A 144,179-nucleotide genomic window follows, 5' to 3' on the forward strand; every position below is an offset into this window, starting at 1 on the left:
TATTAATTTCTTATGTATATGCACATCTTCTGTTTGATTCAGGCGTGTCCCATTCATTTGTATCTGCTAGTTTTGTTAGAAAGAACAAGTTAAAAGTTGAGCCTATGAAAGTGGAAATAGTGGTAGACACCCCAATGGGAGACCTTATAGTTGTAGACAAGGTCTGCAGATCTTGCACAGTTGAAATAGAAGGTAGGAAGATACCTGTAGTAGGGGTGCAACTCGGGTCGGGTTGGGTCGGGTTGAGGCCAACCCGATTTCCAACCTGACTGGACCCAACCCGACCCAACCCGATTTGTAATTTTCTCAACCCGACCCAACCCGACCCGACCCGACCCGATTTCACCATTTGTTTGATTTCTCTATTTTATTTTGGTATTTCCATCTCATCCTAGTCATTAGATGTTCTCCAACAAGAGGGTTAATTAAGACAACTTTCACCAAGTTTTTTATTTCTTTCTAGATTTGAGTTATACAATGACAAAACAAACATAGAAGTAAAATTTTTATACATATCGGAATTGGAAATCGGGTTTCGGGTCGGGTCAGGTGTCCCGACACCCCAACCCTACCCAACCCGATTTCCAATTCGGGTTGATTTTTCCCAACCCAACCCAACCCAACCCAACCCAACCCCATTTTAAAAAAAACTTAACCCGACCCAACCCAAATTCGGGTTCAACCCATCGGGTTCGGGTTTAACCCGACCCAAGTTGCACCCCTACCTGTAGAATTGGTGATCCTAGAGATGAAGGACTTTGACGTCATCCTAGGGATGGATTGGTTAGCAACAAATCACGCTAATCTTGACTATCACAAGAAGATAGTAAAATTTTGCATTCCAAACCAACCAGAGTTTATTTTTAGAGGAAGTATGAGAGTAGTACCTCCTCGAGTCATTTCTGCCCTACAGGTTAGAAGGTTGTTGAGGAATGGATATCAAGGATTCTTAGCTTCAATGAAAGATGTTAGTCATGGAGATCCTAAGTTGCAAGATATTCCAATTGTGAGGGAGTATCCAGATGTTTTTCTGGAGGACTTGCCTGGATAGCCACCAGATAGGGAGATAGAGTTTACTATTGCCCTAGTGCCTAGCACGGGACCTATTTCGAAGGCTCCCTATAGAATGGCTCTAGCTGAGTTGAAGGAACTCAGTGTTCAATTGCAAGAATTGCTAGATAAAGGTTTTATAAGACCAAGTGTGTCACATTGGGGAAAACCAGTATTATTTGTGAAAAAGAAAGATGGTAGCATGCGACTTGGCATAGACTACAGGGAATTGAACAAGGTGACAGTTAGGAATAAATATCCGTTGCCAAGAATAGATGATCTGTTTGATCAGCTCTAGGGGGCACAAGTATTTCCAAAGATTGACTTTCGATCTGGTTATCACCAATTGAAGATCAAGGCAGAGGATGTGCCATAGACCGCGTTTAGAACTCGTTATGGTCATTACGAATTTTTGGCATTACCATTCGGGTTGACGAACGCTCCAGCAACTTTTATGGATTTAATGAATAGAATTTTTAAACCTCATTTAGTTGAGTTTGTGGTCGTGTTTATTGATGACATATTAATATACTCTAAAGGGAAGGAAGAACATGAAGAGCATCTAAGGATTGTCCTACAAACCCTTAGGGAGCGGGAATTGTATGCCAAGTTAAATAAGTTCGAGTTTTGGCTCGAAGAAGTATCATTCCTTGGGCATGTGATTTCCAAAGACAGTGTATCTATAGACCCTCAGAAAATCCAGGTGGTAGTAGTGTGGAACCGGCCAACCAACGTCTCATAAGTACGAAGTTTTCTAGGATTGGCTGGTTACTACAGGAAATTCATTGAAGGGTTTTCAAGTATTGCAGTTCCGTTAACGCAATTGACTCACAAGGGTGCCAAGTTTACATGGACAGAGAAATGTGAGAAGAGTTTTCAGGAACCGAATGATAGACTTGTGTCGGTTCCAATGCTTACTATACCATCAGGGAGTGGAGGTTTCGTCGTATACAGTGATGCATCTAGGAGTGGCCTGGGGTGCGTATTGATGCAACATGGACGAGTTGTGGCCTATGCATCTAGACAGTTGAGACCATACAAGCAAACCATCCCACTCATGACTTATAGTTGGTTGTAGTCGTGTTTGCACTCAAGATTTGGAAACATTATCTATATGGAGAGCAATGTGAAGTGTTTACTGATCACAAAAGCTTGAAGTACATTTTCACTCAGAAAGAGTTGAACATGTGCCAGAGAAGATGACTAGAGTTGCTAAAAGACTATGATCTGACGATCAGTTATCACCCAGGAAAGGTGAATGTGGTTGCCAACGCTTTAAGCAGAAAATCACAAGGGAAATTGTCAGCTTTGATCACAGATAAGAGACAAATCTTAGATGATCCGAGGAAGCTAGAAATTATGATGATGCAGTTTGAGCCAAGGGCTCAGTTGGCAAACCTACGAGTTCGACCAACTTTGCTAGAGAGGATAAAATTTAGCCAGGCAAGTGATGAGCAGCTTCAAAAGACTCGAGCAATAATAGAGTCTGGAGCACAGACAGATTTCAGAATCCATGAGGGCGGATCATTGAGGTTTGGTAACAGGGTGTGTGCGCCAAACAATGCAGATTTAAAGAGAGAGATCCTGGAAGAAGCTCATAATTCAGGATATCCAATTCATCCTGGAGGTATCAAGATGTACAGAGATTTGAAAGAAAATTCTGGTGGAACAATATGAAGCGTGAGATAGCACAGTATGTGGCACAGTGCCTAGTATGCCAGCAGGTGAAAGCTGAACACCAAAGGCCTGCAGGAGAGTTAAAACCACTCCCTATCCCTGAGTGGAAATGGGAGCGTATCACGATGGACTTCGTGACAGGGCTACCTCGGACGCTACAGAAGAATGACACAATTGGGGTAATTGTTGACAGGTTGACAAAGTCAGCCCATTTCTTGCCCTATGGAGTGGGAGTTACTACTCTAGAGCAGATGGCAGAATGGTATGTCGACGAAATCGTGAGGTTACATGGAGTTCCAGTGTCGATCGTGCCAGACAGGGATCCTAAATTTGTGTCACAGTTTTGGCAGAGCTTACATAGAGCTTTGGGTACCAGGTTGGATTTCAGTAGAACATACCATCCGCAGACATACAGACAACAAGAAAGAACTATTTAGACCCCGAGGATATGTTGAGGGCGTGTGCAATTGATTGCAAGGGTAATTGGGATAAGCAGTTACCTTTAATTAAGTTTTCGTACAACAACAGTTACCAGGACAGTATTCAGATGGCGCCATATGAAGCGTTGTACGGAAGGAAGTGTAGGTCTCCCATTTGCTGGGATGACGTTGGAGAAAGAACAATCTTGGGTCCAGAATTGGTACAGCAAGCAGAAAAGAAAATACATCTAATCAGGAGCAACTTAAGACAACTCAAAGTAGACAGAAAAGCTATGCTGATATCAAGAGGCGGGATCTAGAGTTTTAGCCCGGTGACCATGTGTTTTTGAAAGTTTCTCCTACCAAAGGAGTGATGAGGTTTGGGATCCGAGGAAAGTTGAGTCCGAGATTTGTGGGACCATATGATATTCTTGAGAAGATCGGGACAGTTGCTTATCAACTTGCCTTACCACCAGCATTGGTGGGTGTTCACAATGTATTCTATGTTTCGATGCTTCAGAAGTATGTCCTAGACCCGAGTCATATTATCCAACAAGTCCCGCTTCAGCTTAGGGAAGATTTGACCTATGACGAAAGACCAGAAAGAATAGTAGACCGGAAGGATCAAGTTTTGAGGTGTCGAACAATTCCCTACGTCAAGGTCAAATGGAGCAATCATTCAGAAAGAGAGGCAACATGGGGTTGGAGGAAGAAATGCGAGAGAAGCATCCGTATTTATTCTCAGGTATGCATCTAGTTGCTAAATTTCACGGACGAAATTTTTATAAGGAGGCAGAATGAAATACCCCAAAACGTTGGACGTTTTTGGTGGGGGGGTATTTTCGTCCCAAAAATAATTTTATTTATTTAATTAAAATAAATTAGAAACAAGCTATTTCGGCCGAATTTTTTTAAAAGTTCAGATAAATTTTTGGAGGGTACAGATCTGCCCCGGGTGACTTAGATGTTAACCCAAGGTGTTTATTAAGGGTAATATGAACTGTAGGTGACACTATGCACTAATTTAAAGATCTTGTTCGTAGGAGACAAATCAAACAAGTACCACAAGTGAGTAGACTTGTTCTACCACAGTTATTCTATATGTTGAATATGACTATTTATGCAAATTTATGCATGTTTCTGATTGATATTGAGTGTGTTAGTGTACACGAGGGTCAATATTTATAGTATGGTAGGATCTACCGTATGCACGTATGTGCCAGTTGGACTTTGTAGTAACAGTTTTTGCATTAGGACATGGTGTTGTCCAAGTGAGGATGCAACAGTTAACGTCCCTTGAGACAAAGTGTTTTGCATGATTACTGGTGTATGAGACTTTTTCTAGGCCGTCGAAGGAAAGTTACGGATCAAGCCGCAGTACCACCCTACGCAGTATTTTCGAGGGTGTAATCCCGTACAAGATCGTTGGGATTCGGCTTCCTACGAGTTAGTAGGCAGGTTCCGTTGGCTACGTAGTCTAGTAGTACTAGTCTCACTACATTAGGCATCAGGCACAGTTACAACTACAGATACAGTTATGCATGTTTATGCCAGTTATACAGTATGCTAGCTAGATTGCTATGCCAGTTACAGATTTACATATATTGCCAATTATTCTGTTCTTATTAATCGGTATTATGATTTTAGTGTAGACATGTTTATTTCACTGGACATTAGCTCATTCCATACATTCTATGTTACAGGCGGAGAACAATAGATGCTTGATTTCGCGGGCTTGGGAGTGAGCAAGGGCCACAATTTATGATTTGTTATTTTCAGTTTTTTAGACAATAGCTTTAGTTGGAATGAACATTTAGCTATTTAATTTGGTTTGAATTGATATAGTCTGTTGGACAAAGATATTTAGTTTCCGCATTGATTACTCTGATAGTTAATTAATTTGGTTAATTTTAGTAACTCTGTTTATTGCATGGTTCTAGTGTGCCTTTCATATTTGTGGTTGATGAATATGTGGCGCTGTTGTGTGCCTAGACCGGAAACTCGGATTGAGGCGTGACAATTATGGTCTCCAAAAATCAACCCTTAAAATTCTCTTGGTAGAACCCAAATAGAACAAAGAGACAAAATCATCTAATCAAGGTGATGATTCAGTTATGTGAGAAGGGCATAGTCTAAAAGACAAACAGAGGATATCAAACATAGGGGATTTGCTAAGGACCATCGCAGAAGGCATTTTGCGGCTTCTGGGATGGTCCGTAGCAAATCCCCAATAATAGAGACTAACACAAGAATATTCTTTATAGGAAAAGACTTCTAAAAAGGGAACCTGTGCTGGAGATAAAGACTGGGAGTGAAAATGACCACTGATATGATTATTTTCACATGAGATTTTTTATTTTTTTGGGATACACAATCTCCTTTTTTGTGTTCAAGCGCATGTGTCACTATATGAGAGACGAATTTGTAGACAACCTTTTGAGGGGATGAGAGGTGGACTGAGCTTGAAACCCAGTTTATAAGGATCATAGAATGTCTGTGGGAGGCTTTGGAAACTTCTGTTGCAGTCGAGTCAGGAGAGTTGAGACTTCATTGGCTAAATCAGTAGGTAGTTTATATTCTTATTTGGACATTTGAGTAGATTGATTTCAAAGGGAATCAGAGATGCGAGAGCAGAGATAGAACTCTTGCGCGGCAGTTCTTTCGGAGAGTAGTGGAAAAAGTAGGGGTGTCGTTACAAAAAAAAAGAGTGAAGAGCGAGAGAGAGAGAGAGAGAGAGAGAGAGAGAAGATAAAACCTTTTCTGCTATTCTTGTACCAAAAATTTAACATTTTGATAGAATTTGGTTGGAAGATGAGTAGACGGGACATTATTGCCAAATGGGTGCCACATAGGGGTGTAAATGGATCGAATTCGAAGTGGATATGGCTATATCCGAATTCGATTACAGTATACACTATCCGAATTCGGATTCGAATTTGATGGATATTTAATATCTATTATCGAATTCGTAACCGTCGGATATTGTTCGAATTCGGATATTATCCGTATCCGTTTATCCGGTAAATTCGAACATTTTATTGCAGCACTTTATCTTCTTCTCCTTCTTACTCGAATGAATTTTCCAAACCCTAAAACCAGACCTCTACCTTCTCTTCACAAAATTAACTCAAACCCTAAAATATATGAGATCCTCTTCTTCCTTTTAAAACTAAGGCAGAGAGAGAGAGAGAGAGAGAGAGAGAGAGAGAGAGAGAGAGAGAGAGAGGCGGTGGTAGGGCTGCAACAGGATCGGGTTGGGTCGGGTTTTTCAAAACCCTAGCCCAACCCTGGATCCCATTATCTCGGCCCTGACCCTGAGTCAAGGCCGGAAAACCTCAACCCATTACCCGCCCTACAGGGTATTGTGCTGGCCCTGATTGGGCAGGGCCGGGCCGGCCCTAATTGACCCTGGTGCAAATACCTATTAAGAGTGCCAAAAATAAAGCAACCACTTATCATATGGAACAAAATGATCAATAAACAGAGAAAGGGAACAAAATAAGACAATATGAATTCAACAACATGATGGGCAACAGAGACAATTAATAATAATAATCTAAGAAACATCAATCCAAGATAATAGAAAACATTAGCAAAAGAAACATGCACATCTGAGTTAGGGTCGGGGCTGGGTCAGGGTACCTGAGGCATTAACCCAAAACCCGCTCGACCTGAGTTAGGGTCTAAAAAAATGATCCTTGACCCACCCTCAGGGTTAGAAAATCCAGCCCTGACCCTGTTCGGGCTCAGGGGAGGTCAGGGCTAACAGGGCCAAACTTGCACCCCTAGGCGGTGGGGATAGATGATGGTGTTGGTAGTGGTCTTTGGGGTTTTTTTTTTTTTTTTTTTTTTTTTGTATATAATGGAATGAGTTTGAGCTATTTTGAATAGGGGAAGTGGGAGTGCTGATGGTGGAAGATGAAGAGAAATGGGGATGAAGATGGGGATTGGGTTAAAGATGGAGGTGACTGGCGGTGAAGGAGGTGGCTATGAGAAGGTGGAGAGGGGCGACGGTGGATTTTGGTGGGGTTGGAGGCACCAAGGAATGCCGAAGATGGTGTCTCAACCTCCTCCTTTCTCCTCTTTTCTCTTTGCAAACCTTAGAAGTCCCCTCTTTTAATTGCATTTTGGGTTTTTATATAACCCTAAGTTGAAAAATTGATCTGAGCCGTCCATTTACCATCAATGACCTAGATGGCCTTTTTGCTTTAGAATTCTCTAGAAGCTATGCTATCTTCTTTCAATCACCATCATCCATTTGTCTCTTTCATCCTACAGCCCACATTTGTTGCTTTATAAAGAAGCCATGTTAAACTCCAAGAATGCCCTTAAAATGAGAGATTACTTCGTTTCCTACCCAAAACACTTTTTATTCTTTTTTTCTAAAAAGAAAATTCATTTTTCTTTTAAAAACAAAAGATAATGTGTCATTACTAAAAATTAATATTAATGATATTATTAATAATAAATAAAAAGGATTTACTTCTCGGATTCTGATATTAAACGGATCGGATATACCATTTACCAGATTCGCATCCGCAAAGAGCCGGATATCTCATAAACGGATTCGGATAATATCTGCTTGAAATGGATTCGGATAATATTTGCTTTAAACAGATTCGGATGCGGACGGTAATCGAATTTTCGAATATCCATTTACACTCCTAGTGCCACCCGTGCAAAAAAAGCAATAATGATGTCTAGAACATGTTGGGGAGTCAAATGGAACATCAATGCGATATTGGCAACTAAACAAGAAATTGGCATTTGAAATTCCAATGAATGCCGAGTGTTGGAGCTTGTGATGCTGGGGATGGGTCAGTGATCCTTTGTGGTAAAGACACATATATAGAACAAATTGAATCAACTAAGAGTGACCTCCATCTGTTCTATACATGATCATATTCAGTTAATAATATACATGTAATATACACCCCACATGTACGTTTAAGAGTCTCCACCCAGATGACAGATCAATCACCATATCATATACCAGCAAGGCATGTGTCAACCATAAAATAGATTTGATATCCAATCATCATCCCAGGATGAGAACTATTTAGGTCTACAAAGAGTCTTCAATCTATACCTGTTGCTAGTGATTGCAATCACATGCATGGTGTCTATAAAATTACCGAAGGAACCTTATGTCAATGTCATATATGACAGTAATATAGCATACCCTTAAATAATCATGATATTGCAAGCCATAAAATATTTTATACTTTATATTTATTCAAATAAATATGGTTTTCGAGAACATACAAACAGGAACAGCTAGAGATGAAAGGATGGGAGTTGAAGCTGTTGCAAACTTGAAGAATCCAATCTTTCTAATGTCATTTTTCATCAGTTGTATGTAAAGGTCTCTTTTAGCATTTCTTTACTACCAAGTTTTTGTCAAAACCCATTTTGGAAAGCTTGATATATTGGTAAGAAATAAAGCAATGAATAGACAAAATCATCTCTTCTCTTTACTTGATTTCGTGGAACAGAGGAGAATAATAGTATTAGGTGCATTCAAGGATAGCTTCACTAATAAATTCGCTTGTTACCATGCTTCATTAGCAAATAAAACCCACATTGGAAAGATTGGAGTTTTGTGAGGAAACAAAGGAATATATAAACACAGTTAGTACTTTGAACAGTCAGGAGTGAGGAGTCCAAATGTATTGAAGCATTATTAGCAAATTTCTTTCTATTAGAACTGTTCCATTAGGAAATTTGATGAATAGTTGTAAAAACATCTCAGAAAGCTTTATAACTTAGTAAGAAACAGAGCAGTTCACAAACATATGGTACTCTTATTTCCAGTCATTTCATGGAGAAGGGAATACAAACATGATCAAAATTCAAGAATCAACAATTTTAATACAGCTCCAGTACCAAGTTTTATTTATGTTACCAAAACAATTGGAAAAACATGAAATTTACAAAATAAGCATCTATTGTTTTCAGTTGATTCCATGAAAATGCAGAGAATTATTAAGAGCATTAGAGTTGTTTAAATTAGCATAGAGACTCATCTTAAAAATTATTGGATCCTCTTAACCTCACTTTAGAATCAAGTCCCCACTAAAGGTAAAAGCTCTCTTTCATGGACTTAAATTTAAATAAATTAACCACATTCCAAAAATGCCCCTACTTAATGAAGTAATTCCCAAGTGATTTTATATCACTAATCCAATACCCTAAAACTTAGGCATACGTTTTTTTTCTTTTTTTGAAATGGTGAATCATATTAGAATGGAAAGGGAAGCCTGAGATGGGACAGCCCAATAGAACAGCAGAAACAGAAAATACACAACATCAACTGAACAAGACATGGCTGATCAAGGAGGAAGATAATCAAACCATTGTAAAGAGTAACTATCTGCTGATCTGTTAGCCAAATCATAATCAAACCATTTTAAAACTCCGGTATACGTTCAAGTCAGAAAATACGGATTGACCTCATTGCAAGAGCTAAAATCTTATGTTTTTTAAAAATTTGATTTGGACGAAATGATAAAAAGAATTGCTATGAATTGCATTCAGCCCATAACTGTAACAAAGAAAAGAAGAAGCACAGAAAACAAAAAGAAATAAACATACAAACATATCCCAACCCCAAAACATTTTCCAAGCTTCAGTTTTCACAAAATCATAACAAAATGCAACAAATGTTTCTACGCATATGAAACTTTCTAATCTTGTAAACAGAAAAAGAAGAAGAAGAAGCCATCAAACAAGCTGAAAAAATGGGAAAAAATCGAGATTTAGGCGAGACGAACCTGTTACAAGATTCGGAGATCGAAAACCACGATTTGGAAGGCCATAAATTGTCAACCGTGAAAAATGAAGGGAGAGGATAAATGAATGCCATGAGGGAACATGAAAACTTTTTCCAAGTTTGGCAACCGTGAAAAATTATTCCATGGAATATTTGTGGGCCCAATTGTGAAAGAGGTGCTGAGAGAGAGAGAGAGAGAGAGAGAGAGAGAGAGAGAGAGATAATATAAGATTTAAAACTATTTTAAATCCCATAAACTTCAAAAAAAAATATAAAAATAAGAGGAAGTCTAAACTGAAGGGAGCCCCTGCGAAAACGAGGTAAAAGGGCTCTCCTATTCTCTCAAAATAAAGTTTCTATTAAAACTTCTACTATAATATGAAACATAACCATAACTACCTAAAAAGAAATGATAAGAATAAATACTTTAGAAGAAGAAGAGATGAAATGGAGAGAAAGAACGAGAATAACGAAGGGGGAGAAGAAGTAAGAAGAAAATAAACCCAACCCATGAAAAACTTTATTCATTGACTTAGAAAGACCCTAGAAGGGTGTGGCCACCTCCAACTTAAGTCACTTAACATTCAATAAGACCCCTTAAAAGATGGTCTAATTCACTTACTAGTTTTTATATTTCATCATATTCATCACACTAACATATAAAGAACGAAAATGGAACAACACTTCTTATGCAATATCATCACTAAGGCGATAAGTTGGAATAGCCAATAGATGGTTTGCTCTTGGGACTGTGAGGCCAAACTCCTCTTCCATATCCAACTCACTGCAAGAAATGCCATTAGGAAGCTCCCAAGCAAAACAGTGAACCAATTGGGCCACCACCAATCTAACCACTGTAAAGCCCAACTGTAATCCAGGACAACCTCTACGTCCAGACCCAAAGGGAATCAGTTGGAAATCTCGGCCCTTGATGTCTACATCGCAATAGATGAACCTCTCAGGGTAGAATTCTTCTGCCTTATGCCATGCATCGGGGTCCCGCCCAATCGCCCAAGCGTTTATAATGACACGAGTCTTTTTGGGTATATAGAAACCATCAACTATACAGTCGTCCATGGACTCGTGAGGGATGAGCAATGGTGCCACAGGGTGGAGCCTCAAGCTTTCCTTCACCACCATTTCCAAGTAGTCCAAGCTTACCAGGTCTGACTCTTCCACTACGCGCTCCATGCCAATCTTAGACTCTAATTCTTTCTGCAACTTGTTCATGACTTCAGGATGCTTGAGTAGCTCCGATAATGTCCATTCGATTGAAGTCGACGATGTATCCATTGCAGCTGCAAGCATATCCTATGAAAAAATTCATGGTCAATATGCATTATTTGCGTACTCTACAAGAAATACACTTATTGGCAACATCCAAAATTCATTGCTAAAAGTAAAAAATCCCTCACCAAAGAATACTAGTAACGGAAAATAATCAGCCATAATAGATGGTATCACTAAATCTCTTTAGCGACGGATTTTGTGGTCGCCATTTTTTTAGCATTAAAAAATAAGTAACGATCTTATTTTAGTGAGTGTTACAAAAAATCCTCCGTGATACTATAGCTATGGATATGCATCGATCGTTAAATATATAAAAAAAATATATTTTATTTTGGTATTTAAAATATATAGGGACGGAAAAAGAAAAATCTTCGGTAAAAGGTTAAATATATCAACTGGATTTTTTAAGGGAAGTGATATATCTGCCCCTTTTGATTACTTCGGACACCCCGGAACAGTGTATCAATGACTGTAGAGGGGCTGATGTACTTCACGTTAGAAGGATTCAATGGGTTTGATTGTCACGTACATTGCTGCGTCCCAAGTAATCAAAAGGGGCGGATATGTCACTTTCCTTTTTAGTTTCTCGCTATCGTACAAATAGCAATATCAAAATAAAACCATCACTAAAAAGTCCTTATAGCAACCCGACAATAGCAACCGTTTTGTTTTTTTCTTGTTTTTTGCCATAAGGGGTTTTTCTTGTAGAGATACTTGAACCGAGCTAACATATTTGTTCTAAATTTGTATATATATCCTTACATTCATGAGTGCCTTGACATTGGTTCGATCGAGCTGGAACTCAGTATCGTCGGACTTCATGAGGGATAACATGACATCGATGAAGTCCCGATGCTCGGTTTCCTTAGCATTCATGTGTTCATCGATAATCTTATCGAAGAAATTGTCTATGATCTTGTTACAAGCTTTCATGCGGCGACGTAGCCCTTGAAGGTCTAGTTCTCCGATGTAAGGGATAAAATCCGCTATGTTAAAAGCCGATGCCAACCTCATACCCTCCTGTATAGTTCCTTTGAACCCCCAATCTGAATCACTGTATTTCTTTCCGAACACCATCCGACATGTCATATCGGCCGAAAGAGTTGCCACCTTCTCACTTAAGTCGATCGCCACACCAGCCTTGGGCTTAGCGGCATCCTTAATCGATTTGATAAGGAGGCTCAGCTCTTCTCTTCTCATTGACTTAAAAGAATCGATCTTGAGGTTACTTAGCAATTCTAATGTGCACAATTTGCGAACTTTACGCCAATAAGGGCCATACTCGGTTAAGGCCAAACCCCTTCGGTTGCATGACATGTATTTAGCAGCCTCAATGTAGGGTCTGCTAGCAAACACAAGGTCGTGTGTCTTGAGGAACTCCTCGGCCGCTCGAGGAGATGAGACGAGAACAGTTGGAACTAGGCCAAGGCGCATGAACATGATCGAGCCATAGTCCTTTGCTAATCGATGGAGATCGCGATGAGGGAGCTTGCCCAACATGTGAAGGCTCCCCAAAATTGGAAGTCCTCTAGGGCCAGGAGGCAACCTATCTCTCTTTCGTTTTCCACTCATTGCAAGGAGATAGGCAGAGGAGAAAAACCCAGATACTAATACTAGTGCTAGCAACAGAAAAAAACTCCAAGAAGACATGGTAGTAAGCATGGTTTAACCAAAGTAAGTCAGATTAGCACTCCTTTTTCTTCTCTCTTGAACATACTACACAACTAAGATGCACTTATAAAGAACTCCCAGAGCTGTTGTACTGAGAATTTTAATTTTCTAACCAATGAGATTCAAACATGTAGGTGTGGATTTTCAATGTAAAGGATTTCCACCCTTTTTAATCCACATCTAGTATGACATAATTAGACATGTTCCTTTCTGCTATAGTTATATATCACAGCAATTATGATAGCTGAGACCAGGAATTTACACTTGGGGGCCGGACTAATTTGCACTTGCTAAGCATTGGTCATTGTTGGGAGGGGGAGGGGGGGTGCCCACTGAACTAGCCAATCATGCATGTACAGCCATGGAAATAAAAGGGACTTTGCTGGTCATTGAGGGGCAATGGCCCCCCTCATGCTATATCTGCCTCTGCCCCTGGCTGAGACTAGTAAAGCCAATCTTCAGGCATCTCCCGTGAAATTTACGTACGATTGCTTGCTCTACGCAGAACCCGATAATAACCCCGAGATAATTACGAGCAGAACTTCGCTCCAGTACGGTTAGGAGGAAGTTCCGTCAGTACAAACAGATATAAATACCATTTACCCCTATTTCTTAGGATAGCAACACATGCCAAAATTTTACTTGGCCAAGTATTTGTACGGAAGACCTGAACTGGAGCGAAGTTATGTTTGATAATGACCGTACAGAAGCTTTAGGATCTGATCCACAGAAGTTGTCATCATAATAGAAGAAATTTGGAAAAGATATTAAAGAGATTTGGAGGCTTTAATTTGTAACTTGCTGACCCATAGTACGGGTGCAACTTGTGCCGGGTCGGGTTGAGCCTTGCAAAAAATAAAAATGAAAAAATGGAATCAATCCGAACCCGACCTATTTTATGGTAAAAGCTCAACCCGAGGTTAAAATAATAAGCCCGAATGGCAGAATTGAACCCCTATCGAGCAAAATGTGGTTTCAACAATGATGTACTTCCTTTTTTTTTTTTTTTTTTTAAATGCGTAAGCTGGGGTTTAATGGGTCCCTACCGATAATGATGTACTTCTTAGGTCAAATTATGACAACCGAATATTGTAGGCGCCGAACCTATTATTGTGCTCAAAATTAAATGTAATCTTGAGCCGAATAATAGGTTTGGGGCCTACAATTGGTTGTCACAGAATGAAACAAACAGAGCTTTAATATATTAAGAAATGAGATTATCCGATTTTGTATTGCTGAGAGGTCGAGGGTGGTGCACAACAACAAACACCGTGGGCCGCCCCCTTGTAGCCTAAGAAGTGGTCATAAATATACTAGAGGTGGGTGGCCCAGGGATGAAAAGGGGGTGAATCCATCACTTCTGTAACCTTTTAATACAGTATAGAGAATGGGGGCATAAGTAAAAGAAAAGTACGTTACTTTTGCATTTGTTGCAACATAGTACGGAGCGGAGGCACCTTTCATCTTATTGACGAAACACGCACGATTCTTCAAAACTGGGTGGAAAAAAGACTCAAAGGCGCTTCCTGACATAATCAGAGCCTAGATAGCCTCGTATCTGGTGCAAGGCATTACACCTCAATCATTCTATTTGCAGCCCCCTTTTCATTATTTTAGTATTTCCTTAATGAGAAAATGGAGATTCATTTAAAGCATTTTTCGTTCCCCGTTAATGCATGGGACGCTTACGGAATTGCACAAGTAATATATCATCGCTTCCTCTCCACGCTTATCTCTATGCGCATAAAATAAAGGGGATAGTGCTGGCGTTTTCAAATAGACGCTGCCGTTATCACTTATAAATGGTGTTTTTCTTATGTTTAGCGCACATGAATTTTAAAGATTGTCTGGAACGTTGCCGGTATTCAGTTTGTGTATTAACTCATTCGTGCCATCAAGTACGCCACCGTAATTTCTAGGCTCAAATACATGTTTAAACATATCAAGTATGCCGCCGGAATATCAAATACTCCGCCAATATTTCTGGATTTAAATGCATATTTAAACATATCAAGTACGCCGCCGGAATATCAAGTACTGTTGGAATTTTTAGGTTAAAAAATATCAAGTATGCCGCCAGAATATATAGTATGGTTTGAACTAACTTAATCATGGAAACTGGACTAAAATACTTCTGGAGTTAGTGAGCCGGAATATCAAGTACGCTGTCAGAATTTCTTGGTTTAAATACATGTTCAAACATAGTACACTGCCGGAATCTCGAGTACGCCACCGAAATATCTCTAATACTTTAAAATATGTCTGTCAAGGATCCAACGATCTCTGCTTATGGGTGACAACCAAGATTTAAATGAACTCGAGGTTTTCTGGGTTCAAACACATGTTCAAACCAAACCAAAGCCAACAGTAAAGAAATATGCCAGCGTTCCATCAAAATCTGTCCACGTGTGAAGGATCCACCCGTCTCTACTTATTGTTGACGGCTAAGATTAAAACGAACCCAAGATTTTTGGAATTCAAATACAGGTTCAAACGAACCAAAGGATATAAGGTTTTTAGTGAAAAAGGTGCCTGGAAAGAGAATCATGGCAAGTAACGCCTTCTACAAAATACGAGGAGGCTATGTCTAATTATGTCAGGAAGGGTATTGGGGTCATTTTTCCACCCATTTTGTTTTGAAGAATCATGCGTGTTTCGTCGATAAGATGAAAGGTGCTCACGTTTCGTATTATGTTGCAATAAATTCCCGTGTTTTGTAATTTTTTCCATAAGTAATGAAAACCATAAAATGGAAATTTAATAAACTAAGAGCGTGTTTGGGCTTGTCATTCTCCGCCCAAATAAATGGGTGGAAACGGATTGATGAGGATATGAGGAAGTGACTGAGTCCAAGTCCGAGTCAACCGAATGACATTTAAAAAAGACAGGTCTTTGTGGCCGGGTCAACCGAACGAGATTTAGTAATTCATAGCGTTTTTTTAGGGGAGTGATAAATCGACTCCCCAAACTGATGAATGACTCCCATGTGTCTTTTTCTCTCCTTTAGGTTAGAGAGAGATAGACACATGGGGAGTCGATTTATCATTGCCCTTTTTAATTCTCCCACCTACAAAAGAGGCGAAAGTCATTGCCATAATGAGAAAAGAAGGGAAAGGGTCCTCGCAATTATAGAAAACTAACCGATCGGAGGGAGGTTAGGTACATAGTAATTACGTTGTGACCAAGTCCAGCAAATGAACAGTTTGAAACATCTTATCAAGGGGACCCACTATACTAATTGAAAAATATGCACACAACGTATAAATCAAAAGTATATATATGGTGCATGCATGAAGGGACACTTAGTTTTTTAAAAGGACGTTGGGCCCTACCTTATTCAAAGATCCAAGTCAGTCATTTTCTGGGCCCAAAATATTATCTCCACGAGATGATCCTAACCCTCCTAACCCTCCGATCTATGGAGGCATGGTTCATCATAAAAACCTCTACAGATTAGAAGGTTAGGACTTAGGATCATCCTATGGAGATAATATCTAGGGCATGACGACCTATTTATGTTGGGGTCCAACAAATGAATGGTTTGGTTTTCGAGGAAGGTGCGTCCAATCTCTACTTTTTTTTAAAAAAAAATATAATTTTGAGTCGGTGCTATCATAAATGCATGGTTTGGAGACTTTCAACCAATGGGGGCGCCACCCTTTCATCTCATTTATTCAAGGGGGCCCTTGAGTTTAGCATTCCACTAATATTATATACAATGGGAAAACTTGGGTAGTTGGGTGACCTTTAGTGGACCTTGACTTTATTTGAATCCTTTCGAATGTAAATATACATTCAGTTGTTAAATAAATGAATTTTTTTGTAGCAATCAAATACCTTCTAAAAGTAAATTTATTAAATATATATCCATTAAATAATTGAGGATTGCTAGCAACAAGCGCTTATACTGCCGCTTGAAGCTACTCGATCGAGTAGTCATTGGCTGCTAAACGCCATGCTGGCATTCCTTTCTTTCAATATGTTAAATAAATCGTAGTGAATAATTGGGCATTTCCTTTGACGATAAAACCAGGGGAGTGATAAATCGACTCCCCAAAATGATAAATTGACTCCCCATGTGTCTTTCTCTTGAGAGAGAAAGACACATGGGGAGTCGATTTATCACTGCCCTAAACCAACAGGCTGGCATTAATTTAGAAAGGAACACTTTCTGTTTAAATGCCTTCAATAGGATCCCCAAGTAATCGGCAGTTTTTCCTTAATGGCCACTTTCCTATCTCGCAAATCCCAACTCCGTTTGGTTGCCAGTAAAGTTTTTATCCTATGAGCTTTTTAATCCCAAAAGTGAAGTCAACGGGATTTGCTAGGTTTTTTTTTTTTTCCTACAATTCCTAAAATTCCCACCAAGATTTAGGGGTGTCAAGGAGTCCATGTCATACTCATAAGCAATCATTACAAAATTGAGATTAAAATAATTCTAGTGCTAAAAGGCAAACAAACATGGGATGGGACAAAAATTTTACTAAAAACTTTCTAGGTTTTTTTTTTTATTGGCAACCAAACAGACACGCTTTTCTTTCAATTGGTGTTGATTACTAATTCTAAAAACGAAGGCTGGAAACTACAGATTCAAAGAAGACAACGACAGAGGAACCAAAGTTCAAGATTCTAGAAAAATAAGAAGAAGAAAGACATTATAGCTATTGTTCTTATTCAGGGAGAGACCCGAGTAAGCAAAACTCCATTGATAGTTTGATTTTTTAGGCAAATTTATCTCCATTGTCCATTGTATTCATTACCTGTTTGGAAGTATCTTGGAGAAATGCACATAGTTTTTACTTGCTTAGTTGCAGTTGCATGTTGTTCTGTTACCCGCCTTTTGTGTCAAATCAAGTTACAGAGAAGGCCGGGGGGGGGGGGGGGCGGCATGCGTACATAAGATGATCCAAACCGTCCGTTAGATGGGCTATAGCCTAAATAGGTTGTAACTTAAAAATCATTTCCATAGGTTGATCCTAACCCTCCGATCTGAATGTTGGGTTGATCCTAACCCTCTAAAATCAGAGGGATAGGATCAACCTATGGAAATAATTTTTGGGACACAACCTATGTAGGTTGTGGCCCATCTAATGGACGGTTTGGATCATCTTATGTACGCATGCGCCCCCTGTAACTTGATTTGACACAAAAAGCGGGCAACTTTAATGTCCACGTCAAATCAATTTATAAGGGGGGGGGGTGGGGGGGGGGTGGAAATATCAACGCTTTTTGACATCAAATCACTTTAACGCATGCGTGATGCAGGGGGTGGTGAAAATATCATCGCCCTAAATTATTTGTACATAAGTTCGGGCCTCTTTGGTTCCCATGAGCACTGGTCAAGTCCACTCGTATGATCTGGGCCGTTCATCTAGTGGGCTTAATCCTAACCATTCAATCAATCCCATTCGCGCTGTTCTCAACGTGATCGGAGGATAGCAAACATTGGCTTGCTATCCCGATGGAGAACAGCCCACGCATAAAAGTGGCACTACAACAAAACTGGGCATTCCCTACCAACTTTAATTATTTTTGTATGGAAAAGTATACTTTTTCCCTACGGATTTATAATCCGTAGGGAGATACACTTTATCGCTACGGGTGTTAATTTGTTCGTAGGTATATAACTTTTACCTACTGTACAGTACTGTGTAGGTAAAGAATGACACTTATGCCTACGGAATTGGAAAATTTTCCGTAGGGAAATACTAACTTTTCCCTACTGCTAAAAGACAAATTCCGTAGGGAAATCTTTGTCATTTTTACCTACGGATATTTCACTTGCTAGGTTCGACTATGCGCGGAGCGGAAGGCGGAATCTCAAAATTTCGGGTTTTTTTTTCATCTTTACCCATGGTCAATAAATGAAATGAGGAAATAATACTTACAGGGGGTAAAACGATCCATTCCTTTCTCGTGTGACCTACTATACTCCTCTCGCTCCTTTTCGCTCGTTCGCCTCCATCTTCAACTCCATCCAAGAGCAGCAATACCATCTCTCTCTCTCTCTCTCTCTCTCTCTCTCTCTCTCTCTCTCTCTCTCTCTCCATCCAAGAACAACAGGTTATTGGGATCAAGGTGTCGTGGGGCCGGGAGGATAAAGTACCACCTGGGGCCATGGAGGACAACTTCGCAGCGGAGGATGGTGAAGAATGAGGAGGAAATGGTTCAGATCGAACAAAGGGGGTAAGTGGTTTGCCAAAAACTTCAACAGAGCACTGCTTCCCTGCTTCCCTTTCTCTAAAAACAAATGGGAGCACATATGCCGGATTTCTTGCGAGGAGGGTAGTAAACATTTATGCAAGGACCGAGAGACATAAAAAGGATGCTAGAATTTTGAGTTTTAGTTTTGTTCGTTTTTTCTTCAAACTTTATTGTGTTTTTGTTGGATTTTTAGATTTCTAGGGCTTGGATTATGATGAATCATATGCTTTTCAGATATGATAGGGTTTTTTGGGTTTTGGGGGCTGGAATTTCTAGGGCTTGGATTCTGATGAATGGGGGATTTGAATGTTGCAGGGATTTTGGGGCTTTTGCTTGATGTATGGTTTTTGGAGCTTCGTTGGTGACTTTGAATCTTGGTGTCTATTTGCTATTTTTGCGTAGGTCATGCTAGGTTTTTCCCAATTTTCGGTTGACATCCTCTGAAATTTTTGAATATTTTTTAATTTTATGGATTTTTTTAATTATACAAAGTGATTTTGATTAATGTATTTGTTTAAAGATGTGGAAAGAGAGAAGGAAGATGAGGCAAAAGGATTGGAATTGTTCAGGAAAATGTTCTCAGAAGGGTAAGAGGTGTTCTCAGAAGGGTAAGAGGGTTGCTTATTCTTGGGTATTTTCTTTCAATTTGAATTATTTTGGAATTCGTTTTCTATGCTCTTTTTGTTTGTTTGTTTTATCCACTATTGATTTCATTAGGTGTTGAGAGATAATCTGTAAAATTGTTTAATCTAAGATGCAATTCTTCTTCCTGGTATGCATTCTCTACTGTAGTCATTAGTAGATATAATGATAACACTAGTTTTTACATTGTTTATCTGTTATTTTCAATTAATTTGTTGTTTATGAGAAAGAAGGGTTTCTTGGTTGTATCAGTATGGCTCGACTTGGAGTGCAACTTAAAAATGACAATCTTTTCTTCATTCTTCATTTCTTTATTTTCAAGCTTAATGCCTTGACACATGTAGAATGTTTTGCCTTGCAAATGCTTGTTGCCTTGACACATGTAGAATGTCTTGCTTTGCAAATGCTTGTTGAAATGCCTGCTTGCAGTTGACATGCTGCAAATTGAATTGTAATTTGAAAATGACCACCTATTAAGTTCCTCCTGCATTAACAACCCCCTCCACCTTATTATTTTCATCTGATCATGGTATTATTTGGCTTCTTAACTATGCCAAGAATAGTTATTATTCAGGATTTTACCCAAGTCGCTTGTGGATCCTCTTCATATTATTGGTTTGCATCGTATGGCATCACTCTTACCAAGTACTACATGAACTACCAATTACTGTTTGTTGAGGCTCTTAACGTCTAATTCCAAAGAGTTTTGAGGTTTTTGCTTGAAGAACACATTTTTGGATCGTGCCAAATGCACGGACCGCATTATCTTGGAGGAAGAAATTTCAGTTAACAGCCACCCAAATATTAGTGCGGATCCATTTCATAACTCAGAGTTAGTTGTGACATTCAGTCACACACACACACACACACACACACACACACAAAACCACTTCTTTGTATTGGTATTGCTTGACAAGTTCAATCAGCCACCCAAAATCTTCACAGGCATCACTCCCCCCTCGTCGTTCACAAGCAGATTCAGATAGGCATGGCCTTCTTAAATACTATCCAATGACTGAATAGTGAAACTCCTTATGAATCTCTTTTTTCCGTATTTTTATATATGGGATGCATCATTGCTTGTAGATCTTGGGGCATATTTGGCACGTTCAAATATGCATGGGCAACCCCTTTTTACTTTGGTACCTGTCAGCTCTAAAGTTATGTGCTCGTAAGTTGGAAAAATATACAAAGGCTTTGTGGAATAGCCATTAGTATTTTTGAGAGATTATTACTGAGCCTTTTGTAAACCTAAAGTTTGCATTTGGATTTTCTTTTTATTTTGGTAGATTTTGAAGCAATGTTTGGGATAGGGAATTGCATTTGTTTGGGTTCTTGTTATCCTTATGGCTGGCTCTGGTTGACAATTTCAATATGTTTTTTAAATGATTATGGCTGCAATGTTTGGGATGCAATTGTTCTCTTTCCCTTGTCCTGTGTATATGAAGGGCGTTTCAACAATTGACTTCATGGACAACTGTATTTTGTGATCAGAAGTGTTTTTGAAACTCTTGTTGCTTCAACATTCAAAGCATATTACTGAATATAGACTCCATGGGACTATATGGCAAAAAATTTGTCACATATTAAGTTGGTAGTACATCATGGCGTAGTTAAAATGCCTTGCATGGAACCCATCTTTGGATTTTGATTATCGATTTTGAGTCCAAAACTCAGTTTTTGATTTCAATATTAAACATAATTTTGATTTCAATAATTAGACACTTAAGCTTTTTGCATCACCAATGCAGGTGCAGGCGGTAGTGTTGACAACAAGTGTGGATATAAGCCTCCAAAATCCGGTGCCTTTTGCACCACCAATGCAAGTGCCTTTTGCTTCACAATGGTTTGGTTATCACATATATTATACTTTTACATTTTTTATATGCTGGGTTGAAACCTTTTTAACTGTTTTGTATGTTTGGGTTGAAACTTTATGATCTTGGAGTATATCATCATCTTGCAGCCTCTCAAATCAGAGTCTGTCCTCCAGATATGGTAACATCTCCTCCATGCCTACTTATGCACTTGATTCCCAAAAACTAAATAACATGTTCCATTAATCAGTTTTGAATTTGAACACTTGAATTTTCCATTAAAAAAATCTGATGAATTCCCAACTAAAATCCTTTATCTAAGTCGTGTATATTTGGTGTTCCATCTCCTTTTTGTTGAAAGTCAACATTAGGTGAATCAAATGAACTAATCAGTTTCTGCCCATTTTGCATGTGTTATGATTACACAAAGATGACTGTTGTTGATGTTTTCAAATGAACTAATCTGTTGTGTTCTGGTTATAGTCCAGTTTCTGCGTCCTTTTGCATGTGTTAAGAGAACTCAACTTTCCTCATGCTTCTTTCTTGTAAAATGGCATTTTTCTTTAATTTCCACACACACACACACACACACACACACACACACACACACACATATATATATATATATATAGGGAAACATGTTGGTACTCGGTCGAGTAGCTAACGTTAGCTACTCTGTCGCTTAAGATATAGCCATATAGGTTTGAAACCGTTGATTGAATGTAATCTCACCCGTCCAAATAAAAGCCACTCACGTTTTACGTTTTAAGGTGAAAAAAACAAAAAAAGACCTCGACGGAAATACCAGAGACCTCTCCCTCCTCGTTCTCTCTCCCATCCAACTCTCTCTCTCTCTCTCTCTCTCTCTCTCTCTCTCTCTCTCTCTCCCGTCCGATTGAAATCATACCAGAGACCTCTCCCTCCTCGTTCTCTCTCCCGTCTCTCTCTCTCTCTCTCTCTCTCTCTCTCTCTCTCTCTCTCTCTCTCTCTCTCTCTCTCTCTCCCGTCCGACGGAAATAGTTTAAAGAAGTAGATTTAAAGCAGACCTCTCCCTCCTCATTCTCTCTCTAGTCCGACTCTCTCTCTCTCTCTCCCGTCCGACGGTAGGGTAATATTGTAGAACCCTACCGTGGCTTTAAAGCTTGAAGGTTGACGGAAATAGGGTAATCTTGCAGATTTATTAAAGATTTCTGGAGGGTTTAAAGGTAGGGTTCTTCTTTAAACTATGGTTTCAAGATTTGATAAATTTCTGTGTTGATTTTACAGATTTAGGGTTCCTGTGTTGATTTAAATCTGTAATAGTAGAAGCTTGTAATAAATTTGAAATATTAAAAGCAAGGGTTTCAATCTAGGGTTTGGGGATTTTATTTTAAGCCAGGGTTTCAATCTGTAATATCCCTTTCCATTTTTTTGTAAGTTATCTACACTCACTCAACTCATTTTTTAGGGTTCCAAAATGATTTAACAAAAATCTGGGATTTTTTTGTAAGTTATCTACACCCACTCAAAACCCCTCTACGCTCTCATTTTTAGGTTTCCAAAATGAGTTTAAATTTTTTTTAAGGGTTTCGAAATAGCACAGCAGACCCTCTCTTTCCAGCGTTAAAAAATTGCAGAAACTTTAGGGTTTTTAACCTCTTCATCTCGAAGCGTAATATTAACCAGGTTTTTAATAAATCTGAAATAGTACATGTGTGAAGCTAGGGTTTGGGGATTTTATTTTTCAAGTCAGGGTTTGAGGATTGAATTAAATTATGTTCATATGATTGTGGTAATGCGATTCTTTTTGTTCAATATTGTGCAGATAGTGAAGATTAATGACCTCCTCTAACTGTAGCAATTCTGGTTCAGTTGGAGAATTACCATGTAAATGTGGAATAAAAGCGGCTATTAAAATAACTCAGTCAGATGTGAATGGCAATCGAGGCCGGCCCTACTACACTTGTGGATTTAGTGTGAGTAACCATTTAATAGTGTTTTTTTAATTTTGAGCAAAAGTTCAAATTACTAAGGATTATACAACACACAGGAAGGAGGTGGAAAGAAGAAGTGCGAGTTTTTCAAATGGTGCGACAATGCTGAATACAATAGGGAATTTGGTTCGAGGAGGGACAGCATAAGTGGTACTCAATGTCCGCAGAGGTTGGAGGCCGAGGTTGCCGAATTAAAGTTGTTGGTGCAACATGCGCGTCTACACATTAAAGACATTGAAAGGTTGGAGCACGGGGTTGCTGAATTGAAGTTGTTGGTACAACAGGCACGTCAAGACATTAAAGACACTGAAAGGCTGAGGCAAGAGGTTGCCGAATTGAAGTTGGTGGTGCAACAAGGTCGTGAAGCCGTTAAATTAGTAGAGAATGAAAACGGGTGGATTAAAATGATGGGGGTTGTTGTTTTTTTCGTAATTGTTTTCTTTTTCCAATGTATCATTAAGTAAGGTAGGAAGCAATTACTTGCTTTTTAATATTGTGCTGTTCTTTTTTGTTCTTGACAGTTCTGTAATTGGTACATGGCATCCATGTTTTATGTAACTTTTTGGTTTGTTTATGTTTATATGGAAATGGGATGCATGTGGATGCAAGTCATCTTTTTCTTTTCTTTTTTCTTCTTCTTGAGGTAATGGAAATGGGATGCACGTGGCTTATTTGTCTTGAGGTAATAGGCCTACCTCTTGGGGTTGTCACAGAATCAGGCAGTACTAGTATTGGTTGATTTTTTTTTGGTGATGTGCTCAAGGAATTGGTTCTGTCAACCTTCAAGCTTCTCAAGCACTAATTAGAAAACCCTTTGGGAAAGAAAGAGTACAGAACAATGCATGAATAATCTTGTTACATATTAGCACCAAAACACCATATCACATTCAATGTGTTATGATACATATAACAAAGTGGCGTGGACTGAAACTGGTTTTCCATTGCAATCACATGATGACTTTGTTCAGCTATCGGTGTACGAGAATTCAGCTTGCAACTAAGGCCTTTTGTTCAAGAGGGATTCATGGATGATTGTAACCATCCAAGGAGCTAGAACCATCCGACAGCCAATTATGATTGTCTTTTGTATCTTTTTGTTTTTTTTTTGTTTTTTGTAGAGTGATAGATCTGAGTGATCGCTAATCTTATGAGATAGATCTGACTTCTTGAATGTAATAATTAGTGAATTGTTTGTGTCCTGTACTAATAATTCCTTTCTTAGAGGATTTTAATCTTCTTGAATTTCTTAATTTTAATGTCTTTAGTCCCTTGATTTTAGTGTAGACTTTCTTAATTTCTGTGGCAACTTTGGCATGTGAAATTGTGGGATTGGTTTTTCTTCTTTTGGCAGCCTTGCAATAATACTATTTCCAAATTTCCCTTATTTTAATAGTCTCTTGATAGGGTCCGTTAAATGCACCTAATGTAAAATTAGAATGAAAGAAATTTGGATTCCCATTTCTCTGTATTTGAGAGGAAAGTCAAACAGTGCAAAATCTTGTATTTTGAAAATTTATAGCACATTGTCTGACATGTGAACAATTAATAGCAACCAAATAATGCAGCCTAACACCACTAGTAGATGATGCGGAACTCCAAAACCCCAAAACACATATTATACCCTACAAACCATCCCATACATAATGTTAATACAATCCCATCCCATACAGAAACCAAAAGAAAAAACACCTGGTGGTCAACATGTAGCTTTACAATTCAACACAATGCTCTCTTCACTCTGAACTCATCTTCCAATGTGAACGGGCTGGCATGAAATAGCGACTCACCTGCATGCAATCAGAGGAATATTAGAACACGAAGGTAAGCATCAAATGAAAGAAGAAATAATTAAGAATACAAGATGAAGAGGAAGAAGAATAAAAGATGATAAGAAACTACCAAGTACCTATCAGAAATATTTACAAAGTTGTAACACTAAGAAGCTAACAAGTACCTATGCAAATACATTGATTTCTTCACTCTCTTCCTCTTCCTCTTCATCTTCCTCATCCCTTAATGTCATCTATTAGCACATAAAAAATGTTGCTTCGCATGAATAATAATTACAACATAGAAAATGAGAAATTCTACAAATACAAAGTGACAAAAACCCGAATCTCGAGTTCTTTTTTACACGTTCTTGTATTATGGCCTAATTCTCCACATCTTTTACACTTCCGTTACTTTCTTTTCGCTTGAGAGGTCTCTATCGGCGATTTAAAACGTGCAGCACCCTTCGGGCGGCCCTTGGTTTTCAGGACTTGTGGGTCATGAATATATATCCCTGCAGATTCACTCACAAAATTGGATTGTACTTGGCTACAAGTAGTGTTTGCAGGAATAAGTTGTGTCTCTCTCTCTTCGCTTGTTCACATTCTGCGAACCATACATCAAGTGTTTTATACACCTTCTTAAAAAGACTCCTATTACCCTTAAATTCATGCACTAGCCTTTGACACCTTGCTATTACACACCATGTTTCATAAGGAGTAACTTCAATTACTGTCTTCTTCGCCTAAAGACACCCCACCACCAAGTACAAATCTAGCCACAATTGTCCATCTGTTTAAAATATATCGCTCGGGAATTCTACTCAATTGCTTCTTGGTCATAATACGAAGTATATGCTTGCACAAAATCCCTTCAATCTCGAATTTTGTACACTTACATGTAGCCTTCACACCTTCTTCAGAATCATTATACAAGACCTTGCACCATTTCCACTTCTCTTCTACACTCAGTCCGATAATGTATTCAGTTGTGTTGCCATTCTTATCCGTTTTCTCATGCCAACAGTCAAGGCTATCCCTAAACTCTACTTGGAATCTATCAAACATTGTCCTGGTATAACATTTGCTTGCTTCTTCTTCTAATTTGAACCTTGAAATCAACACGGCCTTCGTAGTTTTAGATCTGAAATCTTCTTCGGACTCTGCTTTACGACGAAACTCAAGTGCCCTATCATATTGATCTATGAATTCTTTTAAAGTGGTGTTCATATTAACATATCCATCAAAGAAAGCATTGATGCTCTCACTGCGGCCACTAGAAGTCATTCCAGCTGTGAATGTATCTCTAAAATAGGCTGGTACCCAGTGACTACGTACCTCCCACATTTTTGCTAGCCATCCATTTTCATTAATCTTATATTTCTCTACTAATTCTTTCCATTTCAACTCGCTGTCATGTATTTGTCTCGTATAAAACCATTTCTTGTAATTCTTGCAAAACTCACCATCAGTTTCTCTCATCGCTGGAACATGCTCAACTAAATGCTTGTGTATATGCCAGGAGCAAAACCTATGGCGGGTGTCTGGGAAAACAATTTGAATCGCATTTCTCATCGCCCCGTCCATATCTGTTGTTATACAACCTGGTGCTTTCCCAAACATGCACTGCAACCACTGCTGAAATAGCCATGTAAATGTGTCATCTTTCTCATCGGCTAATAATGCGCATCCAAATAGTGTAGACTGACGATGGTGATTAACTCAGGTAAATGGAGCAAATGGCATCTTAAACCTATTTGTCCTGTACGTGACATAAAAAACAATGACATCACTAAACTTTAGGTATGCCTCTCGCGCCCATGAATCAGCCCAAAACATCGATCGCAAGTTCCCATTAATGTCCAACTCCATAGCAAATTGAAAGTTAGGGTCTTCTGATCGTTTCTTTTGGAAATATTCTGCTGCCAAGACACCTTCCTTACCAATATTGTTACCCCTCTGTTTCCTCAAATGAGACACCACCTGATTTGTTGTCAAAGCAGCATTTGTTCCTTTACATGTGATGTTAATTGCTCTTCTAACACCAGCAGGCTTCATCCCTATCTTACTTAGGTCATCTATCAAAATCGTACATGCTTCATTCTTAAAAAATCTATTGTGAGAACGATGCATTAGCCTTCTAGGTGGAGAGGTAAGCTCGTGGCAATGATCATCTTCAAAAGCTCTCACATGCCACTTCTCATCTATCAAAGAGATATCCATCTTGGCTTGGCAGCCCTCTCTTACACTACGACGACGCTTCACTACTTTATCACTCTCTTTGTTATCTTTCATTTTTTTAAACCCCGCTTTATCACATACAAATCTCCTAAAAATCACTTACCCATTTTTCTTTGACTTATAAGTTGTGTCTTTTCGAATTCCAAATCCCATACCCAACGCATATAAATTATAAAACTCATATGCAGCGATATCGGTATCAAACATCTGGTCCTTAAATGGTTTGGAAACTAAATCTCCCTCATTAGCATCCTTAGTAGGCATATTAAATGTACCGCTACAACCCTCACCGTTATCTTTAGAATGTAAACAACCCTCATCCAGATGTTCCTCCTCCTCAACCATAACAAATTCATTGACATATTGTCCATCATTTTGTAAGCCACCAGCTTGGGACGCCATGTCATCAACCACAATCAATCTATTAGCATCTATATCATCAATTGATAACCCAAAACCTTCGGACATAGTGTCATCCATTAGCTCAATAAAACTTAACCAATCCCTTTCAAATAGAGCTTAAACCCACTCAGAAATTCTACCTGCGATTCCAACCAATCATTCCAAACACAATAGTAAAGAGTTTCTTCAGCAAATAAACCACAAAAATTAAATTAAGGCCTTCTTCTTTTCAGATTATAACAACTGATTCTGACTGCCAAACCGATTATTAGATTAAGAATGAAACCAATAATTGGTTTTACAGTCACAATTGCTCATCATAATCTTAAACGAACAGGCTCAAGTAATCTACTTGTAGCAAAAAATATATTTTGTTCATAGAGTCGGTGCAGCGAGACTTTCTTCTTTCAGATTATAACAACTGATTGTGACTGTCAAACCGATTATTTGGCTCAGAATTATGTTGAAATTTGAGTCCAATAATCGATTTCACAGTTGCAATTGGTCATCATAATCTTTGAAAAAAAACAGGGTCAAGTAGAAAACTTGTAGCAAAAACAATTTGAGACAGAAATTACAATAAAGATTTAGGGGATTATAAGGATTGCGCCATTTAAACCTGCAAATCTGTAAAGGGATGTAGGGGATTGAGTGGGTGTAGATAACTTACAAAAAATCCCAGATTTTTGTTAAATCATTTTGGAACCCTAAAAAATGAGTTGAGCGGGTGTAGATAACTTACAAAAAAATGGAAAGGGATATTACAGATTGAAACCCTGGCTTGAAATAAAATCCCCAAACCCTAGATTGAAACCCTTGCTTTTAATATTTCAAATTTATTACAAGCTTCTACTATTACAGATTTAAATCAACACAGAAACCCTAAATCTGTATTTCAACACAGAAATTTATCAAATCTTGAAACCATAGTTTAAAGAAGAACCCTACCTTTAAACCCTCCAGAAATCTTTAATAAATCTGCAAGATTACCCTATTTCCGTCAACCTTCAAGCTTTAAAGCCACGGTAGGGTTCTGCAATATTACCCTACCGTCGGACGGGAGAGAGAGAGAGAGTCGGACAGGAGAGAGAACGAAGAGGGAGAGGTCTGCTTTAAATCTGCTTCTTTAAACTCTTTCCGTCGGACGGGAGAGAGAGAGAGAGAGAGAGTCGGACGGGAGAGAGAACGAGGAGGGAGAGGTCTATGGTATGATTTCAATCTGACGGGAGAGAGAGAGAGTTGGACGGGAGAGAGAACGAGGAGGGAGAGGTCTCTGGTATTTCCTTCGAGGTCTTTTTTTGTTTTTTTCACCTTAAAACGTAAAACGTGAGTGGCTTTTATTTGGACGGGTGAGATTACATTCAATCAATGGTTTCAAACCTATATGGCTATATCTTAAGCAACAGAGTAGCTAACGTTAGCTACTCGACCGAGTACCAACATTTTTCCCATATATATATATATATATTAACACGGCTCTTTATTCTGCTCTCACAGAGACAATGTGTATAGCTGCCATGTAATCTTTTGGAATCATTTGCAGGTGCAGCTTTACAGAAAATGGAAGATATATTATTATCCAGGAAAATTGGGGCATGTTGATTTGGAGTCCGCATTTGCAAAAGAGGCCTCAGTGGTGTCAGCTGCGGCTTTGGTTGCAGCCCAATGTGCTCAAGTTGCAGAAGACATGGGTGTGACTCACGAGCAGCTCAACGCAGCCATGGGTTCAGCCATGACTACCGCCAATGCAGCTAACATCTTTACACTAACAGCTGCAGCTGCAACATGTACTTATAGTCATCTCTGTAATTGATTCTTCTTTACAAGTGTTGGGTTTTGTGGGTGGAAACTTTTTTTTGCCTTGGCTCTATAGCATAGAGAGGGGCATCAACATTTAGAGTAAGACCTGGTCGATTTCGAGTAACAGTTGTTATTGATGATTTTTTATAATTTTAAAGATATTCAATTAATATAATTAACTTTTTATATATATTTTTTTCAATGTTGTGGAAAAATGGATGTTATAATTGTGAAACTTTTGATGATATACACCGTGTGTGGAATGTACAGGTACAATAGGTCACACGGAATTGTTTTTTAATGTATTAAAAAAATAGAAAAAACTACCCATACGGAACTAAAACTAGGCATAGCTTGTATTCCGTAGGAAAAATCATTTAAGTAGGCCAAAAAGCCTTTCGTCCTATGGATTTGTAATTTAATAGATTAAAAAAATAAAAAAGGCTATCCGTACAGATTTTTTTTACATTTGGTAGGGAAAAACACATTTTCCCTACGGTTTTTGTTTTGAAATTCCATAGGGAAAATCACATTTTCCCTACGGGTTATTTTGAAATTCTGTAGGGAAAGATATCCTATCCATACGAAACAACCCGTAGGGAAAACATCACTTTTCCTACTGTATATATAAACTTTCGTAGGGAAAGTCCAGTCCTGTCCCTACGGATTGTTCTGTAGGAAAAGGCAGCCTATCCCTACGGATTTGAAGTTCCGTAGGGAAAGGGCTTTCCCTACCCCCACCTACGCTACGGAAGTTGTGCACGCTGAAATCCATAGGGAAAAGCCTTTACCTACGGATTTTGGTACTTTTCCCTACGGGAAAACCCAGTTCTGTTGTAGTGTGGGCTGAATCTAAGGGGGCAATGCCTAATAGGATCATACAGAAAAGACAATAAGAAAGGTTTTTTTTTTTTTTTGCCCAAAAAGAAGTCTTCTATTTTGCTTTATTTGCAAAAACAGTCCTCTAGTCTGACAATTTGCAAATGGAGTCATCATGTTTGAGTGAATTTTGCAAATCACATCATGCCATCAATTTGTGACCACAATATCGAAACTGGATTAGCATGTGCCTTGCTACTTTATATACATCATGCCATCAATTTGTGACCACAATATCCAAGCTGGATTAGCATGTGCCTTGCTTTCTATATATACATCATGCCATCAATTTGTGACGACAATATCTAAGCTGGATTAGCATGGGCCTTGCTACTATATATATATATATATATATATATATATATATATATATATATATATATATATATATATATATGAGGTATGTGTTGGTGCGCTTGAGTGCACCAATCACATGGGTCCCACAATTTCTATGAGGATCCAAACCATTCATTTGCAAGGCCCTATCATAGATAGGGTGTGTACCAAAAATCAGCTCCATTGAATCATCCTAACCCCTCCAAAAGTGGAGGGCAAAACTGGGCAGATTTGTGGTCTGTCCATTTTGACCTCCACAAATGGATGGATTAGGATGATCCTATGCAGCTGATTTTTTGTACACACCCTATCTATGTAAGGGCCTTTCAAATGAATGCTTTGGATCATCCTAACAATGTGGGCCACATGGGTTTGAGAGCTCAAGCGCACCATAAGGATCCAGCGCTCAAGCTCACAATCCTTTTCCTCTCTCTCTCTCTCTCTCTCTCTCTCTATATATATATATATATATATATATATATATATATATATATATATATATATATATATATGAGAAAACGGTTCCTACACGTGTAGAGAGTTCTCTACACACTAGCTTAAAATACAGTGAGGGCCCACATTGTTTGGGTGATCCAAGCCATCCATTTTAAAGGTACTCACATAGGTAGGGTGTCTACAAAAAATCAGATCCATAGGATCATCCCAACCCTACGATTTGTGGAGGTAAAATGGGCGTCTTTAAACCTTCACAAATTAGTCCATTTTTTGCCTCCACAGTTCAAATGGTTAGGATGATCCTATGGATCTGATTTTTTGTGAACACCCTATCTATGTGAGGGCCTTAAAAATGAATGGTTTGGATCTCCCAAATAATGTGGCCATATACAGAGAAAACGGTTCCTACACATGTGTAAATAAGTTATCTACACACTAGCTTAAAATACAGTGGGGGTCACATTATTTGGGTGATCCAAACCATTCATTTTTAAGGTCCTCACATAGATAGGGTGTCCACAAAAAATCAGATTCATAGGATTATCCTAACCATTCGAACTGCGGAGGCAAAAAATGGACTAATTTGTGAAGGTTTAAAGACATCCATTTTACCTCCACAAATCGTAGGGTTGGGATGATCCTATGGATCTGATTTTTTGTAGACACCCTATCTATCTGAGGGCCTTTAAAATGGATGGCTTGGATCACCCAAACAATGTGGGCCCCACTGTATTTTAAGCTACTGTGTAGAGAACTCTCTACACATGTGTAGGAACCGTGTTCTATATATAAAGCAAAGTAGAAAGACTTATTTTCATATTTTGCAAAATCCCCAACAAAAAATAGAAGCAATGTGTACATTAGATTTCTTCTTCTTTGTATTTGATATCTATAACAGTGGCTACGAAATTATTTGCAGGTGCAGCTTTACAGAAAATGGAAGATATATTATTATCCAGGAAAATTGGGGCATGTTGATTTGGAGTCCGCATTTGCAAAAGAGGCCTCAGTGGTGTCAGCTGCGGCTTTGGTTGCAGCCCAATGTGCTCAAGTTGCAGAAGACATGGGTGTGACTCACGAGCAGCTCAACGCAGCCATGGGTTCAGCCATGACTACTGCCAATGCAGCTAACATCTTTACACTAACAGCTGCAGCTGCAACATGTACTTATAGTCATCTCTGTAATTGATTCTTCTTTACAAGTGTTGGGTTTTGTGGGTGGTAACTTTTTTTTGCCTTGGCTCTATAGCATAGAGAGGGGCATCAACACTTAGAGTAAGACCTGGTCGATTTGGAGTAACAGTTGTTATTGATGATTTTTTATAATTTTAAAGATATTCAATTAATATAATTAACTTTTTATATATATTTTTTTCAATGTTGTGGAAAAATGGATGTTATAATTGTGAAACTTTTGATGATATACACCGTGTGTGGAATGTACAGGTACAATAGGTCACACGGAATTGTTTTTTAATGTATTAAAAAAATAGAAAAAACTACCCATACGGAACTAAAACTAGGCATAGCTTGTATTCCGTAGGAAAAATCATTTAAGTAGGCCAAAAAGCCTTTCGTCCTATGGATTTGAAATTTAATAGATTAAAAAAATAAAAAAGGCTATCCGTACGGATTTTTTTTACATTTGGTAGGGAAAAACACATTTTCCCTACGGTTTTTGTTTTGAAATTCCATAGGGAAAATCACATTTTCCCTACGGGTTATTTTGAAATTCTGTAGGGAAAGATATCCTATCCATACGAAACAACCCATAGGGAAAACATCACTTTCCCTACTGTATATATAAACTTTCGTAGGGAAAGTCCAGTCCTGTCCCTACGGATTGTTCTGTAGGAAAAGGCAGCCTATCCCTACGGATTTGAAGTTCCGTAGGGAAAGGGCTTTCCCTACCCCCACCTACGCTACGGAAGTTGTGCACGCTGAAATCCGTAGGGAAAAGCCTTTACCTACGGATTTTGGTACTTTTCCCTACGGATTTGTCCGTAGGGAAAACTCAGTTCTGTTGTAGTGTGGGCTGCATCTAAGGGGGCAATGCCTAATAGGATCATACAGAAAAGACAATAAGAAAGGTTTTTTTTTTTTGCCCAAAAAGAAGTCTTCTATTTTGCTTTATTTGCAAAAACAGTCCTCTAGTCTGACAATTTGCAAATGGAGTCATCATGTTTGAGTGAATTTTGCAAATCACATCATGCCATCAATTTGTGACCACAATATCGAAACTGGATTAGCATGTGCCTTGCTACTATATATACATCATGCCATCAATTTGTGACCACAATATCCAAGCTGGATTAGCATGTGCCTTGCTTTCTATATATACATCATGCCATCAATTTGTGACGACAATATCTAAGCTGGATTAGCATGGGCCTTGCTACTATATATATATATATATATATATATATATATATATATATAGAGGTATGTGTTGGTGCGCTTGAGCGCGGTAATGAAATGGTGCGCTTGAGTGCACCAATCACATGGGTCCCACAATTTCTATGAGGATTCAAACCATTCATTTGCAAGGCCCTATCATAGATAGGGTGTGTACCAAAAATCAGCTCCATTGAATCATCCTAACCCCTCCAAAAGTGGAGGGCAAAACTGGGCAGATTTGTGGTCTGTCCATTTTGACCTCCACAAATGGATGGGTTAGGATGATCCTAGGGAGCTGATTTTTTGTACACACCCTATCTATGTAAGGGCCTTTCAAATGAATGCTTTGGATCATCCTAACAATGTGGGCCACATGGGTTTGAGAGCTCAAGCGCACCATAAGGATCCAGCACTCAAGGTCACAATCCTTTTCCTCTCTCTCTCTCTCTCTCTCTCTCTCTCTCTCTATATATATATATATATATATATATATATATATATATATATGAGAAAACGGTTCCTACACATGTGTAGAAAGTTCTCTACACACTAGCTTAAAATACAGTGAGGGCCCACATTGTTTGGGTGATCCAAGCCATCCATTTTAAAGGTCCTCACATAGGTAGGGTGTCTACAAAAAATCAGATCCATAGGATCATCCCAACCCTACGATTTGTGGAGGTAAAATGGGCGTCTTTAAACCTTCACAAATTAGTCCATTTTTTGCCTCTACAGTTCAAATGGTTAGGATGATCCAATGGATCTGATTTTTTGTGAACACCCTATCTATGTGAGGGCCTTAAAAATGAATGGTTTGGGTCACCCAAATAATGTGGCCATATACAGAGAAAACAGTTCCTACACATTGTGTAAATAAGTTATCTACACACTAGCTTAAAATACAGTGGGGGCCACATTATTTGGGTGATCCAAACCATTCATTTTTAAGGCCCTCACATAGATAGGGTGTCCACAAAAAATTAGATTCATAGGATTATCCTAACCATTCGAACTGCGGAGGCAAAAAATGGACTAATTTGTGAAGGTTTAAAGACATCCATTTTACCTCCACAAATCGTAGGGTTGGGATGATCCTATTGGATCTGATTTTTTGTAGACACCCTATCTATCTGAGAGCCTTTAAAATGGATGGCTTGGATCACCCAAACAATGTGGGCCCCACTGTATTTTAAGGTACTGTGTAGAGAACTCTCTACACATGTGTAGGAACCGTGTTCTATATATAAAGCAAAGTAGAAAGACTTATTTTCATATTTTGCAAAATCCCCAATAAAAAATAGAAGCAATGTGTACATTAGATTTCTTCTTCTTTGTATTTGATATCTATAACAGTGGCTACGAAATTACATTCTCAAGACCGAATGAATGAAGGAAAAAGTCTTTTCATCAAACCTTTGACGAACGACTCCTTGCAGCGTTTCTTCTTGCACAGCATCCAACAAAATATATTGTAGACTACAACATATGCACAAGTAGATATATGTCAATGAAGTATAAATTTACTCTGAAGAAAACATGATTTTTTTTTTATGGAAAGGTGATTTTAGAACTTGTAAAATGATATAATTGCCCCCTTTTCTTCCCCGGGTCACCCCCTAGTGTGAAAATAGTAGTCATAAATATACTAGGGAGAGAGATTTTAGGGGCTGATGAGTGATGACTGAGGATAGCCTAATAGGCCTGGAAAACAGGGAAAAATTCCCTGTTTGGAGTAGGGAATTTTTTTCCCAGTTTTCCAGCCCCATCTTATGCTTTCATCAGTGCCCTCTTAAGTCTCTTACCTGCCCTCTCTCACCCTAGGTAAACAGGGATTCCATGAAATCATTTTTCATAGCTGCCAAACGTGCCCCAACACCCTGTTAGGATTGCAGGAAAAATATCTCATGTTCCACTCTGCTGTAGGGAAATGATCTCGGCGCTCCAATGTTTTGATAAACATGGGCTAGCATGTTTGTCGTGTAGTGTTTAAAGGGCTTTAAGAGCTTTTTGAGAACCATAATATTCCTCTGACAGCCCTTTAAACACTACTTGACAAACATGGGAGCGCACGTTTATCAAACAATTAGAGCGCTGAAATCATTTCCCTATAATTATGGCTTATTTTGAGGGATATCATTATAAATTAAAGGCCACTCCAAATAAAACTTGAACTATTGTCATTCAAGTTACTTTTTCCATTGAAAATCAAACAACGGAAAAGCAAGAAATTTTGGAAAAGTTTTTCTTTCTAGACTTTGCCTTAAAATTCCAGCAATTCAAATGCCTTGTGTCCTAATCACAAGGTGTCTAATATAGCAGCATCTCTGAGTTGTTCAGTATATTGGTACAATGTATGATACAGTACCTGTTTCTCTGTGATAAGGCTGATTTATTTGTTTGTGATTTTACCAATGAACAACACTCAACCCTAAAATACTGATAAATAATGCTGATTACAATGCACAATAAAAATTTTTTTTTTTTTTAATGACAACTATTATTATGATACACTATTTATTACTAAGGCAACCCTAGGTGTTTAAATATGAGCTGATATGCTTTAAACCATGTTTCAGCCTCAACTGTACAAATAACATTGAGGTCTGGTTCAAATTTCTAGCTTAACTTTAAAAATGGAAGGGAGAAAAAGTAGATTTCAGGTTCAATAATTAAATGTCTGACCTAGAATATTATAATAAAGGTCTGAAGAAAGACATCATTTTCAGTCATGAATGCATTAAGAATAATAAAAGGATATTTTGAGTTTTAACAGAATTATTATAATAAAGGTAAGAAGAAAGACACATCATTTTCAGTCATGAATGCATTTAGGATAATAAAAGGATATTTTGAGTTTTGACAGAATTCAACTATACTCTGCTCAGTAGTAAGCTCAAAAAAATTGGCAAGAGGGTATCAGTCAATTTTCACTTCAGTCTAAGGGCCAAAAATTGTGTAATTCAAGACCAAAGATTGAAAAGCTGGGTTATTTCCATAGTTAGCAAATCGTGATTTGACAAAAAAAAATTGGGACCAGGAAATTTCAAGTTTAATACCTTAACGGTTCCAAAAAAAAAATGGTAAAAATTGGTCAAATAAATGAAAACACACACACACACAAAAACACATGCATTTAATTCCGTTTAAAATTTTGTCACTTACAAAATATAGCGGGGGTAGGGTTTGAAAGTGGCCAAAAAACATGTTTAATACATTTTAAATGCATTTTAAGCATTTTAGTAAAAAAAAAAAAAAAACAGAACTCTTATTTGTTGTGTTGGGAAAATCCGCCGGGCAAATCAATCTGATCGTGCACAAATTAAACGGAAAAGTAAAATAAACTAATGAACACCAAGATTTTACGTGGTTCGGCTAAGCCTACGTCCACGGGCAAGAAACACGATCTTCCACTATGAGAAAAACAATATACAAGGATTACAATGGATTTAATCACAAAACCCAAAACCCGCAGCCCTTTCCTAGCTTCTCTCAACCCAAGATCATACAAGAGAAACCCGAGAAAAAGAGAGAAAATCCTAAATACCCGAGAAGAAAACCCAAGGAAACTACTCTTTCTCCCCCCTCCCTTCTCTCTCTCTCCTCTTAGGGCAGCCGACACACCCCAATCTCCTCTTTCCGTTTCCCCCTCGAGAAACTTTCTATCCCATAGGTGTTAAAAAAAACCTAAAAGCTATTCTTTCCTATCCGGTTACTTACCTTCCCACCCAAGCAATCTGTGTGGGTGGGAAATAAGGCAACTTTCCCAACATGTTGTAAAAGTTTTAAGGAAAGTATTAAACGGTGAACCTGAAAAAGGTGTTGAAAAAAAAAACCATTCATAACAAGTTTTGATATCAGCTGAGATTTTATATATTATGTGCGGGTGAAGCCCAGTATTTTTTAAAAGGTACAGCATGTAGAAAATCAAGGATCAAAGCACAAAGGCTTTGATACCACTTCTTTAGAACCAGAAAGATCAAAGCATAAAAAAAAAGAAACCAAAGAACACAAATTCACAAAGGGATGGAAGAAGAAAAATTTCTCTCTCCATAATACTCAATACATAAACAAAATTCTCTTCACAGTTCTAACGTTCTGAATTGCCGTCCTTTTATAAGCAAAACAAAAGAAAGAAACCCAATAGGAGCCTAATTCCACTAGGTAAAACTCAAAGCAAAAGTAAAAGACTCCATCTACGACTCACCTTCGCTAGAGTCACTGTCAAACGGAACGTTTGTCTCGTGACTCGAACATCCCGAATCAACTATTCGGTCACATTGCTCATGTCCACCAAGCTGGCGACATCCACTACGTCTGTAATCGTCAGAGCAGCTTCACATGGACCACCATGTTCTTCTTTGATGGAAAGAAAAGAACTCCACTCCTCGTCACTATCTTCCTTTCGAGGATCTTCCGATGATGCAACATTACCTTCCTCATTTTTCCTCTTTGGTGCATGACAATCTCTGGCAAAGTGGCTCGGCTTACCACAATTATAGCACATTTGTCCCTTGTTCCGAGGCTATTTCTCATAACAACGACCGCTTGAGGCTCCCCCTTGATCAGAACTTCCTTCCCTTTGATATGATCTGGCCTTTGGCTTACCTTTCTGATTCTTGGAATTCTGAAACTTTCTTCCTCGCTCGGCGAAGAGAACCTTCTCTTTCCCCTTTATTGTAGATCCGACAATCTGCTTGGCTACTCTCTTGGTTTGCCAAGAGACTTTCCAATTCTACTAATGTTGGTTGAGTTGGCCATCCTTGGATTGCTGTGGTGAAACCGCTGTAGGCAAATAGGCGGAAATCGGTACACCAAAGCATTAGCAGAATCGGTACACTTTTAGTACAGTGGTATGCAAGGAGCAAGACATTATGCAATCAATAAGTACGAGCCAGCTCACTCATAGTACGGTAAATAAGCACGCACAAGCTGCAGCAGTAAATCACAGGAAGCCATAGTTCAAGCTGTAAAAGCTGCTTTAGATATAGCAAAATGTCCATACAATGAGATTTCCACTCTTTCGACTAGGAATGGTCTGGTGGCTAGAAGAATTAGAAGATCACTAGTCGGTTCAGGAAGTGGGAGAGTACATGTTGTCGATCAACCGGAGACAGCCGAGACCTCACTGGCCCTATCAAAGTTGATGATTCGTCGGATTCCCACTTTGGATGTCCCGTTTGACGATTCTGCTAGTTTAGAAACTAAGGAGAAGGACAGGGGTCGCTACTCAGGTTTCAATCCTCGAATAATAATCCTCCGCATCCGTGTCTCTGAAATCCTGGACTCTTAATCGAGTTGCGATATTTCATGACAGGTCTTCTTCACCTTCATGAAATACTTGGGAATCGTCATATTTCCTTGAGATAGGGAACCTATCTCGTTCTCAAGCATCTGTAGTATTGCGTCGTTTGTTTTTTAAAACAAAGCGGCAAAGACATCTCACGCTTCTTTCGGCGTCTTGACCTCTCGAATATAATCGAGAAAATCCCTCTATATGGTAGCCTTACCGGCTTTGATTGTCTACTTCTTCAAAACATCTGGGTTTCGGCAACTTCGTTGGGAGTAGTTTCTCCACCGTTCACAATCTCCCATAAATCTGGCCCTTGGAGATACGACTCTATGCAAGATTTCCAATATGAATAATTTGTACTATTCAACTTCTCAACTCCGTTGATCGAATTGGCGAATCCATCTCTTTGATCAAAGCTCTTGACGAGTGACAAACTTGAAGTCGAATCCCAGATCTACAACTTCTACGTCCGATCCCCGAGCACAGACGTGTCGGATCTCGTCCGTAGAGGTTTGATCTTCTTTCTTTGGCTTCCATTTACTAGTCCCTGACTAGCGGCTTCTTCAACAATCCCAAACCGGTGCCTTCGACGACCTTTCTCCAGTGCATGACCGGTGGCTCTGATACCACTTTTAAAAAATCAAGGATCAAAGCACAAAGGCTTTGATACCACTTGTAGAAACACAAGGATCAAAGCACCAAGGCTTTGATACCACTTGTAGAAACAAGAGAAATCAAAGGCACAAAGCTTTGATATCATTGTTGAAAACAAGAACAAAGCAAGAAGCAAAACCCAATAATACAAAAGCCACACAAAGGAAGAAGAGAGAAAAATTTATTCAATATAATACTCAAAATACAAAACGAACACCAGTGTGCTCCCTCTGCCCGTCTCTCATTTTTTTTCTCCGTTTCACGAACAATTTTTCTTCTCTATCTCTCTCTCTCTTTGTAATTCAATCGTATACACCTCTCTCTACTAACCACATCTGGTTTTTACTAGCCCATGTGGGTCAGCACCGGTCCGCACCGCATCGTGCCAGCCCATCCCTATTGATTTTCAAACCGATCCACTTAATATCTATTATTTGATTTACTAATGCTTTATATTGGGATGAATAAAGACTTAAATGTTTTGCCAACTCCTCGTGGGGAGATGAATCCATATAATTTTGACCCATTTCTAGTACTAAAAATCGTGATTTAGAATGACTCGAAATACTTATTAATGTAATAACACCTAGTAAGACCAACCAATGGGTTAGTTTTCATGACAATCAAAAAAGGTTTCGTTTGAAGCAAACCCACACAATGGAGCGTAGCTCCCTGTCTTTGTTTCTATTGCATTCTATCTCATCATATCACATTATGTTCTACGATATTTGAGAGTCAGCGATGACTCTCAACACAGTATGGCCCACTTCATAGGATGATCCAAATCGTTCATTTGTTGGGGCACAACGTAAATAGGCTGCACTCCATAAACTATCTCCATATGATGATCCAAACCCTTATCATATGGAGCTGATTTACGGGATACGACCTATTTATGTTGTGGCCCAACAAGTAAATGGTTTGATTATCCTATGAAGTAGGCCCCACTTTACATATTTAAAAATACTGGACTTCACGAGCACAACATTCAAAATCTCATTTTCAGTTTTTAACATTCTTGAGTATTTTCATGTCTTTTAGGAAAAGTAAGTAGCATTTTTCCAGTTTCCCTATGGGCCATGAGAGCAAAAACCATACCAGAACAACAAACAGAACCACGTTAAAGATTGCAACTACTCTCCATTCAGTCTTCATGTATTGTGCAACTCCAGCCCTGAAAAGACAACAGGAGAAAACAAACTCTTATATTTGGGAAATCCGGCGACGGAAAAAGGAAGAATTTGGCAATGTAAGATCTTACTTGCATGAATCACAGCTATAACACTTTATGGACGGCGAGTTTTTGTAAAGCTTGCAGTCATTGTTGGTACTGACTGGATGAAAGCTCAAGTCATAGTAGGAAGCATTTATGGCAGGATAGCCACACCTAAAATAAATAAGCATCATCCCAGTGAAAGGAAATTTTGTCACATTTTAGATAGTAGTGACCACAAACTACAGTGAAAGATGTTAAAGAAGTCCCAAAAATATTATGTACATACTGAAATTTATTTGGAAGGTGTATGCATGTATCCTACATAGATACGGACGCAAAGTACCTGATATGTACATCCATCCACCCAAGCACATATGCTTACATATATGTATGTATGTAGACATGTGCATGCGCATGTCTGTTTACTATTAGTATGTATGCATATATATATATATGTGTGTATAATTGCACTTGTATTCATGCCAATCTTTTTTTTTGTTAGATCAGATCTGATTTTCATGCCAATCTTTTGTGTTTCACAAGTGCAATTAAATTTTCTTTCACTGTTTTTTTTAAAAGAGCTGAATAGGTACTCCTGTTGTTGCAGAAGTAGTCTGAAAATCGATCCATCCAACTGAACTTAGGACATCTTGGTTATTGCCCCATGAACAAGGTCTCCCTACTTACAACCTCTTTAGTGAGCATATCAGCCACTCCATTCGCACTTCAGAGGATATGAGAGGGGGGGAAGACGTTAGATTACAAATGATAGTAATTTTGTTAATCACCCCTGCTAATTGCTATGGGCCAGCAAACCTCTTCCTTGCTAAAGAGATGTTATATGCGGAGTCCCCCTCCACTACAAGGTTAACATTGAGACCGTGGGAAAAGATCTTAAGCCCGGTAAGGAGGGCTGTAGCATCTGCCTCGGTTAAGTCCGTTCTACCAATGGGACCTGAGAAAAGATGATATCGCCAAAATGATTTCTGAAAACACCACTAATTTCGGTTGGGCCATGATTGGTGAAAGAGGCTTTGTTGAAGTTATGCTCGAGTGTGTTAGGAGGCAGAGGATTCCACTTAGCTTTCCAGCCACTTTCAATGCAAGTCTCATATTGAATAACTATTGAACTCCTTTCTCAAGATGGCCCACGAGCAAAGTGTGCTCTTAATCTCCCAAACAACCTACTAGTAAAAGACCACTTACTACCAAAGGTCCTCTAATTTATCTCTTTTCATATGAGACCACACAACCGCAAAGTGTGCTCTTAATGTCCCAAACAACCTACAAGTAAAAGACCACTTACTACCAAAGGTCCTCTAATTTATCTCTTTTCACATGAGACCACACAACCGCAAAGAGCAACAGGATACGGCCAACATGATGACTCCACCAGCCCTCCACAAGGTCCTTAAACAATCTTAGGAAGATCCATTGAATATAGAAGAGAGCAAAGACCCAATGCCACACATTCCTTAGATAGTGGCAATAAATAAATGAGGTAGGAAGATTCCTCATCCACCAAGCAAAGCCCAAACTTATTTGCAAAGGTGGGAGTTCTTCAAAATGTCAAGCGTGTTGATATTTTGATGTGTCACCATCCAACAAACACCTTGGATTTTGGGCGGGGCAGGCAATTTACAAATATCCATCCACCTAAAACGTGGTTGATCCCCTTTCACCAAAACATGGGAAAAGGATCAAACATAGAAGACACCATTGGTATCCGAAGGACCCATATCCTCAGATCCAGGACAAACACTCCGTCAGGGACACCAAGGAGAGCTTTATCTCCTCCGTTAGGTAGTACTGAAAGGGCCATCACCACACTAACCTCCTCCATTGTCTCATTGCAATCCAGAACACCGGCCCCCATCTCACAAGCTAATGTATAAAGTCTCAGATAGCCATGCTCCGAGCACACCTGCATAGCAAATCCCATTCCTTCTTCGCAATCTAAACTATTGAAGAGAACTCAAATTTCACACCGCAAACCGACTTCCATGCACCTGCGCCATTACCAATATCTAAATCTCTCACGTCCCACTGTCCCATCCCTTTTGCCAAATGATTTGTCTCCTTAGCCCATCTCTTTCTTGCCCAAACCTCCAAAGCCAGTTACCAAGAAAAAAGACATTGAAAAATTGACTGATGTTTGTTTACAATCCTTAAAGGCAACGAAGCCTCACTCAAGGAACTTCCCCTTTTAGGACATTATACTCTTTCTTTAGGAAAAGTAAAAAAGAAAGCACCCCTCTATAGGGTCGTAGAGCAATCCAACTTCAATAATGAGCCGATCAAGAAAGACGCATTAGTTTGGATGATGATGACATTGACATTGGCTTGGGTTGGTTCTGCCTACTCAAAACGAAGAGGGCATGCCACCTACTACTGAATTCCCGGATTTTGCAAAAGTTGAGTTCTTCTATGCAAGAAGACTCACACGGAACAAACAAGTTTGGATCCAAAAAGGTATGCTTAGACAGTTCTTTTGCTGAGAACTCCAGAATGAAGTGGAATTTGTATAATTTCAAATTCATATTCTTATTGAGAAGGAACAAGAAAAAATGAAATCTCCCTGCTCGAGCAAGAAGCCCACTAGTGAAAAACTCCTCTTTATATAGGAATTTGACCTATTGCTCCAGATCCTCCCATCTTGTTTGTTGATCCCAAGAACACCATCCAAACTATGCTTGCACACATTCTCACACTTCATCAAATACTTTAACCTTTTAACTTCTTCCTTCCCTCCCTCCCCATAAAAAGTTTCTTTGGAGCTTCTCAAATCCTAAAATCCAAAATAGAAGAGGAGATAAATGCGCCCTCAAGTATACCAAGAAGAGTTCTCTCTCCTCCTTTAGGAAGTGCTGAAAGGGCCACCACCACATTACCCTTCCCCCTATTCTCATAGCAATTCAAAACACGAGCCCCCATCTCACAAGCTGACCTATAAAGACTCCGATGGGAATGGCACAAACTGGCACTACTCAACACAAACCAACTGCCTCGCACCCGCTCCTTCAAGATAATGCTTCATAGAAGCAAGCCAATTAGCAAATACCCGAGGCTCATTTTTTGCAAATACCGGAGGATCAATTTTTCCTTCAGAACCAAGTACTTCTACATTGAATTTTTGGGTAATATCATCGTTGTAATCTCTGTTGACATCTCTTCTTTTTACTAGTACTTCACGTTCCATCTCTACATGAAGATACAAGTGTCACCCTCACAAATGCTACACGTGGTTCCACTCTAGGATATTGGTTATCACCCAGTTATGTTTGCTGAGCTCTTGAAGAGACACTATCTTCTTCATTTAAAGCATGTAGAGAAGAACCACTTTGCTTACCAACTATCGAGTACTCAACTAGATATTGGGCACTCCTTTCTAAATTTCCAAGCTGATTTTCCTGCTGATCCAGCTTGTCCATAACTTGCATCAGAATGTCATCTCGCTACCAACGAGTATTCCTTCCCTTATAAGCTTGTCCACTTTGAGTAGCCTTTGAAAACCTTAGCTCTAATACTAAAGTTGGTGTAGGACGACTAGGAGAAGTTAAATTCAGAAGCTAGATCTAGAAAATTCAAGCCAAAATGTTTGTTTTCAATGATGATGCACTTGAAATAAATGAAGTTAGTCAAATTGGATCAGGAAATTTTTTTATGTGAAGACCTAGGAACAGGTCATCAGGATTTTAACAAACAAGATAACTAAATATAGATCCGAATCTCATCAACCGAGATCTAAAACATATCTGAAGTTTTCAGCAGATATAGATCTGTATTTCAACAACCAAAATATGATACAGATCCGAAATTTTCAGCACCTATAGATCTGAATTTTAGTAATTGAGATCTGAATCAGATCTAAAAATGGCAGCAACTACAGATCTGAATTTCAGCAACTGAAATTTGAAAATAGATCAGAAAATTTCAGCAACTATAGATCTGAATTTTCAAGAAAAAGATCTGAAAACAGACCTGAAAATTTCAGCAATTCTAGAGCTGAATTTTCAGCAAACATGTCTGCATTTCAGTTCAGGAAACAAACTGTTTCTAGGACAGATCAAATAAGAACAACATGATAGATCTGAATTTCAGATCACATACAAACAGCAACAGATATTTGAAAAGATCAAATAGGACTTCAGAAAAAGTTTACAGAAATTGGAATTCGCAGGTTTCTGTATTATGGTTTTCTTATTTGATTGTGCACATGTTTCATATTGGGCATGATTTGCCCGTGCACATATTCCATATTGGCATGGTGCACATCCAATATTGAGCATGATTTGCTCATGCATACGTCCTATAATGGGCATGATAACATACACATATTTGGAATAGTAAGAGAAACGATACACTTCATCTATTTGTGCAATAGCTTTCTATCAGTGGTTTTACATTCTGAAGTATATCTGGACAACATGAGGATGCTTCAGATTGAAACTAACAGTGATGAGAACAAGTTGCAGAATTGCCAATCTTGAATGAAAAAAAATTGCAGATCTGTTGTGATATCTGTTGTGAGGATTGTTGGACAATAGATCCAGCTGGATCTAGTTGTTAACACTTAACAGTTCTATAGATTGGCGAGCATTACATCTGAAACTTTGAGATCGCCTCAAAGTTATGGCATCACACCATGGAGAAGCATCTCATCTCAAGAGAAAGCTTCAATTCTCATTCATTCCAAAATCTCTTTTTTACAATGAGATCTACCAATTTATAGAGGAGAGCCAAATCTGAGGAAAAATTATAACTTTACCCCCACTTAAATGTTTCTCCTACAGATCTTACAGGAAAATAAAGTTTTACTCCTCACTTATGTGTCTCTAGAAAATTGCAGGTATGTCCTCTGTAGATTGTTATAGAAATAGAGTTGGAACTCTAATAATTAATATTGTTAGTGGCCGCATTTTATATAAGGTATTAGAGAGTATTAATTATCAGATAATTGTTGTCCATCACCCATGCCACTTACCCTTAGCCACGTGGAACTTCCTTCATCAAACTCTTTGATCTTAATATGCCAACGTTTCTAGTGCACCAGGTTTTATGCTTGCCTGTCTGACAAGAAGAAACTCTGGCGACCTCTTAATGTCATTGTCAAACGGAAGTCTCCCTGCTTGCATCTACCATTGGTGTCGCCGCCACTGCCATTCCAGAGACCATAGTTGTTGCGACCATCACAACAAATTCTACTAAAAAGACTGAATAGCTTTTCCTTTGTACCTATGTGTGTAGTTGGATCTCTAATGAATAATGTTCAATAAATTTATAATCTCTTATATCATATTGCTCAGATCTAGAACCAACATTGTTCGTTCCTATGCGAATAATTTATACTCTCTTATTTCTAATACTTAAAACAAAAATTCACTGATATTAGATATAAGAGAGTACCTTCTTATGAAAAGTTGTTCAAAGTACAAATCGATGAAACTTAATCTTGTTCAAAGTACTATATGTAAGTTCATACCGTGTATGTATATGGGGAAATATTTTTCAATCTCCTCAATAAAATCCATTGTGGTGGTCACAACAGCCATAGACTCTGGCGTAACAGTGGTAGCGGCACCAATGGCAGATGCAGGTAGGGAGACTCCTGCCTGGTAGTGGCAGTAAGAGTTTGCTATGTTTTCCTCTTGCCAGACAGACAGGCATAAAACCTAGTACACGAGAAACGTGGGCATGCAAAGAACAAAAAGTTGGACGAAAGAAGTGCCACATGTCTAGTGGCAAGGAGCGGGTGTGATGAACAACATCTACCTGATAATTAATACTCTCTAGTACCTTATATAAAATATGGCCATCGACAATATTAATTATTAGAGCTCCAACTATAATATGTACTTAACTACAATATATACTTTGAACAACATTAATATTCACTTACTCTCATATCTTATATCACTAGAATTTTATATTAAGTATTAGAAATAAGAGAGTATAAACTATCAGCATAGGAACAATGTTGGTTCCCGATCTGAGCAATAATAAGACATAAAAGCCTGATCTGAGCAATAAGCCATAGGAGATCATAAATTCATGGAACATTAGTTATTAGATCCCCAACTGTACTCCCAAATAACTGACAGAACTATAAGTATTCCACTAAAGAAAATCCAACTAGGGAAGCTTGTTCTAACATGTTGAGAGTTATCGCTGACTCTCCACGGTGCCGGAGGGGACGGGCCGGTGTGGATGAGATACGGACCGACACAGTGTGGGCCCACATGGGCGGTTGCGGAACCAAGCATGAATGCTTATCCTAGTTAGGATCGGTTGTTGAATTTGTGTTTGGTAGTCGAGTCCTAGTCAAACTAGGAATCAGTTAGTTTTTGGAGTTATTTTAGAATTCTAGGTAGAATAGAATTCTGTTATGCTAGTATTTTGTTTTTCGAGGTTTTAAAAGATGGGAGAAAGTTGACTTATGGTCTTATGGCTTAGTTTCAACAGAGTTTAAGTCATAATAGGACTTTTTAGAATTATAGTCTTAGTTGGGTTTGGGCTCTAAAGCTAGATGGAGTTAGAAGTAGACTAGGACTTTATATGTTGGTTTTAGTTGGTCTACATAAAGGGTAGAGTGCAAAACGGTTTGCATGCAGAGAGTTGAGAAAACGCAAGAAGAGAATACAGTGGTGTGCGGTTCTCTTGTGTGTCTAAATTTTGAATATAATATTCGATAGAAGATAATTCTCTCTCCATCTTTTCTGTGATTTCTTTTTAGGGTTTTGCTTCTTGCAGTGATTTTGACCTTGTGTTATATAAGTGGTATCAAAAGCTTTGCCTTTGATCCTTGTTTTCTACAAGCTCATAGGTTGATCATTTTTGTGAATCATAGAAGCACATGAGAGTATTAATCTAGCCCTTCTTCCTCATTCCTTTATAGATTTTAAGAGGTTGACTTGCTTGATTCCCATCAACTTTCAAGTTGGATATTCAAGAAGCAAGAAACCAGAACCTGATTTTGTTTCAAATACAAACTTAAAAACAAAGAGAAAAGTCAGAGATGTATAAAAAACAAGGGACTTACGCAGATGGCGGACGACAACAACCAGCCTCAATCGGGCTAAGTTTTGCCAGCTTATATTGTTTAAGACTCTGCATATAACTAGTCACTGGTCAAAATGAAGTCTTGATATAGCATAAAAGCTTACTGAGGGATAAATGAACAGACCTTATATCTATTGGGCAAGTCATTGCAATCTTCGGATTTCACAAAGCAGCTCCTCAAGTGTTCCCAGTTCCGAGTATTGTTAAGCTAAATGACAGGCAACAATTATAACGACCTAGAGACTTGGTACCCCAAATAATAATCCGGAATTTTAATGATAACAAAGATGCATTACCTGTTTTACAAACCAAGAACTGTAATCACGAAGTTGATACTCTTTGTAACTGGAAATTAGAGACAGAGAAAGATGAATGTTAGGTCCAAGGAAAATACGAAAAATATTGCAGTCTCCGTTCTTTTAAGAAATATGAGAATTGGACACGTGCATGGGTGTCCAAAATTGGCATAAGCTCATGGGGTTGGACATGAAATGATAATTAACATTTTATAACTTGGGCAAGGTGAACTGCAGCCTTACCTCAGCCCTGTAACAGCATGACCGGAACCATTATTTGTTATGATAAACCTACAAAATGAAATGGCGTCACGAGATTCCAGAATTTAAACTTGAAATTGATACAACAAGTCAGTTAAAGGCAAGGTTTAAATTTCGGTTTCGGTTTCGGTTTCGGACACAGCCAAAATCGAAATTTCGGCTGAAATTCAGTTGAAAAAAGAAGCAAATTTCATTATTGTGCTGAAATTTTGGCAGAAATTTAGCGAAACTGAATTTCCAAAATTTCGGATTCTGGCCAAAATTTCGGATTTAGGTGGTTTCGGTGTCAACCCCAACCGAAATCCAAAATTTCTGTATTTCGGCTGAAATTTAAAACCACGGTTAGAGGATGAATACTTTCATAAAAGGTTAACAATTAGAAATTTTTAAAAGATAAAAGAGTTGAAAAGTCAAAGATACATTTTGTTTTAGTTTAAAAATTTGGAGGGAAGATTCAAATTAATGTTTCCCTCTCTTGTTTTAAAGTAAAAGATTTTTGTTTGAATGGGGATTTGAACCCAAGACCTTGGTGTGTGTGTTTGAAAAGGGAGCTCTCATTTACAAGTAAAAACAAATAATCCCACATTGCTTTGGAACAGAATTCTTCTCATCCATATAAGATGAAGAGTTGGAGAAAGGCTTGGGCCTTCAAGGGGCTTTAGAATTTGTTGGATCCTAGGCTTTTAGAAGAGAGCAAATCCATGTTCAAAACACACACGCGTGCGCGCGCCTCGCCTCGCCGGGCCGGGCCGGGGAGGTCCGGGTCCGGGTTTGGGTTTGGGTACAATAAAGTATCTTTGTTTTTGCTCTTAACACCCCTAATAAGTGTGAACCGTTTCATATCCAACAGTCATATTTGTGACTGTTGGGAGAGAAACGGTAGGCACTAATAATGGTGATTAATCATCCTCCAAAAGTCATTTTCTCATCTATAAAAAGGAGAGAACAGCACCATTGGAGGACACAATTTTTACAACGAATTGCTTCTGTTTTCTGCCATCTTCTTCCTCCGTTCCCTCTGTATCTGAGTACTATTCCAAGGTGGTTCTGGGTGGACCTGTCAGCGAGTGCACGTGGACTGGAGCCTTTCTGGCTGTTTTATCTTGGAGCGTCAGTTCGCGGATCCCATTGCACCATAGGGGGCGAATACGATTCTTAAGGAGAGTGACCATGTGGCACGACTCAGCCTTTCTTCCTCAAATCTGATTTTACCAATGTTTTCAACAAAACAGATAAGTACAAATTCGTTTTTTATTTCTTTGGAAATCTAAAACAGTGCTAATTTAGAGACAGAATAACCTATATCTTTTCTGGATTCAATCAAGCCATAAATCAGACCTTGCTGGACCAATCTGTTTACTCAACAATTTTAAGAATCGTATTTTAAGATCTGATCCTATAGCTTCTGATAATCCAAACCCAAGTTCCGTTGATCCCATCTCTGTTGAGAATTCCAATCCAACCTTGGTTGTTCGCACCCCTGTTGTGAACAGAATTCTCAACACCATTCCAGCTTACTGGATTGAACTATAAAAGATGGAAACAACAGATCTTGTTTGCTCTGCAACAAATCGGTGCTGCTTTTGTTCTTACCCAATCAAAACCATCTGAAGATTCTACTGAACTTGAAAACTGGAATAATGCCGATTATATTTGCAAGAACCATCTCTTGAATGGTTTGTCAAATGACCTTTATAACGTATACTATTCATATGAACATGCTGCTGATCTTTGGAATGCATTAATAACTAAATATGATTTAGAGGATGCTGGAAATAGAAAATATGTGATAGGGAATTTTTTAGACTTTGCTATGGAAGATGGAAAACCTATTACTGCTCAAATAGATGAGTATCAGTTCCTAATTAGAGAATTGGCTAAGGAAGGTATGAAGTTACCTGACACATTCGTGGCTGGTTCTCTTATTGAGAAACTGCCTTTGTCTTGGAAAGATTTTAAGATTGGAATGAAGCACAAGATAAAGGAATGGACCTTAGACCAAGCAGTTGTTCGGATTAAAATCGAAGAGAAAAACAGACTAAAAGATAAGCAACAAAATGCCAAAGAGTATACATCTAAGGCAAACATTGTTGAAACCAAGAATGATGGGTCTAAGAATCTAAAACCGAAGAAGGAAAAGAACTTCAAGAAATCTGGACCCAAGAAGAAAGGAGTCTGTTTTGAATGTGGAAAACCTGGACACTACAAGAAGGACTGCCGATACCGAAAGATTGGCTCGTCCAGTGCCAAGGTTAATCTAACCGAGGCGGATGTAATTGCAGCGATTGTGACAGAGGTAAATTTGGTGGAAAATCCAAAGGAGTGGGCTCTGGATACTGGTGCTACCAAGCACATTTGTGGAGACCGAAGCTTCTTCTACAACTACACCATAGTTAAGGAAGGGGATCAAGTTTTCATGGGGAACTCACAAACCTCAAAAGTCGTTGGAAAGGGCAAAGTATTGCTGAAGTTAACTTCAGGGAAAGTACTTGCACTTCAGGAGGTGCTGCATGTGCCGGATATACGGCGTAACTTGGTATCAGGAGCACTTCTCAACAAGAACGGACTGAAGCTCACCTTTGAAGCAGATAAGGCAATCATTAGCAAAAATAATGTGTTTGTAGGAAAGGGCTACAATGCCAATGGTTTATTTATTCTTAATGTACTTGAAATCCTGAATGAAAAAGCATCATCTTCTTCTGCTTACCTTGTTGAGTCCTTTGATATTTGGCATAGTAGACTAGGCCATAGAAGTGCACCTTATATTAAAAGACTTTGCAACTTAGGTTTAATAAATGGAAAAATTGAACCTAGTGAAAACAAATGCGAAATATGTGTTGAAGCAAAATTCACAAAGAAACCTCACTTTAGTGTTGAAAGAAAATCAGATTTACTAGATCTTATTCATAGTGATTTAGGTGATTTGAGATCACTTGAATCTAGAGGAGGAAAGAGATATTACATAACCTTTATAGATGACTTTTCCAGATACACTAAAGTATACCTATTAAGAACCAAAGATGAGGCTGAACAAGCCTTTGTAAAGTACAAAAAAGAAGTGGAAAATCAATTAGACAAAAAGATAAAAAGACTTAGAACAGATAGAGGTACAGAATACTCTATAACTAAGTTCTGTGATGATAATTGTATTATCCATGAAACCACAGCCCCTTATCAACCTGAATTAAATGGTATAGCAGAACGAATGAACAGAACCTTAAAGGATATGTTCAATGCTATGTTGATAAGTTCTGGTTTACCCTTAAACTTGTGGGGGAAGCACTTCTTTCAGCTTGTTATATATATAACAGGATTCCTCCAAAGAAGAAGGGTCATATACCATATGAATTGTGGCATAACAAGATGCCTAGTTTATCTCATTTGAGAGTTTGGGGGTGCTTGGCTAAGGTTGGAATACCTGAACCTATGAAAAGAAAACTAGGACCTAGGACCTAAGACTTGTGACTGTGTATTCATAGGATATGCTCAAAACAGTACAGCTTATAGATTTCTAGTTTTGAAATCAGTTGAAAATATCCTAGAATATAACACTATAATTGAATCTAGGGATATTGAGTTCTTTGAACATCACTTCCCTATGAAGAAAGAAATTCTTAAAGAACCTAGTAATGTTTCAAGAAATCAAACTGAAATTGAAAAGGAATTGGAGCCTGAGTTTCAAGAACTCAGAAGAAGTAAAAGACAAAGGAAAGAAACAAATCTAGAAGATGGGATGTTCACCTATTTATTAGATAAAGATCCAGTAACTTATACTGAAGCTGTAACTTCTCCAGATGCTGTATTCTGGAAAGAAGCTATAAAAAGTGAACTAGACTCCATAATAGAAAATCAAACTTGGGAACTACTGGACCTTCTTCCTGGAACTAAAGCACTAGATAGCAAGTGGATATTTAAAAAGAAGCTAAGACCTGATGTGACAATTGATAAGTTTAAAGCAAGATTAGTGGCTAAAGGCTTTAGACAGAAAAAGGAGATAGACTACTTTGATACATACTCTCATGTTGCTAGATTGTCCACCATTAGGACACTATTAGCTATAGCCTCTATTCATAATCTGGTAATACATCAAATGGATGTAAAAACAGCATTCTTAAATGGAGATTTAGAAGAAGGAATTTACATTAAACAACTTGAAGGATTCATTGTGTCTGGACATGAAAACAAAGTTTGTAAACTAATTAAGTCACTATATGGCTTGAAACAAGCACCTAAATAGTGGAATGACAAATTTGATAGTGTATTAGTTACAAATGGCTATAAGATTAATGAATCTGACAAGTGTATTTATAGTAAGTTTAATGGTGATAAAGGTGTAATTTTGTGTGTATATGTAGATGATATACTAATCATGGGTACTAGTTCAGACATAGTTAAATCTACTAAGAGATTTTTAATGTCAAACTTTGAAACCAAAGATATGGGTGAAGCTGATATAATCTTAGCGATGAAGATCATCAGAAAAGAAAATGAAATAATATTGTCTCAGTCTCACTATGTAGAGAACATTCTAAGAAAATTTGGACAATATGATAGTTTACCTGTGAAAACACCTTTAGATTGTCAGGTACACCTTAAGAAAAACAAAGGTGAGATGGTATCTAAAAAGGAATACTCAAGTATTATAGGTTCAGTATCATATTTAATGAACTATACTAGACCTGACATTGCACTAACAGTTGGAAAACTTAGTCAACACACACATAGACCAAGTCATGAACACTGGCAGGCTTTGACTAGGTTGTTGAGGTACTTAAAAGGTACAATGAACTTTGGACTGCATTTTAAGGGGTATCCTGCTGTCTTGGAAGGCTATAGTGATGCGAATTGGATCTCTGATTCAAGAGATTCAGTGTCTACCAGTGGATATGTAGTCACTCTTAATGGTGGTGCGATTTCTTGGAAATCGGTTAAACAAACTTGTAGTACAAGTTCCACTATGGAAGCGGAATTTATAGCCTTAGCCCTAGCAGGAGCTGAAGCCGAATGGCTCAGGAATTTCTTGGCAGATGTGCATTTATGGCTAAGGCCAGTTCCCTCAGTGTCTTTACACTGTGACTGCCAAGTTGCTTTAGCCAAGGCCAAAAGTAAGACCTATAATGGCAAAAGAAGGCATATTCGCCTGAGGCATAATTTGGTAAAGCAATATTTGAGTGAGGGAACAATTGCACTCGACTTTGTAAGGTCGGAGAGGAATTTGGTAGATCCTCTGACAAAACCACAGATAAATAAGGTGGTTTATGAGACATTGGTGGGAATGGGGTTAAAGCCCGTGGCTTAAACCATTAGTGATGGACACCCAACCTATGTGAAAGGAGATCCCTGGAATTAGGTTCAATGGGTACTAACAAGTCACCGGATGGTTTGTTAACACTATCACCCCTATTCTTAGATGCAAAATGATTGAAGATAGTGTTCACTGCAAATGAGGTAGGGTGAATTGAAGACTCTTGATCAGTTCATTACCTGTATTAGGTGGTATGTTACTTGCAGTACATACTTGATGACTGACCTAAGTGAATGTGGAGGTGAGGCCGCTTCCTATGAGAATTTAACGGGTAATTCTCTAGAACATTCATGAGAACCAAGAGGGGAACAAGGCCAAAATATTCCAATACTGTGATTGAATCACCAAGGACTCGATGATAGGGTGTGGGTAACAGGTTAGTCGGTTACATATACGAGGAAAGGTTGAAGGAGTCTAACTCTATCCGTACTCGGTAACGTAATCTGTTTATCCTAAATATCGGTTGAAGTCCAATAGACACCGGTATGAATCCACTCTATTTTTCTAATGTGCTCAGGTACTTCCGTTTTCGAATTTCAACTATATTTTGAATCTTGTGGGGGATTGTTAGAAATTTTTAAAGGATAAAAGAGTTGAAAAGTCAAAGATACCTTTTCTTTTAGTTTAAAAATTTGGAGGGAAGATTCAAATTAATGTTTCCCTCTCTTGTTTTAAAGTAAAAGATTTTTGTTTGAATGGGGATTTGAACCCAAGACCTTGGTGTGTGTGTTTGAAAAGGGAGCTCTCATTTACAAGTAAAAACAAATAATCCCACATTGCTTTGGAACAAAATTCTTCTCATCCATATAAGATGGAGAGTTGGAGAAAGGCTTGGGCCTTCAAGGGGCTTTAGAATTTGTTGGATCCTAGGCTTTTAGAAGAGAGCAAATCCATGTTCAAAACACGCGCGCGCGCCGGGCCGTGGCCCGTGGTCCGAGGTCCGTGTTTGGGTACAATAAAGTATCTTTTTAGTGCCCAAAACGTTTTTATTTTCCCATTAAAATCAAATCAATTTTTAATCTCCCCACGTTTTTGTTATTAGCACCCTTATTAAGTATGTGAACCGTTTCATATCCAACAGTCATATTTGTGACTGTTGGGAGAGAAACGGTAGGCACTAATAATGGTGATTAATCATCCTCCAATAGTCATTTTCTCATCTATAAAAAGGAGAGAACAACACCATTAGAGGACACAGCTTTTACAACGAATTGCTTCTGTTTTCTGCCATCTTCTTCTTCCGTTCCCTCTGTATCTGAGTACTATTCCAAGGTGGTTCTAGGTGGACCAGTCAGCGAGTGCATGTGGACTGGAGCCTTTCTGGCTGTTTTATCTTGGAGCGTCGGTTCGCGGATCCCGTTGCACCGTAGGGGGCGAATACGATTCTTAAGGAGAGTGACCATGTGGCATGACTCAGCTTTTCTTCCTTAAATCTGATTTTACCAACATTTTCAACAAAACAGATAAGTACAAATTCGTTTTTTATTAATTTAGAGACAGAATAACCTATATCTTTTCTGGATTCAATCAAGCCATGTGCTGGACCAATCTGTTTACTCAACATTAACTATAATTGGACTTGGGGTTGACTTCATTTGATCACCAATTTATCCAAAACATAAGATGGTCATAAGCAAGCATCGATAGCTCCATGGAAAGTAAAAATGGTTAGATATGAAACAAAGTTAGAGGAATTTTGGATTCATTCTTCAGATGATATGTACATGTTATTCTCACATAGAAAAATGGATAAATATTCTGACTTATTGCTACTGGTTCGGACAAACATTCAAACTATTTTTGGGAAAGAGTAGTTTTTGTTGTGGCCATAAACATGCCATGGACACACAATATTTTAATAGATTACACTTAGGACAAACATTGAAACTACTTCTGGTAAAGAAACTTATTTTATATTTAGTGTTTCATGGTACAATTTCCATACTACTTACATGGTTTTAATGCATTTCTGTTAATGACTTTAAAAGTATTTTCCTGCATCTTATGTTTTCATGAACTAAATTTTAAATATTAATCTCTTTCAGTCTTATCATATGACTATAAACATATTAGTGTTTCTTGGTACAATTTCCATACTACTTAGTTTTTGTTGGGAAAAAGGGTTACTATTGCGGAATTACAGGCCCAGATAAAGTTTTCCCAAATTGAAGCTGTGAAAATTAAATAGGATAAAATGGAAGCGAAAAATAAATGGCAAATAACACCAGAAATTTTTACGTGAAAAACCCTCCGGGGTGAAGGGAAAAACCACGGGACCGTAGTCTACTTGAAAACTTCCACTATAGTAAATAATGGGTTGCAACATCACTTGTAGGTGGGTCTCTTACAGAGTGCATACAGATATCATGCCTTCAGTGTATGGCTATGAGTGGCTAACATTCCCTCACACACCGGCTCTCACTACACAGCTATCAATGAACTGTGTGTGTCTCTCTCTTTTACTCACACTCTCACTCTCTCTGCAGTGCACTTCACTTGTGCTTCTGCTAGTGTTCTTCACCCCGTTCTCGATGTGTTTTCTTCCTCTGCCTCAGGTCTCTATTTATAGTTGAGCGAAGAGCTTCACGTGCATGCAAACGACAAAATGTCGCTACCAAAATTTAAAGCGCATGCACCGACCATCGTATTTTTCAAGAACAGTTGTCCCACATGCATCATTTTTTTCAACAAAAGGATGCTACGTCCACATCTTACCTTTAATACCCACACACATTTATTGCATCCACACACACACTCATAGTGATGCAGTGCCAACATGGCAGCCATGTCATGCCTAGGTGGTTTTGGTGGAGTTCCAAGGTGCAGTCCCTCATTAATGTTGCTGTCCCATTTTGAGCCTGCTTTTTGAGCTTCTAAATAGAAGAATTATGGAAAGTGGTAAACTACAAAGCTGTAGGTCTCTTTGAGATCTTTCTAACAAGTATTTGTGCTTGAAAATTGGATAAGAGGGTAGACAGTTATGGCAGTTTTTGTGGACTGTGTCTGTGGGTTCCCAAAACAGTCAAAGTTAGTGAGTTCCAATGCAATTAATGTTATGTTAGTCTCTAAGCTAGCTAGTGGAGGAGTTTGAACGAATTTGCTTTGGTTTTCTTTTATTTAAAGAGTTAGAAACCATCTTTAGAGGGGATTTTGGATGTTGATTAACTTATGTAATTGATGGAATATCAATTGGGTTGAGCTTTGCTCCCATTTTCTTCTTCTTCTCTTGTTGTGTTCTTGAGTTGTAATTTTCTTCTTCTTCCCTCTTAAGTACCCGCATTATCTGGTATCAGAGCCAACGTTACTCTCTTGGGTTAGCTTCTATTTGATTTTCATGGCGGCACGAAGAGGTAGAGGAAGGCGTGGTAACCAAATGATGGAAGATTTGAGAGATGAAAGAGACGATGAACTTCAAGCACTTCGAAGACAAGTTAACCAACTTACCATGCGACTTGAAAGCCAAGAGGCTCGTAGTGAGCATGGTAGATCAAGCCGTGGAGGTTCTAGTGATGAATCCAATGTGAATCCCTTCGCCAATACTCGTGAAGAGGCTAGGTTGGGAAGGTTTTATCTTGATTTCGACACCGTCAAGATTGACTTGCCGGAGTTCCATGGTCGTCTACAACCCGAAGAGTTTCTTGAATGGCTTAGTGCCATTGAGAAGTTCTTTGATTACAAGGAGACACCCGAAAGCCAACGTGTGAAGCTTGTGGCTACAAGGCTTCGTGGCTACGCTTCAACATGGTGGGATAAGGTTCAAGAGATGAGAATCCGCAAAGGAAAGCGTAAGATTTCTTCTTGGGAGAAAATGAAGTCAAGGCTTACGGAGAAATTTCTTCCGTTGGATTTTTCCCAAATTATCTTTTCTCAATTCAACAACCTACGCCAAGAATCCAAGAGTGTGTTGGACTACACCGAAGAATTCTACAAACTCATGGCTCGTAATGATATTCAAGAGGGTGAAGATCAACTTGTGGCAAGGTATGTTGATGGTTTGAAGTTTTCCATTCGTGATGAGGTGGAAATGCACCGATCATTGAGCGTCAATGATGCTTATCAACTAGCATTGAAGGTGGAGGCTAAGCTTTCTCGTTGTGGTGCTAAAAAGTATGTGGATGTTCGTAGTCTCGATCCTTCTTCTAAGGTGAATCTTCACATGGTGGAGGTACAAAGTCAAGCTCCGACTATTTCAAAAAAAATTCTACAAAATCAGCCCCTACACATCAAGTTGGAAATCAGCCCAATCGTCCCAACAATTCAAATGCTTGTTTCAAGTGTGGTGAAGTTGGCCATCGTTTCAAAGATTGTCCAAAGAGGCAAGTAGTTGCCTTCGGTGATGAAGAAAATGATGATAATTTTGTTGATGATTCAAATCAGCCCATATATGATGAGGATCTTATTGACTATTCAAATCAACCCATATATGATGAGGAAGATGGCATACAAAATGAAGAAATTGAACCCGAAGAAGGAGAAGTTTGGTGATCCAAAGAGCACTTGCTACACCAAAGGTTGAATCCGATGATGATTGGCTTCGTTCCGATATTTTCAAGACTCGATGCGAATCTCATGACAAGGTTTGCTCCATTGTGATCGATGGTGGGAGTTGTGAGAACATCGTATCTCATAAAATGGTGAACAAGCACAAGCTCAAAACCGAACAACATCCAAAGCCGTATCGGATTGCATGGTTCAAGAAAGGATATGAGAGTAACTTTTTAATTTCCAAGAACGAATTTGATCAAGAGACCAATGATAATGGTAAATTCAATTCTCTACTTGTTGTTGAAAGTAACGAGTACAAGAAACTTCAACGGCAATTCAATGAATTCATCACCAAAGAAATTGGATCCGATTGCATATTAGGTGAACCGATGGATATTGAAGTGATGGGTGAATGGAAAAATATTACATCGATTTTTTCATCCAATTACATCGATCCATTTTTATTCGATCCTACATTGAAGCTCACAGTTGATATTTATATATTCAAACATGTTCAAAATCTAGACAAATTATCACTTCTTCATGGAGATTATGAAGCGGAGTTTGATCTTGGGAAGTTTCAATTGATGATCATTCTTCGATATTTCAAGGTTTGAGGGCGAGTTTTCTTGAACCAAGGAAGTTTAGCAAATTTCAAGATAGTATGGATGCCCCTTTTCAAGTGCTTAAGAAAATTGGGGATAATGCATTCAAGGTTGAGCTACCTCCAAATATTAATACACACCCAACTTCAATGTTAAAGACTCGACAACTTATCATGGAGAGCTTGATGAGAACTCGTGGGCGAGTTCTTTCTCACCTGGAGATAATGATGCAGTGCCAACATGGCAGCCATGTTATGCCTAGGTGGTTTTGGTGGAGGTCCAAGGTGCAGTCCCTCATTAATGTTGCTGGCCCATTTTGAGCCTGCTTTTTGAGCTTCTAAATAGAAGAATTATGGAAAGTGGTAAACTACAAAGTTGTAGGTCTCTTTGAGATCTTTCTAACAAGTATTTGTGCTTGAAAATTGGATAAGAGGGTAGAAAGTTATGGCAGTTTTTGTGGACTGTGTCTGTGGGTTCCCAAAACAGTCAAAGTTAGTGAGTTCCAATGCAATTAATGTTATGTTAGTCTCTAAGCTAGCTAGTGGAGGAGTTTGAACGAATTTGCTTTGGTTTTCTTTTATTTAAAGAGTTAGAAACCATATTTAGAGGGGATTTTGGATGTTGATTAACTTATGTAATTGATGGAATATCAATTGGGTTGAGCTTTGCTCCCATTTTCTTCTTCTTTTCTTGTTGTGTTCTTGAGTTGTAATTTTCTTCTTCTTCCCTCTTAAGCACCCTCATTACATAGTCACAAAAGAAGTGTCGGTAACCCCCAAAAGGGAGTGACTCACACCAACAAATCTCCCCCTCACAACCTATTTGGGGAGGCCGTCAGGCTCGCTTCTTTTCTGCAAACTTGAAATTTTTCTCTAGGTAGGGTCTTTGTCATCATGTCGCATCCATTGTTATCGGTGTGAATTTTCTCAAGCTGTAATAGCTTCTTTTCCAACACATCTCGTATCCAGTGAGACCTCACATCGATGTGTTTGGATCTAGAGTGGAATGTTGAATTATTGCTAAGATGGATTGCACTCTGGCTGTCACAGTATATGACATACTTCTCTTGCTTCTGGCTCAATTCTTGTAGGAACTTCTTCATCCATAGGACTTCCTTACATGCTTCTGTTATAGCAATGTATTCTACTTCTGTGGTGGATAAGGCAACACATTTTTGTAATCGGGACTGCCATGATACAGCTCCCACTGCAAAGGTTAATAGGCACCCTGATGTGGACTTTCTTGTATCCACATCAGCAGCCAAATCTGCATCTGTAAAGCTTTCTAATACAGATTTACCATTACCGAAACATAATTGAGTGCTGGACGTACCTCTAAGATACTTGAGTATCCATCTCACTGCTGCCCAATGTTCCTTACCAGGATTTGAGAGGAACCTATTGACAATTCCAACTGCATGAGCAATATCTGGTCTTGTGCATACCATGGTGTACATTAAACTGCCGACTGTAGATGCATGAGGCACTTTTTCCATTTCTGACTTATCTTTCTCACTTGAAGGACACTGTTTCACACTGAGCATGAAGTGGCTTACAAGTGGAGAACAAACTGGTTTAACTTTGCTCATGTTGAACCTTTCAAGAACTTTTTCAACATACCGTTCTTGAGATTGCCAAATTTTGTGATTTTGTCTGTCTCGAGATATCTTCATCCCAAGAATCTGCTTTGTTGGTGTGGGTCACTCCCTTTTGGGGGTTACCGACACTTCTTTTGTGATTATGAGTGTGTGTGAGTGTGGATGCAATAAATGTGTGTGTGGGTATTAAAGGTAAGATGTGGACGTAGCATCCTTTTGTTGAAAAAAATGATCCATGCGAAACCACTTTTGTTGAAAAATACGATGATCGGTGCATGCACTTTAAATTTTGGTAGCGACATTTCGTCGTTTGCATGCACGCGAAGCTCTTCGCTCAACTATAAATAGAGAGCTGAGGCAGAGGAAGAAAACACACCGAGAACAGGGTGAAAAACACCAGCAGAAGAACAAGTGAAGTGCACTGCAGAGAGAGTGAGAGTGAGTAAGAGAGAGAGAGAGACACCCAGTTCTCTGATAGCTGTGTAGTGAGAGCCGGTGTGTGAGGGAGTGTTAGCTACTCATAGCCATACATTGAAGGCACGATATCTGTATGCACTCTGTAAGAGACCCACCTACAGGTGATGTTGTAACCTATTATTTACTATAGTGGAAGTTTTCAAGTGTACTACTGTCCCATGGTTTTTCCCTTCACCCCGGAGGGTTTTCCACGTAAAAATTTCTCGGGTTATTTGTCATTGTTTTTCGCTTCCATTTTATCCTATTTAATTTTCACAGCTTCAATTTGGGAAAACTTTATCTGGGACTGTAATTCCGCAATAGTAACCCTTTTTCCCAACAGTTTTAATGCATTTCAGTTAATTACTTTAAATGTATTTCCCTGTATCTTATGTTTTCATGAACTAAATTTCAAATATTAATTTCTTTCAGTCTTATGATATGACTGTAAACATATTGGGTTTAATAGGTTTGTCTTGTCTAATTCAAACTCGCATAACCATCTCTAAGTCAAAAAGGGTTTTGCAAGTGGAGAAAGAGAACATTCTGATGAACAAAAAGATAAGTACCAAATTGCAAAAATGGAAAAGTTGTTAACATATAAAGTCAAAGCAAGTATTGCTATCTCAAACAAGTTAATCAAGAAATGCAACTTCAACTTTCACACTTATAATACTTACGCCAAGACCGTGAACACCAGAATTGTCACCAAGATCAAGCACAACATCACCAAATACTGCAATTACAGTGTCAAGGTGACCTCAAACATCTCCCCTATCCAAAAACAACAACAATTACAGAGCCCAATATATACAAACTCATCCATGAAGGATACAATCCATAGAAGTATAGCGATATTCTTTAGCGCGCCCATAAACCCAATTAATGATCTGAAAATTAATGACAACCCACATTTACATATCTTTGCGAAAATGTAAAAGTAAATTAGCAGCAAGAAATGTTGAAGTATAAATAATTAAAAAACAACAACCCTAATAGCTTAAGCATTCGGAGTAATTAGTTGTTTCACATGGTATCAAAACTACTGCCTCGGGGCAAGTCCTGGGCTCAAAATCCAACAGCTCCTTCATATTAAAAATCTACGTGTACGGCCAACTCAACAAAGAATTTTATTTTTTTTTCTTTGGGGGGGGGGGGGTGTTGGTTAGTGTTGAAGTATAAATGATTAAATTGTGAAACAACCAATTACTCCAAAGGACTCAAGCTTTTGGAGTAATTGGTTTAACATGGTATCATAGCAAAGGTCCTGAGTTCAAAACTCCTTGACATTAAAAATTAACTTGTAATGGTCAACCTAAAAGATAGGCCACATGTGCCACACGTAGGCCAACCCTAAAAAAGAGGGGTCACACGTGAGGGGGAGTGTTAAAGTATAAAAGATTAAATAACTCCATCTCCAACAGCTTAAGCTTTTGGAGTAATTGGTATTGTCACATAAATAACACCAACTCTAACAGCTTAAGCTTAAGGAGTAATTGGTTGTTTCACAAGAAACACTACTAAAATTCAGCTTCAGAGTGTATCGAGAAGACGGAAATCTTACATGAGTAGGATAAGGGCGCCAATGCCCAGCACGGGAAGGGTCAGGGACTTGCGGCAACCATCGTGGTGGGTGCTCATCCATACTCCAAAGCAAATAACACCTACTGCTAATAGCTACATAAATAAACAAGACAAGAACCATCTTTCAATTATCTTCTACTTTTCCTTTCGACTAATAGGGCCATGAGTTAAAATTTCAAACACATGCATGTTCAGAAAGCAAAAATAACAGCAAAGAAAATTCCCCAAGTTCAGAAAACAAAAATAAACAGCAAAGAAAATTCAGGTTGCATAATTTGAAAAAAAAAGAAAAAAAAGAAAAAAAAGAAGAAGATGTCAATATTTATATTACTTTTCCTAATGCATTATAGAGTGGTGTGAAAACAGCCAAAAAAAAACAAACAAAAGCCACATCAAAAGACTAAAATTGGAAACCAGAGAATTGAAGAACATAATGCAAATTCAACAAAAGATAATAACACCATGCAACAACTGAAACAAAACCCATATAAAGAACCCCAAGAGGAGAAACTAGTAGAGAAATCTAAGGAAAAAAATAAACAAACCCATATAAAGGCATTGTAGAAAGATGCAAAAGAAAAGAAAAAAAAGCTAAAGAGTGCTATTCAAAAAAGAAAAAAAAAACCAGAAGCTAAAGAACAAGAACATGCATGGCTGAAAGAAGCTATGTAAAGAAAGGGGGAGAAAATTACCACGGTGAGAAAGTTGATCCATCTAATTACAAATGTGCTTGTTCCTAAACCCATCTTTGCCTTTTCTTCTTTCCCCTCAAAATAGTTTCAGTAGAGAGAGAGAGAGAGAGAGATCTATGAAAGGTTTTAAGTCACAATGTCAGACTGTTTGCAGACAGTTGTTGAGATTATTGAATTTGAAACAACTACCTAGGGAGTTGCTGGCACTTGCAGTGCAAGAAAAGAAGCAAACAAAAACAAAAAGCAAAAAGGGTAGTTTGGTAAAATACTTTTTAATTAGTATCCAAACCAGATATGGTTGATAATAGCTTGGATAAGGGGTATTTTGGTCCAAAGAAAAATAATGCATATGGAGTGTTCGCATGAGATACAACCAGATTGTGCTCACCCACATGATACTTCCATTACTGGACCCCACCAAGTGATGCTATACCCTAATCAAGCAATCCTAACCGTTCGATCATCGACTTGACAACGTTCAGGTGGATTGCTAGAATCAACTAATGAGTCTCAATTGTAAGCCTCTACTGGATCAACGGCCCAGATCACATTAACATCAATTCGGGCATGGTTTGGGCCTCTAGCTCTATGGTTGAGGCATTGATGAATCAAACTTGAGGTTGCAATTTCGATCCCAGCTTACCTACCCAAAAAACATAAATTTGGTGGGCCCATTAGCGGGGAGTCTCACGGCCCTAATGCGAGATGCCATTTCTTAATCAGAGAATCCTAACCGTTCAATCAATGGCTTACAAATTGACTTTAATCATCTCAGTGGTAGGGCCCTACCATATCAATGGTCCCGATAATGCTAGTGGGCCCGCCGCCCATTGGAAGTCCTAAGATTAGTTTCCATATTTTAAACTTAGAAAGGGTTATTTTGGGTTACTCGATGCTTTTCGGTCAACATAAGGAGCTCAAGGTTAAAATATAGGTCAAGGGGTTTTTTTTTTGTTTTTTTATGAATGGCAGAAGACAAGGGTACGTTGTTCAAAAGAAAAGTCAGAAATGTGGAATTTGCTAGGAGCCATCGCAGAAGGCATTTTTGCAGAATGGCGGTTGCATTAGAGTGCAGCCACATCAGCTCAATTTAATGAATAAGACAAAATCTATTGAAAGTGAGCCGATGTAAATGCCTTTTGCGATGGTCCCTAGCAAATCCCCATAAATATCGTCATAGATTGCATTAATAGGAGTTTTTATATGGAAGTATGCAAAGGAAATTTATGTAGAGCCCACATTATCGAAAATCCAAACCTAAGGCCGTGCCCCAAAACTCAAGTGTGTAGGATGATCCTAACCCTCCAATCTGTAGATCCTAACCCTCCGATCTGTTGTTAGGTAGGGACCCAATAAATGAATGGTTTGGATGCGCAGATGATTTTTTAGGCACGGCTCGGGGCAACAGACCTACCCCCAACCTAGAGTAGCAAGATGGGGAAGTAAAATCAATCATTGTTCATACATTGGTTTTTCTTGTACGAAATGAGCCACTTCAAATAGGTTCAGTTCATTGCTCCGGCGTATTCGCTCCGGCCTAGAATACGATTAATCCGGCATGGACATCGACAAAAGAAAGAACCAAATAGAAAGCTGGAGTCCACTAGTAGTAATACTAAATTTAGTAGCTTGTCTGAGTGTTGTTGGCAGCTTTTCACGTGCTTGATAGATGCTCACGAAAGTAACGTGGTCCCACCTCTAAATTTAGCAAAGGAAACCGACCAGTATAATGGCTCGCAAGAGCTTCCCAATCTGTGGCTCCATGATCATAACCTTTGAACAATCCTAGCCGTCCAATTGGTAGCCTTAAAACGAGAATACACTAAGATATATTCAACAAAAAAGAATGCATTAATTGAAAGGTTTGGATCTTCCAATTGGTGGAGTATCTGAGAATTTATAGGGTAGAAGCTTAGATGGCAGTGTATGTAAGTGCAGCAAAAAAAAAAATACAGCGGGACCACATTATTGGGTGATATAAACCGTTCATTTGTTGGGCCAAGATGTGAAAATCTTCTACAGAATGATCCCAACCCTCCGATCTATGAAGATTTTGTGCGGTCCATGTTAAACCTCTACAGATTGGAATGTTAGAATCATCATGTGTAGACGTCTTATTTGTGGAGCCCAACAAATGAACGGTTAAGATCACCAGCTAATGTGGGCCCAACACATGATATATATTCAACAAAAGGAATGCTTTGAGCAAAGTGTTTAATAAAATGAGGGGTGGCATTATCGGAACAAGTGTGTGGATATCATTTCCCTAATCCAAGTTTTGTTTCTTTGTTTTTTCTACTCTCATAGCTAAGTGACTTATAAACCAACACCGAAGGACATAAATGCCCCTATAATAGTATAATTCCTCATCCCTCTTACTAAGCTCACGGCCGCAACCCGCAAATTGAAATGCAAAAGGGAAAATTGATAAATAACAAGAATAATGAGAAAGATATAACCGAGAATCGCTCAATCGGTTTGTAGCGGAATCACTCGATGTCATGTAGGATGCTAGGAATCACTCGGCTAGCAAGGCGGAATCGCTCAACGCCAAAGGGGAATCACTCGACCCTTTGGACGAATCACTCAACTCCAAATTACATCAATTTGCTATAGAGAATTTTAGCCAAAGTATCATCTCCCTCTATTCTCATTCATATTTATAGAGATTACATAAAAAGACTTGTAGTCCATGACTCAATAAAGGCTAGACACATTTCCTAGACACACAACCTACTAGGTAGTCAAAGCATACTTTCAAGGTAATTAAACAACGCCAACTTACTAAGAAAATATCAATTAACGACTAAAGACTCCTTGACCAAGTAATAAATGTGCCTCATGCAAATTAATTATGCTCCTGCATCATTCTCCTTTGCTTGCCTTCAAACTCAGCATACTTGGTGATTTTCATCCGCATCAATCTCACCTCACATTTAAGAGAAGCCTAACGTGCAAGTTATATAAAATCCAAAATTGAAGGATGCATGGGTAAATTTGTCCAAAATAGAAGCATGCAAGGGAAAAAGAAGAAGGTCTTTTATTTTTAGGAAAAAATGTAGTGTAATTTGGCAATACATTTCTAAGAAGATTAATCAGCAAGAGAGTTATAAGATAATAAACTGCCAGCAAAGGAAGCTCACTAGCACCTGCAAAACAGCCCAAGATTAAATTTCTTAATCCTTATCAGTTTATAGATTAGTAATTGAGAAGCAGGATACATTACATGGCGTAAGGATCAGAGAAGCAGATAAGAACTGAAATTTTCTTTTTTCAGCTTTTTACTTTGTAGGTAACTTGGGGTTTGGCGCAGACCCCTACCGATTTATTTGATGTGTAACAGGTTGAGATGCAAGTGCGTGTGGCAGTTTGTAAATAAGGTGTGGTAGAGTTGTAATATGGATGAATAAGGGGGGCATTTTGTAATTGGGTGCTGATGGTGTCAAGAGGATCACCCCTACTTAGCATGTGGCAAGAGGGACCACTACACATATGTTAGAGTTGGTGCCCTAAAACCCAGTATATTTCGCATGTTAATTAATAAAAATTTCTTTTCATGACAATTAATGGGTACTAAAAGTTAAATATGTGTGATATGTTACTTGTTATTGACACGTATTTGTCCTTAGGTAGCGAAGTAGGAAACTCATGCTCATGGATTCACAGATCCTAGGGAGCAAGGAGATATGGGATTCCGGTTCTTTGCAGACCTTAGTAGTTCCTAGTTGGGATTGAGGTTAGACACCTCCTCCTTTACACAACTAGCATCTATCTTGCCTACATGCACGAGATGTGAAGTGACTTATCTCAATCATTTGGGTAGTGGACCCTAAGCAAGATAGAATGGGTACGACAATGAGATGGCGTACTATGGGAGCCGGTTTTTTCCCGTGTTTGCGCAGGACAACAAGGATCACCACAATCGGGGTTTCAAGGGGGTGTTATTTGATCTGCGTATCTTACGAACTCGGGACCAAGATCCTAACTTCGCGAGATAAAGAGAATTCAGAGTCGCCACTTAGGTTAGGGCCTAGGACCCGTGTCTGTTCTTCTAAGGGAATGAGCAACAAGGCTCGAATTCCATAGAAGAACAGTAACCAAATGAGTTATTTTGCTCTGGGCCTATGAACCTTATATTTTGCTCTGTTTTTAAGGCATAGTCCTTACAGATAACTGGGTAAGGGTTGTGGTTACAATTAGGGAATGTGTTAGGCACCCCTCTTGCCTGGATTAATCCGGTCTCTTAACTTAGATTGACATTTTGGAAGGATTTGAAACGAAATAATTTGATTTTATTCCTCTTGTTAGGTTATGCTTAATCTCCAAATGTAAATGAAGTGAATTTACAAAGAAATAAAAAAGAAGCGCGGTTCGGTTCGATCCTGTCTGAGACCATATGTCACAGACTCCAAAGGAATGCTGCAACTGATCCCAAGTAGGCCCCCTCTCCGTAAATTAAACGGAAAATGACATTACAGAAAGTAAAACAAAAGAAAGATAGCGGGGTTTATATAAGTTCGACATGGGCCGGAGAACTTATTCACCACCACATACCTTACTTTTGTAAAGCAGTAAAGTGCAGAAAGTAAAAAGCAAGTCGGATGGATTTTTGTCTTGAGCGCTCGGCCGTAGCAGAACAAGTCTCTTTGACATCTCAACCTCGTACCTTACTTGCGTAAAAAGCTGTAAATTGCTGAAAGTAAAAGCAAGTCGGAGGGATTTTTGTCTCGAGCGCTCGGCCGTAGCGGAACAAGTCTCTTTGACATCTCTACCTTGTACCTTACTGTGCAGAAAGCTGTAAATTGCAAAAAGTAGTAAAGTGACAGGTAAAGGGGCTTGACATCAAATAATGATGAAACCCACCCATACCCGTTTTGTAAATACACAACTGGAAAATAAATGAATTACATCTTTCTTTCTTTTTTATTTACATTTTTAGGGCTTTATCTTACCACAGAAGAGTTGGGCAACGTAACTGCGCTTGGAGGGAGAGGGGGCTTCGAGTATTGCCGAAATATCAGCAGAACCACGGTGTGGACCCCGATCCTGAGGAGGCGGCAAGGAACGAGTCCCCCGTCAGTCCTTTGGATCTCCACATGAATGAGAGCTCTACCAAGGAACTCTCAAAATGGATGCTACTCTCATAGCATACCACGAGTGGCAATAAAAATGAGATACCTCTTGATCCGGAGCGAAGGTTCGAAACCAAGACGTACCTAAAATAACTCAGAGTCGCCATCCAAGGAAGTCAGCCCTGGAACCCAAAAACAAATCCTCTGTGCAATGGATAACCAGAATATATATGGGCTCATGCCTGATTACGCATGAGGAAGATTTGAAGAGCACCCTATCTGCCCAAGTGCAAGTACTCAGTCTCTTATGCCATTTATTTATTAACTTTGAAAAAATTTGGGCGAAAATTATGTGAAATGGGAACGAATATTCCCGAGAAAACGTTTACCTAAACATGCATGACCCGGAGATGAACAAAAGAAAATAAAACATCCAAGTCCTAAGAGAATTGATATCAGTGTCACCCAACATTGAATTAAACACTAGAATCCATCGTCTATAAAAGAGGTAGAGAAGACTAGAGTTTATCCAATATCACATAACCCTGTTATCTATCTCTATACATCATATCTAACATCCATACCTAAAGAGAGTTAGTACCAGTATCATCTGTCATTAGAATAAACAACTAGAATTCGCCATCTTCTAAGGAGGCGAAGAAGACTAGCGTTGATCTGATAACAGATAACCCTATTACCAGTCTGTATACATCCATCTAATCCTAACTCATCACATCTAAGAAAACGGTAAACAAACACATGCATGGCTATAGCTAAAGAGATAAACCTGCACAGTGAACAAACGTCAGTAGATAATGATAAGAATAATAATCAGCAAAAATAAAGAGCAACAGCTAAGCATATGATCAGGAGATAATGAACAAATAAGCAGTAAAGAACTATAGCTAAACATGTGAACAAGCAAAGTGATATAGACATAAACACTCTACATCTAAGCATGTGAATAAGCAAATAAAGAAATAACCTCAATCTGAAAGAAAGTACACTAGAAAAAATGATAACCACAAACACAAACTCTAAAACACACTAAAAACAAACCCAAAAACTCTAAACGTTGTCGTCCGAATCTTCGGATGGTCTGATGTTCATCCCTACGTATCCCCGCCTCACAGAAATCAAGGCAACGTAGTTCTTGCGCGCCAATTCTAAACTATGGTGCCTAAGACATCTAGATCACTAAACTAGACTCAACCTAAAAGACTGGACTACAACTTGTTATTAGAACTTCTTTAGCGATTATTTATATTAAAGTAGATTGTGGATTTTAAGACTCCTTATATGCCCTAACTAGATGTAAGTTTTTAAACCTTAAATTAATGCAGGTGATTCCTATATCCTATGTACAACTAGGCATACACCTAAGAAAAATAATGGGCAGACTAACGCATCCTAAATCTAGTCATCAATAGGCGAAGAGTATCGCCAACTGACCGGACATGCGTCAAACTCCTAGCTAGGACAAACTCCTAACTCTAAAACAAACACAAAACACCAAAACAAACACATATCAACACACAACACATCTAGGACAAAATCCTAACTCTAGAGGAAGAGCTTTTCGAAAACAAGATTTTAAAATGGTTTGAATGATTTCTTTTTGAAGGTTTGAAATGGTTTATTTACAAAGTTTGACTGGACTTGGGATAAAGATCCCAAGCTGCCTACGTACTTTGTGGAAGAGGATCAAGCCAACATAGTTCGGAAAACAGACTTTCCTAGTACGCTCCTAAAACTTTTGATATTTTCAATGTTTCAATGTTTTTGAAGTTTTAAATTTCAAAAGTTTTTTTTTTGAATTTTGAATTTCTGTTGTTTTAATGTTTTTCTGATTTTTAAATGTTTTTAATATTTTTTATCGTTTCAAATATTTTTGAATTTTAAAATATTTCAGTGTTTTTAGATTTTTAAATGTTTTCACCCTTAAAAAGGGAACATGCCAAACAACACACTAGGGCCAAACCCTAGGGCTAAAGGAAAAATCCCGAAACAAGCAAACTCACTAAAAGTGAAATAATTTTTAAACGAGTAAACTAGTGTCACACCATGAAAGCTAAGATCCCAAGCAAGCAAAGCTATAACAAAACTAAACAAATCTCTAAAGGGGAGTGTGTGGACCCCGATCCGAGATAGGCGGCGAGGGAACGGGTCCCCCACACCCTCTCTGGATCATCCACGTGTGAAGGAGAGCTCTACCAAGGAACTCTCGAAACGGATGCCACCCTCATAGCATAGCACGAGTGGCGATATAAAAGAAAGAGATATGTCTCGATCCGGAGCCAAGGCTCGAAACCAAGACATACCTGAAATAAACTCAGAGTCGCCATCCATGGATATGCCATGGAACCCTAAAATCAAATCCTCTGTGCAATGGATAACCAGAAATATATATGGGTTCGTGCCTGGTTACGAATGGGGAAGGTCTGAGAGCACCCCCGATTCGTCCGAGTGCAAGCACTTGGTCTCTTATGCCATTTATTATTAACTCCAAAGAAGTTTGGGTAAAAATCATCTGAAATGGGAACAACCCTCAAGAATCGTCTACCTAAGCATGCATTTCCTGAGAATAAAAATAATAAGCACACAAAAAATAAATGAAAGATGTGCCACCTAAGCATAGCTAGGTTATGAGTGACAAACCTAATGGGTGTCTAAGTTCTGATGTGCAAACACATGCAAGCTACAACAAAAGGTATAGGATCAGTACGAGAAAGTAAGAAAACACATCAAAACATATAATAACAACATAATAAATCCCAAGACTCTAAATTTTTAGTCCGAGTCCTCGGATGGTCTAGTATTCATCCAAAGAAGCCTACGTATCCCCGCCTCCACGAGAATCAAGGCAACGTAGTTCTTCGCGTCTATTCTAAGCTATGATGCCTAAGATACCTAGCCCTCTATCCTAAACTCGATCTAAAAGACCGGACCAATTATTAAAGTTTATTGTACGATTATTTAAATTCCAGTGAATTGTGAATTTTAGGACACCCTATATGCCCTAACTAAATGCAGATTAGCCCTAAGCTAATGCAGGTGGTTCCTACAACCTATGTGTAACTAGGCTGCGTGTCCTAAGGAAAACAATGGGATCACTAACGCATCTTAGACCTAGTCATCAGTCGGCGATGTGAATCGCCAACTGACCGGACGGAGGCGCTCCTATAACTCTAGGACAAACCCCTAACTCTAAAACAAACACAAACAAGCACACAACAAACAGACAACAAATCAAAGACAAGACCATAACTCTAAAACCCTCTATCTAAGACAAAGTTCTAACTCTAGAGGAAGAATTTTTTCAAAAAACAATGTTTTGGAAGATTTTTGGTATTTTTAAAAGGATTAAATGATTTATTTACAAAGGTTTGGCTGGACTTGGGATGAAGATCCCAAGCTGCACTACGTACCTCGTGGAAGAGGATCAAGCCAACGTAGTTCGAAACGAACTCTCTACCTAACAAACACTTACAGCAAATCAACTATTTTTTATGTTTTAAGTTTCTAATGTTTTTGAGATTTTTAATGATTTCAATGTTTATGGATTTTAAAATTTCTGATGTTTTCACCCTTTTGGCCAAAGACCGGAGGGAAAATACAAAAAACAACACCCTAGGGACAAACCCTAGGGTGAATAAGGGAAACTATGCTCTAATAATACCGTTATAAGAGCAAATGAGTCAAAGACTCTCTAATAACAGCACAAAGGGAGCAACCGAGTCAAAGACTCTCTAATAAAAGCAACTAGAGGATAAATGAGTCAAAGACTCTCTAATAAGAGCAACTGGAGGATAAATGAGTCAAAGATTCTCCGAAAGAAATGGAAACACGATTCGAAGACTCTCTAAGAGAGAAGAACACACGAGTCAAAGACTCCACTGACAACAACTAAAGGATACACGAGTCAAAGACTCTCTAAGAGATGAAAACACGAGTCAAAGACTCCACTGACAACAACTAAAGGGTAGACGAGTCAAAGACTCCCTAAAAGAGAAAAGGAAACACGAGTCAAAGACTCCACTAACACCAACTAAAGCATAGATGAGTCAAAGACTCTCTACAAGAAAAGGAAACACGAATTTGCACATTTGGCAGAGGTAAAACACCCAACCGGGCCGGACAGCTACCTAGCCATAGGTTGCAACAAATGTGCAACCCAATACCCATAAGGATAGGGGTATGTTGCCAAGCCGAGTAAGGTGTTCTCCCAAAACCAGACGATGCACAGAGAGGAGGACTAACGAGAGAATGAGACCGGGCGGGTCTTCCAAACACACACAAAGATGGGCTCCAAGTAATCTTATCATTGCCCTTGCAAAGGGGGAAGCAAGGCTAAGACAACTAATTGAGAGGATTCTACAAATAAGACCAAGCAGGCCTTCTAAAGGCTAATTACTAAAAAAAAAAAAAAAACCAAGACAGATGACTCCCTAATAACATCAATAAAGATCAAATGAGTCAAAGACTCCCCTGATAACATCATCACACAAACGAATGATTCAAAGGCTCTCTAAATGAGGCAAAGCATGCCTCCTATAGGTACACCTTTTATCAAAAACAAAGCAACCTCCTTGAGGTTAAGCTAAAAATGAGGCTTGCCTCCAAGGGAGGATTGCCTAACGAGACAGAGTATGTCTCCTAGTACAGGTTATAGTGTCTAAAGAAATCTAATCAAAAACTCAAAAGACTGTGCTAGTCTACCCAAAGAGAGGAAAAAGGATACCAGATAATCTCAAATTTTCAATCAATTATTATAAAAACAAATCAAATATCAGCAAAATATGATCTACAACTAAAGAGTGCACAACCTGTAGAAATCATAAAATGATAAACAACATTAATTAGTCCAGACCAGCCGCTGGATAGCCTAATAAAGCAAAAACAATATCAAATACTTCTATGCCCAAACACAAACACCACCCCAATATGGGGATGAAATCAGATGATGCTAAAGTAATCATCTGATATCATAATACACATGATAATATTTCTAATTCCGCCTTGAAATCAGACAGTACTCATGTCGATAATATCGAATAGAGTAGTCATCTGATCTCCTTCTTTCTTAAAATAATTTATTTAAATAAAAGAGAAATAAATATCATAAGCCTCAAGATAGTCTCACTTGAATAATCCATTTATTATCTTCTTTAAAACCTAACTCAAATGTTTAATATAAGAGAAGTGTTAAATCTTCAATATATTCAATAATATTCCCAATTTGTAAAAAATTTAGTGCGTAACAAGGGTATCAACTTATGTAGATTCAAGTGCGAAAACACTGTGAGCCACAAAACACAAAGACAGGCTCCAAGTAACCTTATCATTGCCTAGAGAAGGGTTCTTTTTCTTTTCTTTTTTTAAAATAAAATAAAAATAGTTAAAAGAAATCCAAAAGGTTGGGTAGGCCTACTAAACAAAAGAGGGGAGCGCTACTTGGATTGAACAAATCCCCTAAAGATGGGCTTGGGCTATCGCCTTCATTGCCCTATTATACTATCTAATGCCCTTTTAAAAGAATTATTTTTGCTTTTCTTTTCAAACACAAGGAAGCCAGACAGTATATAAATTAAAAGGTAAATTTCTTGCAATTTTTCGCATGACAAGGTATGTGTGAAAGGATACAATTTTCAAAATATAAACACATTTTCCGGATACTATTGCAGATAAAGGAATTACATACAAAATTTCATCCATTTATCAATTTAAAATAGCTATCATTACAGCTTAATCCCCTAATGAACATTAACCCATACAAAGTTATTATAACTCCTCAAACAAATTAAAACCTGATGTAATTTATAATGCCAACAATCACGAAGAAAACTAGACTACCCATACTAGTGGTGTAAACATTTAAAAGAGAATCGAACTATACAGCTGATGATGCAAACATTCTAAGGGAAAACTAAACTATATAACTTGTAAAATGCAAAATTTTCAAGAAAAATCTGAACTATATAAGCTTAATAGTGTAAGCATTTTCAGTGGAAAATTGAACTTGTACTAGTTAGTTCATAGATAAATTGAAACTACATAATTTGCGAGACTGAATTGAACAAAACTGGCCTTGTCATAACTCTATTTTTCAGCATTCAAAAGACCAATATGCTAATCAAGAGTAATATATAAACTTGTCTTTTGACAGAAGTATTTAAGAGTGTTTCTGCTCAATCATTTTCAAACTCCTGTCTACATATTCTACTAAAATCCAACACACACAAGCTTTATAGACTTATCAAACTAAAACATCTTCCAGAATGTAATTCCTGAACACATAATGGCGAAAATTAAAGACCTCTGCTGGACGACTGCAATAATTGATTAAATAACCTCACCGACTAAAACTCCATAATATACACATGCAATAGAAACAGATTCATCTTTATAATGTCTAAGTTAATAATCAAGACAAGCACATTAACTTATCACAAGATCATACATTAATATATACATTCCTCTATATTTTTCAAATTCATAACAAAAATGAATTCCATTATCCAGCTTTCACTAAAGCTCAAGAAATTTCTATCTACATGCATTCTCTAATCCATTCCATGCAAGAATCAAAGAAAAACTGAGATTTTCTTTTATTAAATCATCATTAAATGGGGTTCACATCAAAATTTAGGAATTCTTTAAAAGAACAAACTCAAAGAGAATGGAGCTTCTAGACATCCACAACTCAAAAATAAAAATAAAAATAAAAAAATGAATCTAATCAATACAACATATAAGAAATCTCTTGAGTCCAGCTAAAGATTAAATGATGAAAAATACTTCAAATCCGTTAAAATTTTATATTGAATATGACGATCTCCAATCGAAAATGACGAATGATTTGATTAAATAACTTTGATTTTTCTGAAAATCCTTGAAATAGCAAAGGATTGAGCTGAGTTCATTCAGATCTAGCTCTTTCCTTTCTTTCTTCTTTGGAAATAATCAATATTACTGGATAATTTGACCGAAAGAATTTCGATCTCTAATGAAAATGTATAGATCTAAAGTTTTGGATAGAATCAATTGTAAATTGAAGAATCAAAGAAGAAAAACAATAGATTCAAAAGTTCAAAAGTAGCAAACAATAAATTCGAGGTTTGATAACTCCCAAATCGCAGAGGTAATGAAGGTTAAGGCTTGAAATCAACAGGTCTAAGATCAAAAATTACAAACTAGAGTTTCTGAAGGAACAGATAACAGATCTGAAAAAAAAAAAAAATTTTATATATTAATATTGATTGAGAGAATAAGATATCTAGGATTATAGTGCTTGAATCAAAGGTTTCTATGAAAATCCTAGGGTTTCTATCTTGGATCTTTGAAAATTTGAAACACATCTCAAAAATCTTAAAGAAGAACAAAACTACCAGAAACAAATCGGAAAGAAAGAGAAAAATAAAAACAAAAATATATTAAATAACAAATAAAAATAATAAATAATAATAGCTAGCCGGAGCTCCGGTGAATTGATCGGCAATGGTAACCGTATAAAAAAATGGGAGAAAATTAAGGATTTAAAGAAACTCAAAGAAGCATGAAGAAGATTCTACCAGTGATTAAATGGAGAGTGAAAGACCTACCGGAGAAATTGACCGGAGAATATGAGCTCACCGAACGAATAATTGGCGGAGAAAGACAAGCAGCGGATTCCCCTTAAATTTCCTTCTCTCTGTTGAGAAAATGAAAATCTCCTTCTCTTCTCAGATCTGAGATCTCAGATCTGAGACCTCTCTTTCACAGACGGATTCGAAGGCGGGAGAGATAAAGGTGGAAGTGGAGGAAGCTAGAAGAAGAAGAAGAATGAAATTGGAGCTCGGCCGGAGGTTTGCCGGAGATGTAGCCGGAGAAGACGATCGGTGGAAGGAAAAACCCAAATCTCTCTCTCTCTCTCTCTCTCTCTCTCTCTCTCTCTCTCTCTCTCTCTTTCTAATGAGAATGAACAGTCCCCCTATTTTCGTTTTGATTTTTTATATATATAAAACAAATGCGTTGATAAACGCACTCCCACTTGATGGGCGCACAATTACTGATGAGGCGCGCCCGCCAATTTTGTCCTATTCGGCTTGGGCGCGCCCATCACAGGATAACTCACCCCTCTTCTCACTTGGACATCCCCTTCAGCAGATAATTCACCCTCCTTTTGATCTACATTGCGCACCTTCCCTCGGCTCGTTCACTGAGCAAACGCGCTCGGATCTCGACGAAACTTTACGGGGACCCCGGTGGGACCCTAACCTATCTTAGGGTGAAGTTTGGGACCCTAATGGATTGATTTGGTTGGGTTTTGCTCAAACAAAAGAGATTTAGGGCACGATCAAAATGGGGTGTCTACAGATGCCCCTCTTTGGCAGAGCGTGCTTGTCACGTGAATGCCAAAGCCGAACAGACAACTCATTTTGATCGACCCGAAAATAAAACAAAGTAATTTTTAGGTTTTTGGTTCAAAAATGGTATCCACAAATGTAAAACAACAAAAAGACACTACAAGACTCCAAGCAAATAGGGAAGTGGCCTCCCACCAACCCTTAAAAATGATAACCACGATATCTCAAAGAGATAACCTTTCTCTAACGCTCATGACTCAACTAAAACAAACAAACACAAAAACACTTCTTCATTTTTGCAATCACAAACATTCAAAGAAAAATTTTGCTTTATATGGTGCCGCAGAAACCAGCTCCATATAAATCCAAATTCGTATGGTTCTGCACAAACCAGATCCACATGAACCTTCTCTCAGATATACCAAAACAATCATAAAAACAGACACTCAAAAGTTTTTTTTTTTTTTTTATATATGCAATGCTGCATAAACCAGCTTCATGCGATTTTTCAAAACAAATGTGGTGCTGCATAAACCAGCCCTATATGATTTTTCAAAACAAATGTGGTGCTGCATAAATCAGCTCCATGTGACTTTTCAAAACAAATGCGGTGCTGCATAAACCAGCTCCAATGCGAATCTTAAACATAAAACCAAACACTCAAAGAGTTTAAAAACGGGGCGATAGCTATACAGACCATTGCTGAAAATCCATCTGTTTAGTTATCAAGGTAACTCTGACTCCTCTCTTTCAAGGTAGCGAATCACCTAAGATTTATATAGCGCTGCATAAACCAGCTCTACAAGAATCTCTTCGCAGATATGCCTGACTCCCAACTTCGTTAGGTAGCGACACATTGCGGATCAACCTTGATTTGTATGTTGCCGCATAAACCAGCTCCATACAGATACAAAACCAAACATTCAAAGAGTTTTTTTTTTTATATATATCCTTGTATGAAAAACTTCATCAAAACGAGTATAAAACCAAAAAAGTCTTATTTCAATACTAAAGAAAAAGATCAAACCACGCAGTATAGACTCCAGTAATTTCCAACTTTATTGGAAACTCCTCAATATGATGAAATTAAATCAGCCCGTGAAACACGGAACAATCAATGCCTAATCTTATTAGAAACTCAAAACAATAGATGATTGAAGGAAAAGACATTATAAACTTTCAAATTAATGAAAGAAAATGATCAGGCCATGAAACATAGATTTGGATAACTTTCTTCCTTACTAATCAAAACTCAAAAACAATTGAAGGAAAAGATTGACTCTTATTGATGGACTAGTCATCTTTCACAAAGAGTGACTAAAAAACATGATTCCGATCAAAGACCGAACTCAAGTAACTTGAAGAAATTTTCAGGTATCAATCCTTTTTCAAAAAATGAAAAACATTCAACAGAAGTTTGAAAATTGCTAGAATAAATTTTAAAACTCCATTGGGGTAAAGAATTTCCAAAAGACCTGACTCCAAAGGAGACCAACTAGACTGAGGAGCTCGACTCAAAAGAGCATGCTCGAACTTCTCTAGTCGATATCTGAAGAAAATATCCATCTCAAGCATTATCGCTTGCTTGACATCTTTTATGACGTAAGTTATAAAAGATGCCCCTAGTATGATTATTTCCATAACAAGATTCATTATAGAGCAAAACAAGAAAAACAGGCCAAAGACTTTTCATTATCAAACACTTGGGGTTTACAAAAAATTTATCTCATGAACAATTGAATTTACAAGGCTTTTCACAGGTACAAGAAACTTGCTCTGCTCAAAATTCTCTTCATTTCTGCCATCTGCTGATACTGCAAAGGATTTTAAGAGTCTGTCATTTTCTGAACTTTGCTCGGTTTCACATTATCCACAGGAGCCACTAATCCTCTTCTTCTCTGAGGTTTTTTTTTTATCACCCCAGCTTTGGGAAAACTTTGACTAACAAGACCTCAAAACTTAAACTCGACTCGACAAAGGAAAAACTCTGACAAGGAACAAAACAAGAACTCTGACAAACACATGGCTTTTATACTAAGAGAGACTGAATCTGCTTCTTAGACTGATAAATGTTTTAAAATGTTAAAAGCCAACCACTCTCAGAACCTTTTGAATATCGCGTTTAAAGGTGTTTTATTCCTCTTTTCAGTATTTCAATCATGGTTATTATCCCTTTGGATTGCTTAGTCTCAACTTCCTTAACTCAAAGAGTATCAAGGAAAGCCTTGCTGTCGCTTATTCAGACATTGAAGTAATGCCAAAGAAAAAGAAAGTTTAGCCGGCTCTTGGAAATTGCCCTTTCTGTATGAAGTCACTGCTATGACCAAATCGCCTTTTCAGGTTTTCGATTTAGCGGACCATATGCCTTAATTTTTGCCTGGACTGTCTGCCCTCGCAGATTTTCCATCCAGCAGGCTTTGCACCCTAATTTTTGCCTAAGCCGCCCTTTCGGGTTTTCAGCTTAGCGGGTCTAAAACTCCATCATTTTTTTTTTCTGTTTCTCTACAAACCCGGGCCTAAAATACACCAAAAGGACTTTCAGGTGGGTTTAGATTCAAGCAGGGTAAACATTGGTGTGTTTAAATGTATTTAAACCGAATCTGGACCTTCCAGACTGCCTACGTATCCCTGAAGAAAATGGGAATCAGGTCTGCGTAGTTCGCCCTCTTGGGGTTTCAAAGATTTCTATTTTCAAAATATTACGAAAGATGTGACCGAACCTGAATTAATCAGGCTACCTACGTACCCTTAAAAAGGGATCAGGTCATAATGTAGTTCAGGTGGTTAATATCTTTTATGACGCAAGTCATAAAAGATGCCCCTGGCTTGAGTTTGTCAAAGAAAGAAGGTATTGTTTTTTTTATTGGCCCTAAGGGTTTACAAATGGTTTTAAACATACAGGTTGTTGGCTCAAAGCTCAAATCGATCAAAGATGGCCTCCTGGTGTATCAGGCGTAATATTTCTTTAACTGGTCCAGGTTTGTAGGTTCATTTAATTTTTCTCCGTTTTCATTGAGGAGTCTTACGGCTTTTCCAGGCAAGACTTCATCAATAATGTAAGGACCAGACCAGTTTGGCCTGAATTTCCCCCTCGGATCAAATATCGGTGCCCTATTAGACTTCAAAACCAAATCTCCTGACTTCAGGTCATGGACTCGAACTTTCTTGTTGAAAGCTCTCTCAATCCGCCTCTGATATCCCTGAATGTGATATAAAGCTCTCAGCCTCTTCTCATCTATCATCTGCAGCTCATCATGTCTGGCTCTTGCCCATTCAGACTCTGGTAAGCTAGCTTCTATCATCACTCTCAAAGAGGGAATTCTCAGCTCAACCGGCAAAACCGCTTCCATTCCGTACACCAAAGAATACGGAGTCATACCTGTCGAAGATCTGATCGATGTCCGATAAGCCCACAAAGCATATGGAAGTTTGTTCGACCAGTCTTTATAAGTCTCAGTCATCTTACTGATAATGACTTTGATATTCTTATTTGCTGCCTCTACAGCCCCATTTGTTTGAGGTCTGTAAGGAGACGACTTATGATGTCTGATCTTGAACTCTTCACACAGGTGTAAAACCTCTTTTTTGAAATGTGACCCATGATCTGAAATCAACTCGTGAGGTACTCCGTATCTACAAATAATATTCGCACGAATGAACTTCGCAACTGTGTTCGAAGTTATCGAAGCATAGGATGCAGCCTCAATCCACTTCGTAAAGTAGTCAATAGCTACCAAAATGTACTCATGCCCACTCGAGGACTTCAGATAAATCTTCCCAATTATGTCTATTCCCCATACTGAGAATGGCCATGGCGAAGACAAAGAATGCAACTCCGAAGGAGGAATATGAATGAGATTCGCATAGACCTGGCATTTGTGACATTTCTTCACAAAAGCAAAGCAGTCTGCTTCCATTGTGAGCCAGTAAAAACCAAGTCTCAAAATCTTTCTGGATAACATTTTTCCATTCATATGAGGGCCACAGACTCCTTCATGGGTCTGCTCAATAAGCTCTGCAGCTTTGTCCTCATCCACACACAGGAGTTGAATACCATCAAAAGATCGCCTGTACAGCTCTTCACCACAAATGATGAAGTTGGCAGCTAATCTTTGAAGAGTCTTCCTCTCTTTGCTCGAAGCTTCAGGAGGATGTCTTTTACCAGAAATGAGGTTTTTGATATCTGTGTACCATGGCTTACCATCTGGACACCTGGCTGATATCTCAATTACATTCACATGCACCGGAGCCCACTGTAATCTCACAGCTAAGGGTTGAACTTCCATAGTCGCAGAGATGTCAAGCATCGAAGCCAAAGTAGCCAAAGCATCAGCAAAATGATTCCTGGTTCTTGACAAATGAGTAAAAATGATATTCTTAAATTTTTTAACCAGAAATTCCAAATATGTATGATAAGGGATCAATTTATCTTCTCGAGTTTTCCATTTCCCGTTGATCTGACAAATAATGAGCATTGAGTCCCCAAACACATCTATATCTTGAATTTGAAGAGCCAAAGCTGCCTCAAGTCCTGCTATACAAGCTTCATATTCTGCCATGTTATTCGTGCATTCAAACTGAAGCTTGATGGATATAGGGATATACTCCTTCTTTGGCGATATCAAAACAGCACCCACTCCTTGACCTCGGTTATTGACTGCTCCGTCAAAATACATCGACCATCTGGTACTCGGAGTTTCTTCTTCAATATCCATGATCTCTTCATCAGGAAATTCAGCCTTCAGAAAAGCATTCTCCTCAACAGGAGAATCAGCTAACTGCTCTGCTATAACCCGTCCTTTGATGGGCTTCTGAGTGATATAAGTGATGTCAAACTCAGATAACAGTAACAACCACCTTGTGGTTCTTCCAGTAAGAGCGGGTTTTTCAAACTGTAGACACCCCATTTTGCTCTACCTTAATCGATAAAGAAATTAGGGTTTGTTTTCCGTCGGTTTTCCAATGTCTTTCTTTCCCGCATCCGTTTGTTACATTTCTAAATATTTTTGGTCATTTCCGTCGTGTTTCGCATTTTCCCGCTAAATGTTGAGAAGGATTATTCAGAAAAATCTAAACTAGGGAGAATTTGTACCTGCTAGTGTGGGACCTGCTAGTGTGGGACCTGCTAGTGTGGGACCCGTTTGTGTGGGACCCGCTGGTGTGGGACCTGCTAGTGTGGGACCCGTTTGTGTGGGACCCGCTGATGTGGGACCCGCTTGTGTAGGGCCCGCTGATGTGGGACCCGCTTGTGCGGAACCCCCAAAGTGGGACTCACCATTAGCATGACTTAACTTTCTCTACCATTTCCACTAACTTTATTTTTCCCTTTTAAAATAACACCATTATCTCCATTACCATTATATATTCCATGATTCCCACCACCATTCCCACCATTCCATTATATATTCCATTATTCCCACCACCATTCCCACCATCCCATTATATATTCCATTATTTCCATCACCATTCCCACCATTCTCATTATCTATTCCATTATTCCCACCACCATTCCCACTATTCCATTATCTATTCCATTATTCCCACCACCATTCCCACTATTCCATTATATATTCCATTATTCCCACCACCATTCCCACCATTACCATTATATATTCTCCACCATACCCACCATTCTCATTTTTTATTTTCCACCTCTCCATCTTCTCCCACTAAGTTTTTCACTATATAAAGAGAGGAGAGGAAGAGGGGATGAGAGGAAGAAAAGAGGACCAAGGTGGCTCATCTCATAAAAATCCTTCTTCCAATCACTTCCTCTATCAACAGTGAGGGAAACAAAAAAATAAAAAAAATAAAAAAGAAGAAAGAGAAAGCGAAAGACGGCGGAGCGGATCGGCGGCGGCGATTGTTCTTAACTCTTGGATTGGGCGGAGATCTTCACCACAGGTAGGTACATTGTTTTTCGAATTTTTCCGAATTTTTCCGCAAATCGTGTTTTAAAAATAGAAAACTCTTCAAAAAAAAAACATCTTTTGACAAAGAAACATAAATTATATACTAAACAGACTCCAAAATTAATGCAATTTCGTGGAAAAATACTATGATACTGACACATTCTACCATGAATTTGTAACGATTTTTGGAGTTTATTTGGTATATTATTTAATACTTTCTTTGAAAATTATCAGATTTTGTGAGAATTGTTACTGACACTAGATCACCATTAAAATTCTTCCAATTTTTACAGTAGTCATATATTCCATATTCCTTGTTTCTGTAAAAGTTTCAAGTTCTTTGGATCTGTTTTCATATGGGATGTAGTGTTAATTCACAATCTGGTCTGAAACTTGTAAAATCCGAAATTGGTAGTAAATAGCCTTTAAAATTTATGAAATTCTCACAGCATGCTATGTCTATTCATATCTTATATCTGTAGAAATTTCATAGAATTTAAATTTCTATTTCTTGTAGTTTCTGTGTTAATTTGCAATCTGGTCATTGAATTGATAAATCAAGATTAAATATGAATTTAACATAAAAATCTATAAAACTCATCCAGTAAGCTACATACATTCCCATCTTGCTGCTGTTGAAATTTCAAATCATTTCGAATTTATTTTCAACAATTTCACTTGTAAAACCACTCATAGGCTTAAAATTGTTAAAATCCATTGAAAATTCGAAATTAATTAAAAATTATTGTAAAAATTCCTAAAGAACTTTTAAATTCTGTCACATGTTCACTCCTTAATCCATTGAAACAGAAATTTTAGGATCTTTAGATTTTCCTGGAAAAATGGCCAGTGCATCCATAATCGTATCCCAATTGCAACCGATCTTTGACAATTTGAATATTTAAGCTATAGCATGTTGTTGGCTCCGAGGTTACTGTCCACGGAAATCCTGAGATTTGCCAGGCAATAAGATGCCATAACCTAAGTACTAAATTGCACAAAGAAAGAACGCACGATTCCCTTCCTTGGATGCTATTCTGGGCCGAAATTGGTGAACCCTAGAACCATTGGTAATCCTCAAGTGTCCATAAATCGAAAATCCATGAAATCTGAAATTAATTAACTTCAAGAATTTGAATTGATTTGTCTCGAGTCTTCCGGAACCATTGGATTATGGTTTCCAATCTAAGAACCATTAGAGCCCAATTTAGGAACACTAGTGTTGTGTCGTGTCCTAAGTTTTAGGGAGTCCTAGAGTTAGGAGTCCAGCCTCATCACGGACGCTTGCTATGTATAGCAACCGTACCATAGGTCTAGTTACACTAGTCACCTCATCTTTCCCTAAGACATGCCTAGTAGACTAGGATGTAGGCAAACCTGCATTAGTCTAAGGGACCATTTGCATTTAGATGAGAATCATATAGCATCTTAGATGAAATCTTAAGATAATAAAATCCTCAACTTGAATTAAATAACTTCTCCTAAAACTGTTGAAACAGTCAATCCCGTCTAGGTCGGTGTCCTAGTTGAGTTAGGCATAAGTAGCTTAGCTTAGGTGCACCGAACTACGTCGACTCTGATCCCAGTAAGGCTTGGGTACGTAGGCAGCTTGGATGTCTGATGGCATACCACCCGCGAGTCGGCACCACAAACAAATTGTGGTGTGTTGTATATTAATTTTCTTGTAAATGCTTAATCAAATCACTTAGGATTTTCCATGAAATTAGAATTCTAGGAGAACTTTCACTTAGAATGAATCCAGACAAATTAATAAATCAAGATACACATCTAGGATTCACATTAAAATTAGATCATAGGATGCATGTCACTTAGTTCGCACATTAACATAGAGTTGAATGAGCCATTTAAAATAAATTCAAAAGAGTTAGCTTTTGGAACCGAAGACCGATTATCGGGCAGGAATGGTGCATGTGGTGGATAAATCCCCATACCTTCCATTCTTGTAACCAGGTAGCGAGTCTAGATTTCTGGTTAATTACGGGTCCTAGATCCCACATCTAGGTGGCGACTCTGTCAGTCTCTTTCGTGTGGAATTCGGATTGCCTTAGTGATCCCAAGTTCACAGGAAAGATTAATTCAAATCAACATTAAAATGCACACGCCAATCGCGTGGGTACGAGAGACCAAGAGAGAGCGCGCGGCGGCTCGCGCCCCCCACCCCTCTCGCGGGATCAGGGTACCACAGTCTGGCGACTCTGCTGGGGACCACCTAACTTCATTACAATTCCAAAGGATAACTCATTTGAATCTATTTTAACTGGCTCATAAAAACTCTATCTCTTTTATGCTTGTTAGATTAGTTTGTATGCTTTATTTTCTCATCACATATACTCAAACTTAATCTAACAAAACCTGAAGGCATCATAGATTGCGCGAACTTATTGCACACACTTACATCACTTTCATCTAAACCCCTGCATCTCACATGCACACACGTCCTATTTTAGGAACCCGGAGTGTTATCTAGCATGGTTGACTGGGATTTCATCACCTGGTGCCTCTGTGCTAGAGAAGCATTCCACCCTTAGCCTAGTACCTTTATGGTACGTAAACGGATCTCTTGTTCACGTACTGATACGCCGGACACTGGTACAGTATATCGAACAGGGATTCGCGCTAAGGGAACTCTTGGCCTTACCCCTAGATTAACCCACACATGCATGTAGTATACGAACACATGTGCATCACGTGTGTGAGCCTAGTTTAGGATATCTTACCCATTTGTGTCTAGATTAGGCCGTAGTCCATCTTCCAATGGCTACGATCGGTCCTAGGTACACAAACAAAGTCATGAGTCGAGATCCTCTCTCCACTCCGCTAGATTAGGATTAGGGTTGATGCCTTCAGGTAACACTGTTAAAATATGCGAAGACTAAAAACTTTTCCTTTGGGGTTAGGATATAAATCCCATCATTTCCAAAGATCTCATAGGATTAGTTATTCTTGATCTACCCGTTGAAAGTAATCCTATGCAATCTCACATTTTGATCATGTGTCTATCATTCGTCTCTTGTGGGATTCGATTGTGTCTTCATTGGCGGAAATTGTGTCTCAATCATTTGATCGTGCAATCTTGATGATCCAATCTTGCCTATACCCTTGATCTCTTCCTCCTCTAGGGGCTACCTTTTTCAAGAATATTTCTGCTAAATCCTTCAGAGTTTACTCTCATAATCCTTGAACTAAGGGCATTCCCCTCATCATTTGGATTCATTCTATTGTCCCAATTACTTGCTTAAATGTGTAATATTTTTCAGTCATTGAGAAGAAACACTCTATGAATGTCAAGCTCATATACCTCGTGTTCATTATTTCCATGACAGGGCACTAAACACCATAGCTAACCCTACTATTCCTTGGGTTCGGATCTCTTCTCGATTGCAGAGGAAATCTGTCTCCCCGCCACCTTCTCTGAGGACCCCAGCATCTCCTTCTTTCCCATCCTCATCCTCCCCAATGGCAGAAAACCAGAACAGTAGTCTTCCACCCGCTGCTATTACCGATACTCTCACCTTGATTCTCCGGCAGCTTCAAGAACTCAAAGAAGAGAACCAAGTTATCAAGGCCCAGCTTTCTGAAAAGTTGGGGCCATCGTTGTCCAAAGATAAAGGGTCCATGCACCATACAGTTACTTCAGCCACACCTGCCCAGCCAGTGTTCATTCCTATCCCTGACAAAACTGAAGAAGATTTTGAAAAAGAGCAGTACAGCGAAGATCGCAGCAGGCCTTCTCAGTCCATGGTTGATAAAGTAGTTATGGAGAAATTAGAAAGTCTTACCAGGAAGGTTCAGGACATTCAGTTTCAGGACCAGGGTGGTTTCAATCCAAGTGACCTCACACTGTTCCCAGAAATCCGTCTCCCAGCCAATTTTCAAATGCCGGACTTTGATAAATATGATGGTGTGGGTTGTCCAATCACACATTTGCAAATGTTCACCATCATGTGTCAGCCTCAAGGCTTATCTTCTGAGCAAATGGCTCAATTGTTCCCGGTTTCCCTAACCAAGGTTGCCAGGAGGTGGTTCATGGTCTTGGACAAGACTCGTTACAGGACATGGAAGGATATCGGCGAGCAGTTCATCAGACAATTCAAATATGATGACGGGACAGAAATCACCAGAAAGGATTTGGAAAGGACAAAGCAAGACTTGAGGGAATCCTTTCTGACCTTTGTGAAAAGATGGAGGAGAATAGCAGCTCAGATGATGGAGCGCCCTTCTGAGGAAGAGCAGGTCCAAATAATCATGAAAAATATTTCCCCCCAGCTCCAGTATCACATGTCGTTGCAGTATTATCCGGACTTCAAACACTTTATCGTGGCAGGCACCCAAATAGAGGAGGCTATGGCTCAAGGTGTGTTCAACCGAAGTAACCCGAATACCAAAGAATTCAGGAAGCCTCCATCAGCTGAAATTAATAACCTTTCCCGCTCCAAGCCTCAGCCTTCAAAACCTCAGAACCCCATGGTGATGGATTATACCCAACCTGCTGTCGCACCTCGGCCACAGGCCCAGACAGAATTTACCCCTCTCCCTCTTCCACCATCTGTGATACTCAAGGAGTGTCTAGCCTCAGGTCGCATAATCCTGCCCGACATTAGGGCTCTTCCTAATCCTTTACCAGCAAATTGGCGAACAGATCAACACTGCGAATACCATAGAAATTCTGGCCATCTCACTGATAATTGCATTGCCCTAAAATTCAAAATCCAGAGGTTGCTCGACAATAAAAGCCTTGTGTTTGAGCCAAGTCCCGTTGCTACCAATAACCCATTATCAAATCATGCAGTACTGCCGCCAGCCGTTCGCAATGCTTAAATAACTGAAGGTTCAAAGGGGCACAGGTCCGGTTGCAATGAAAAGAATCAGAAGTTGAAAGTACCATTTATGAGCCAGCTTTCGCCGAGCCTCTGAAACCAGACAGTTGCAGCAGTTAAAGTTTTGTCATTTCCTATTTTATGATTGAGTCAGTCATCATGGTCAGGACAATTGTTGAGTCCGGTCTTACAGTTCAAGGTCAATGGCTAGTCCAGGCAAGTTATCTTTTGCTTTTCTTTTGATTGAGAGTTGTGAATCCTGAGCATGTTCAGGATAGGTTGTCAGATGTAAGAACTTTCTCTTTAAATAAAATTTGAGTCCCAATAATTCACTTGTGTCCGTTTCTTAAGTGTGCTTCTGATCTTAAAATAAGACTCCCTCCTCAAATGAGGACAAAATTGATGAAACTTCACTTGGGTCACAACAATTACTTGAACAAGAGGAGGAGCGCCAATCCCAGCCTTTCAAAGATGAAATTGAAGTGGTAAACACTGGCACTGAAACCTTGATCCAGTAAATGCCGATTGAAAATACATTACCCTCTGAAGAGTGTGAAGAATTGGTAAACCCATTTTGAGGATAAAAAGATGGTCCGGTAAGCGTTACCATTAATGCCAGGAGAAAGACCCAGATAGAAGGTTCAAGAAAGAATGAAGTGAATATCATATGCTATGCAAGGGGCATGGAGTGGAAACAACTTTCATATTTCCAATGAATGACCTTGGTTCTCAAATTCATAACATGAAGCCATCAAATTCGAGATAAGAAGTTCAAGAGCAAGCATTGAAAAGTGATCATCAGATATCAAGAGTTACAAATCCATAGATGGAGGATGTCGAAGAACAAGTTTCGCTCTATGAAAGTCGAAGGCGCGTTTTAGAATCTTGAAAGAAGAAGATCTATTATCTCTTACCTGGAAATGCCGTCAAACTCCGTAAAAAAATAAAATAAAATAAAATAAATAATCAGTACCAGAGGGACTCTAGTAAACTAGATCGACTCCCAATCTAAACATCGGAAGGCCTTCTTTGGCCGAATAAATCCCAAAATCAGAACCCAATGTCAAAACAAATACATGTTTGCAAACCCTTTTGAGCCTGAATGAAATTTTCTTGAAAACCCATCAAACTAGGGGCATTCGCCCCGAACTACGCGATACCTGATCCCTACACTGGGGTACGTAGGCAGCTCGGTTAAACTGAGTTCGGTCGATTCAAAAAAGAAAAGCAATTCAATCAATCAAAAAAAAAAGAAATTCAATCCTTTCAGAAAAAAGAGGGACAAGTTCCTAAAGAAGAGAAGTCAATTATTCCAGAAAGAAAAAAAAAATCAATAAACCTTCGAACAATTTATCTTCAAACTAGGGGCATTCGCCCTGAACTACACACGACCTGATTCCTACCTTGGGACATGTAGGCAACATGTTCACAGGTTCGGTCGAAATCTTTGTTGAACCTTAAGCCATTCTTTGAAAAGCCCTATCCTACCTATAAAGTCCTTCCGGTGTTCAGAACTAATGATCTAGGTCCCGAAACAAAAAAAAAATTGATGATGAAATGGAGTTTGAAGATCTGCTAGACTGAAAACCTGAAAGGACGGTTTAGGCAAAATTTAAGATCATTCCCCTGCTAAGTTGAAAACCCGAAAGGGCGGCTTAGGCAAAAGCTAAGGGGATAGCCTGCTGAATCGAAAACCTAGAAAGGCGGTTCAGGCAAAAGTTAAGGCTAGCACGGTCCGCCAAGTTAAAAACCTTGAAGAGGTGACTTGGTCATGGTAAGAGAATCATTGTAAGAAGGCTACAGCCGGTATCAGGACTGAAGATCAACTGAAGTTCAAGCAAATTCAAGTGACATCCTCAAAACTGGGGGCATTGGAGCTAAGCAATCCTAGGAGTTGTAATTAAATCATTGAGGCATTACTGTTTAAGGGAAAAGTCCAGTGTTTACCAATTAAAAAAAAATATTCCTTGAAAGGATAGACTTACCAAATAAAATATTAACTAAGTCAGAAGCATTACTGTGTCTGTCAGTGTAGTTAATCAATCGTTGTTATTCTATGTTCACTCCTTCAGAGATCCTCAATCCTTTGAGTAGTGTCTTTTATCTAAGTTTTCTCTTTAAAAAGAGTCAATCGTCGTCCTTGTGTCCAAAATGATGCAACTGTCTCGGTGAAGGAGGCCCGACCTCGTCAACTCCCTGCGATTGTACCTGAAAGAGTTCGAGAATCTAGTCAAACAGCTACATTTCAAAGAAGATCAACTCAGAAGAGTTCAGAAGTAGAAACATCAGAAAGCCCAGCTTCCTTAAAAAGATCATACCTCAGGAAGGCATCTTAAGCTTGGAAGAGCCTCAGATGCAATGATGGTCGAGCCAATTTCTCACAAAGATGAACCGTTAAAATTCAGAATTTCCTTCCAGTTAGTTTGATTATATCCAAGAGAGCCGTTGTTCTAGATTACCAATTTCAAGTGTCTTGTTCAAGGTTTCAGTCATCCAAATCCCCAAAGACAAGACCAGCAGTCTCTTTGAGAAAAATCTTGTTGAAGTTTCATAAAAGTGTTTCTACTCCATTCTTGTTAGTAATGGTTCTTCGGTTTGCCGTTTCATCATTCGTCAAAGTCCTAGTTTCCGATATCTTTGTCAGGCACGATCTATAACATCCCCGATTTCATTAAGTTCAAAAAATCAAAAATTCATCAAATCCAATCCTATGTCAAATTCAAGTTCATGAAAAATCTCTAAATTCTTCGTTGTTGAATTCATCAATCAAAGCTATCTTGTTTCTTTGAGCCCGTTTGTGAATGGTGCCTCTTTTCTCGAGTCCATTTGTAAATGATCTCGTCTTCTCCTTGAACCCGTTTGTGAACGGTGTCTCATTTTTCTGAGTCCATTTATGGTCTCATGTCCTCCTTAAGCCCGTTTGTGGACGGTGCCTTATTTCTGAAAAATCAAAAATTCATCAAATCCAATCCTATGTCAAATTCAAGTTCATGAAAAACTCTAAATTCTTCGTTGTTGAATTCATCAATCAAAGCTATCTTGTTTCTTTGAGCCCGTTTGTGAACGGTGCCTCGTTTCTCGAGTCCATTTGTGAATGGTCTCGTCTTCTCCTTAAGCCCGTTTGTGAAGGGTACCTCATTTTCTGAGTCTATTTGTGAATGGTCTTATGTCCTCCTTGAGCCCGTTTGTGGACGGTGCCTTATTTCTGAAAAATCAAAAATTCATCAAATCCAATCCTACGTCAAATTCAAGTTCATGAAAAATCTCTAAATTCTTCGTTGTTGAAGCTATCTTGTTTCTTTGAGCCCGTTTGTGAACGTTGCCTCATTTCTCGAGTCCATTTATGAATGGTCTCATGTTTTCCTTGAGCCCGTTTGTGAACGGTGCCTCGTTTCTCGAGTCCATTTGTGAATGGTCTCGTCTTCTCATTGAGCCCGTTTGTGAACGGTGCCTCATTTCTCGAGTCTATTTATGAATGGTCTCATGTTCTCCTTGAGCCCGTTTGTGAACGGTGCCTCATTTTCTGAGTCCATTTGTGAATGGTCTCTTATTCTCCTTGAGCCCGTTTGTGAACGGTGCCTCATTTCTCGAGTCCATTTGTGAATGGTCTCGTCTTCTCCTTAAGCCCGTTTGTGAACAGTACCTCATTTTCTGAGTCTATTTGTGAATGGTCTCATGTTCTCCTTGAGCACGTTTGTGAACGGTGCCTCGTTTCTCGAGTCCATTTGAGAATGGTCTCATCTTCTCCTTGAGCCCGTTTGTGAACGGTACCTCATTTTCTGAGTCCATTTGTGAATGGTCTCGTCCTCTCCTTAAGCCCGTTTGTGAACGGTACCTCATTTTCTGAGTCCATTTGTGAATGGTCTCATCTTCTTCTTAAGCCCGTTTGTGAACGGTACCTCATTTTCTGAGTCCATTTGTGAATGGTCTCATATCCTCCTTGAGTCCGTTTGTGAATGGTACCTCATTGTCTGAGTCCATTTGTGAATGGTCTCTTATCCTCCTTGAGCCCGCTTGTGAAAGATGTCTCATTTTCTTTAAAAAAAAAAAAAAAAAAAAAAAAAAAAACCGCTTGAGAACGATCTTTGTTCTTTCTCTTCGGAATCCATTCGAAAGTGGTATCTCATTCTCTCGTTGCTCGTTTGTAAACGGCACCGCATCAGGATTTCTTATTATGTTCTAATTCTAGGATTTCATTTAGGGCCTTGCATTAGGTAGTAAATGTTTGCGTCTAAGTTCCGTTTTGTGTAGAGTCTTTTGTCGATTAAAGCTACGCAAAATGGCTCTGTCATTTTGACTTTGGTATTCGATGACTACGTCATCTCTACCAAAGAGGGGCATCTGTAGACACCCCATTTTGCTCTACCTTAATCGATAAAGAAATTAGGGTTTGTTTTCCGTCGGTTTTCCAATGTCTTTCTTTCCCGCATCCGTTTGTTACATTTCTAAATATTTTTGGTCATTTCCGTCGTGTTTCGCATTTTCCCGCTAAATGTTGAGAAGGATTATTCAGAAAAATCTAAACTAGGGAGAATTTGTACCTGCTAGTGTGGGACCTGCTAGTGTGGGACCTGCTAGTGTGGGACCCGTTTGTGTGGGACCCGCTGGTGTGGGACCTGCTAGTGTGGGACCTGCTAGTGTGGGACCCGTTTGTGTGGGACCCGCTGATGTGGGACCCGCTTGTGTAGGGCCCGCTGATGTGGGACCCGCTTGTGCGGAACCCCCAAAGTGGGACTCACCATTAGCATGACTTAACTTTCTCTACCATTTCCACTAACTTTATTTTTCCCTTTTAAAATAACACCATTATCTCCATTACCATTATATATTCCATGATTCCCACCACCATTCCCACCATTCCATTATATATTCCATTATTCCCACCACCATTCCCACCATCCCATTATATATTCCATTATTTCCATCACCATTCCCACCATTCTCATTATCTATTCCATTATTCCCACCACCATTCCCACTATTCCATTATCTATTCCATTATTCCCACCACCATTCCCACTATTCCATTATATATTCCATTATTCCCACCACCATTCCCACCATTACCATTATATATTCTCCACCATACCCACCATTCTCATTTTTTATTTTCCACCTCTCCATCTTCTCCCACTAAGTTTTTCACTATATAAAGAGAGGAGAGGAAGAGGGGATGAGAGGAAGAAAAGAGGACCAAGGTGGCTCATCTCATAAAAATCCTTCTTCCAATCACTTCCTCTATCAACAGTGAGGGAAACAAAAAAATAAAAAAAATAAAAAAGAAGAAAGAGAAAGCGAAAGACGGCGGAGCGGATCGGCGGCGGCGATTGTTCTTAACTCTTGGATTGGGCGGAGATCTTCACCACAGGTAGGTACATTGTTTTTCGAATTTTTCCGAATTTTTCCGCAAATCGTGTTTTAAAAATAGAAAACTCTTCAAAAAAAAAACATCTTTTGACAAAGAAACATAAATTATATACTAAACAGACTCCAAAATTAATGCAATTTCGTGGAAAAATACTATGATACTGACACATTCTACCATGAATTTGTAACGATTTTTGGAGTTTATTTGGTATATTATTTAATACTTTCTTTGAAAATTATCAGATTTTGTGAGAATTGTTACTGACACTAGATCACCATTAAAATTCTTCCAATTTTTACAGTAGTCATATATTCCATATTCCTTGTTTCTGTAAAAGTTTCAAGTTCTTTGGATCTGTTTTCATATGGGATGTAGTGTTAATTCACAATCTGGTCTGAAACTTGTAAAATCCGAAATTGGTAGTAAATAGCCTTTAAAATTTATGAAATTCTCACAGCATGCTATGTCTATTCATATCTTATATCTGTAGAAATTTCATAGAATTTAAATTTCTATTTCTTGTAGTTTCTGTGTTAATTTGCAATCTGGTCATTGAATTGATAAATCAAGATTAAATATGAATTTAACATAAAAATCTATAAAACTCATCCAGTAAGCTACATACATTCCCATCTTGCTGCTGTTGAAATTTCAAATCATTTCGAATTTATTTTCAACAATTTCACTTGTAAAACCACTCATAGGCTTAAAATTGTTAAAATCCATTGAAAATTCGAAATTAATTAAAAATTATTGTAAAAATTCCTAAAGAACTTTTAAATTCTGTCACATGTTCACTCCTTAATCCATTGAAACAGAAATTTTAGGATCTTTAGATTTTCCTGGAAAAATGGCCAGTGCATCCATAATCGTATCCCAATTGCAACCGATCTTTGACAATTTGAATATTTAAGCTATAGCATGTTGTTGGCTCCGAGGTTACTGTCCACGGAAATCCTGAGATTTGCCAGGCAATAAGATGCCATAACCTAAGTACTAAATTGCACAAAGAAAGAACGCACGATTCCCTTCCTTGGATGCTATTCTGGGCCGAAATTGGTGAACCCTAGAACCATTGGTAATCCTCAAATGTCCATAAATCGAAAATCCATGAAATCTGAAATTAATTAACTTCAAGAATTTGAATTGATTTGTCTCGAGTCTTCCGGAACCATTGGATTATGGTTTCCAATCTAAGAACCATTAGAGCCCAATTTAGGAACACTAGTGTTGTGTCGTGTCCTAAGTTTTAGGGAGTCCTAGAGTTAGGAGTCCAGCCTCATCACGGACGCTTGCTATGTATAGCAACCGTACCATAGGTCTAGTTACACTAGTCACCTCATCTTTCCCTAAGACATGCCTAGTAGACTAGGATGTAGGCAAACCTGCATTAGTCTAAGGGACCATTTGCATTTAGATGAGAATCATATAGCATCTTAGATGAAATCTTAAGATAATAAAATCCTCAACTTGAATTAAATAACTTCTCCTAAAACTGTTGAAACAGTCAATCCCGTCTAGGTCGGTGTCCTAGTTGAGTTAGGCATAAGTAGCTTAGCTTAGGTGCACCGAACTACGTCGACTCTGATCCCAGTAAGGCTTGGGTACGTAGGCAGCTTGGATGTCTGATGGCATACCACCCGCGAGTCGGCACCACAAACAAATTGTGGTGTGTTGTATATTAATTTTCTTGTAAATGCTTAATCAAATCACTTAGGATTTTCCATGAAATTAGAATTCTAGGAGAACTTTCACTTAGAATGAATCCAGACAAATTAATAAATCAAGATACACATCTAGGATTCACATTAAAATTAGATCATAGGATGCATGTCACTTAGTTCGCACATTAACATAGAGTTGAATGAGCCATTTAAAATAAATTCAAAAGAGTTAGCTTTTGGAACCGAAGACCGATTATCGGGCAGGAATGGTGCATGTGGTGGATAAATCCCCATACCTTCCATTCTTGTAACCAGGTAGCGAGTCTAGATTTCTGGTTAATTACGGGTCCTAGATCCCACATCTAGGTGGCGACTCTGTCAGTCTCTTTCGTGTGGAATTCGGATTGCCTTAGTGATCCCAAGTTCACAGGAAAGATTAATTCAAATCAACATTAAAATGCACACGCCAATCGCGTGGGTACGAGAGACCAAGAGAGAGCGCGCGGCGGCTCGCGCCCCCCACCCCTCTCGCGGGATCAGGGTACCACACAAACAAGTACTTCAACGGATCCATCCGTGACAGTAAGAATACTTTGTTTGATAACAGATAGTGCCTAAGCCTTTGGGTAGCCCAAACTAATGCTAGACAAGTCTTTTCCAAAATAGTGTACTTTAACTCATATTCTAGCATCTTCTTACTGATATAATAGATAGGCTTTTCTCGCTTAGACTCTGGATCTTTCTGAGCAAGCATACAACCCATCGCAGTATTTGTAATCGACAAATACATCAACAAGGGTTGGCCATGAATGACGGGTGATAAGACAGGAGGCAAAGATAAACATTGCTTAACTTTTTCAAACGCTTCCTGGCATTCATCATTCCACTTCTTCGAGGAGCTCTTCTTTAAAAGCTTGAAAATTGGTTCACATGTCATAGTTAAATGAGATATGAACCTTCTCAAGTATTGAACTTTCCCGAGGAAACCTCTGATCTGCCTTTCTATTCTTGGCGGTTCCATTTCCTGGATTGCCTTGATCTTTTGAGGATCTACCTCAATTCCTCTTTCACTGACCATAAATCCAAGGAGTTTCCCTGATGTAACTCCAAATACACATTTGTTTGGATTCAGGCGAAGCTGATATTTCTTGATTCTCTCAAAGAATTTTCTCAAAGCAACTGTATGCTCCGGTCTAGTCTTTGCTTTAACGATCATGTCATCTACATAGACTTCGACTTCTTTGTGAATCATATCATGAAGAAGAGTAGTTGCTGCCCTCTGATAAGTTGCACCAGCATTCTTTAAACCAAATGGCATTACTCTGTAGCAGTAAGTACCCCACTGAGTGATAAACGCTGTTTTCATCATGTCTTCGGGTGCCATCTTGATCTGGTTATATCCCGAGAACCCATCCATAAAGGATAACAGAGCATGTCCAGCAGTATTATCCACCAGGAGATCAATGTTTGGCAATGGAAAATCGTCCTTTGGACTTGCTTTGTTCAGGTCTCGAAAATCAACACACATTCGAACCTTCCCATCCTTCTTGGGCACTGGTACTACATTAGCGAGCCATTCAGGGTATTCAACCACTTGGATGAATTTCACCTCTAGGAGCTTCTTGACTTCTTCATAAACTTTCAACTCCCATTCAGTTTTGAGTTTTCGGAGTTTTTGCTTCTTTGGATTAATGCCAGGGATTAAGGGTAATTTGTGCTGAACAATCTCCTCACTTAATCCCGGCATGTCATCATAAGACCAAGCAAAGACCTCCTTGAACTCTTTAAGTAAAGAGGTTAATTCTTTGCGCTCTTCAGGAGATAAAGTTTTTCCAATCCTTATTTCCCGAATTAAGGTTTCATCACCAATATTCACAATTTCAATCTCCTCTTCAAGTGGTTTTGCTCGGCGACTCTCCTCCTGTTGAATCATGTGTTTGATTTCAGGGGAAGTTTTGCCGGCATCCTCATTAGAGGGGGAATCTTGATTATCATTATTATTATCAGATTTTAAAGCAGATTCAGTAGATGAAACAGAAACAGGAATATACACAGAAGAAAACTCCTTTATTTCATTGAAAGTAGAATTGAATATATCCAATGACGAATGGCCCACATCAGGCTTTACAATGGACTCATGAAATGTATTTACAGACTCAAATGATAGGTTGACATCAGTATCAACCGATTCAAACAAATGTAAAGAAGAAACGCCAGGCTCATCAGTAGAAACAGCCTCCAACTCGACTTCACTAGGTGAAATGGACTCATCACCGACTTCAGAAATAGACTTGACCTCTACAGTACCTGCATTAAAAGAATCATTAGAAACGGAAGACCCTGAATTAGACTCAGAGAATGACACATACTTATAAACAACTGACTCTTTTGAAGGAGAAAGACAGGACTGAAAAGTAACCCGAGGTAGGGCCTGAGAGGTCCAATTAGTCAAAGGTCCATCAGCCGGGGTGATAAGGTGAGTAGGATTCAGTACAAGCGGGCTCTTGCTGATCACGGCCACAGTCTGTGACCTCTCATGAAAAAGGGAGTTCAGTGCATCTGGCCCTACTGTATCTGCCCAATCTGTTTCAGTATCTGTTTCAGCTCTTGTGCCCTGTAGACTCATCAGCTCATCATCAAGTTTTAAGTCAAAGAAGATCTCAAAGCCTGGCAGCCACTGCCCAGTAGATTCATCTTTCCATGCTTCAGCAAAGCCACAGAATGGGATATCAGATCCTTCTTTGCGGAACCTCCCATTCATAGTCAGATCAAACGGTCCCATCGGCAAGTCTACACCTCTGCGGCGACACTCTGCCCATTTCATCATATATCGTTTCATTTCTTTGATCTCTGCCCTGGTTGGTTCATACCCAAGTCCAAATAAACCATTAAAGGTCTTGAACACTGGCCACTCAGTCATACCCTGATGGTATCTGCCAAGTCCTGCCCCTGGGATATAGCCCTGCAGACGGATCATTCTGACAACATTGGAATTTGTACTGCTTAAGAAAAAGATTTCTTCATTCATTGCTTCTTTAACAGTTATAGTCGCCACTTCCAAAGAGAAACCAGTCAAACTAATATCTCCCTCCTTTCCCACAGTCAATTCTTGCGAAATCTGACCCACTTCCAAATCCGGGTCTCCTTTAACAGTGACCACCTTATGGTTCAAAATGAATTTCAATTTCTGATGCAAAGTGGATGGAACAGCTCCAACCTTATGTAACCATGGACGACCAATTAACAACAAAAATGAGGCCTTAATATCAAGAACTTGGAATTCAATGTCGAATTCCTCTCCACCTATTTGCACTTCAGTTATTAAGGTTCCTATCACATCACGCCTAGTCCCATCATAGGCCAAAATACCCTGATCTGAAGGAATGAAGCTCTCGGGTCCAAAACCCAAAGTAGTTGCTGTACTTAATGGGCATACGTTCAGGGCAGACCCATTATCGATAAGGACTTCAGGCACCTTCTTTTTGTTGCAAACAACAGAAATTCGGAGCGGCTTTGTATGGTCCTTCCCTTCTGGGGGCAAATCACTGTCTGTAAATGAAAGAGTCTTCGCTGTTCTGGCCACGGAAACTACACTGACAAGCTCGTCAGGAGTTATCTCAACAGACACCTGGGCAGAGTTTAACTCTTTTAACACCACTTTCCGGTGTTTTGAGGATGACATCAAAAGACCCCAAACAGAGATGTTTGCTTGGGTTTTCTTCAACTGCTTTAGAAGGTTATCATCTTCTTCATTTATCACGAGCCGATTTTGCCTCTGGCCATCTGCAGCTCTTGCTATCTCAGCCGGATTGTCAGCACTCAACTCAGGAGGTTTAAAGACTCGCCCTCCTCTGGTCATGTGACGCATCTCGTCACATTGATCATCCAGCAGCAACAGCTCATCGTCATCCATACTCAAAACATAAGGAACTCTGACATCTTCTTGCTGGAAGTCATCCATTTCCAAAACATATGGAGTTTTCCCTTCTTTCCCCTTATCATCATAATGAGAGGTATACGACTGAGACGAAGATGACTCTCTATGTCACTAAATGACAATATATAGGGCTGCTTCCCTTTCACATCTTGAAGCTCTTCCTCATCAAACTCTAAAACATAGGTGTTATCTGTCATGATAGCACATATAAGGGCAGAGGGATCAAGGATGGGCTCATCACAAAAAATGGCATTAGCTGTAGGAGGAGGAGCAGCACGATGATTCGGGAGGGGATTCTGAGTAATATTCGGCCCTTTAATTGAGAGCTCATCCTTATCAATCAGATTTTGAATTGCATGCTTCAAGGCGAGGCAATTTTCAGTCAAATGGCCAGAATTCCTGTGATACTCACAATGCTGATCTAGCCTCCAGTATGGTGGTAATGGATTTGGCACAGGTTTCAGATCCGGAAGCTTTATCTTTTTGTCCCTCACCAGCTTTTTCAATATCATCGGTAAAGGATAAGGGAGGGGATCGAATTGCCTGAAAACATTTTTTCTTACTGGTCTAGCCACCTCAGCGACAGCCTTGACCTCTGGTCTGAAAGCCGGCTTGAAATAGTTCACTGCATGAACTTCTTTAGGTGGGGCCATAGGCCTCTTGCCTTCCCGCACATCAGACAGTGCCTTTGCTCTAAGACCCTTAGCTATAGCGTCTTCCGTCTGGGTGCCAGTTTTTATCAAATGATCAAAACTAGGATAGTGTTGAGGTGCTATGAAATGGAAGTACTGCGGAGACAGACTCTTGATCACTAACTTGATCTGATCCTCCTCGGGCATCCTCTGACTCAACTGTGCAGACTTGCGCCTCCAGCGCCTGATAAACAATGTGAAAGTCTCTTGGGGACCTTGCTTTAGCTGCTTCAAGTCTCTTTTCGTTATCTCTATCCCCTCTTCCATCGAAAACTGTTCAACAAACAGGTTCGATACATCGTCTAAAGTCCTGGTTTCTTCGGGCTTCAGCCTCAAAAACCACTTTTTAGCTATTCCCGTGAGAGACATAGGAAATAACTGAGCCATTTGCTCACGACTCAACCCATGCTGCTGTGAAAGGGTTATGAACCATCTGACATGGTTTCTGGGGCACCCAGTGCCATCATACCTGTCATAATCCGGTGCTTTGAACTTTGGCGGCAAAGTGACAATAGGGGTCTCAAAATATTCAGAAATATCGAACCTCTTCGGCCCTTGAAATTTCATGCTTTCAATGTCTTTGGCCATCTTCTGGCACATATTGAATAACTCACTCTCCCTATTTGTCTGCGGAGCACAATACTCTTCAGCATATTGGCCCTCGTCGAGGTCAATCTCCTCAGCAAGCACATGAGGTCTATTGGGAGCAGGAAATGCAGAAGGAGTAGGCTGGATGACAGGCGCTCTAGAAGTAGAGGTCTTGTCAGTATTCTGAGATTTCAGCACGGCCATTTCTTCTTTCAATCCCGAGATATCTCGAGACATGTTTCTCAACATTTCTTGAATGACCATCATGGGATCAGTTATATCAGCCATTTGGTCAGACTCAGATGAGTTATGTAACTCAATGGTAGGGGATAAAGATTCTCTGGATGATATAGGTGAGTCAAAATGACGGACAAGTCTAGAAACAGAGGAAGATCTAGACCAGGTAGGTTTGGACTGGTTTTCTTTTGATGGAGCGATGGTTGCTCTCTTTCAGAATCCTGAATGGAAATTAGCATATTAGATTAAATGAGTGATGAGTGAAATAAGACATTTTGAGCAAATAAAGATAAGAGAAAACAAACACACTTTTATTGATAAAATTTGAACTGCGATTACAACAGTTGAACTGGTAAAAGAAAGGATAGCATGGCCAAAATAGTGAAATTCTGAACAATAAGATGCTCAGGACAAGATAGATGAAGATTCTCAATCGTCTTTTTCTTCCAACCTAGCCCTCTTAGGTTTACGATTTTCGATGTTCTCCAATAACCACTGATAATACCCCTCGGATACTCCACAATAAGTCTTGCCTCGCAAGCCCCACGATAATCGCATTACTTTATGATCCCAATCTCTACAGATTTCTTCGGCAATATGACGATTGAATTGCACAAGAGGACGATCAGGTGCTGGAATATAAAACTCAGTTCGAAAATCCCCATGCGAACATTCAGTTTGGAATCCTCCGAGCTGACGGAAGATACGGTCTGGGATATAGAATGAGGTTTTCTCCAGACCAAGAAATTGAACAATTCTACTAGCTCGGGTCTGGGTCACGAACTGATGATAAACAGGGAACCACCAAGCAATTTGATCAGCTTGACGGGAAGCTAACCACTCAATCCATTCAGCCTTAGAATAGGAAAAAGTTTTCTGTTCCCATTGGTCAAACTTGGACAAGGTAAAGTCTTTGTTTTGCAAAGGTACATAAATTTGGAGTTTTAAACAGAGCCAAATATACAGAAGGACTGGGGATCCAGCAAAGGTGGTACGGACTCCATTGACAATGTCATCAAATCCATTTAGGGTTTCTGCAAGCATGGTGGGGATTGGATTACTCCCTTTGGAAATTTGATATACAAAGTCCAAAAGTTTAGGGGAAGCATAATGGATATCTTGGGAAAGTAACCATTTGGCGTAAACACACAAAACCAGGGCATGACTACGGCTGGTTTGGAATTCCTTGGTTAGCTTACCAGGCTGAGCAAAAAATTTGACCAATTGCTTAATGGACACACCTTTCTCCCCTAAGATGGATTTAACTGGAACAACTTGAGAGGAGATAAGCTGCTCAAAGATATGATTATAACCTAACTTGGTATCAATTTTGACCAAGGGGCCAGAGCGATCACGGTCCATCAAATAACACCACTTGTCAAAAATGGGGCAGACCTCTTGCATGCCGAATCGAAACACATGGACATCCGGCTGCCAAAAAGTGGCGGCTGCCTTAAGGAGGTTCCAGTCAATCTTATGGGTAGCCAGACGGTAGAAATGGGAAAAGTCATGACCAGAGAAGCTAAGGCGACCACCTCTACGATCAGAAATCCACTCTTTCAACACTTCATTAGACATGATAAATCACCTGATAATCAAGGAAGGTAAATAAAATGAGAATGAGGTCGACTCTAAATATTGAGATACAAAAGGAAAGGTATTGACAAAAATCACATGCTCAAAGGATACAGGTAGGATACAAACAGGATCAAACTTTTCCATCAATGATCTCGATAGGATCCAAGGGTAAAATATGGATCAAACGGATAGTCACTGGATGATAGATCATGGTCATAAGAATGACAAAGTAAGGTCAAGGACCAGATCTAAAATCTGCGTGATGGATGGATATATTTGATCAACTTAGATAAGAGGCTCTTACTAAGAAGTAGGTCCTGGTCTAAGAATCAAGAAATACCAAGATTGAATTTATCATCAACGAAACAAGATGGAGGCCATGGCCATAATAGTGTCAAAATAGAATCCACTGACCAGGTCCAAATCCGAAAGATGAACTGATACTAATGATAAACTTAGACAAGGAAACCTCACAAGAAGAGTAGGCTCGAGTCTAATAGGATCGACTTTACCATGAAAGAATCAAAAGATAGACCATAGCCACAAGGGTGACAAAGAAAGAACCACATGGCTAGGTCTAAATCTGAAAAAAATGATTGATATGATTGATTGGATTAAATAAGGAACCTCACTAAATAAGTAGGCCCTAATCTAATAATCAATAAATATAAACATATATACATGCATACACCCTAACCAGGGGCACCATCACTAGTCTAATTTAGCAGAGTCAAGAAAATCTTGACCCTTGACAGACTGATGAGTGTACTACAATTGCGTCTGTAACCACATGAAGTGAGCTACCCTAATCTATAGATAGGACAAGGCCCCTAACTCTAGGCTCCACAAGTGTAAGTAACACATGTTCGTCCTTATATGCAAACAAGAGGACAATGCAATATATAAAAGGGGTACCGATGCGAGGTCCACCTGGCCGGGTGCATAGTTACTTGTACACTGTGACATAGAGTCCAGTGTACGAACTATGTCCGTTTTACACACGAAGTGTCCAGGTGCTGAGTATACTACTGGTGCGGTGGCACTAGAAGGCGGGTATAGCCCTCACGGCTCCTACTCATAGTATCTCGAATAGGTCATCTGATAGTATATCCAAAGCAAACCATAGCAGAAAGTAACCACAAAACAGATAATATATGCATGGATGAAAGTGGTGTGTGAACCCTTGTTTTATTTACGCATTCAATTGGCGCCCCTGGATTCTAATCGATTAAATTCCCATTTATAATGATTTTAGCCCAAAATTTTTCAAAGTTAGTAATAAATGGCATTTTAACAGAGTTAGGCAATGTTCCAAGAAATCCCCAGCAGAGTCGCCAGCCTGTGGACCCCGATCCGAGATAGGCGGCGAGGGAACGGGTCCCCCACACCCTCTCTGGATCATCCACGTGTGAAGGAGAGCTCTACCAAGGAACTCTCGAAACGGATGCCACCCTCATAGCATAGCACGAGTGGCGATATAAAAGAAAGAGATATGTCTCGATCCGGAGCCAAGGCTCGAAACCAAGACATACCTGAAATAAACTCAGAGTCGCCATCCATGGATATGCCATGGAACCCTAAAATCAAATCTTCTGTGCAATGGATAACCAGAAATATATATGGGTTCGTGCCTGGTTACGAATGGGGAAGGTCTGAGAGCACCCCCGATTCGTCCGAGTGCAAGCACTTGGTCTCTTATGCCATTTATTATTAACTCCAAAGAAGTTTGGGTAAAAATCATCTGAAATTGGAAATAACCCTCAAGAATCGTCTACCTAAGCATGCATTTCCTGAGAATAAAAATAATAAGCACACAAAAAATAAATGAAAGATGTGCCACCTAAGCATAGCTAGGTTATGAGTGACAAACCTAATGGGTGTCTAAGTTCTGATGTGCAAACACATGCAAGCTACAACAAAAGGTATAGGATCAGTACGAGAAAGTAAGAAAACACATCAAAACATATAATAACAACATAATAAATCCCAAGACTCAAAATTATTAGCCCGAGTCCTCGGATGGTCTAGTATTCATCCAAAGAAGCCTACGTATCCCCGCCTCCACGAGAATCAAGGCAACGTAGTTCTTCGCGTCTATTCTAAGCTATGATGCCTAAGATACCTAGCCCTCTATCCTAAACTCGATCTAAAAGACCGGACCAATTATTAAAGTTTATTGTACGATTATTTAAATTCCAGTGAATTGTGAATTTTAGGACACCCTATATGCCCTAACTAAATGCAGATTAGCCCTAAGCTAATGCAGGTGGTTCCTACAACCTATGTGTAACTAGGCTGCGTGTCCTAAGGAAAACAATGGGATCACTAACGCATCTTAGACCTAGTCATCAGTCGGCGATGTGAATCGCCAACTGACCGGACGGAGGCGCTCCTATAACTCTAGGACAAACCCCTAACTCTAAAACAAACACAAACAAGCACACAACAAACAGACAACAAATCAAAGACAAGACCATAACTCTAAAACCCTCTATCTAAGACAAAGTTCTAACTCTAGAGGAAGAATTTTTTTGAAAAACAATGTTTTGGAAGATTTTTGGTATTTTTAAAAGGATTAAATGATTTATTTACAAAGGTTTGGCTGGACTTGGGATGAAGATCCCAAGCTGCACTACGTACCTCGTGGAAGAGGATCAAGCCAACGTAGTTCGAAACGAACTCTCTACCTAACAAACACTTACAGCAAATCAACTATTTTTTATGTTTTAAGTTTCTAATGTTTTTGAGATTTTTAATGATTTCAATGTTTATGGATTTTAAAATTTCTGATGTTTTCACCCTTTTGGCCAAAGACCGAAGGGAAAATACAAAAAACAACACCCTAGGGACAAACCCTAGGGTGAATAAGGGAAACTATGCTCTAATAATACCGTTATAAGAGCAAATGAGTCAAAGACTCTCTAATAACAGCACAAAGGGAGCAACCGAGTCAAAGACTCTCTAATAAAAGCAACTAGAGGATAAATGAGTCAAAGACTCTCTAATAAGAGCAACTGGAGGATAAATGAGTCAAAGATTCTCCGAAAGAAATGGAAACACGATTCGAAGACTCTCTAAGAGAGAAGAACACACGAGTCAAAGACTCCACTGACAACAACTAAAGGATACACGAGTCAAAGACTCTCTAAGAGATGAAAACACGAGTCAAAGACTCCACTGACAACAACTAAAGGGTAGACGAGTCAAAGACTCCCTAAAAGAGAAAAGGAAACACGAGTCAAAGACTCCACTAACACCAACTAAAGCATAGATGAGTCAAAGACTCTCTACAAGAAAAGGAAACACGAATTTGCACATTTGGCAGAGGTAAAACACCCAACCGGGCCGGACAGCTACCTAGCCATAGGTTGCAACAAATGTGCAACCCAATACCCATAAGAATAGGGGTATGTTGCCAAGCCGAGTAAGGTGTTCTCCCAAAACCAGACGATGCACAGAGAGGAGGACTAACGAGAGAATGAGACCGGGCGGGTCTTCCAAACACACACAAAGATGGGCTCCAAGTAATCTTATCATTGCCCTTGCAAAGGGTGAAGCAAGGCTAAGACAACTAATTGAGAGGATTCTACAAATAAGACCAAGCAGGCCTTTTAAAGGCTAATTACTAAAAAAAAAAAAAAAACCAAGACAGATGACTCCCTAATAACATCAATAAAGATCAAATGAGTCAAAGACTCCCCTGATAACATCATCACACAAACGAATGATTCAAAGGCTCTCTAAATGAGGCAAAGCATGCCTCCTATAGGTACACCTTTTATCAAAAACAAAGCAACCTCCTTGAGGTTAAGCTAAAAATGAGGCTTGCCTCCAAGGGAGGATTGCCTAACGAGACAGAGTATGTCTCCTAGTACAGGTTATAGTGTCTAAAGAAATCTAATCAAAAACTCAAAAGACTGTGCTAGTCTACCCAAAGAGAGGAAAAAGGATACCAGATAATCTCAAATTTTCAATCAATTATTATAAAAACAAATCAAATATCAGCAAAATATGATCTACAACTAAAGAGTGCACAACCTGTAGAAATCATAAAATGATAAACAACATTAATTAGTCCAGACCAGCCGCTGGATAGCCTAATAAAGCAAAAACAATATCAAATACTTCTATGCCCAAACACAAACACCACCCCAATATGGGGATGAAATCAGATGATGCTAAAGTAATCATCTGATATCATAATACACATGATAATATTTCTAATTCCGCCTTGAAATCAGACAGTACTCATGTCGATAATATCGAATAGAGTAGTCATCTGATCTCCTTCTTTCTTAAAATAATTTATTTAAATAAAAGAGAAATAAATATCATAAGCCTCAAGATAGTCTCACCTGAATAATCCATTTATTATCTTCTTTAAAACCTAACTCAAATGTTTAATATAAGAGAAGTGTTAAATCTTCAATATATTCAATAATATTCCCAATTTGTAAAAAATTTAGTGCGTAACAAGGGTATCAACTTATGTAGATTCAAGTGCGAAAACACTGTGAGCCACAAAACACAAAGACAGGCTCCAAGTAACCTTATCATTGCCTAGAGAAGGGTTCTTTTTCTTTTCTTTTTTTAAAATAAAATAAAAATAGTTAAAAGAAATCCAAAAGGTTGGGTAGGCCTACTAAACAAAAGAGGGGAGCGCTACTTGGATTGAACAAATCCCCTAAAGATGGGCTTGGGCTATCGCCTTCATTGCCCTATTATACTATCTAATGCCCTTTTAAAAGAATTATTTTTGCTTTTCTTTTCAAACACAAGGAAGCCAGACAGTATATAAATTAAAAGGTAAATTTCTTGCAATTTTTCGCATGACAAGGTATGTGTGAAAGGATACAATTTTCAAAATATAAACACATTTTCCGGATACTATTGCAGATAAAGGAATTACATACAAAATTTCATCCATTTATCAATTTAAAATAGCTATCATTACAGCTTAATCCCCTAATGAACATTAACCCATACAAAGTTATTATAACTCCTCAAACAAATTAAAACCTGATGTAATTTATAATGCCAACAATCACGAAGAAAACTAGACTACCCATACTAGTGGTGTAAACATTTAAAAGAGAATCGAACTATACAGCTGATGATGCAAACATTCTAAGGGAAAACTAAACTATATAACTTGTAAAATGCAAAATTTTCAAGAAAAATCTGAACTATATAAGCTTAATAGTGTAAGCATTTTCAGTGGAAAATTGAACTTGTACTAGTTAGTTCATAGATAAATTGAAACTACATAATTTGCGAGACTGAATTGAACAAAACTGGTCTTGTCATAACTCTATTTTTCAGCATTCAAAAGACCAATATGCTAATCAAGAGTAATATATAAACTTGTCTTTTGACAGAAGTATTTAAGAGTGTTTCTGCTCAATCATTTTCAAACTCCTGTCTACATATTCTACTAAAATCCAACACACACAAGCTTTATAGACTTATCAAACTAAAACATCTTCCAGAATGTAATTCCTGAACACATAATGGCGAAAATTAAAGACCTCTGCTGGACGACTGCAATAATTGATTAAATAACCTCACCGACTAAAACTCCATAATATACACATGCAATAGAAACAGATTCATCTTTATAATGTCTAAGTTAATAATCAAGACAAGCACATTAACTTATCACAAGATCATACATTAATATATACATTCCTCTATATTTTTCAAATTCATAACAAAAATGAATTCCATTATCCAGCTTTCACTAAAGCTCAAGAAATTTCTATCTACATGCATTCTCTAATCCATTCCATGCAAGAATCAAAGAAAAACTGAGATTTTCTTTTATTAAATCATCATTAAATGGGGTTCACATCAAAATTTAGGAATTCTTTAAAAGAACAAACTCAAAGAGAATGGAGCTTCTAGACATCCACAACTCAAAAATAAAAATAAAAATAAAAAAATGAATCTAATCAATACAACATATAAGAAATCTCTTGAGTCCAGCTAAAGATTAAATGATGAAAAATACTTCAAATCCGTTAAAATTTTATATTGAATATGACGATCTCCAATCGAAAATGACGAATGATTTGATTAAATAACTTTGATTTTTCTGAAAATCCTTGAAATAGCAAAGGATTGAGCTGAGTTCATTCAGATCTAGCTCTTTCCTTTCTTTCTTCTTTGGAAATAATCAATATTACTGGATAATTTGACCGAAAGAATTTCGATCTCTAATGAAAATGTATAGATCTAAAGTTTTGGATAGAATCAATTGTAAATTGAAGAATCAAAGAAGAAAAACAATAGATTCAAAAGTTCAAAAGTAGCAAACAATAAATTCGAGGTTTGATAACTCCCAAATCGCAGAGGTAATGAAGGTTAAGGCTTGAAATCAACAGGTCTAAGATCAAAAATTACAAACTAGAGTTTCTGAAGGAACAGATAACAGATCTGAAAAAAAAAAAAAATTTATATATTAATATTGATTGAGAGAATAAGATATCTAGGATTATAGTGCTTGAATCAAAGGTTTCTATGAAAATCCTAGGGTTTCTATCTTGGATCTTTGAAAATTTGAAACACATCTCAAAAATCTTAAAGAAGAACAAAACTACCAGAAACAAATCGGAAAGAAAGAGAAAAATAAAAACAAAAATATATTAAATAACAAATAAAAATAATAAATAATAATAGCTAGCCGGAGCTCCGGTGAATTGATCGGCAATGGTAACCGTATAAAAAAATGGGAGAAAATTAAGGATTTAAAGAAACTCAAAGAAGCATGAAGAAGATTCTACCAGTGATTAAATGGAGAGTGAAAGACCTACCGGAGAAATTGACCGGAGAATATGAGCTCACCGAACGAATAATTGGCGGAGAAAGACAAGCAGCGGATTCCCCTTAAATTCCTTCTCTCTGTTGAGAAAATGAAAATCTCCTTCTCTTCTCAGATCTGAGACCTCTCTTTCACAGACGGATTCGAAGGCGGGAGAGATAAAGGTGGAAGTGGAGGAAGCTAGAAGAAGAAGAAGAATGAAATTGGAGCTCGGCCGGAGGTTTGCCGGAGATGTAGCCGGAGAAGACGATCGGTGGAAGGAAAAACCCAAATCTCTCTCTCTCTCTCTCTCTCTCTCTCTCTCTCTCTCTCTCTCTCTTTCTAACGAGAATGAACAGTCCCCCTATTTTCGTTTTGATTTTTTATATATATAAAACAAATGCGTTGATAAACGCACTCCCACTTGATGGGCGCACAATTACTGATGAGGCGCGCCCGCCAATTTTGTCCTATTCGGCTTGGGCGCGCCCATCACAGGATAACTCACCCCTCTTCTCACTTGGACATCCCCTTCAGCAGATAATTCACCCTCCTTTTGATCTACATTGCGCACCTTCTCTCGGCTCGTTCACTGAGCAAACGCGCTCGGATCTCGACGAAACTTTACGGGGACCCCGGTGGGACCCTAACCTATCTTAGGGTGAAGTTTGGGACCCTAATGGATTGATTTGGTTGGGTTTTGCTCAAACAAAAGAGATTTAGGGCACGATCAAAATGGGGTGTCTACAGAGTGACAACAACACTAAAAGATAAACTCTTATCTAAAGAATAAACTCCTAAACTAGAAAACCAACTAATACTCTATGAGATAGACTCATAAACAAGTAACTCTAAAAGAGGGGGTGCAAATAGGTCTAAACATGTCCAACAACTCTAAGATGGGGTACAAATAAGTCAAAACACCTGCTAATAATGCTACCAAAATGAGGGCAAATAAGTCAAAGACACGCTAATAACGCTACAAAAAATGTCTCCCAAAAGAAAGAGAAGATAAACAAGAGTGCTAGGGAGACGAGGTAAATCTCCTAAACACAATGACGGGCTCCAAGTATCCATATAATTGCCCTTGCAATGATAAAATAGGGTAAGGGTAACTAACATACTAAATTGGTCTTTAACTAATAGGGGTGCAACTTATGAGACTTGAGGTAGTCTCCTATAGGCGTAGACTTTAGATAACAAAGCTTGTCTCCAAAGGAGAACTACCTAATGAGACAAAACATGTCTCCTAATGGGGGCTCTAGATGACTCTTTCATCGCCCATGCAATGAAAAGGGAAAATCTAAAAGTGTCTGAAAGACTGAGTTAATCTACTAAATAAAGAGGGGAGTGCTACTTGGACTGAGCAAGTCCCCTATGGATGGGCTTGTGATGACTCCTTCATCGCCCTTAAAAAGAAAGGGCTATCTAGGATTCAAAAGATATTTAAAAGAATGAACACTCTCTACCTAAAGAAGAGGGAAGAAGAAGATAGAGGGTACTACCATATCCTAGTAAGTCGCCCTAATGATAGGCTTGGGATGACTGCTTCATCACCTTTGGAATGAAGAAGGGATGGACACATCAATGAGACCTAGCTAGTTTCAAAAAGACAAGAAGAAAATGATGTACTCTAAAATCTATTAAGGTATAAGTAAACAGAGACCAGAGAAATCTTGAAAAAAACCAATAAAATCTATTCAGAGAACCCAATAGGCATTTCATGCATACCCAAATAGTGTAGGAATTAAATGACAATGTATGAGGACATCCCAATTTCCAACTGAAAAAGAAAACAAAGCTGGATACAAATGAATAATAGTAAGTAAATGGGCCATAACAAAAAATGATGAAATTAATACTCTTAATATTCTTATCTCATATTCTTAGCATTTCCTTGCAAGCAACAGATAATTAACAATTTAATTAAACAGAATAACACTCAGATTATATTACTTAAACCAACACGCAAACTTATTAATACAAGCAAATCTAATTAATCAAAAATAAAACCAATACAAACAGACCCAACATTTTCTATCAGTAAAACCCATAAATAACTTTAGCACCATAAGTCATACCATATTTCGTAAGTCAACCAAAGACCAACAATTTTAATATGCTAATGATGATGATCAACATAGGATGTGCAAATTCAGTTCCATTACTTTATATTATACAGTTTAGATAGATGGATTTCATGCTCTTATTTAACTACATACGTTTGATTACAAAAATACAGGTTTTAAGCATTCTTCATTTCATAGCAATATAAAAGTCAAACTGATGTCATGTTGTGATGGGAATATGCTTAAACTCATGTCATCAGTTGAACTATCATTAAGGCATATTAATTCATAACCAGTTACAACACATCATTCTAAAGTTTCATTCAAAATACATTTTATCTTGAGATAAATACTTTCATCATAACAGATAGCACAAGATTTGATTTTGGGACAAGCATTTTTGACATAACAGATACCTTAGTCTTTTTTTTTCTACCTTTAAATGACTCCCAAAAGGCAAAATGATTCCCATAAATCTTCACTGACCAAGTTAAAAAAAAAAGAAAAAGAAAAGAAAGAAAGGGCTGCTACTACTCTTTTTTCAATAGGGGCTATACGATCAGCACTTCATCAAATGAAGGGAATTCCTTATAACCAAAACAGGGCAGTGAGGATATCCACTTTCAATGTATGTCTTATGAAAATAATATACATACAACAATGCTTTACAGACATTAACTTATCTTATGTTTTTATTATAGTGAACTACCAAATACTCCTATAGTCCAAAAAAATGAAATGATTTAGAGAAGAAAGAAGACAAGTAAATTTTGAGTATTTGGGTCAAATATGAATGAATTGATATCATTTCCCAAACAAAACTATTTCAGCTATGTCCAGTTAACAGAGTGATCGACTTAAAGACACAATTCAACTCCTTTGGTTTAAAAGCAAACAACACCACATGGTTAAAGAAAGGTTATCTAATCACTTCACGGATAAGAATCACATTTTTTATAAAAACAAATTCCTACCATTTAATGATCCAAACAAAGTAATCCTACATTATTTAGTGATCATAATACAACAAGTCTTCCCTATTTTTTATAATCTAAACATGACAAAACCACTTTATTTGATGATCCCAACTGTTCCTTTATTTGGGGTGCCTTGATGCAAGCCCTGGAAAATAAAAATCAAGTATATGACATACTATTACCTTGAAACCGAAGTCATGCAGATAAAACAGAAATTACAAGGCTCTTAAGAAATTCCCTACAATGTACTGCACATGTATTAGACTAAATTGTTGACAAAACAAGGAGCATAACCATGGACTGAATTGTGCCAAAACAAGGAGCATAACCGTGGGCTGAATTGTGCCAAAAACAGGGAACATAACCATGGGCTGAATTGTGCCAAAACAGGGAATATAACCATGGGCTGAATTGTGCCAAAAACAGGGAACATAACCATGGGCTGAATTGTGCCAAAACAGGGAGCATAACCATGAGCTGAATTGTGCCAAAACAGGGAGCATAACCATGAGCTGAATTGTGCCAAAAAAAAAAAAAACAGGGAGCATAACCATGGCCTGAATTGTGTAAAAAACAGGGAACATATGCACAAACAGTTCAAGACCAATAAAAAATCAGAAGCTTTTCAATGAAAACACTATCCACAACTTTAAGGACGGATATAAGTGCTAAAATTCCTTATGCAGAGGCACGAAATCAGTCCAAAAGCTAATGAACATAGTTGCCACAAGGATACCAACAGAACTGGGCAAGATATGATGCAAGATAAAATAAGGGAGGACTCTACTATTTGACAAACCTTCAAGATTTTAGGAGATTAAATGCGACAAGAGGTTTAGCAACTCTATTTCATAAACAAGGCTATGATGGCAGATGACACATATAGAACTCGTTGATGGATATGCTAATGATGCAGTGCAAAGTGCCATATTATCCATTTTATCAGTATTATAGAGGTACAATTTCCTCAAGTGAGCCTAGTGGTAGCACCTGAACAAACAATGACCTTACAACTTCACTAAAAGAAAGAACCCCATGACCTTCACTTTTGAACAACACACAATCACTAAACTCATGCTCCGAAATGACAATCTCAACATCCATAATTTCAGACAATTTTTCAAATAAGGCATAAAGATTAAAAATCAACAACAGGGGCTGTCTTAAGAACAATGATCAAGAAATCAAGAAAAATAGGACCTGTATCAAATATATATATATATATATAGTGATAACATAATATAAAATTTTCCTCATATTAACCTAAGCCTGGGTAACAACATTCACACACTCACATATTTACACATATAAACCCTCACATGCGCACACGTACACTCTCACATACACACATATATATTCTCACACTCTCATAGACTCCTACAGACATACATACATTTACACATTTGTACACATACATGCAGGCACTCATAAGAGTACATATACACACATACATATATCAACCATAGTCGACCAATCAAGATGAAAAATACTTGAATTTGCAAAGCAAACATATGTGAGGATCAAAAAATAGCAAACATTTCTTGTCTATATTAATTATACACATACACACTATCCTAATCCACATCACGATTTTAAACACTTAAAAAAACTGCTACTCCAAAGAAATCGGATTTTTAATAATTTTCTTTAAAGAAATTCCCTCAGAAGCCGTAGCATAAGGGATCAAATTAGATCATAACCTTATATGAATTTCATTCAATTGTTTCAAAAAATTTATAATACTAAAAATTCAGATACAGATCAATCACTTAAACAATAGCAAAATAGCAAAAATATGTGATAACACTCCTCGTACGGAATTTGAGGCTTACATACTATACTTTGAACATTTCATAAAAACCAAACCAACAACTTAAACAAAATCAAAGAAAAGGAAAGAAACAAGAAAGACTCACACAAATGAAGTTCACAAGTAATCAACCATCACAAATCAATAATCAACATGAATCTTAAGATCAGCAATGAAGATAGACATAATAACAAATTTTAAACCATTACACAAGCAAATAGAAAGGAGACAAACTATAACTATTGAGTTACTTACCTGAAATTTTGGCTAATGCCGCTGAATAAGCTTTCTGAGTCACTTTTCTTTTGATCTCCTTTCTAGGAAATTCCTCTATATTCTTTCGCTTTGCTTCAATGCTAGGAAAATTCAATTGAATAGAACACAAGATGATAAATCTACAGATTCGAACAAAATAAGCTAGATCCGAACTTATTTTGCCTAAATCCAAGGTTCAGAAACATAGATCAGATCTATAGTTTCAATGACAAAGCACTGGTAATAAAAAGAATGTCGGTTTCAAGATGAGTTAGGGTTGGAAATTCTGAAATAAAGTAGCAAAAAATGGAAATAAGAGGATAAGGCAAAAGTATTGACAGCAAGAGAATGATCAAAGATTGGCTGGAACTAGATCGGATCTCAGGTGAGATCAATCGAGGAAAAATAAGAAGAAGAAGCTAGGGTTTGAGGGATTTTTCCATCTCTCTCTCTCTCTCTCTCTCTCTCTCTCTCTCTCTCTCTCTCTCTCTCTCTCTCTCTCTCTGTTTCGCTCAAAATTGACGAAAATGAGAATCCCCCTAATTTTTCTTTTACTGGCTTATATACACAAAAGATGGCTATTGATATTGACACTCCCCAATTGATGAGCGCGCCAAAAAATTGATGAGCGCACGAACTTGGCTAGGTCTCAAACGGGCTGATTCACCCTGCTTTATGCCTTATATCAATAGTTCATATATAAAATGAGATGTTTAACCCCCCCAAAACCTCTCCTAGACAGCCCCCCTTATAGTATATTTATGGCTATTCTCAATTCTACAAGGGGTGGTCCTAGGTAAGAAACGGTATAACATTTTGACTTTTGTTTTTGTTGCACACAAAGTTGATATTGGCACACCCTTATCACAATAATTCACACCCCTTTCTGCTACGCTATGCTACACCATACTTCAAACTACTCTCGTTTATTGGACAAACCTCAACGGATTCGGATGAAATTTTAGAGGGACCTACCTGGGATCTTAACCTGCTCTAGGGACAAATTCGGGATGCTAAAACACTAGTTTATTAGGGATTTTTATTCAAAATAAGGGTATAAGGGTTCGGTCAAAATGGGGTGTCTACACACGGTGCTATATTGAAAATAGGACATTGGGTTCTTCAAAATTCGGCAGCGCTACCACGCTATGTTGAAAGGGAGCCTCCAAGGCTATGGAGAAATCGGCAGCGTAACGACACTGTATAACCGAAAAAGCCTCCAAGTTTGTCAAGATTTCGGCAGACCAACGGTGCTACGATGGAAAAGTAGCTCGTAATTCTGCAAAATTCGGCAGAACAACAACGCATAAAAAGAAAAAGACGCTCTGAATGTTCGGAAATTCGGCGGAGTGCCGACGTCCGAAAAGAGCTACCTAGTATTTCTCTACTTTCTCTCTTCTAAAGCATGCTAACTGGGTTGCTGTCTAATTTTCTGCAGGGGTTTGGGGTTTGGATTTCACCAAAAGGGGGAAGAAATACACCGAAAGCGGATGTATAGCCCGAAGGGAGAGAGAGAGAGAGAGAGAGAGAGAGAAGAGAGATAAAAAAACCTTTACCCTAAATAGGGGAGGGGTAAAAAATATCTGGTTTCGACCAGAATTCGTATGGGACGAATTCGTCTGGGATGACATCATCCCCATAAAGGTGGATGATGTCGTCCCCGGTTCTCGTGATAGTTCGTCTCTTCTCCGTTTTGTTTTGTAGTATTTTCGTCTCTTATCGATACATTCAATCGTCCATATCTCTTCTGATTGGACTTCGATATGCACGCGGTCAGGTTTGTTGGATTCCTTGTGTCTAGGGCTTTCCAATGAACCAGAAATGGGTGCTTTCGGGAGACAGGGCATCATTTGGGTGCAAAAAGAGAATTTCAGACCCAAAGTTAACCTACCGATTAGAATGCCGTATGCAGACGGGCTTATCGGTTTGTGCCGTAAATAGCGGGTGCTGAGTAAACAGGCTTCTAGTTTGCCGAAAAAGGCGTTTGCTGTGTTAAACAAGTTTTCTGGTGGTGGTGGTTTCCGTCTCTTATCGGTAACTTCGATCGTCAATATCTCTTCCAATTGGACTCTGATTCGCACACGGTCAGGTCCGTTGGATTCCTTGTGTCCAGGGTTTTCCAATAAACCAAAAATCAGGTGCTTTCGGGAGACAGGGTGTCTTTAGGGTGCCTAAAAGAGAGTTTTGGGCCATAGGTTAACATAACGATTGGAATGCCGTGTGCAGACGGGCTTTTCGGTTTGTGCCGTAAAAGGCAGGTGCTGTGTGGAAACAGGCTTGTCGGTTGTTTTTAAAATGACCTTCGAAAATCGTTTGGTACCCTAAAGAGAGATTGAGAGAAACACAACTGGTGCTCTGGAACTCGTCATAAGGTTCTTCCTCGCATCACGTATCACTAATACTTCTAAACAGGATCACATTAGAATAGCTTGTGGACAGGAGACAATTGGGCTATTCTACCAGACAGGACCATTTACATGTCCTTCGACTTGAGGGGTCATATTGGTCTGTTGGTGAGTCTTTCATTTTCGGTCTATCTAACCGTGATTCTCTCAGAGTCACCAAAGGGTAGTACTGGAGTGTTGGACAAACCGTCGAGGTCAATAGTGATACCCGGCATTGAATTCTCCACCTATTTAATAGGATAACATCTACGGTTTTGGTCAGAGCAGTAGGCCTAGAAAAATACCTGGCCATGTGAATTTGATAAAGTGTTTATCAAAAGGATTTCACAAAATAAGTTTTGAAATGGTTTTAGTAAATGCATTTGCGGCCCAACACCGCTTGACTGAAAGGTATACCATGAGTGAGCCCAGGGGTAGTTGATATCCACCCCCCGTAGGACTCAACTCGGTAGATGTAGACTTGGAGAAGGACTTGCACATTTGATGTGATTAGGAGTATGGTGATTTGACACTTATCTTCAGGGTTACGTCTAGATGGAGGCCACTGACTCAATGCGATTGTAGCATTAGCTATGGAGCAATAATCGCAGTGGGGCCCACATGTGGGTTCTACAGGATCTACCGTTAAATCCTTGCTACGATCCCACTCACTACTCGATTGACCTATTATAATTTATTAGATAGAGGTCCCGCATTTATTTGGTTGCTTACACGAACTAGTTTAGTGGCATTGGATGCAATGAAAGGATATACACAATGTATATAGTGTATATGCACTATGTGATACATTGGGAATACCAAAATGGTTAAATATTAACCATAAGGGTATTTTGGAAATATCATAAATTATATTGGAGCTTTAATCCCATCGGATAGGATTGGATTGCATTGATTTAATTGGAAATTAAATATAAAATGCAATGGGAATTTGAATTGGATAAGTGGACCCACATGGGACGAATTTGGGTGGGACCCATGGCCACACGACCTATGTGTTGTGCCATTATCAATTTGGAATTCAAATAATATTTAGAATATTATTGCTTGATTTGTTTTTCTAAATTAAAGCAACACATGTGATGAAATTGGAAAGAGAGAGAAAGAAAGAATGAACAAACAAAATTGGAAACTTGAGAACCACATGTGGCAACCAAGGGTTGCTTGGGCAGCAAGCAATCCCTTGGGGGACGTCCCATATGGGTTTCCATAAGTGGGATTGCTTGCTGTTAGCCCAAGGGTTCAACAAGTACTCCCATTGATATGTTTTAATGATTAACAAACTCAATTTGTTATAAAAAAAAGTTTTATGTACTAATGATCTCCATTGGCTAAGTGAATGTGTTCGAAGTATTAGTACCTTCAAGATTGCACAACCAATGGTCAAATCAATCAAGCTCAAGGTGAAATCAAAGTCATGAAGAAGGCATCATCAACACAATGAAAAATCAAAGCAAGATGATAAAAATTCAATGGCAAGACAAGGTCATTCAACCAAGGTCGAATTCAAGCCCAACAAGGATGAACATCAACTCAAAGCCCAAAGCTATGCTCAAGCATCAAAGGAGTTGATAGAAGACAAGTCAAAGCTCCTCCAAACTGCCAACAAGATTGAAGATCAAATCAATTTTAGAATGTATATGGTCAATCATGGAAAGTCTAGGTTAAAGGCACAAAAGAGAGTTAAAATCAACCCTAAATTGAACTTAATTGATTAGTGAATGATCATGGTGGTGTCCTCACCTATTTGGACCCACATGACATTCCATTTAGCAAGTTTTAGTAGTGAATTCCGACGTCCTAAAATAAATCAGCAACAAAACTGGAAAAATATGCTGAAACTGCCTTCTCGGAATTCCAAAATTATTCTTGGAATTCCGAGAAATGTTCCAGGTCCAAAAAATAAAGGTGTAACCGTCATCTCGGAATTCCGTGCGCGGACTCCGAGACGACCGTTGGGTTGAGTCTAAAAAGGCCATATTTTGATCTCCCCTATATATATGGACCTTAGGGCCTTTAGGAAAACTCTTAATGATTAAACCTAACATTCCTTAAGCATTAAAGAGCATATTTACTGCATTCTACCAAGATTTTTACTCTCCCCTTCTCTCTTGTGCCTTGACTTTAGATTGTTCTTGAGAGACCTTAGGGCCTTTATTTGTTCATCTTTTTCTTGAGTGAGAGTGAGGGATATTTACATGTAATCAGCCTACTAAGAGGCAAGCAAGATACATCTTCAACTCTTCATTGTACTTGGCAACAAAGGGCGCCACAGAAGACCCTTAGAGCTTGGAAGCTCGATTTGTACTTGACGAAAGGAACGCCGTATTTAAGTTCCTTCGAGGAAGACTAGTGGAATCCTCAAGGAGAGAAACTTGAGAAGAGTGGAGTAGGTCTTGGGTTAAGACCGAACCATTATAAAAACTCTTGTGTCAAGCCTCTTATCTCTTCTGCTCAACTCTTGTGGTAAGTGCTTCTTTCTTGTCTTTGAACTTTATTTTTAATTTCTAATCAAACTAAAACTTAGCGCAAGCAAAGTTTTTAAATCCTTAAAATTTGATAAGAAACCCAATTCACCCCCCTCTTAGGTTCCTAAGTTGAATTTCACTTGGTATCAGAGCTTAGGCTCTTACATAGGATTTCTCTTGAAAACCTAGAAGGAAAAGATCCAAACGGCAACCTTCTCTCAAAGTAGTGAGGGGCAATCCACTACTAGACCTCCCTTCTTCAATGACTCAAATTACTCCTATTAGAAAGCTAGGATGAAAGTGTTTTTAAACTCTTTAGATTTTGATGTATGAAGAATAATTAATAATTGATATAAAGAATCCACAAGTGACATGAGTCTTTGGGATGATAATGAAAAGAAAGAATCTACTATTAATGCTAAAGCCATGAATGCCATGATTTGTGCTTTATCTCCCGAGGGGTTCAACCGAGTTTCTACTCTTGAATCCGCTAAGGAGATTTGGGATATGCTTGAAGTAGCACCTGAAGGAACAAATCAAGTCAAAGAGTCCAAAATAAACCTTTTCTTTAGAGAATATGAACTCTTCATGATGGATTCAAATAAAATAATTGCCGAAATGCACACTAAGTTCACCAACATAACAAATGGCTTAAAATCTTTAGGTAAGCAAATGTCCAACAAGGAATTAGTCACTAAAATTCTTAGATCTTTACCTAAAGAATGGGTTCCTAAAGTCACCGCCATTGAAGAAGCAAAAGATGTGTCTAAAATGGGATTAGAAGACTAGATAGGATCATTAATCACTTTTGAAATGGTTCAAAAAGGAAGAGACACCTTAAACAAACATAAAGAAGACATAAAAAAGAAAGGAATAGCTTTCAAAGCAAGAGTTGAAAGTAAGAGGAAAGTGAAGAAGACATACAAGATGATGATCTTGCTCTTTTCACTAAGAGATTTAAAAAATTCCTCAAGTTCAAGAGAGGAGGAAGCACAAGCCAAGGTAGAAATAAGCCTACAAGCAAGGATGAGATGCGATGCTACAATTGTAGGAAGATTTGGCATATTAGGCCAAATTGTCCACTCAACCAAAATGATGACAAGAACAAGAAGAAGAAAAGAGTTGGCAAGAAGGCGTTGTGTGCGGCTTGGGATAAAGGTAGTGCTTCATCCGAAAATGAATCAAATAAAAAAGATGAAGATGACCTTTGCTTCATGGGACTTGCCGAAGTGACAAATGGCATCTCCATTTCCGAGGTAAATGAAATTGATGATATTGTGCATGAATTTTCAAACGATGAATTGTTAATTGCTTGTGAAAAACTTCATGAAAACTTGGATTTGCAGCTTGCCAAAAATAAAATAATGAAAAAATCTTTGCAAGATATAACTAGAGATTTTGGTTTCTTAAAAAAGGAACTTGATTTGTAAACCAACACAAGTGAAAAAATTGATTTTGAAAAACAAAGCTTTGAATGAAGAAATTGATAAGCTAATTTTGGAAAACAAGAGTTTGAAAGAGGAAAATGAAAAACTTGATTTGAAATGCAAGGAATTAGATCTATCTTTTAGAAAATTTTCACGTGGAAAGAACAAGTTGGATGAAATTCTTGAAAACAAGCTTGTCTCTTTAGAAAAGTTGGTCTTGGATACCAACCATTTTTCAAAGGAGAAGCCTCATTCAAGAATAAGTTTGTAAAATATTCTTCTCACATGCATACTAGTTCTAGCTCATATGTTCCTACTTGTCACTATTGTGGTAGAGTATGACACTTAAGATTTGCATGTAATGCTAAGAAATCAAAATGATTTAAGTTTATTTGGGTTAGAAAAGGTGAATTTGATGATGTTCCTAACCTTGAAGGACCGAAGAAAAAGTGGGTACTGAAAGCTTCAACATGAGTTTTGATTCTTGTATGTGTGCTTGAAAGGAAAGCCCTCAAAGGACAAATAATTTTTGGATAGTGGTTGCTCAAGGCATATGGTGGGAGATGTGACCAAGTTTTCTTTCGTCACCATGAGCCACCAAAGAAATGTCACCTTTGGGGATGACACAAGAAGCAAAATCATTGGTGAATGTACCATTAAAATTAAAGATATTAAAGTTGAACATGTTTTGCTTGTTGATGGTCTTTCCTTTAATTTGATTAGCATTAGTCAACTATGTGATCTTGGTCACAAAGTTCTTTTTGAAAAAGATAAATGTAAGATTTTGAATGTTAAGAATAATGAGGTAGAATTTGTTGCATATAGAGATGGTAACATGTACTCATTGGCCTTAGAAGACCTTGAGAATCAAAACATCCAATGTCTCTCCGCCATGAAAGATAATCCTTGGTTGTGGGATAGAAGACTTGGTCATGCTCATATCGATTTGATATCAAGATTGTCATCTAAGAACCTAGTGAGAGAGCTACCTAAGCTCAAGTATGTTAAAGATAAAGTTTGTAGTGCTTGCTTGCATGGAAAACATACCAAAGACTCTTTCAAATCCATAAGTGTGATATCTACATCTTGTCCACAACAACTTCTTCACATAGACCTATTTAGTCCCTTAAAGACTCGTAGTAGAGGAGGAAGTAGATATGTGTATGTGATAGTTGATGATTATTCTAAATTTACTTGGGTGTTATTTTTAGCTAGTAAAGATGAAACTTTCAAAAAATTTGTCAATTTGTGCAAAATGATTCAAAATGAACAAGGAGTTTTTATAAATGAAATTAGAAGCGATCATGGAACCGAATTTGAGAATATTTAGTATGAAACCTTTTGTAATGAAAATGGAATCAAACACAATTTCCCGGCTCCAAGAACTTCTCAACAAAATGGGGTAGTTGAAAGGAAAAATAGATCACTTATCGAAATTGCTAGAACCATGTTAAATGAGCACAACGTTCCAAGAAATTTTTGGGCAGAAGCCGTTCACACGGCTTGCTATATGTTAAATAGAGTGCTTATTAAACCCCACCTTAACAAAAATACCTTATGAACTATGGAGTGGAACACCCCCTAAAGTTAGCTATTTCAAAGTTTTTTGATGCAAATGTTTTATTTTGAACATGAAAGATACTTTGCACAAGTTCGATTCAAAATCCGATGAAGGTATCTTCTTAGGTTATTCAACTCATAGTAAGGCCTATAGGGTGTATAACAAAAGAACTCAAATTGTAGAAGAGTCCGTCCATGTTAAATTTGATGAACAATTTGAACCTCCTAAAGTCATTGATGAAGATGACGATGATGCCAATCTTCTAGAGACTCCTAGTCAAGTAGATTCACTAGTTCAACCCTTAGAAAATCTTGATTTAGAAGGTCAACCTATAGAAGAGGTTGAAGTAGAAGGTCCTCCTAAACATAGTAGAATCATGTCTAGTAACCCTTCTACTCAAATCATAGGTGAAACCTCACAAATAGTCAAGACAAGATTTCACTATAGGAATGTTTGTGCCAACATGGCATTTATCTCCCAAATAGAACCCAAGTCCATAAAAGAAGCCGAAAATGATGAATTTTGGAGATTAGTTTCTAGACCCTGTGATCACCCGGTTATTGGAACCAAATGGGTGTTTAAAAACAAACTCGATGAGCATGGAATATTCAAAGAAACAAAGTTAGATTAGTAGCCCAAGGTTACAACTAAGAGAAAGGTATCGATTATGATGAGACCTTTGCTTTGGTTGCTAGATTGGAAGCCAAAATGATACTTCTTGCATTTGCATGCCATAAGAACGTCAAGTTGTATCAAATGGATGTGAAGAGTGCATTATTTAACGGGTATATCATAGAGAAAGTTTATGTTGAACAACCTCCTGGTTTTGAAGATTTCAAATACCCTAATCATGTCTATAGGTTGGATAAAGCCTTGTATGGTCTAAAGCAAGCTCCTAGAGCTTGGTATGAGAGGCTTAGCTCATTCCTATTAGAGAGTGGCTTTCAAATGGGTAAGGTTGACAAAACCTTGTTCATTAAAAGAAAAGAAAAAGATATGCTTATTGTTCAAATCTATGTAGATGATACCATATTTGGTGCTACTAATGATAGGATGTGTGAAGAATTTGCTCAATCCATACAAAAAGAGTTTGAGATGAGTATGATGGTGTGGGACCCGATCCCGCGAGAGGGGTGGGGCGCGAGCCGCCACGATCTATCTTGGTCTCTCGTACCCACTATCTTGGTCTCTCGTACCCACGCGATTGGCGTGTGCATTTTAATTATTGATTTTAATTCATCTTTTATGTGAACTTGGGATCACTAAGGCAATCCGAATTCCACACAAAAGAGACTGACAGAGTCGCCACCTAGATGTGGGATCTAGGACCCAAAATTAACCAGAAATCTAGACTCGCTACCTGGTTACAAGAATGGAAGGTATGGGGATTTATCCACCACATGCACCATTCCTGCCCGATAATCGGTCTTCGATTCCAAAAGCTAACTCTTTTAAATTTATTTTAAATGGCTCATTCAACTCTCTGTTAATGTGTTAACTACGGGACATGCATCCTATGATCTAATTTCAATGTGAATCCTAAATGTGTATCTTGATTTCTTAATTTGTCTGGATTCAATCTAAGTGAAAGTTCTCCTAAAATTCTAATTTCATGGAAAATCCTAAGTGATTTGATTAAGTATTTATAAGAAAATTAATATACAAAACACCACAATTTGTTGTAGTGCCGACTCGCGGTTGATATGCCATCGGACATCCAAGCTGCCTACGTACCCAAGCCTCACTGGGATCAGAGTCGACGTAGTTCGGTGCACCTAAGCTAAGCTACTTATGCCTAACTCAACTAAGACACCAACCTAGACGGGATTGACTGTTTCAACAATTTTAGGAGAAGTTATTTAATTCAAGTTGAGGATTTTATTATCCTAGGATTTCATCTAAGATTCTATATGATTCTTATCTAAATGCAAGTTGTTCCTTAGACTAATGCAGGTTAGCCTACATCCTAGTTTACTAGGCTTGTCCTAGGGAAAGATTGGGTGACTAGTGTAACTAGACCTAGGGCACGGTTGCTATCCATAGCAAACGTACGTGATGAGGCTGTACTCCTAACTCTAGGACTCCCTAAAACCTAAGACTCCCTAAACCTAGGACACGACCTGACACCAGTGTTCCTAAATTGGGCTCTAATGGTTCTTACGACGGAAACCATAATCCAATGATTCCGAGAGACACGAGATGAATCGATTTCAGTTCTTGAATGTTAATGAATTTCGGATTTCAAGGATTTTCAGTTTCTAGACATTCAAGGATTACCAATGGTTCTAGGGTTCACCAATTTCGGCCCAGAATAGCATCCAAGGAAGGGAATCGTGCGCTCTTTCCTTGTGCAATTTAATACTTAGGTTATAGCATCTTATTGCCTGGCATATCTCAGGATTTCCGTGGACAGTGAACCTCGGAGCCAACAATATGCTATAGCTTAAATATTCAAATTGTCAAAGATCGAGTGCAATTGGGATACGATTATGGATGCACTGGCCATTTTTCCAGAAAAATTTAAAGATCCTAAAATTTATGTTTTAATGGATTAAGAAGTTAATATGTGACAGAGATTTAAGGTTCCTTAGAGATTTTCAGATGATTTTCAATTAATTTCGGATTTTCAATGAATTTTATCAATTTTAAACATATGAGTGATTTTACAAGTGAAACTGTTGTAAACGAATTCAAAATGAGTTGAAACTTCTACAGCAGCAATATATGATGAAATGTAGCTTAATGGAGGATTTTTACATATTTTTACAATAAGCTCATATTTAATTTTGATTTAACAATTAATTAACCAGATTGCAAAAATAACACAGAAACTACTAGAAATAGAAATCTAAATTCAATCAAATTTCTACAGTAGTAATATATAAGAACAAATAGCATGCTGAGAGATTTTCATGAATTTTAGAAACTATTTACTATCAATTTCGGATTTTTCAATTTTCAGACCAGATTATGAATTTACACTACATCCCATAAGAAACAAGATCCAAATGAATTAAAAATTTTATAGGAACTAGACATATATAATATAAGACTACTGTAAAAATTTTGGAAATTTTATCTGTGATCTGATGTCTGTAACAATTCTCCCAAAAGATGATAATTTTCAAGGAAAGCATAAAATAATTTACCAAACCAATTCAAAAAATTATCAAAAATTCATGGTAGAATTTACCAGTATCATATTATTTTTCCACGAACTTCCATTAATTTTCGAATCCGTTTGGTATATAATTTATTTTTCTTCGTCGAAAAGATATTTTTAAAGAGTTTTCTATTTTTAAAACACGATTTTCGAGAAAATTACGACTTCGGAAAACGTCCTCCAACCTTGTTCTGATGTGATGAACACAAGAAAAATTTAAAATTCCAAAAAATAGATCATCCTGAGATGGCTATTTTTTCGAATTTCGAAATATCTCAGCCATTATTTTAAATAAAATTCTACTCTTCACTCAAATTCTAAAAAACCGTTGATCCAATGTCCGATCCGATCCGACAGTTATTTTAGTCTATTTAAGTAGATCATTGTATTAAATTTCGAGATGAAACGGAATTGAAACACTCATGCAGATCATGATTTTAAGCACACACATTTAATATTGAGTTAAAATCATTTAAATGCTAAAAACCATGCAAAATACATAAAAAATACCAGATGATTCGGGAAAAATCCGAGAATTGGGTACCGACCTGTGATAGAGTTCCTCGCCGAATCCAAAAGCCGCAGAGTCCGAAAAATCTCGCCGACGTGCAATCCGCTCCGGTTTTATTCTTCTCTTTTTTTTCTTTTTTTTCTTTTTTTTTTCTTCGTTTTTGCTATTCTTTATTTTTCCTCATGTCGGATGGGAGAGAGAGATAAGGAGGGAGAGTGTGAGAGTAAGAGAAAGAGTTGAGAGAGAGTTCGAGAGACCGAGGGATAGAGATATATCGAGAGAGAGAGAGAGAGAGAGAGAGAGAGAGAGAGTTACAGAGAGATAGAGCACGAGAGAAACACAAAAAACACGACAAAACCGATCCTCTGTTTTTCAGAGAAATAGAGAAGGGGAGATAGAGATGGTTATTGAGTGTGGGAGAGTGATGAGAAGAGATGGTGAGAGAGAGAGAGAGAGAGAGAGAGAGAGAGATAGAGGAAAAACAGATAGAGGAAAAACAGAGTATACCACACTCTGTTTTTCCACGTTTTTTTTTTTTTTTAGAAACCGAAAAAAAAAAACAGAGATAGAACTTGAGGACGATAGAGAGAACGAGTGATGGAGAGATGAGAGGGGTGGCGAGGGGTTGAGGGAGAGGACCGAGTGGGAGAGATAGAAGACTCAAGATGGCTACTGTTGGGATAGGAGGGTTGCTGTTGTGGGCATGAGAGAGGATGAGATTGGGGCTTAGGATCGGTGTGGAGATGAGAGAGAGCAGAGGGAGAACCGCGGAGTGCCGGAGAGTGGTGAGATCTCGCTGCTGTTTTGGATCGGTCTCGAGGTGATGGAGATGAGAGGGATCAAAAAACCGAGACAGAGATTCGTCCCTCTAGGGGAAGAGACCAGACCGCCGTTTTACTTCTCCTCCTTTTTTAATCGACCCTCCCTTCTATTTTCATCATCCCCTTTCCTCTCCTTCCAGTCTGTAATTGCCATATATTTTTTTTCTTTTTAGAAGCAACGGATTTTTTTGCACCGAATATAGCTTTTGTCCATTTAGCAACTCCATCTTTTCACGAGAATGGTTGCTATTTCAGCAACAAGGAAACAACGAATGTCATCAAGTCCATGTAGGTCCCACATATATTGCTTTTAGAATTCAAGCTTCTATTCCTCGCTCTTAGTTTCCATGCACGCGTGTGTTTGCCTTTTTGACCATCCAATCCATTTGATCCGAACCATACAAATGATGAGCCACAATGTAAAATAGTCGAGCCCTAAATCATCTCCATTGGTTGATCTGAACCGTCTAAATGACAGGCAATAATGCGAATTGGTTGTATCTCGCAAGTCATTTTATGGGCTAATCATAACCGTCCAAACAATATGCTGCGAAGTAAATTGGTTGTGACTCCTAATTTATTCTCAGTGATGATCTAAAACTGTCCATTTGGATGGGCCACATCCCAAGCTAAATCTTTCCCCTAAACCATCTTTGTAGAATGATCTCAACCGTCCGATTTGCAATATGAATTGGTTGCATCTGCTAAAACATCTCCATAGGCTGATTGGACCCGTTCACTTTGTTAGCCCCCTACATGACTTGGTTACACCCCTCAAACTGTTTTCGAAGGATGATCTTAGCTGCTCCCTTGATGGGCATCTTTATGTATTAGATCAAAGTAGGCTCAACACTCATTTTTCATTAAAACAATATGCGGCCCCCCCGGTTGATCCGAATTTAAACAAATGTTCAATGTGGGCCCACCGAAAGGGTCCAAATTCCCCCCTTGCTCGGATTCTCGCGAACAACCCCTCTCAATACTTAGCGAAAAGAAAAATGCGGAACATTGCGGAGAAGATCAGAAAGATTGAGAAAACACAAGAGGCAGACACGGGATTGGGAACCACTGAAAAACGGATAGCGAAACACTGACTTCTTTGCTGATTAAAGCGGAGAAAAATGGGGGTGTCTACAGATGGGAGAACTCACCTATTTGCTTTGATTTCAAATCAAACAATGTAAGAATGCAATTTTTATTAACCAAGAAAAGTATACTAGGGAACTTCTAAAAAATTTGGAATGGATGGCTCTGAAATCAAGCCAACTCCCATGAGCACACCCACCAAATTAGAAAATGATGAAATTGAAAAACCGGTTGATGAAAAGAAGTTTAGAGGAATGATATGTAGCCTATTATTTGACCGCTAGTAGGCCAGATATAATGTTTAGTGTGTGCATTTGTGCTAGATTCCAATCGGCTCCGAAAAAGTCCCATTTGAGTGCTTTTAAGAGGATATTCAAGTATCTAAAACTCCTTCTCTAGGTTTGTGGTATGAAAGATCAAATGAATTCAACCTAGTGGGGTATTCGGATGTTGACTTTGCCGGATGTAGGGTCCATCAAAAAAGCACAAGTGGCATATGTCAATTCCTAGGTAGGTCTCTTGTGTCTTGGTTTTGTAAGAAATAAAACTCCGTAGCTTTATCTACTACTAAAGCCGAATATATTGCGGCTGGAGCTTGTTGTGCACAAATCCTATAGATGAAGAACACTCTCATGGATTACAATATTGAATTTAGTAATGTTCCCGTCCATTGTGATAACACAAGTGCCATTAACTTGACAAAGTGTGGGACCCGATCCTGCGAGAAGGGCGCGACGCGTGACCCGCCTCCTTCTCTCTTGGTCTCTCGTACCCACACGATTGGCGCATCTTTCTTATTATTGATTTGATTCGTCATTTTCATGAACTTGGGATCACTAAAGCAATCTGAACTTCGCGCAAAAATAGAATGACAGAGTCGCCACCTAGATAAGAGATCTAAGACCCGTAAATGACCAGAAATTTAGATTCGCTACCTGATTACGAGAATTGAAGGTATGGAGAATTACCACCACAAGCACTATTCTTGCCCGATAATCCGGTCTTCAATTTCAAAAGTTAACTCTCTTGAATTTCTTTTAAATGGCTCATTTAACTTTTCATTAATATGCGAACTATGTGACATGTATTATAAAATCTAATTTTAATGTAATCCCTAATGTGTATCTTGATTTTCTTAATTTGTTTGGATTCAATTTAAGTGAAAGTTCTTCTAAAATTTTAATTTGGGGAAAAAGTTCTAAGTGATTTAATCAATTTTAATTTAAGGTTTAAAATGATGAAAGAAAATAAAAACTACCCTAAAAAACCCCCACTGATTGTGTGTGGGGCCGACTCGTGATTGGTATGCCATCAAGCATCCAAGCTGCCTACGTACCCAAGCCTCACTGGGATCAGAGTTAACGTAGTTTGGTGCCTGAACTAAGCTACATGCCTAAGACATCTAGGACACCAATCTAGACTGGAATGACTGTTTCAACAGTTTAAGAGAGATTATTTAGTTCAAGTTGAGTAGATTTTATTATCTTAGGACTCCATCTAAGATACTATATGATCCTATCTAAGTGTAAGACATCCCTTAGACTAATGCAGGTGAACCTACATCCTAGGTAACTAGGCTTGTCCTATGGGAAAAATGGGTAATTAGTGTAACTAGATCTATAACTCAATTGCTAATAATGGCAATCGGGTGATAAGGTTGAACTCCCTAACTCTAGGACACCTAAAACCTAGGACACAACGCGAGGTAAGTGTTCCTAATTGGTTCTAAAGTTCCTTACGAAGAAATACCGTTATCCAACGGTTCCAAAAGCATTGATCAGATGATCTTAATCTATTAAGTAAATGATTTTCAATTTTTCAAAGATTTTTTATTCCTAACATCTAAGGAATACCAAAGGCTCTATTGTTGGCAAATTTCAGCCTTGTGTTGCATCCATGGAAGGGCATCGTCCTCTCAATCCTTGTATAATTTAACACATAAATTATTGTATATTATTGCCTGGCATGTTTATCAGGATTTCTGTGGACAGTGGACCTCGGAGCCAACAATATACTATAATTTACATGCTCAAATTATGCAGGAACAATCACAATTAGTATACGATTATGAATGCGATCTCGGCAGTTAAACCGTCACAACATAGTCAATTTATGAAGGGAATCAATGACCTCTAGGGTTTCTGTTTCAAACCAATTTTAAGGTTAAATATATGCTGAAAAATTATGATTTTCTGGAAGTTTTCACTGACTTTTATGTTGATTTATTATTAAGTTGTTATTTAATAACATTAAGACCAGATTGTTAGGATTACACACAAACCTTAGCAATAGAACTCCAAATTAATTAAAACTTTTTCAGTAACAAGATATAGATGATTGTAGCTTACTGGAAAAATTTCATGAATTTGCATCAAGATGTACTACCAATTTCCAATTTTTTAAAATTCAAGTCAGATTGTAGATTAACACAGCAACTTATAGTATATGAATTTCGAATTAATCCAAACTTTTACTGTATAAAGATCATCATGAGAGTAAGCTACTGTAAATCTTTTATGGATTTTTATTACGATTGGATACCAATTAAAAATCACACAAAAATCGGATGAATTCAAATAATCAATTAAAAATCAAACTTAATGGTATCCTAAAATAAAGGAAAAATTACAGTAAGATTTTATATCAAAATTCCAAAACCTGAAAATTAAAGATCCTCCATAAAATCGATTTTTATATGAAAAAAGATCAATTTGCTTTCTAGGAATCAAAACCCTTTTATTAAAATAAATTGTAAAACTATATCAAAACATTATAAAACCCTTTGAAATTTTTTTCTAATAGTCTAGTAACCTAAGTTACTGGTTTGTAAAGAAACATTTTAAAAATTCATTATTTTGATATGAAAAAGAATTACGGCAAGCAAAACGAAGAATTGATTAGAAAACAGTAAAGAAAATATCATTTCCAAAAATCTTTCTTATGAAAAATTCAATTTATAATTAAACTTGAATTCTGAAAAGTTTCATTAATTTTCAAAATCGTTTAATATTTATTAAAAATAGCCCAAAATTAAAATAATTTTAAACTGGATTAAAAAATTCAAAAAAATCCAAAATTTTTTAAGTGGTCTGTAAATCCAAACATTGGTTTGAAAATAAGATTTCACAAATTTTGGACATGGATTGATATACTTTTGGCTTCATTCATCAAGAAAGAACCCATTTAAGAGTTATTTTTTGAAAAAGAGAATGAAAAATAAAACGGCCAAACCGCGATTGAAAATTAAGTTTCCAATAGTATTCTATTTTATATAAAACCCCTAAAATATCAGTTTTTAAAGAAACCCACGTTTTCAAACACTTGCTTTGATAATCCGATTTAAATCCATAATGAATAAAAATGAAAGAAAATCATTATTAAATGGAGGAAAATTAATTTTTTGGTGAAATTTTGGATTTTGAAAACTTATAATCTATATTATAACATACTGGAATTTCAAGAAAAAATTCATTGATTTGATCTATCAAAAGTAAAACCCTAGCATGCTTTTCTACTTTTGATATTACAAAGATAAAGATCCTACCGTTGATCGGTCTCCTTATTTCTAGGGTGCGTAGATCCGAGGTATACGCTTTGTCGCACCTTTTTATATGCTCTAGAAACCCCAAAGAATCATAAACTAGCCTCCAATATGTTGAATGTATTGAATATGTGAAAGTATTTTGTGTAGAACTAAGTGGAAGAGATGAACACCAAAGCAGCAAAAGAGATGAATGAATTCCGAGGAAGAAAGAGATGGATGAATTTTCTAGAGAAAGGCCAAAGGTTGTGCTTGTTTTGTTTTTATAGAAAAAGTTAGGGTTAGATTTGATTTGGAAGTTTTCAATGTGAGAACTCCTACCTTTAGTTAGTTCACAATTCTCACCTATGGCTTGCTTTTTCCTTTACCTTCTAAATTGGATTAACTTCTAATATTGATTTCTTGCAAGCCAAACAATGCTAAATTACACAATGGAGATCCTTCTAGATCAATCTAGAAGCCTTCTCACATAGGAAACGAACTTTTATGAATGATTTTCGTCCAAAAAGGGTTGTCCGACGTTTGAGCTCATTGTTGACCTATTTAGAGGCTGATTCAGGAAAAGTCATAAACTAGAAAGTTGTAGATCTTTTCAAGAAGTTCGAAATAAATATAAATGCAAATTTGTTGGATAAAAAGATAAAAAGTTATGCCCATTTTAGTAACATGACCATACAAGCCATTTCTAATTATAACTCTTCTTTTCTTTATTATTTTTCTAAAACAAATATGATGTCACCAACCACCTCATCCCATATTGGATGTTTTTGCATGTGACCTCCTCATGTGGGGCGCCCACTTATGTGGCCAACCCACATGAGTGGGTCCACATGGACCCCCACCTTGTGGGCTTTAGCCCAATGGGCCTTCTCACATGGGTTTTGGGTTTTTCTCATAAAAATTTAATAAAATTCTTTTAAATTCAATATTTTATGGATGGACCTAACACATGTGATCTTTATGGTCCGCCCCTAACATATGGTTGAACCATCCCCTTTAAAGAAATAAATTTTTGGACCAAAACATCCCTATTTGATCATTACGCACCCAAAGGCGACTAAAATGACCTTAAATTGGATTGCCCCCAAAGGGGAAAGTTAAAAATAGAATGTCTTCATGGTGAAACCCCTAAAATAGAAAGTTTTTAAGTTTGCTTCTTTTGGTGGGTGATATCAAACAAGATCACTTGGAATCCCCTGAAAATGCCCAAAATGCCCTCGACACACAAAATTTTCAAATCAACCGAAACCCCTGAGAAATTCCAAATTTAGCAGGTTTTTCAAAATTCATGAAATGACTCGCGACTCCTTAGACACACTATAGAGATCAAATGAAACACATTGGAAATGACCAAATTACCCCCGATGTGCAAAAATAGGCAAAAATGAGGGAAACCCTGAGAAACCCAAAAATAACAGTTTTTTCTACTTGACTGGAAACTTAAATTCTCATTTTCCGGAGACTAATGGAACCTCCTAGTGACCTTCCTGATTGCGAATCAACTTTAAAACACCTAAAATGAGGTGAAATTCACCCTAAAATGCAAGAACGCCTAACCTAATGCAGATGACTAACACAGACCAAACAAACATTTCGCTTTTTAAAGCGTAGCAAGATGTGGGTGTCTACACAAAGAATCCAATTCAACATTCTAGAACTAAGCACATAGAGGTAAGGCATCATTTCTTAAGAAATCATTCTAAAAAAGGGGACATTTAAATTGAGTATATCCACACAAATGATCAATTAGGGGATATCTTCACTAAACCTCTTAATGAGGACAAATTTTGTGACATTAAGAGTGGACTTAACATTTGGAGTTTGGATCAAGTCAAAGAGTTTGAAAATGAAGCATGAATAGGTGATAATGTTCTCTTTATATACGCATGTATATATGTATCACCCTTGTTTTGGTAGTGACTACATGGTTTAAGATGATCAAACCTTAACTTTAAAACTCACTCAATTGGTGCCCATAGCCCACTTTATTCAAAGGGGGAGTCGGTACCGTCACCTTAATTAAAACACTTAAGCTTTTGGTCATGTGCCATCATCTCAACCATTGTCAAGTCATATATGAAATTCATGCTTTGAATGAGTGATAAAATTGTATTATCTTTATTAGCAATATATATATATATATATGATCATTAATGAGTAAATGCATTGAATGTGTAGTGTCATAAATATATGTATTTCCATGAATGTGTGTTAAAAATGTACTATTTTTAAAATGATAATATTTTGTTATTGAATGAGCTTAGTATTACAAACAACTCACATTAAAAAAGAAACCTCTCGGAATTCCACGTGGATGGACAGAAAGAAAGAAAGAAGGATTCATGGAACTCCAAGGAACTGGACAGGAACAAAAATAAAATAAAATCTCAGAACTCCAAGAAATTTCTCGGAACTCTGAGAATCAGGACAGAAGTAAAAAAAAAAGGGTCTCGGAACTCTAAGACTTTTTCTCAGAATTTCTAGAATCGATCCAGGCGCGATTAAAAGCCCTGGACCGATTCAGTTTCCTCACTTCTTCCCTTTTCTTTCTTTTCTTTTCTCCTTCTCTCTCACACCACTCAAAACCCTAACTTATTTTACTCCATTCTCTCCTCAAATCTTCCCAAATCCCACCCCTTTCACCTCTTTTCTTCATCAAAACCTTTTTTTTCATCCAAACCTAGAAACTCGACCCCTTTGTCAAAATCCCAACTTTCTCACCCATTTTTCTTCTTTTTCTTCTATTTTGATTGGTTTTGTCACTTCTCTTCTATTACCATTTATCTTCCTCCATTTTCTCTCTTTCCCTCGTTCCTTCTAGGGCTCCAAATTCCTGTTTTTCCTCTTTATTTTCAAAACCCTAGTTTTTCCAACCATGTCTCCTAGGACCACGAACGTTAACATTGGGGGATCCTCGTAAGGTCAAGGCCAAGATGATGAAGCGCCACCGAGGAAGAAAGCCAAGGCCAAGGATCCGGCTGTGGAACCGGAGGTTGTCCCCAATTCCTTTTTACTAACCCCACGGCTAAGAAGTTATGGGCGGATGTGGGAACTCGCGGCATTCTCACAGGTACATATATCGATCCTCCCATCCTTGTTCATTTTGACCTTCCAGCAAACTTTGATGCCCTGAAGTGGACACCTATTCTTCACATTAATGAACCTATTTACCCTCGATTGGTGCGTCTCTTCTACGACAATCTCAGTATTTCCTCTTCGTACTTCAAAATTGAATCTCGAGTCAAGAAAACAACCATTAAAATCACCTATACCTAATTTGCCGAGATTCCAGGAATTAGCCCTGAGGGTCCTCAACACTACTTCTGGCCAGAAGATGGGACCAATTCCCTTCCTGATCTTGATCATGACACTATCTACAGTAGGATCATCAAGCGATACAAAAACCCAATATGCCTGCAAAAGCTTCCGACCTCATTCCAGTTGCAAAAATGCTTCATAATTTCATGTTCAGCAACTTCACTCCCCGTGGTGGAATGTATGATGCTCTAAGGCCCTTGGAGGCCTATCTCATTTACTGCGTCGTCGAGGGTCGCCAAATCCGTCTTCCTTACATCATTTTTTGTTACATGCTCCAAACTCCTGGCCGCTACCGCTCTTCCCTGCCATATGACATGATCCTCACCCGCGTGTTTCTCCATTTTGGAATCACATTGGATGGTGAAATGACCATCACTCCCACCGCTCCATTTGACGATACGACATTTAGTCGCATGGCACTTGATCAAGCCGCAGTTGAAGTCGCCTCTGATGAAGGAGACTCTGAAGATGAAGAAGAAGAGGTGGACGAAGCTACTTAGACTCCAGTGGCTCCACCGGCATCACAGGATATTTCTCAGCTTTGCACTTGACAGGATCTGGCCGCCATGCAGGAGGCCATTGAGAGATCTATGGCTTCTCAGTTTGAGAGGCTCTCTACCCATGTCAATACTAAGATCTCTACTTGCTTCCAGACTCTCACCACTCACACTGATGACCAGTGGACTGCATTTTACCAGTACCTCTCAGGTGGCCAGTTGGGTCAGCAGCCTGGCAGTTCATCCTATACTCCACCACCTCCTACAGAGCAATAGATGGATTCTGTCATCTGATGATCATGGATGATACTTTTTTATTAGGCACTTTAGATATCTGGACATATGATGTATTTGGATGATACTTTTTGGATGGTTTTGGATCTTTTTGGATGTATTAGGATTCTCTTTATGTAGATGTCTCTGTGTTGGTGTGTATTTGGCTATTATTTGGATGGTACTTCTACAGCCTCTATATATATATATATATATATATATATATATATATATATATATATTATGGTTTGCTTTGAGCTTGTGTTCACTGTTCTATATTCTTAGCCTCCTATGATGTGTGGTGTGCTTACATTTTTACCTTATCTCTCTTGCATTGCACTTTAGTTGTCTACTTCGTTCTCATATACCCTCTTTCCTTTTGTTCCTCCTTTTTGGTGATGAGAAAAGGGAGAGAATATTTGAGCTCCCAAGTCATAATAATATGCATATATTAAGGGGGAGCAAAGCTCCATGTTTATAATTTTGCAATCACTTTCCATCAATGTAATTAATGGTTAACATGGTCAATTAAATCATTCTCTTAAGGGAAGCATTAATTGTTCTATTCATCCCTTAAGGGGGAGATTGTTAGCCCAAGGGTTCAACAAGTACCCATTGATATGTTTTGATGATTAACAAACTCAATTATTATAAAAAGGTTTTATGTACTAACGATCTCCATTGGCTAAGTGAATGTGTTCAAAGCATTTGCACCTTCAGGATTGCACAACCAATGGTTAAATCATTCAAGCTCAAGGTGAAAACAAAGTCATGAAGAAGGCAACATCAACACAATGGAAAATCAAAGTAAGATAACAGAAATTCAAAGGCAAGACAAGGTCATTCAAAGACAAGGTCGAATTCCAGCACAACAAGGATGAACATCAACTCAAAGCCCAAAGCTATGCTCAAGCATCAAAGGAGTTGATAGACGACAAGTCAAAGTGTTGAGTATGATAAATAGCCAAATGGATTTCCTTCTAAAATATGAATAGCATTAATAAAACCACAAGCAAAGAGATGAAGAAAATGATTAAGCAAAAATATAACTTGCTGGAGGGAGAGGGGTACAGAAATCTCTACCGTTCCTTTGAAGGAGACGAGGATTTAAGGTATCAAGTCGCCGACTATCCCGAAGGACAAGGAAGAGACTTGCTAACTTGTACCCCAAAGGCGTGAATAGATAAATGGATCCCTCTCAAGAAATGTGTTGGCTTCCGTTTCCAACTCATATCTTCAACCAGCTATCCATGGTAGGTATTTATAGGGAGAATTTGACTCTTTACATTCATCATGCATTTACTCTCCAAGCTGGCCATCCTTGGAGTTAGCAATATACAATGAACGTAAAGGCCATCAAGAGTCCCCAAAACACCACTTACACGTGCATGAATTTTCAATGTTTAAGTCTCTTTTAACCAACATGTAAATATAATAAAGTGCATGTAATGGCATCTAAATTAACCATTGATGTGCATAAGTGCAAGTACATGCATATAATCAAGCACATAAATGGTGAGACTTAAAGTATTGAAAATATCTAAATACATTTCATTGTACGTAAATTGGTTGAAGGGCATACAATGAACGGTCTAGATTAATTCATGTACATATAAGCTCAATTACTTCCATTTTGATCAATTAGGGGGTCCCATGAGACTGATCAGACATAGATTATTAATACGATCTCGATTGTTGCATAGGGTGTACCTTGATTGCATAAGATCGCATATCATCACCATGTCAGGAATTAATTGATATCATGGTAGGTCGTGTCCTTTTATTTTATAACACAATGTGCAATGTGTTAGGCCCCAAAGACATTGCCTCTGTCCGAGAGTCCAGTTCCATTTCCAATGGAGACTGTGGGTGGTGGCTAACCATTAAGACAAAGGTGCATTAACCCCGTCATCCTAACTCTCGTTCGGTGATTCATTTTGGGATACATACTTGGTGAGATTGTTCCATTATAGAAGTATATTAGCCCTCCTCTTGCCGGATGAGAAATGGGACCACATACATCACTATGTATAATCTCCAACAAATCTTGGGATCTTCCACTCTTGCCCTTGAAGGGAATTTTGGTCATTTTACCTTGAAGACATGGTTCACAAGTTAGAAAAGGTTCCACTTGGATAGAATACAATGGACCGTCTTTTACCAATCTTGTAATCCTATCTAGGTTAATATGGCCTAATCAAAGATGCCATAGATGTGTAGGATTGGTCGTATTCCTTGCCCTTTTGAGGTTTGAAATATTCTGAATAGGAATATCCTCAATGTTACTTACATTTTCTAAAGCATTTACTATAAATAAGCCATCAACTAATGTACCTTCTGTGATCAAGGAATTACCATGTTTGATAAAAATACTACTTTTATTAAAACTTGTAGAACAACCATCAATCAATAGTTTAGAAATTAAAATCAAATTCCTTCTAATGAAAGGTACATAAAGACAATTATTTAAACGTAAATATCCTCCTGAAAATGCTAGTAGTAGATCACCCACAACTTGGACTGTAACCGTTACATCCGTTAAAACTTATAGGTAGAGTTCACCCTTACTCAACCTTCTGCCTCTCTTGAACTCATAGAGAGGTCTTGGTTGATTTCTTCAAAGATTTCTTGTTCTTGACTTTGGAAATATTTTTCTTAGAACCTTGGCCTTTACCCTTTCTTCTTCCTTGCCTTTCGGTTTGGGAGTTGAAACTACATTAGCTTCAACTATGAAAGAGGATTTTTTATTATTTTTCTAAAAATCCTCAGTAGATTGAAGATGATTCAACAATTTTGTCAACGTCGTTGACAGTTTGTTCATATGGTAATTCATGACAAAGTCATTGAATGATAGTGGTAGGGATGCTAACACCATGTCGACTTGCGACTCAGCATCTAACATGGCCCCCAAAACTTCGAGCTCATTTAGATAGCCCATCATCTTCAACATATGATCTCTAACAACATATGATCTCTGCCTGGGGTTTCTTCCACCATTTTTGTGGAAACCAGGCCCTTAATCGCTATTTGTCTGGCACTGCGATTTTGTTGTCCAAACATCTCCCTAAGATTGTGCATAATATCCATTGATGAAGCCATTCTGACATGTTGTTGTTGCAACACGTTCGACATCGACCCAAGGATATAGCACTTAGCCATTTGGTCATCTTCGTTGCATTTTGTGGCTCTGTCCTTGACATCCTGGGGAGCATCGGGACCAGGCAACTCAAGTGTCTCAGTAGTCAAGACCCAATGAACTTTCTCTGATGTGAGCACTAGAGTTAAGTTCCTCTTACAGTCCACATAATTTAGATTAGTAAGTTTGTTGTCCTCAAGAATCCTAGCTAATGGATTGAAGGTTGCCTTATCTAATGCAAAGGAAATGAGGCATAAAATTAGCAAGACTAACCATTTTAGATTTACCATTACATGTAACCATTAGATCTGAGTTTTTGATCTGTAATGGTATTGCCCATTGTATGTCCCATTTATGTGCCCCTCAAACACATAAATCAAGAGAAATAACATGATTTCTCCAATAAGCATCGGATGCTCATTAACAACAACTTTGTTAAGTATGAGTGGATTCATCTAATTCATCATATTATTAATATGATATCCGATTTGATTTTGGCCTCCAAGCATCCCAGTGTATCTATCCTTTGGACATCAACACTCTTTGCTTGGTTAAGTTAACACCCATTGCCTCGGAACCATTTTACAAAGCATACTAGCTTCTGCTTTGGCATATGACTAATGTATTTTGCAAATATCCCTTATCATTATAGGAATCTATTAGTTACTCTAGATAGAAAATCAAGATCGGCTTCTGCTTTGGCATATGATCGTCTTGTTCTCTAAACTAGCCAACCAATAGATGGCTATGGAAGGCCATGGAGATTAATCCTTTCTTTTTTAATCCCCATTTACAACTTAATATTTTATAAAGAGGGTTTCTTTTAAGTGGAAAAAACTTATTCATATTCATGCATCTAAAACAAACCATCCAATAGAAACACATACATAAGGAAAGGAAAATGCAATCTCTATCACACATCTAAACCACAGAAAAGTAAACCAACGACATCCATGAGCTTAATTTTGGCATCTTGGATTTATAGGAATTCTATAATTATCTAACCATTTTAGAGTTAGTTAATCCTCATAATTATTACCAAAATTAAGGGTGAAATTTGGGCAACTATTAGCTATTCGCAATAGAAAAAATTCGCGACCTCATGGCAATTTTTCAAAGGTATTATTACTGATATACTTCATTATATGAAGTATCTTATATCAGTAGGAATCATGAAGAATGCGTCCGCCCTCCATTGAATCGATAGAATCGAGGTCCGCCATCATCTATAGCATTCTTGAAGCATCGCCATGTCCAAGTTCTTTGATTCTTCGTTGACCACCTCAAGAGCAATTTTCTTTCTTTATTACTTCTGATGTAAAAAGAAAACGAACTACCCTAGTGTCCTACACTAGCCTAAATAATATGTACATCAAAAGAAATTCTCCATGGAAAACCAGTTATCCGCACAACTGCCTAGAGGGAGTACATAAACCAATAAATCATTAATTATTACATTGCAGACTTTTAATTGCTACATTTCAACAATATCAAACCATAAAAATAAATAAAAAACATCCATATATATTATCCATATGCATCTCCTGCATGGATAGAGGTCGAGTAATCCTTTTTGCCCAATTTTCACCAATAGAGATCAACTCATGCTGAAATTAAATCAAATAATTTTTAATTCAGCCATAAAACTACTTACATCTAAACAAACTTAATATAATCATTCCTTATGATGTCAGAAGTCACCACAAAAAAATTTGCGTAAAAACGAAATCGTTTTAGCGAGAAAAGCTCAAAATAGTGGTTTTCGGGAACATTTCAGAATAGCATAATTTTTGAATATTTTAAGTGGGAGAAAAATATTCGGACTACCATATTAGCTACTGATTATGCTTAGAATACCCAAATAATGTTTGAAAATTTTAATCTTAGGCGATTGTGGACCCCGATCCGAGGACGGTGAGGCGAACGAGTCCCTACATCCTCTAGATCTCCACAACGTGAAGGAGAGCTCTACCAAGGAACTCTCGAAACTGTTGCCACCCTCACAGCATAGCATGAGTGGCGATATAAAAGGAAAGAGATACATCCTGATCCGGAGCCAGGGCTCGAAACCAAGATATATCTAGAAATAACTCAGAGTCGCCATCCATGGATGCGCCATGGAACCAAAACAAATGCTCTGTTTGCAATGGATAACCAAAGATACAAAAGGTCCGTGCCTGATGACGAATGAAGAAGGTCCAAAGAGCGCCCCCAATTCGCCCGAGTACGAACACTTGGTCTCTTATGCCATTTATTATTAACCTCGAAGAGTTTTGGGCAAAAATCATGTGAAATGGGAACAATCCTCATGAGTCGTCTATCTAAGCATGCATTTCCTGAGAATAGAAATAATAAGCACACAAAAAATAAATGGAAGAGGTGCCACCTAAATATTACTAGGTTATGAGTGACATACCTAACTGGTGTCTAAGTTCTGGTGGACATACACATGCAAGCTACAGCTAAAGGTATAGGATCAATACAAGAAAGGAAGAAAACACATCATACAATAACAAATCCTAAGACTCTAAATGATTTAGCCCGAGTCCTCGGATGGTCTGGTATTCATCCAAAGAAGCCTACGTATCCCCGCCTCCACGAGAATCAAGGCAACGTAGTTCTTCGCACTTATTCTAAACTATGATGCCTAAGACACCTAGACCTCTATCTTAGACTCGATCTAAAAGATCGGACTAGTTCTTAAAGCTTATTGTACGATTATTTAAATTCCAGTGAATTGTAGATTTTAGGACACCCTATATGCCCTAACTAAATGCAGATTAGCCCTAAGCTAATGCAGGTGATTCCTACAACCTATGTATAACTAGGCTGTATTTCCTAAGGAAAACAAAGGGTGGACTAACGCATCTTAGACCTAGTCATCAGTCGGCGATTGGAATCGCCAACTGACCGGACGGAGGCGCTCCTGTAACTCTAGGACAGACCCCTAACTCTAAAACAAGCACATAACAAGCAAACAAATAAACAACCTATCAAAAGAAACTCCTAACTCTAAAACTCTCTATCTAGGAGAAACTCCTAACACTAGAGGAAGAACTTTTTGAAAACACGGTTTTAAAGAAAAAGGGTTAAAGTATATTTATTTACAAAGTTTGGCTGGACTTGGGATATGTATCCCGAGCTGCGCTACGTACCTCGTGGAAGAGGATCAAGCCAACGTAATTCGAAACGAACTTTCTTAACTATGCTATAAAACTCAACACTTTAGCTGATTTAAGGTTTTTTAATGTTTTTCAAATGTTTTTGATATTTTTAAAGTTTTCAAATATTTTTGAGTTTCAAATTTCTAATGTTTTTGGATTTTAAAGCTTTTCCAATGCTCTAAACCTTTAAATATTTTCAATCTTAAAGGGAACACGCAAGTAATACCACAAACTAGGGCAAAGCCCTAAATCTAAAGGGGAAACCCCGAATAAACAACTAGCATCTCAAAGAGACAAACCACAACAAGAAAGATAGTGTCCCAAGAACAGAGAAAATAATCTAAGATCCTAAACAGGGAAGGCTCTATATGACTGAGTTAGTCTCTAATGGAAAAACTCCTAACTAATAACACTAGGGGGAGTACAAATGAGTCAGAGACTAAAAAATAACACTACTAAGAAATGGGGTAAAAATGAGTCAAAGACTCGCTAGAAGAAAGGGTTATTCTAACATGAGGCTAGGTAAGCCTCCGAAAGGGGAAACTCTATGAGACAAGTCTTGTCTCCGAGACACAAATGACGTAAACAAAGGTTCAGATGAGACTGGGCAAGTCTCTTATATACAAAGGAGGGGTATGCTACTTGGACTGAGCAAGTCCCCTAAGAATGGGCTTGGGCTAGCGCCTTCATCGCCCAGCACAAGAGGAAGATCCCGAAGGGGAGAGAAGGAGAACTCAAGCCTTCGAATTAGAACAACTAGATGCGCTCGACCAATGATCCATGCTTTGACGCGCGAAGAAATCAAAACGAGAATAGATCCGAGTAAAACAAATACAAAGTCTTTGGACTCCCATTCAAGAAGAGGTACTCGAAATCCATTTCTACTGAAACTATCCATTGGCAAGCAATTGAAATTGATGTGCTCAATGTAAAAAAAAAACCAATTCAACAAATGTAAAAGAAGGAATCAGTTTCATATGCTAAACAAGATTCTACATGCAGAAGGTTACTGGTGTTAACATCAAAATCTCATGTTCGCATGTGCAAAAGTAAGGCCCTATGACAATGGCCGATTTTTCAAAACAAATGACCTCATATATCATTCAAAGAGCATGCTCTGGTCTAGAACCTGAGAATTTTGGAACTCTAAATTCCCTATCAACACAACGGGGCAGTCTTCAAATTAAGTTTCAAAGGGAATTAGAAAGAAAGGAAGTCTCTGCTGCTTCATGAATTTAGCCCCGGAATCCCCTCCAGTTTTGCCAAAAAATTAACATATAACGCCATAGAAAATGAAGGGAAAACATACATCATAAGGCTAACATGATTTTAAACCCCAAGCCCATGAAGCCTTTTCTGAGATCTGAAATTTGTTGTAGACCCTTAAAACCTCAATTACTCATCACATCACATAATCAATTGAACTAGATTCTAGCCATGAAATAAAATAAAGTAAGAGAGCTACCTGAATCGTAAGCAATTATAAATGTTGGATTAAAGCATGCTGGGGTAGCCGGAGTTTGTGTCGACGGACGGAGCAGCGACTCCCTTTTTCTTCTTCAATATTTTTTTTTCGACGGATCACGATCGGAGACTCAAAGAAGGCAGCGGTGTAGACTGATTCAATGGGATTACCAGGACCGCCGGAGTTGCAGATTTTGGATGGAAAAATTGACGTAACCAGATCCAATGGAAAATTGAGATGATGATAGGGCCTTGATTCGGGTTTGCCGGAGCTCTGGCGAAATCGCCGAGGAAGAAAAACAGAAATTCCTATGTTCTTATACTTCTTCACTCACAATCTCTATGCTTAGCTTTGACAAAGCCCCAATTGAAGAAGAAAAGCTCCGGATTTGCTTGGGGAAGTAGAGGCGATGGAGAGATCAGCGATGGTTGGATTTAGACGGGTTGACCAGAGAAGCAGAGGGTGCTCCTGACTCTTCAAGGAGAATAGGATTTGCAGAGGGGTCATGAGGTTTTAATGGATAGGATGGGTTTGAGAATGGATTTGGCAAACAAGGGTCTGAGAAGATGGATCTGACGAAGGTGGTGGTCAAATGAGATGGAGGAGAGTGGGTTTTGAAGTGGGAAAGGGGTAAAATAGAGGAGGTAGTCAGTGGTGGCTGCTAGGGAGATGTGGCCATGGAGGGAGAATGAGGTTTTGATAGTGAGGAGAGGGTTGCTGTTGGAGTGGGGTCGGATTTGTGAGGTTTTCACCGGATTCCGGCGAGATGCCCGGAGAAGATGATGGAGGTGGTTTGTGAAAATGGCAGAACTGGGATGGTGAAGCTCCGGTGGAGGTGCTGCTGATGTGGGTTTTGGGTTAGAAATGGTGGAAATGGTAGTTAGAGAAGAAGAAGGTGGTGGTAAGGTCGGTGGTCGGAGAATCAAAGCTCATTGCCGGATTTAATGGAGGTGATGGGGTTTTGGGTTTTTTTGGATTTTTGCAGAGGATAAGGGGAAAATGAAGGAGAAGATGAAGATGATGGTGTTGATCGATGAGGGTGGAAAACTGAAATGGGTTCGGTAGAATCTGTGATGGAGAGGGTATGGAGAAGATGGTCGAAAGGGGTTTAGGAAGAAGGTGCCGGTGCCGGATTTAATGGAGATGGGTGGAGGAGGTGGGAAAAGGTGGTGGTGGCTGGCCGGTGGGGACGGATTCCGGTGATGGTGGTGGTGGTGCAGATGAAACGAAGAAGAAGAAGAAGAAGAAGAAGAAGAGGAAGAAGAGGGAGATGGCCGACCGGAGATGATGGCCGGAGGTGGGGATGATGGTCGGTGGCTGCAGATCCCTTTTCTCCCTCTTCTCTTGCGGCTCTCTCTCTCTCTCTCTCTCTCTCTCTCTCTCTCTCTCTCTCCCTCTTTTTTCCAAAATGAGAAAAGCCCCTCTCAAACCCTAATTCGTTTCCCTTTTAAGGGAAATGATATATTTGACCCCCCCTTTCCTTGGTCTGAACAGCCCTCTTCTTTTGTGATATTTGGCCTCCCCTTCCCCTCTTTGGACACCCAACTTTAAGGTGATTCACCCCCTGCTTTCTTCCATGGACAGCCCATAGCAATTAGCTTATTTTGAATTTTTATTGTCCATAGGGGTGGTCCAAATAAAAGAACCCCATCTATAAATGATATATTCACTCTTTTGCTCTATAGGGAGGGCTAGGTTAAACAATGGGGCTCAAAAAGGGAAATGACAAATTTGACCCCTCTTTCACTTGAACAGCCTCCCATGGTATATTAGGTTTATTTCTTCTATAATCAGCCCCCCTCCTTTTGGATGAATTACCTCTCTTCTGAATTTGCACCGCGACACTATCGAGGCTTGCTCACTAGGCGAATCAGCTCAGATCTTGACGAAATTTCACAGGGACCTTGGTG

General features: G+C 38.4%; 7 protein-coding genes across 8 annotated transcripts; 2 read left to right on the top strand and 5 right to left on the bottom strand.

Annotated features, from left to right (window-relative positions):
• The first annotated feature begins 1,126 nt into the window (after nucleotides 1-1,126).
• On the top strand, nucleotides 1,127-2,727 carry LOC143857448 (uncharacterized). Its single transcript, XM_077367874.1, has 3 exons — nucleotides 1,127-1,332; nucleotides 1,828-2,028; nucleotides 2,289-2,727. Exons 1-3 carry the CDS (start codon nucleotides 1,127-1,129, stop codon nucleotides 2,725-2,727), a joined length of 846 nt encoding a protein of 281 aa, XP_077223989.1.
• A 7,702-nt stretch (nucleotides 2,728-10,429) lies between these two features.
• LOC143857166 (cytochrome P450 71AU50-like) lies at nucleotides 10,430-13,028 on the bottom strand. The gene is made up of 2 exons (XM_077367548.1): nucleotides 11,971-13,028; nucleotides 10,430-11,229 (listed from the first exon to the last, which is right to left on the bottom strand). Exons 1-2 carry the CDS (start codon nucleotides 12,868-12,870, stop codon nucleotides 10,606-10,608), a joined length of 1,524 nt encoding a protein of 507 aa, XP_077223663.1. The 5' UTR covers nucleotides 12,871-13,028; the 3' UTR covers nucleotides 10,430-10,605.
• A 6,575-nt stretch (nucleotides 13,029-19,603) lies between these two features.
• On the top strand, nucleotides 19,604-24,136 carry LOC143857449 (uncharacterized). Its single transcript, XM_077367875.1, has 5 exons — nucleotides 19,604-19,714; nucleotides 21,477-21,571; nucleotides 21,692-21,723; nucleotides 23,394-23,497; nucleotides 23,572-24,136. Exons 1-5 carry the CDS (start codon nucleotides 19,604-19,606, stop codon nucleotides 23,977-23,979), a joined length of 750 nt encoding a protein of 249 aa, XP_077223990.1. The 3' UTR covers nucleotides 23,980-24,136.
• A 1,874-nt stretch (nucleotides 24,137-26,010) lies between these two features.
• Nucleotides 26,011-26,871, bottom strand: LOC143857450 (protein FAR1-RELATED SEQUENCE 5-like). Its single transcript, XM_077367876.1, has one exon. It carries the CDS (start codon nucleotides 26,869-26,871, stop codon nucleotides 26,011-26,013), a length of 861 nt encoding a protein of 286 aa, XP_077223991.1.
• A 135-nt stretch (nucleotides 26,872-27,006) lies between these two features.
• On the bottom strand, nucleotides 27,007-27,579 carry LOC143857451 (protein FAR1-RELATED SEQUENCE 5-like). The gene has a single exon (XM_077367877.1). It carries the CDS (start codon nucleotides 27,577-27,579, stop codon nucleotides 27,007-27,009), a length of 573 nt encoding a protein of 190 aa, XP_077223992.1.
• A 7,451-nt stretch (nucleotides 27,580-35,030) lies between these two features.
• TET10 (tetraspanin10) lies at nucleotides 35,031-63,490 on the bottom strand. 2 transcript variants are annotated; one of them, XM_077367579.1, is made up of 11 exons: nucleotides 63,296-63,490; nucleotides 62,584-62,696; nucleotides 61,855-61,909; nucleotides 61,700-61,755; nucleotides 48,554-48,601; nucleotides 48,311-48,359; nucleotides 48,139-48,222; nucleotides 47,995-48,062; nucleotides 41,001-41,126; nucleotides 40,838-40,913; nucleotides 35,031-35,271 (listed from the first exon to the last, which is right to left on the bottom strand). In XM_077367579.1, the coding sequence occupies exons 1-11, from the start codon at nucleotides 63,347-63,349 to the stop codon at nucleotides 35,203-35,205; spliced, it is 798 nt and encodes a 265-aa protein (XP_077223694.1). In that variant the 5' UTR covers nucleotides 63,350-63,490; the 3' UTR covers nucleotides 35,031-35,202. The 2 variants fall into 2 exon arrangements, with proteins under 2 accessions (XP_077223694.1, XP_077223695.1); XM_077367580.1 differs by lacking the exons at nucleotides 61,700-61,755; nucleotides 61,855-61,909.
• A 73,957-nt stretch (nucleotides 63,491-137,447) lies between these two features.
• On the bottom strand, nucleotides 137,448-137,930 carry LOC143857453 (uncharacterized). Its single transcript, XM_077367878.1, has one exon. It carries the CDS (start codon nucleotides 137,928-137,930, stop codon nucleotides 137,448-137,450), a length of 483 nt encoding a protein of 160 aa, XP_077223993.1.
• Nucleotides 137,931-144,179: the final 6,249 nt, after the last annotated feature.

This window comes from Tasmannia lanceolata, unplaced genomic scaffold (genome assembly GCF_043159265.1).
Source record: "Tasmannia lanceolata isolate RefF3 unplaced genomic scaffold, GAP_Taslan_0.1 ptg000024l, whole genome shotgun sequence".
Taxonomy (NCBI): Eukaryota; Viridiplantae; Streptophyta; class Magnoliopsida; order Canellales; family Winteraceae; genus Tasmannia; species Tasmannia lanceolata.

What these genes read in the sequence shown, in the direction of transcription:
- LOC143857448 (XM_077367874.1), top strand. Translation starts at nt 1,127, where the DNA reads ATGGCTCTAGCTGAGTTGAAGGAACTCAGTGTTCAATTGCAAGAATTG. An exon ending in TTGCCAAGAATAGATGATCT is followed by an intron (nt 1,333 to 1,827) that starts GTTTGATCAGCT and finishes TGGTTACTACAG; the next exon opens with GAAATTCATTGAAGGGTTTT. An exon ending in GCATCTAGGAGTGGCCTGGG is followed by an intron (nt 2,029 to 2,288) that starts GTGCGTATTGAT and finishes TCTGACGATCAG; the next exon opens with TTATCACCCAGGAAAGGTGA.
- LOC143857166 (XM_077367548.1), bottom strand. Translation starts at nt 12,870, where the DNA reads ATGCTTACTACCATGTCTTCTTGGAGTTTTTTTCTGTTGCTAGCACTA. An exon ending in ATGTCAAGGCACTCATGAAT is followed by an intron (nt 11,230 to 11,970) that starts GTAAGGATATAT and finishes ATTTTTTCATAG; the next exon opens with GATATGCTTGCAGCTGCAAT.
- LOC143857449 (XM_077367875.1), top strand. Translation starts at nt 19,604, where the DNA reads ATGTGGAAAGAGAGAAGGAAGATGAGGCAAAAGGATTGGAATTGTTCA. An exon ending in AGAGGGTTGCTTATTCTTGG is followed by an intron (nt 19,715 to 21,476) that starts GTATTTTCTTTC and finishes TCACCAATGCAG; the next exon opens with GTGCAGGCGGTAGTGTTGAC. An exon ending in GTGCCTTTTGCTTCACAATG is followed by an intron (nt 21,572 to 21,691) that starts GTTTGGTTATCA and finishes ATCATCTTGCAG; the next exon opens with CCTCTCAAATCAGAGTCTGT.
- LOC143857450 (XM_077367876.1), bottom strand. Translation starts at nt 26,871, where the DNA reads ATGGACGGGGCGATGAGAAATGCGATTCAAATTGTTTTCCCAGACACC.
- LOC143857451 (XM_077367877.1), bottom strand. Translation starts at nt 27,579, where the DNA reads ATGAAAGATAACAAAGAGAGTGATAAAGTAGTGAAGCGTCGTCGTAGT.
- TET10 (XM_077367579.1), bottom strand. Translation starts at nt 63,349, where the DNA reads ATGGGTTTAGGAACAAGCACATTTGTAATTAGATGGATCAACTTTCTC. An exon ending in TCGCTATACTTCTATGGATT is followed by an intron (nt 61,756 to 61,854) that starts GTATCCTTCATG and finishes CTGTAATTGCAG; the next exon opens with TATTTGGTGATGTTGTGCTT. An exon ending in TGTTGTCGTCCGCCATCTGC is followed by an intron (nt 41,127 to 47,994) that starts GTAAGTCCCTTG and finishes TATTTATTTTAG; the next exon opens with GTGTGGCTATCCTGCCATAA.
- LOC143857453 (XM_077367878.1), bottom strand. Translation starts at nt 137,930, where the DNA reads ATGGTAAATCTAAAATGGTTAGTCTTGCTAATTTTATGCCTCATTTCC.